At 42.8% G+C, this 144179-nt stretch overlaps 5 protein-coding genes and 3 long non-coding RNA genes across 17 annotated transcripts in view; 3 read left to right on the top strand and 5 right to left on the bottom strand.

Moving 5' to 3' along the window:
• Positions 1-33863, top strand: part of LOC121560710 — a 57192-nt gene extending 23329 nt beyond the window's left edge. The window contains exons 2-6 of the long non-coding RNA XR_005999063.2: positions 31128-31448; positions 31653-31914; positions 32039-32159; positions 32585-32655; positions 33269-33863. This is a non-coding gene — a long non-coding RNA (uncharacterized LOC121560710). The remainder of the gene's footprint in view (positions 1-31127; positions 31449-31652; positions 31915-32038; positions 32160-32584; positions 32656-33268) is intronic.
• A 103-nt stretch (positions 33864-33966) lies between these two features.
• Positions 33967-46335, top strand: LOC121560704 (NACHT, LRR and PYD domains-containing protein 1 homolog). 4 transcript variants are annotated; one of them, XM_041873619.2, is made up of 3 exons: positions 33967-35621; positions 40584-40771; positions 44334-46335. In XM_041873619.2, the coding sequence occupies exons 2-3, from the start codon at positions 40693-40695 to the stop codon at positions 46190-46192; spliced, it is 1938 nt and encodes a 645-aa protein (XP_041729553.2). In that variant the 5' UTR covers positions 33967-35621; positions 40584-40692; the 3' UTR covers positions 46193-46335. The 4 variants fall into 4 exon arrangements, with proteins under 4 accessions (XP_041729553.2, XP_045079595.1, XP_045079589.1 ...); XM_045223660.1 differs by having other exon boundaries at positions 40542-40771; XM_045223654.1 differs by lacking the exon at positions 33967-35621 and adding an exon at positions 35628-37011 and having other exon boundaries at positions 40542-40771.
• A 92-nt stretch (positions 46336-46427) lies between these two features.
• Positions 46428-49929, bottom strand: LOC121560778 (ecto-ADP-ribosyltransferase 4). Of its 2 annotated transcripts, none has more exons than XM_041873693.2 (3): positions 49321-49929; positions 48976-49069; positions 46428-47252 (listed from the first exon to the last, which is right to left on the bottom strand). In XM_041873693.2, the coding sequence occupies exon 3, from the start codon at positions 47156-47158 to the stop codon at positions 46481-46483; it is 678 nt and encodes a 225-aa protein (XP_041729627.2). In that variant the 5' UTR covers positions 47159-47252; positions 48976-49069; positions 49321-49929; the 3' UTR covers positions 46428-46480. The 2 variants fall into 2 exon arrangements, with proteins under 2 accessions (XP_041729627.2, XP_041729626.2); XM_041873692.2 differs by having other exon boundaries at positions 46428-47239.
• Positions 49930-54213: 4284 nt separating this feature from the next.
• On the bottom strand, positions 54214-56584 carry LOC121584903 (C-type lectin domain family 4 member E-like). Its single transcript, XM_045222776.1, has 6 exons — positions 56473-56584; positions 55719-55907; positions 55473-55589; positions 55190-55329; positions 54877-54986; positions 54214-54766 (listed from the first exon to the last, which is right to left on the bottom strand). The coding sequence occupies exons 1-6, from the start codon at positions 56582-56584 to the stop codon at positions 54604-54606; spliced, it is 831 nt and encodes a 276-aa protein (XP_045078711.1). The 3' UTR covers positions 54214-54603.
• Positions 56585-60011: 3427 nt separating this feature from the next.
• Positions 60012-83930, bottom strand: LOC121560706. Its single transcript, XR_005999060.2, has 5 exons — positions 83458-83930; positions 63118-63401; positions 62868-63007; positions 62710-62785; positions 60012-60278 (listed from the first exon to the last, which is right to left on the bottom strand). It is a non-coding gene; the product is annotated as an uncharacterized LOC121560706 (long non-coding RNA).
• LOC121560703 (C-type lectin domain family 4 member E-like) lies at positions 69674-72187 on the bottom strand. 2 transcript variants are annotated; one of them, XM_045223644.1, is made up of 6 exons: positions 71928-72187; positions 71174-71281; positions 70928-71044; positions 70645-70784; positions 70358-70467; positions 69674-70247 (listed from the first exon to the last, which is right to left on the bottom strand). In XM_045223644.1, the coding sequence occupies exons 1-6, from the start codon at positions 72037-72039 to the stop codon at positions 70085-70087; spliced, it is 750 nt and encodes a 249-aa protein (XP_045079579.1). In that variant the 5' UTR covers positions 72040-72187; the 3' UTR covers positions 69674-70084. The 2 variants fall into 2 exon arrangements, with proteins under 2 accessions (XP_045079579.1, XP_045079578.1); XM_045223643.1 differs by having other exon boundaries at positions 70928-71281.
• LOC121560708 lies at positions 80080-83004 on the bottom strand. Its single transcript, XR_005999061.2, has 3 exons — positions 82908-83004; positions 82750-82825; positions 80080-81336 (listed from the first exon to the last, which is right to left on the bottom strand). It is a non-coding gene; the product is annotated as an uncharacterized LOC121560708 (long non-coding RNA).
• Positions 83931-104633: 20703 nt separating the features above from the next.
• LOC121560707 (SLAM family member 5) lies at positions 104634-143468 on the top strand. 5 transcript variants are annotated; one of them, XM_041873626.2, is made up of 6 exons: positions 104634-104801; positions 139776-140066; positions 140190-140471; positions 140596-140712; positions 141100-141170; positions 141795-143468. In XM_041873626.2, the coding sequence occupies exons 1-6, from the start codon at positions 104732-104734 to the stop codon at positions 141912-141914; spliced, it is 951 nt and encodes a 316-aa protein (XP_041729560.1). In that variant the 5' UTR covers positions 104634-104731; the 3' UTR covers positions 141915-143468. The 5 variants fall into 5 exon arrangements, with proteins under 5 accessions (XP_041729560.1, XP_041729563.1, XP_041729562.1 ...); XM_041873629.2 differs by lacking the exon at positions 141100-141170; XM_041873628.2 differs by lacking the exon at positions 141100-141170 and having other exon boundaries at positions 140596-140716.
• The last annotated feature ends 711 nt before the right edge of the window (positions 143469-144179 follow it).

Below are 144179 nucleotides of genomic sequence, written 5' to 3'. Positions count from 1 at the left end.
TTCTCTTGTGTGTCCATGTAAATAGCCTGTTTTTTGTATATTATTTTTTTGTATTTTACGTATATATTTCCCTATCACTCTTTTCATCCTTCTACTAAATATACTTTCCTGCAACCCGCCTCACTCAATTTTGAACGGATTCTATTATTTACTCACCTTTATCTAGAATCTCCAGTTGAAACTAGCCAGCCAGCTAACTAGCTACTTGCTATTAGCCACCGTTAGCGGTTTTCACCCAGAACATCAGATTTTCTGCCGGAATAACTGAATCACAGGACCTTAACACCGGATCGCAACTAGCTAGCCGCAACCGAATGGATGTCGAATGGATGTTGCTGTAGGCTAATCACCACTGCCCCCGAAGCAAGCATCAGTTAGCTTCGAGCTAGCCTCAAGCAGGCCCATATCCCGGCTATCTACCTCTCTGTCTACCGGACGGGAGTAGCCAGCTAACCAGCTAACTAGCTACTTGCTATTAGCCACCGTTAGCGGTTTTTCACCATTGTCCGTGGCCTGCACTACCTACCAGCCAGCTCTAGCCTGGACTATTATCGGCCAGTCTGCACTGTCTGCACAGCGCATTATCGACCCAGAACCTATCGGATTTTCTGCCCGGAATCACTGAATCACTGGACCTTTAACACTGGATAATCGCAACTAGCTAGTTGCAACCAAATGAACGTTGTTGTTGGCTAATCAGCCTTGAGCTAGCCTTGAGTCAGGCACATCTCCCGGCTATCTACCTCCCTGTCAAACGGACGGGACCTCCTAGAGTCGACACGGAGCCCCGCCGATCCATCCATCACGTAATCGTCTGTGGTTTCAACAGGATTCCCGTTGCGACGACCACGAAGCCCCGGCCAGCTAGCACATGCAAACGACAGCCGTACTTCCTGGTCGCTGTGCTGTAGTACCAATTCGAACTGCTCTCGGACTCACATATTGCTGTTCACTGGACCTTATGATCACTCAGCTGCACAGCTGATGCCTGCTGGACTGTTCCTTTACACGGTACCCTGTCCTGTTTATCTGTTTAGCCTCAGCCCAAACTTTATCGCCATTACCAGTTGTTGTCTTAGCTCTCTCTAATAACACATGTGATTGCTTTATGCCTCTCTCCCATGTCAATATGCCTAGCCATTTGCTGTTTGGGTTAGTTCTTATTATACAATTTCACTGTAGAGCCCCAAGTTCAGCTCAACCAGCCTCAGAGAGCTCCTTTGTCCCACCCCCCATACACGCGGAGACCGGCTCAATCAGTACCTCCAGTGATGCTATCTCTTTCATAGTTACCCAATGCTTAGGTGTACCTCCACTGTACTCATATCCTTCCATATCCTTGTCTGTACATAATGCCCTGAATCTATTCTACAACGCCCGGAAATCTGCCCCCTTTATTCTCTGTACCCAACGCATTAGAAGACCAGTTCTTAAAGCCTTTAGCCGTATCCTTATTCTAGTCCTCTTCTGTTCCTCTGGTGATATAGAGGCTAACCCAGGCCCTGCAGCCCCCAGTATCACTCCTACTCACCAGGAGCTATCATTTGTTGACTTCTGTAACCATAAAAGCCTTGGTTTCTTGCATGTTCACATCAGAAGTCTCCTCCCCAAGTTTGAGTTTATTCACTGCTTGGGATTCCATGTAGAGCCCTCTGTGGAAAGGGTTCTACTGTACATGGAACCCAAAAGGGTTCTACCTGGAACCAAAAGGGGTTCTTCAAAGGGTTCTCCTATGGGGACAGCCGAAGAATCCTTTTTGGTTCTAGATAGCACATTTTTTTCAAAGAGTGTACTGATTTTTTATTTTTATTTTTAACCTTTATTTTTTCAGTTAGTCATACTGAGACCAAGGTTTCTTTTACAGATGAGCCATGAATTACATCAATTACAGAAAATACACACATTAAAACATTAATAAAAAATGCAAGCTGAAAGAAAAACACAGTCATAAAAAATAAAGACATTAATCAGTAAAAAGGTCCTCAATCAGCATTCTGAATTGGCCTAGAGGCACCAAAACATAATATTTCAGAACATTTTGAAGATTGTTCCACAAATAAGGTGCAAAAAAGCTAAAAGCTGATTTACCTAACTCAGTAGAGACTAAAGGAATTTCCAGGGTTAGCCATCCCTGAGACCGGGTTTGGTAACTCATATGTCTAAAGTTTAGTAATGATGTTAGGTACAGTGGAACTTTTTGTAAAGGGCTTTATAAATGAAAACATAGCAATGTGTCAACATATGTGACATCAAAGAGGGCCAACCAACTTTCTGGTATAGAATGCAGTGATGAGTGCTAAAACTGTCGCCCTAAATAAAGCCTAGTGCGCTATGATAAACTGCATCTAATGGCTTTAATGACGTAGCAGTTGCATTCAAATAGATGATGTCGATAGGAACGTCGACTGAATAATCTGCTTTCTCCGATTTATCGAGAGGCAGGACCAATTTCTATAGCAGAAGACCAATTTTATTCTTGGTTTACATTTTAGTCATTTAGCAGACACTCTTATCCAGAGCAACTTACAGGAGCAATTAGGGTTAAGTGCCTTGCTCAAGGGCACATCGACAGATTTTTCACCTAGTCGGCTTGGGGATTACAACCAGCGACCTTTCGGTTAATGGCACAACGCTCTTAACCACTAAGCTACCTGCCGCCCTTAATGAACTCGTCAATATGCTTTTTAAAAGACAGCTTTTCATCTATCCAGATGCCCAGATACTTGCAAGCAGGGACACGATCAATATGGACACCATCCAAAGTACATGGTCCTCTGTAGCTCAGCTGGTAGAGCACGGCGCTTGTAATGCCAAGGTAGTGGGTTCGATCCCCGGGACCACCCATACACAAAAATGTATGCACGCATGACTGTAAGTCGCTTTGGATAAAAGCGTCTGCTAAATGGCATATTATTATTACATATGCTTAAATCATCTGAGTTATTTTTATGCGCTCTAGAAGACAACATATACTTAGTTTTACCTGCAGATCAATAAAGTTTTTCTGTAATTCAATGAAGGCTGACTGTAGTAATGATAGAGCCTGGTCAACTGTGGGGGCAATAACATACACAAAAGTGCAGGTTACATTTTTTTTACAGACAAGTTCATTTTGTTAATGTATACAGTAAAAATTACAGGACCCAAAATCAACCTCTGCGGGACACCTTTCGTAATATCCAGGAAAGCTGATTTAACACCATCAGTAGATACACATTGAGTTCTATCTGTCAAGTAATATTTAAAACATTTACATGCAGCCTGGTCTAGGTCAAAAAAAAATAAAAAAAATAAAAAAAAATGTTTTAATAAAAAATTTAAAATACAAATAAAAAGATGTATTCACTAACTGTAAGTCGCTCTGGATAAGAGTGTCTGCTAAATGACTAAAATGTAAAATGTAAAATGTCAATTGAGGAAAGCCTCTGAATTAGCAGTGGGTGATCAACTGTGTCGAAAGCCTTTGACAGGTCAATAAGGAGGGCAGCTCAATGTTGCCTTTTAGCGACACAATGAACCACATCATTTATACATTTCAAAGACAAGAAAGATCTTAGCTGAGAATTAATCAAGGATTCTAATATTTTAGCTAGGCGAGAAAGTTTAGAAGTAGGGCGATCATTATTTAGGTCACACGGGCCACCACTTTTTTTTTACATCAATCTTAAGCAAGGCATCTAGCACATCACAGATAGTAAATTGCTGAAATGAAAACAAAGATTCACTAGACGTGGACGTGTTAATCATCGAGTCAGCTAGAGGCTGGCAGAGGGCAGAGAAGTCGATTGACTGATTAGGGTTCATTAAACCACAGTTTCTCTCAAATAAAAAGCCTGCCAAGATAAAATGATGATTAAAAGCATCACTTATCCCCTTCTTCTCAGTTATGATGCCAGAGTCAGACAGAACTTGCATAGGCAGGGAAGAAGAGGAATTTGTACGCTTCAGTGCATTTACTGTTTTCCAAAATTTAGAAAGATCACCAGCAGAGTCAGAGAGAGCTTGAAAAGTAACTTGATTTAGCTTTCTTAATCAATATAGTACACATGTTTCATTAATGGTCTAGAAAAATTACCTGTCCACTCCAGAGTCAGTTTTCCTTGCTTTGGCCCAGGCCTGATTTCTCATCTGATTGAGCTCAGATAACTAAACCAAGGTTAGATCTATCTTTCACTCTGAATTGTTTAAAAGGGGTGTGTTTATCAGCCAGATAAATAAATATGGAGGATACATTTTCTAGAGCCAACTCAGGATCAGGAATACAGGAGACAGTGGCTAAATCAGAGTAGAACATGTCATGTAAAAACCCTTGAGGAGAGAACTTTAAAAAATGTATCTTCTTAATTAAACGAAGATTAGTAATTTGCTGTTTCGTATCTCGAATACATACTATGTGACAATAATCATACTGTCGTGGAAATTCAACACCATGTCATGGAAATTACCACCAGGGACACCTGAAGTCAATATGAAATGAATCATCCTTTATTATCAGCTCGGTGGAGAGGATCCAACCAACTCAATGCACCAAGTACACATGTTGATCAGGAGCTCCAACAGGGTAGTCCCGTTAGTTATCTTATATACTTACACAGACAAGTAATATTTGCATGATTTAGCTTATTCATTATTCATAATTAATTCATCATCAACGTTTGGTTCATTCATGTGACAGACCAATACCTCACTAGGCTTCCTCTCTCCAAGCTGAGACCTTGAAACTGAGATATCATTCGTTCTCAAAACAATGTTCTGGGCATACTGCCAAATTGCTTAAACTGATAGTGAGGATTCCTCCAGGCACGTTCAATCAGTCACCTGTATGAACACATTCCAATTGGTTATTAGAAAAGCAGCATTGATCTGATCTACAAACATAACATTTTCCATCAAATTCCTTCCTCTTATCACTCTTGTGATAATGATCATTACATTTTAATGTAAGCATTAGACTATAGCTTCTATCAAAGGAGGTTCTATCAAAATATTTATATTAAAGTAAGTGAAATCAACACATAAACCCCAGACACCTTTCAAACCCTTCACTCTGGGTTTTACAATCTAAAATATAAACACATACACAAGGGATCTGTAGACTCAGAGGTGACTAAATCTCTCAATGTTTAACCTTTGTTTACATAGCTCTTACCACAATCGGATTGCAGTGACTGTCCCTGAGACTAGTCAAAACACAAAACCTGTTGTTTAACAAATCCACTAGGGCCATCTAAACTTGTCAAACTATAAACAACCTTCAATTCTCACTCCTAGCTCTTCCTTTAATACACCAAGGGGCTGTTATCACTCCTGCTACTGAAATGGGTGGGAGTAAGGTATTATCTGGCCTACCAAAAGACGGTGGGCCTGTGTGTTTGTCTCATGCAAACAGTGCATGTTCCATCCCACCTAGAAACCATACTGACTTTCACAGGGAAGAGAGAGAACACATGTTATAACAGTTTCACACCAACGTTGATAAGAATGAGATTGGGGCAAGCTTAGCCCAAGCTACATTCTAGTGGCTCTCCTCACATTTTAGGGCATCGCTCTGTCACTACTTCTCGCCTTTCCAAATCATAATTAGAACCCAATCAATTAATTATCCAACCCAAATTCAGAATGACAGTGCTTAGTGCTTCATGTTGGTTCTATCACTCGAAGTTAAGACCCTCAACTTAGCACACACCGACACTGGCAGAATGTACGTTTATATGGACATACAATATATTCATCTTATATTTCTAGCATTAACTTTTTTCGCCTGCCATTTGTGGTAATGACAGACTGGTATCTCAATGCATTCTTAGTTTAAATTACTATACATTTCGCAGTGTGCAGACCTCCATAATCAACCTGATAGCCCAAATAAACAAGCCTAAATCAATTACGGGCACGGTTGACCACCCCACTCATGTCTTCATTTTATTCTTCAGATAGCTTTACAGTTCGTCTTCCCAATGGCACACATGTTCAAAGTGGATGGCCCTTGATAATGTCCCAATTTCAATATCTGGGGAATAATCTGATATTCCCAGCAGACAAATCTCTCACCTGAGCCACCACCATCCTTTAAGGTCCATTATGTCCATTTTCAGACCAGTACACCAGCAGCATGAGAGAAGTTTGGATGGGATCTCTCTCCATGCTCACTCCACGTGGACTAATGTCACACTCCTGAGAGAAAATGCATGAGAGAAAAGGCCATTGATAGCCTCGACTGGCTGCTGTGTACAGGTTGCTGGCTCGGACTCAGATTTCAGGTGGTGGACCATTGTGAACGCCATTGTCACCATTACTTCAGCCGGTTAGAGGGGGTGAGGTGCACACTGTTCTTGGCCGAATGATCCCTTCCATGCATCTAGATACCATCTGTGGTCACCTCGAGAGAGGACAAACCAGAACAACAGTTTAGTTTAGGGCATTTCTGATGCAGGAAATCCAGACAAACTATTCACTGTATGACAAATGATAAATTATTCACTGTATGACAAATTATTACTACTACCAACATTCGGAATACAAATGTCTAAGACAAATGTCAAAGAGAATAACAACACACAGTTGAAACCATTTTTTCCCCCCAAATTGGCTTATACTCCCCTATCATCTTGGCGACCTCACTGCATAGTTACAGGGTCAGGGAGATGATGGCTAATCCTTAGGGAGAAATCCCGACCATCCAGCAGACCCAATCTGGTGAGATTTGTATTGAAGCAAGACAAAAACAAACAAACACAACAATAGCAATACACTTCTTCATATACAACTAGGAGGTGGAGAAAACTTCAATCCATTTGGAGTAACTGTCAACCATTACCAACATATATTTATCCTTTTACAGGCAGGCATGTGAAGAAAATCTATTTGCATATTTACCAAAGGTCCCCAGTGGACTGGTAATTACGCATTTGGACACATGACTCACATCGTGATTCATGCGTCCCAAAAAAACAACAACAACATTAATAAAAATTTATGAATTAGAATAACAAATCAAATTAGAATTAGAACCCTTGATAACTCCATAAAGGAAATAATTGTATCCCATAAGGTAATTCAAGAAATAGTCAAATAGACTTGAGAGAGGTGTCCCTCATTCGTGGTCCGAATCACACATAGGACTGTTGATAAATTATAAACTTCTTCCTAATTATCAGTGTTTACACTTTACATTTAAATCTCAACCAATGTCTCTAGCCTTTCTCGTGAGGGTGATCAGGCCTCACCAGAAAGTCAGAACAGAGGTCAGAGTTCATTCAATCCCATTAAGTGAGTGTTCTGTCCCTTCTCTTTCCCTGTACCTCAGACTCATTAATTAAAAACAAACATTTCAAACCATTTGTGTACCAGGTTTACATTGGGTTTTTCAGTACATTACTTATCAAGATAATTTACATGTGTGCAACCAAAACTCTTGACAATAGATACTTCTGTGAAAAACCCACTAAAATAAAAAAATAAAAAATAAAAAGACCCTACACAATAAATAAATATTAACACCACTAACAAATATTCATTATCAGGTAAAAACAAACAAAATGGCCAGGCCTTACTTAATTTGGGAGCTCCCTTAACAGCCGGATCCAGGTACCTTTATATCCAAGGCACCTGCCTCAGAAAGCATTTCCAAGGTAGAGATACAAAATCATTGGTAAACTCATCAGAAAACTTGGTAGTGGACATTCAATAAGTCATGGAAGAAAGAAAATAAACATGTAGTTAGTTTTTACTCTTGCTACATCTTAATCAGTCCTAAAAATTCTTCATCTTATCAGCGCATTATTTGGTACTAAAAACATTTACTTGGATCTACTTCAATTTTGGACACAGTTCCACGTAATGGAAACAGATTGTTGTTTTTGATTACATTACCTTTTACGTAAATCACTGGTGCTACCCAAACTATAGAATTGAGTAATAATAATTGGAAATTGTCAAAAACGTGTCTTATTCAATTAATTATTCATACCTCTGTCCCAAATTTCCCCACTGTGTCCCTTACAGCCTGTTTGAGTTCAGTTAGTACTGGCTGCAATCTACTGTTCCACAGGAAACGTATCTCTAACCCAAACACCAGATGGTGGCCTCTAATTTAATATCAGTCCCAATGCTCAATCCCTCTGTTCGTCATGTGACCTTGTATAGAAACCACAGCATCTTTAAATTCACAAAAAATATTGCATTGTTAGAGTGCTATCTGAAAGCCACTAATATTACCATTCACATACTGCCAACACTCATTACATTTGACATCACCTTCTTTATCAATGTTTTTGTCTCTTTCGCTAGTCTCCATACCTGTTTCCTTCAACTAATACCCTTCTACTCTTTCCAGTAGGAAAAAAAAACATTCTCAATCACTACTCCTAATACACACGGATCACTCTCAAACAATGTTCTGTTTTTACCCCTATCGTAAGGTTTTAAAAACAAAACAAACATGTTAACTTTCTCCGTATTGGAAGGCCTTGTTTTCATTTTAGTATACCTTAACAATGTTACTCTATCTTTTTATTACCAATCTCTATTGGATAATCACTTTCTGCTTCACACTTATTAAATGTCTATTATTTTAAGATTCATATGTAATGTGGCAAATTTATAAAATACATTGGTCAATTCAGGAGGGGAGAGATAAACAGTTATTATAACTGAGCTAGCACTGCCTATCAGTCCACTGTCATTGGAATGTTCTATCCATAATGTTTCTGGCACATGAGACAAAATATACTGGGAGGCAGTATCAGACCCCCACTCCTCCTGGGGGAGTGGCTCAATTTGCCTGCTTACTCGTTGGTTTAATATCTCATTGTTTGGGATATCAACGAAAACTCCATCTGGGGTACAATAAATTGTAGCATTAAGTTTAGTTAACAAGTCTCTACATGTTCAATATTCATTGGTTCTATTTAACAGAGCATGGATTTTGTTTCAACATGTATTACCAGGGTGGAGGAAATCTCATAAGCATTTATAGTTTTATTGGTTAGGGGTAAGTCAAGTCCCGTACAATGCTTTAACCTTGTCTTTATCAAATGATCCATAAAGGGACCACTCTGAACATTTCTCAGAATACTTTTTACACCACTTGTGGGTGTGCAAGTTTTATGTTATTATTATTATTATTATTATTATTATTATTATTATTATTATAATTTTTCCATTAATACTTTATAAAATCTCTAGTAACCAATTATACACACATACAATTTAATCTCTCTGCGTATCTTAAGTTACAGGTCTGTGAGAGCCAGAAATCTTGCTTGTTTGTAGGTGACAAAATACTTATTTTCCACCATAATTTGCAAATAAATTCCAAAAAAATCCTACAATGTGATTTTCTGGATTTTTTTTCCTCAATTTGTCTGTCATAGTTGACGTGTACCTATGATGAAAAGTACAGGCCTCTCTCATCTTTTTAAGTGGGAGAACTTGCACAATTGGTGGCTGACTAAATACTTTTTTTCCCCACTGTAGAATAGCACAGAGTGCACCTTATGCTATTCCCAGTGGTTCTCAGACCATGTAGACACTTCTCTCTTATAAATGCCTACAGACAATTTTCAGTAGGGCCTCTCCTGCCCTCACCTAAGACCTACAGACAATTGTCAGTTGGGCCTCTCCTGCCCTCACTCTAGCCTTCTCCTAAGACTAGTGGTACCGTTCTTCTCCATCTTTATGTTTAGTTTTATTGGTTTTATAATAAAAACATTCATTTGAATTGACTTACTGAAATCAGTTGCTGTGTCCCTAAATTGTTTGCAGATGATGTGTCTCCTCCTGGGCAGCTCACAGTAAGGGTCTGGTCTGGACGGGTCCTCGTCCTCTTTTGGTCAGACTTGAATTTTATTATTATTATTATTATTATTATTTATTTATTTTTTCTTTTTTCTTTTTTCTTTTTTTTTCTTCCATTAATACTTTTATAAAATCTCTAGTAACCAATTATACACACATACAATTTAATCTCTCTTTTCATATCTTCCCACACACACACTAGTGTTCCATTCACACATACAATTTCCCTATATAACGTTATAAATCAACTTATGTATTCACATCTACACCACCAGCAACGATCACAGTGCAGACAGCCCGAGAGGTAGCATCAATGAACAGCCCTTACCCATATCAGCTGTTACCCTCTTATTATCCCAATTTCAATCAGCTTAATATCCACATTTCTATCACGCCCTTTCCACACTCACACAACTCTCACATCCACATTCACTTAGTACTATTCCCAAACACACTCTGTAATCTCCCTTATTACCCCATGTGCATCTTCAATGATTCTCTTGTCGTTACTTCCTCTGCACCATATGTATCTTCAACGGTTCCTCTATAGTCTCCATAGTCACCATATCTGTACAGTATCTATACTCTCTACAGTATCTATAGTCTTGCGTATCTATAGTCTCTCAGTGTCTATAGTCTGAATAGTCTATGTAGTCCATAGTCTCTAGTATCTATACTCTCTGCAGTATTTATAGTCTTGCATATCTATAATTTCTCAGTGTCTATAGTCTCAGTAGTTTATGTAGTCATAAATGCTATAGTCTCTATAGAGTCTATAGTCTTTCCGCTTCCCATACATATACAGTATATACACTTACACATACATACACATATATATATACACATACATACATACATACATACATACATACATACATACATACATACATACATACATACATACATACATACATACATACATACATACATACATACATACATACATACATACATACATACATACATACATATCCTTTAAAAATATATATATTTCCCTTTATTACTTAAATTAAACTAATTCTTTATAATGCTTTTAAACATTAAGGGACTCAAACCCAACAACTTTATAATGCTTTTACACACTAAGGGACTCAAACTCAACAACTTTATAATGCTTTTACACACTAAGGGACTCAAACTCAACAACTTTATAATGCTTTTACACACTAAGGGACTCAAACCCAACAACTTTATAATGTAAACCAATTCTAGCCAACAGTTGCCAACCATTATTGGGTGTCACTCCCAACTACAATGGTATCATCTTGTACCCCAGTCAGGACATTCCATCACGTACTCATTCTAAGATTAACACCAGTGGCCCCCCATCCTTCCTGGCACTCAGACTTTCTGGCACCAAGAGTGACCTATACTAATGGATTGACCTCATTCCTGTCAGGGCCGTGTAGAAATGGTGTGGTGTGGAATCAAGTGCAGAAGCAGAAAGAGAGTCCAAAATACTTTACTGGGAAAGCGAGTCAAATAATCCAAAATAGCCGGAGGCACAACGCACACAGGCGTAAAACATAAGCGCGCATAAACAGGCGCGCAAAACTCCTCAACCGAGAAGTAAGCAAAATACAGAGGTGGCGTACCAACCAACGGTACGAAAACGACACCAACACGAAACAATTACACACAACACAACACACAAAACAGGGAAACTAAATAGGGTGCCTAATTAGACAAAACACAAGACAGGTGTGACTAACAGACAAAACTAGTCAAACAGGAAACATGGAGCGGTGGCAGCTAGTACTCCGGAGACGACGAACGGCGAAACCTGCCCGAACAAGGAGGAGGAGCTGCCTCGGCCGAAACCGTGACAGTACCCCCCCCTTGACGCGCGGCTCCAGCCGTGCGCCGACTCCGGCCTCGGGGACGCCCAGGAGGGCGCGGCGCCGGGCGCGTAGGATGACCACGATGGAATTCGGTCATCAGGGACGGATCCAGAATATCCCTCCTCGGCACCCAGCACCGTTCCTCCGGACCGTACCCCTCCCACTCCACGAGATATTGGAGACCCCCATCCGGCGTCTGGAATCCAGGATGGTCCGAACAGTGTACGCCGGAGCCCCCTCGATCTCCAACGGGGCGGAGGAGTCTCCTCAATCTCGAAGTCCTGGAGTGGACCAGCTACCACCGGCCTGAGGAGAGACACATGGAATGAGGGGTTAATATTCTTGTAATCAATAGGTAGTTCTAACCTGTAACACACCTCATTCAATCTCCTCAGGACTTTAAAAGGCCCCACAAACCGCCGACCCAGCTTCCGGCAGGGCAGGCGGAGGGGTAGGTTCCTGGTTGAGAGCCAGACTCGATCTCCAGGTGCGTACACTGGGCGTAGGTCGGCGCTCGTCTTTTGTCGACGTATGGCACGCTGCAGATGGACATGAGCAGCGTTCCACGTCTCCTCCGAGCGCCTTACCCACTCATCCACAGCGGGGGCCTCGATCTGGCTCTCATGCCACGGTGCCAGAACCGGCTGATACCCTAAGACACACTGAAAAGGGGTTAGTCTAGTGGAGGAGTGGCGGAGAGAGTTCTGTGCCATCTCGGCCCAGGGCACATATCTCGCCCACTCCTCCGGCCGGCCCTGACAGTATGACCTCAGAAACCTACCCACATCCTGGTTGACTCTTTCGACCTGCCCATTGCTCTCCGGGTGGTAACCCGAGGTAAGGCTCACCGAGACCCCCAAACGTTCCATAAATGCTCTCCAGACTCTGGAGGTAAACTGGGGGCCTCGATCAGACACTATATCCTCGGGTACCCCGTAATGCCGGAAGACGTGAGTAAATAGAGCCTCAGCGGTCTGTAGGGCAGTAGGAAGACCCGGCATAGGAAGGAGACGACAGGCCTTAGAGAACCGATCCACAACGACCAGGATGGTGGTATTCCCCTGGGAGGAGGGAAGATCGGTAACAAAATCCACCGATAGATGAGACCAGGGTCGCTGTGGAACGGGCAGGGGCTGTAATTTACCCCTGGGCAAATGTCTGGGTGCCTTACACTGGGCACATATTGAGCAGGAGGAGACATAAACCCTCACATCCCTGGCTAATGTTGGCCACCAGTACTTCATGCTAAGGCAGTGCACCGTCCGGCCAATACCCGGATGTCCAGAGGAGGGAGACGTGTGAGCCCAATAAATCAATCGATCCCGGACCTCGAGCGGGACGTACGTCCGACCCACCGGACACTGTGGAGGTTTAGGGTCGGTACGTAACGCCCGCTCGATCTCCGCATCGACCTCCCACACCACCGGTGCCACCAGACACGACTCCGGTAGTATGGGAATGGGCTCCACGCACCTCTCCTCCGCGTCATACCGGCGGGACAGAGCATCTGCCTTCCCGTTCTGGGACCCAGGGATGTAAGTGATCTTAAACACAAACCGGGCGAGAAACATAGTCCATCGAGCCTGGCGAGGATTTAGTCTCCTAGCTGCCCGAATATATTCCAGGTTACGGTGATCGGTCAGAATAAGGAAAGGGTGCTGAGCCCCCTCAAGCCAATGCCTCCACACCTTTAGGGCCTGGACTACGGCTAACAGCTCCCTGTCCCCTACGTCATAATTCCGCTCCGCCGGACTGAGCTTTTTAGAATAAAAAGCACAGGGGCGGAGCTTAGGTGGTGTACCCGAGCGTTGAGATAGAACGGCCCCAATACCAGCCTCGGACGCGTCTACCTCAATTTGAAACGGTAAAGTGGGATCCGGGTGCGCCAACACCGGAGCCGAGGTAAACAGGTCCTTCAGCTTACCAAAAGCCCTGTCCGCCTCAGCCGACCACTGCAAGCGCACCGGACCCCCCTTCAGAAGAGACGTGATGGGAGCTGCCACCTGACCAAAACCCCGGATAAACCTCCGGTAGTAATTTGCAAATCCCAAAAACCGCTGCACCTCCTTAACAGTCGTTGGGGTTGGCCAATTACGCACGGCGGACACTCGGTCCACCTCTATTCTCACCCCTGATGCAGACAACTGGTAACCCAAAAAGGAAACTGACTCCTGGAAGAACAGACATTTCTCAGCCTTGACATACAGGTCATGCTCCAACAGTCTCCTCAATACTCTGCGCACCAGGGCTACATGCTCGGCCCGGGTAGGGCTGTACACCAGAATATCATCAATGTACACCACCACCCCCTGCGCCTGCATGTCCCGGAAAATTTCATCTACAAATGATTGGAAGACTGATGGAGCATTCATTAACCCATATGGCATGACCAGATACTCGTAATGGCCGGATGTAGTACTAAATGCTGTCTTCCACTCATCGCCCTCCCTAATGCGCACCAAATTATATGCGCTCCTGAGGTCCAATTTTGTGAAGAACCGTGCCCCGTGTAGTGACTCCGTCATAGTCCCAATCAGCGGGAGTGGATAACTGTATTTAACAGTCACCTGATTGAGACCGCGGTAATCAATACACGGACGCAGACCTCCATCCTTTTTCTTCACAAAAAAGAAGCTCGAGGACGCGGGAGAAGTAGAGGTCCGTATGTATCCCTGTCTCAGAGACTCGGCAATGTACGTCTCCATTGCTTTTTTCTCCTCCTGTGACAAAGGATACACATGGCTCCAGGGAGCGCTGCTCCTATCTGGAGGTCTATCGCACAATCCCCCTGTCTATGAGGTGGCAACCTTGCCGCTCGGGTCTTACTAAACACAAGTGCCAAATCCTCATACTCAGGAGGAATGTGCAGTGCTGACATCTGGTTCGGACTCTCCACCGAGGTCGCCCCTACGGAAACACCCAGACAAAACCCCTCACACTGAGCAGACCACCCTTGAAGAGCCTTCTCTCGCCACGAAATAGTAGGATCATGGGTGGTTAACCAGGGAAGCCCCAGTACCACCGGATACGCAGGAGAGTCAATCAGATAGAGTTGAATCGTCTCCTCATGACCCCCCTGCGTCATCATCCTAAGTGGCGCTGTGAGCTCCCCAATCCACCCAGATCCTAACGGACGACTATCTAAAGCATGTACGGGGAAAGGTTTATCAACTGGAAGGAGGGGAATCACTAACTTAACACAAAATTTGCGATCTATAAAATTCCCAGCTGCGCCTGAATCGACTAGCGCCTTATGCTGGGAACGAGGTGCAACCTGTGGAAAACAAACAGGCAATGTAAAGTGGACGACAGAAAGCTCTGGGTAAGTAGGGCGCCTACTCACCTGGATGGACTCCCCACTGTATGGCCTGCCATCTCCCCCCTCAGGGAACCCTCCCCAGCACCTAGCCGCGGTGTGCCCTCCGCGGCCACACTTGGTGCAGGAGACTGCTCCCCTCGGGTTCCTTCCTCTTTTAGTTCTAGCGCCAGCCCCTCCCAGCTCCATCGGACTAGGCTCGGAGGTGCTGGAGGGTGGAATGGGAGGCCCCCATCTGGGACGTCCGCGGGTCGTGAGTAGGTTGTCCAGACGAATAGCCATGTCCACAAGCTGGTCAAAAGTTAACGTAGCGTCCCTACACGCTAACTCCCTGCGGACGTCCTCCCTAAGGCTACACCTAAAATGGTCTATGAGGGCCCTCTCATTCCACCCCGCGTCAGCCGCTAGAGTCCGGAACTCCAGTGCGAATTCTTGAGCGCTCCTCATCCCCTGTCGGAGGTGGAATAGACGTTCCCCCGCCGCTCTTCCCTCTGGTGGATGGTCAAAGACCGCACGAAAGCGGCGGGAGAACTCCGCATAGGTGACGGTGGCGGAGTCTATTCCCCTCCATTCGGCGTTGGCCCACTCCAACGCCTTGCCGGTGAGACAGGAGATGAGGGCGGAAACGCTCTCGTATCCCGAGGGCGCCGGGTGTATAGTGGCTAGGTAGAGCTCCACTTGCAGAAGGAAGCCCTGACACCCGGCAGCGGAGCCGTCGTACGCCCTCGGGAGCGAGAGCCGAATCCCACTGGGTTCCGGTGGATGAGTAGGCAGGTTCTCTGGTGGTGATGGAGCGATCGGTGGGGCTGTGGGAACACCGCTGATCTCCCAGCGCCGAAGAGTGTCCATGACGCCCTCCAACGCGTGCCCGATCCGATTAATGCGATGTTCCTGTCCCTGGAGACGTCCCTCCACGCTGTCGACTTGTGCTCCTGCTGATTCCATCGAAGAGGTGTGTAATTCTGTCAGGGCCGTGTAGAAATGGTGTGGTGTGGAATCAAGTGCAGAAGCAGAAAGAGAGTCCAAAATACTTTACTGGGAAAGCGAGTCAAATAATCCAAAATAGCCGGAGGCACAACGCACACAGGCGTAAAACATAAGCGCGCATAAACAGGCGCGCAAAACTCCTCAACCGAGAAGTAAGCAAAATACAGAGGTGGCGTACCAACCAACGGTACGAAAACGACACCAACACGAAACAATTACACACAACACAACACACAAAACAGGGAAACTAAATAGGGTGCCTAATTAGACAAAACACAAGACAGGTGTGACTAACAGACAAAACTAGTCAAACAGGAAACATGGAGCGGTGGCAGCTAGTACTCCGGAGACGACGAACGGCGAAACCTGCCCGAACAAGGAGGAGGAGCTGCCTCGGCCGAAACCGTGACAATTCCTAAAACCCTGTATAAACACGTCATATCAACAACAATAATTTCCTCACCTCTTCCACACTCACTTTACGGAATTCAATAGTACAATACTTGTCTTTCATAATTTGGTCAGACATACTTGGATATGTAGTGCAGCGTTTGTTGCTGGCATGTCATGCCTAAGTTTGCTTATCTTGCCAATAAAAAAGTAATTCAAGTAGTTGGCAATATCAGTGGGTTTTGTGATGAATTTGCCATCTGATTCAATGAATGATGGAGCCGAGTTTGCCTTTTTTCCCAAAATTGTATTTAAGGTGCTCCAAAGCTTTTTACTATCATTCTTTATATCATTTACTTTTGTTTCATAGTCTAGTTTCATTTTATTTTTATTTAGTTTAGTCACATGATTTCTTAATTTGCAGTACATTTGCCAATTGATTGGGCTGACAGACTTATTTGCCATACCTTTTGCCGCAGTTCTCTCAACCATACAATTTTTCAATTCCTCATCAATCCAAGGGGATTTAACAGTTTTTGCAGTCATTTGGGTGGCTGATTATTAGTAACTGGAATAAGCAATTTCATAAATGTATCAAGTGCAGCGTCTGGTTACTCCTCATTACAAACCACAGACCAGCAAATATTCTTTACATCATCAACATAAGAATCACTACAAAACTTTTTGTATGACCTCTTATACACTATATTAGGCCCATCATTTGAAACTTTGGGTTTCCTAGATATGGCTACTATATTGTGATCACTACATCCTATGGATTTGGATAGTGCTTTAATGCAAATTTAACGCAGTATCCAATACATGCTGATGATTTCATTCCTGTGATATTTGTAATTACCCTGGTAGGTTGACTGACAACCTGAACCAGGTTGCAGACACTGGTTACAGTTTGACATTTTTTCTTGAGTGTGCAGCTTGATGAAAGCCAGTCAATATTTAAATCACCCAGAAAATATTGATTGTTTTAAATGCTTTACTGGGAAGCTTATCAGAAGTAGACTTGCTCATGTTATTTATATTGGAGCTGATAGTGCATGGTGAGCTGCACACAGTGGACTTCCTACTAGGGCATACTGCCATATGCACATGATTACTGCATACAATAGCTGTAGGATCAACAGAGGTATTCAGGGCAGTTAGGGGGACATAAATTAAGTTACTTACATTGTGTTTGCCAATTCCCCTGGGATAATGTACATTTGATGCAGCATTATGATGACTCATTGTCACAATGGTAGGGATTAACTGAGCTGGTCTTGGGTCATTGGGAAGTACTTGTCTTAACGCAGTCTTGAAATTTGTGGACAGAGTCCAGGAGCCAAGATGATTTGGATGGACTCCGTTATTCCTGTATAGTATCTTCTTTTTCCAGAAGGTGTCAAAGTTATCTATAAAAGTGATTCCAACAGAGCTACAGTAATATTTTAGCCAGATGTGTAATGCCAGTAGACTGTTGAATATTGGGTTGTGTTGGACTGAGCTGAGCTGTGTCTGGCACTGCTGGGTTGAGCTGGGTTGGTTTTGGCACCGCCGGGCTGAGCTGGTCTGGGTCTTGCACCGCTTGGCTCGGACATGTTGGTAGGGGCTGGAGATGTCTGTGTCTGGATCAGTTGAGATGAGATTGGCCTCCTCTCTCTCCTTGGGGAGGTGGGGGGGCTCTGTTGCTGGCCTGGTATGATTGTGGAACTCTGCCTAACGTGGCATCCTTCAGGTCCTTGGCAAAGATTCTAACTCCCTCATTGTCCAGGTGTACATGGTCTTACAAGTGCACACATTTCAGGGTGTGGTGGTGAGAGATGCTGACATTTGGCAGTGAGGAGCAGTTCCATGGTGATTTTATGGTTGACATTTTGGATCATTTGCCAGGGGAGATCTGGAGAGATCTGGTGGATATAATAATGTTTCTCCTTGGGAACAGGGTGTGTGCTTTCTCTGCCACCTATCTCACTTCCTCAGCCACTCCTTCTCCTTTTGTTCGCAGGTCATTTGTCCCAGTATGTGAAGCAAGGTTGTCAGGATTTTCCAGCTTGACTTGGTACAGGAGTTGTAGTGCACTGTCAGTAGTGGGACACCAGAATTTAGCCGTCTGGTGTCTGGGGAATAATCTCCTATCTTCCAGATACTTCCCATTAGAGTCTATCAGAACTGCTGTTTTGGGAAGTATCCTGGGTTGAACTGGATCCTGTCCTCTGGAGGTGTGTTTGGCTGAACATGGTCAGACTGGTGGGAGGTTGGCGAGGCAGGGTAGGCTATGTCAGGCTGGGAGGTTGGCAGGTCAGGGTATGCTGCGGCAGGCTGGGAGGTTGGCAGGTCGGGGTGGACCCTAAGAGGCTGAGGGCTTGTGAGGCAGATGGGGTGAAGGCTCCAATGGGCTCAGGGGCATCTGGGCTTCTACCAGGCTGATGGGCTGCTCTGTTGGTGGCGTAGTCATTTGCTGCTGACGGAGGGCATCGATGTCCCTCTCTCTCTGCTGCAGCTCCACCATTACCACACACAGCTCCTCTTGGAGGGCATCATTGGACTGTGTCATTTGTTCAGTGTACTCTCTAAGCTGTTCTATTGAACCACGGTTCCTCAACTCTTCCATCAGCTTCTGGACAGTGTCACATTCTTGTTGTTTGCTCTCCCTAAATTCCGTAATCTCCACTTCAAGTAGGGAGAGAAAGTTCTGGATTTGTTTCACCAATAATGTTTAGTGTGCACACAGCTGCTACAGTTGAGGGAGGGAGTGATGTACTGTGGGCCTCCTGTTTTGAAGCCAAGGTTTTGGGAGTTGCAGGCATTGTTAGTGGAGACATGCCATTTTTTAGTTCATCATCCACTAGAGGTTTCACAATGTCGAACTCTTCTTCAAATAGCTCTAGACTTGTTTTTCTCAAATGTACTCTTCCTCGAAATCATTTGAAATAGGATATATAATACTAGATATTAGGAGCTCATAATTTTACCAGCTGCTCTTGGAACTTGGAACAATAACTCAATAACTCATAACTGTTGTTTTGAAATTCTCTGTCATTTTCCATTGATAAACATATTTCCCTACAAAAATAATTGCACTTGTGCAGTTGCACATGCTGTTTTATTACATGGCTACTGCAATAGCTGCATCCATAATAACACAGTTACAGTCACTTTTGTAACTGCAGGGTTAATGTTATATTATACAATTCTGTAATTGTGTAGTGCAGGGGTAGGGAACCCTGTTCCTGGAGTGCCGCAGGTACTACAGGATTTTGTTCCAACTAGGCACCACACCTGACCAACTGAGCTAATGTTTCAGTTCAGTGATTGCCTAAATTCAACACACCTGTCCTAAATCAAAAACGTGAATAGCAAGCGGCACTCCAGGATCAGGGTTGCCTACCCCTGGTGTAGTGGTTATGTCCTAACTCTGGTTATTTTGCAGTTATACTGCAATTGCTGCATTCAAAATAACCATTACACTGCAAATACTGTAACTGCAGTTTCACAATTGCAATTAATTACAAGTTGATAGCATAGCCAGTGCTTTGTTGTAATTATTGTCAGTTTTACTGTTACAGTTGCCAGCTGCAGAAACCCCCCTGAAACGTTGCCATTTTTATTTTTAAACAGTTTTTCTTCTCATAAGTCGCTGTCTGTGTGTTGTCTATCCTCTGTTACTATGGCTGGGCTGAGAAGTATGTTTATCCTAAATGAACAGGACTTTGGTATGTGAGTATGTGTGGGTGAGACATAAACACATAATGATATTAGGCATACCGTATGCGTCCTTTATTATCAAGTGCCTGGAGTATGTAGGCTGGAGGCTAGCTCCCTTGTGCTATCACCACAATGTTCATCGTCTCATCACCGATTTGCATAGTTAATTTGCTTAGAGAATGTGAAAACAATGTAGAAAAGTACTGTAGTTACACTCCTTGGCCTACCCACCCATGCAAAATAGCTTCCTTTTCCCAGTGCAATTTCACTTTCACTTTTAGAAATCCAAAGACCCCTATCAGGTCTACATTAATCCGACAACTGTAAGAATTATAGTCACGAGTAGACCTTTAGCATTACTGAGAACGTTTCTGTTCACTGCAGTGAAAAGTATTCATTGCAGTGGAAACGTATTTCACCACATAGGTCTGCGTGTGAGACGGGACTCCTGTACGCAGGGAAGAGTGTGTGGGGCTACTTCTCAGTGGGTATAAACCACTGACGTGACAGAAAAAGGCAGACCACATGATGTGACAGACTGATGGGAAAGGAAACGAGTCTGTGTTCACAAGCAGAGACACAGTCACATTTCATATAGACTATTTATACAGTTCACTATAGAAGGACAAATACATTATGTTCGTAGGGTGTGCATGAGTTTTCTTCTATCCACCTGTAGAACTAATACTGAAAAGTTGTTACTGTACAAGCCCAATAATATACTGTTGGGCCTATTAGCCATAAACCAGATTATTGAGCTAATGACCTGGGTAACCTAATGCCTAATTGAGCCCACCTGCCGCACACATTAAGCCTTTGTCTCCTCAGAGGATGTGACACTGAAACATTTGTTCTACCTTATTCAAGGCCTAAAACCATAACCGTGGGAAGTAGGAGTGTTGCAGCACCCCCAGAAAAATCAGAAGGAAAAAATATACAGTGGGGAAAAAAAGTATTTAGTCAGCCACCAATTGTGCAAGTTCTCCCACTTAAAAAGATGAGAGAGGCCTGTCATTTTCATCATAGGTACACGTCAACTATGACAGACAAAATGAGAAAAAGAAATCCAGAAAATCATATTGTAGGATTTTTTATGAATTTATTTGCAAATTATGGTGGAAAATAAGTATTTGGTCAATAACAAAAGTTTCTCAATACTTTGTTATATACCCTTTGTTGGCAATGACACAGGTCAAACGTTTTCTGTAAGTCTTCACAAGGTTTTCACACACTGTTGCTGGTATTTTGGCCCATTCCTCCATGCAGATCTCCTCTAGAGCAGTGATGTTTTGGGGCTGTCGCTGGGCAACACGGACTTTCAACTCCCTCCAAAGATTTTCTATGGGGTTGAGATCTGGAGACTGGCTAGGCCACTACAGGACCTTGAAATGCTTCTTACGAAGCCACTCTTTCGTTGCCCGGGCGGTGTGTTTGGGATCATTGTCATGCTGAAAGACCCAGCCACGTTTCATCTTCAATGCCCTTGCTGATGGAAGGAGGGTTTCACTCAAAATCTCACGATACATGGCCCCATTCATTCTTTCCTTTACACGGATCAGTCGTCCTGGTCCCTTTGCAGAAAAACAGCCCCAAAGAATGATGTTTCCACCCCCATGCTTCACAGTAGGTATGGTGTTCTTTGGATGCAACTCAGCATTCTTTGTCCTCCAAACACGACGAGTTGAGTTTTGACCAAAAAGTTCTATTTTGGTTTCATCTGACCATATGACATTCTCCCAATCCTCTTCTGGATCATCCAAATGCACTCTAGCAAACTTCAGACGGGCCTGGACATGTACTGGCTTAAGCAGGGGGACACGTCTTGCACTGCAGGATTTGAGTCCCTGGCGGCGTAGTGTGTTACTGATGGTAGGCTTTGTTACTTTGGTCCCAGCTCTCTGCAGGTCATTCACTAGGTCCCCCCGTGTGGTTCTGGGATTTTTGCTCACCGTTCTTGTGATCATTTTGACCCCACGGGGTGAGATCTTGTGTGGAGCCCCAGATCAAGGGAGATTATCAGTGGTCTTGTATGTCTTCCATTTCCTAATAATTGCTCCCACAGTTGATTTCTTCAAACCAAGCTGCTTACCTATTTCAGATTCAGTCTTCCCAGCCTGTTGGAGGTCTACCATTTTGTTTCTGGTGTCCTTTGACAGCTCTTTGGTCTTGGCCATAGTGGAGTTTGGAGTGTGACTGTTTGAGGTTGTGGACAGGTGTCTTTTATACTGATAACAAGTTCAAACAGGTGCCATTAATACAGGTAACGAGTGGAGGACAGAGGAGCCTCTTAAAGAAGAAGTTACAGGTCTGTGAGAGCCAGAAATCTTGCTTGTTTGTAGGTGACCAAATACTTATTTTCCACCATCATTTGCAAATAAATTCATTAAAAATCCTACAATGTGATTTTCTGGATTTTCTTTTCTCAATTTGTCTGTCATAGTTGACGTGTACCTATGATGAAAATTACAGGCCTCTCTCATCTTTTTAAGTGGGAGAACTTGCACAATTGGTGGCTGACTAAATACTTTTTTTCCCCACTGTATATGTATTGTTTGCACAAATGTAGTACAGTGGGCCTTTACTAGTACTGCATTAGCGGACCGATATAACTGTCTGCACCGCGGCCAAATATCGCAACACCCCCATCCCCAAACTACAGTGCCTTGCAAAAGTATTCATCCCCCTTGGCGTTTTTTCCTATTTTGTTGCATTAAAACCTGTAAATGGATTGTTATTTGGATTTCATGTAATGGACATACACAAATAGTCCAAATTGGTGAAGTGGAATGAAAAAAGTAACTTGTTTCAAAAAATTCTAACAAATAAATAATGACAAAGTGGTGCTTGCATATGTATTCACCCCTTTGCTATGAAGCCCCTAAATTACATTTACATAAAATTTTTGTAATTTAGCAGACGCTCTTATCCAGAGCGACTTACAAATTGGTGCATTCACCTTATGATAGCCAGTGGGACAACCACTTTACAATATATATATATACAGTGGGGAGAACAAGTATTTGATACACTAACGATTTTGCAGGTTTTCCTACTTACAAAGCATGTAGAGGTCTGTAATTTTTATCATAGGTACACTTCAACTGTGAGAGACGGAATCTAAAACAAAAATCCAGAAAATCACATTGTATGATTAAGTAATTAATTTGCATTTTATTGCTTGACATAAGTATTTGATACATCAGAAAAGCAGAACTTAATATTTGGTAAAGAAACCTTTGTTTGCAATTACAGAGATCATACTATTCCTGTAGGTCTTGACCAGGTTTGCACACACTGCAGCAGGGATTTTGGCCCACTCCTCCATACAGACCTTCTCCAGATTTCGGGGCTGTCGCTGGGCAAAACGGACTATCAGCTCCCTCCAAAGATTTTCTATTGGGTTCAGGTCTGGAGACTGGCTAGGCCACTCCAGGACCTTGAGATGCTTCTTACGGAGCCACTCCTTAGTTGCCCTGGCTGTGTGTTTTAGGTCGTTGTCATGCTGGAAGACCCAGCCACAACCCATCTTCAATGCTCTTACTGAGGGAAGGAGGTTGTTGGCCAAGATCTCGCGATACATGGCCCCATCCATCCTCCCCTCAATACGGTGCAGTCGTCCTGTCCCCTTTGCAGAAAAGCATCGCCAAAGAATGATGTTTCCACCTCCATGCTTCACGGTTGGGATGGTGTTCTTGGGGTTGTACTCATCCTTCTTCCTCCAAACACGGCGAGTGGAGTTTAGACCAAAAAGCTATATTTTTGTCTCATCAGACCACATGACCTTCTCCCATTCCTCCTCTGGATCATCCAGATGGTCATTGGCAAACTTCAGACGGGCCTGGACATGCGTTGGCTTGAGCAGGGGGACCTTGCGTGAGCTGCAGGATTTTAATTCATGACGGCGTAGTGTGTTACTAATGGTTTTCATTGATGCCCCACGAGGTGAGATCTTGCATGGAGCCCCAGACCGAGGGTGATTGACCATCATCTTGAACTTTTATTTCCTAATAATTGCGCCAACAGTTGTTGCCTTCTCACCAAGCTGCTTGTCTATTGTCCTGTAGCCTATCCCAGCCTTGTGCAGGTCTACAATTTTATCCCTGATGTCCTTACACAGCTCTCTGGTCTTGGCCATTGTGGAGAGGTTGGAGTCTGTTTGATTGAGTGTGTGGACAGGTGTCTTTTATACAGGTAACGAGTTCAAACAGGTGCAGTTAATACAGGTAATGAGTGGAAAACAGGAGGGCTTCTTAAAGAAAAACGAACAGGTCTGTGAGAGACGGAATTCTTACTGGTTGGTAGGTGACCAAATACTTATGTCATGCAATAAAATGCAAATTAATTACTTAAAAATCATACAATGTGATTTTCTGGATTTTGTTTTAGATTCCGTCTCTCACAGTTGAAGTGTACCTATGATAAATATTACAGACCTCTACATGCTTTGTAAGTAGGAAAACCTGCAAAATCGGCAGTGTATCAAATACTTGTTCTCCCCACTGTATATATATATATATATATATATATATATATATATATATATATATATATATATATTTTTTTTTGGGGGGGTGGGGTAGGGGAGGGGTAGAAGGATTACTTTTATCCTATCCCTGGTATTCCTTAAAGAGGTGGGGTTTCAAGTGTCTCCGGAAGGTGGTGAGTGACTCCGCTGTCCTGGCGTCGTGAGGGAGCTTGTTCCACCATTGGGGTGCCAGAGCAGCGAACAAATTTGACTGGGCTGAGCGGGAACTGTGCTTCCGCAGAGGTAGGGGGGCCAGCAGGACAGAGGTGGATGAACGCAATGCCCTCGTTTGGGTCTAGGGACTGATAAGAGCCTGAAGGTACGGAGGTGCCGTTCCCCTCACAGCACCATGGTCTTGTAGCAGATGCGAGCTTCAACTGGAAGCCAGTGGAGTGTGCGGAGGAGCAGGGTGACGTGAGAGAACTTGGGAAGGTTGAACACCAGACGGGCTGCAGCGTTCTGGATGAGTTGTAGGGGTTTAATGGCACAGGCAGGGAGCCCAGCCAACAGCGAGTTGCAGTAATCCAGACGGGAGATGACAAGTGCCTGGATTAGGACCTGTGCCGCTTCCTGTGTAAGGTAGGGTCGTACTCTGCGAATGTTGTAGAGCATGAACCTACAGGATCGGGTCACCGCTTTGATGTTAGCGGAGAATGACAGGGTGTTGTCCAGGGTCATGCCAAGGTTCTTTGCACTCTGGGAGGAGGACACAACGGAGTTGTCAACAGTGATGGTGAGATCATGGAGCGGGCAGTCCTTCCCCGGGAGGAAGAGCAGCTCTGTCTTGCCGAGGTTCAGCTTGAGGTGGTGATCCGTCATCCACACTGATATGTCTGCCAGACATGCATAGATGCGATTTGCCACCTGGTTATCAGAAGGGGGAAAGGAGAAGATTAATTGTGTGTCGTCTGCGTAGCAATGATAGGAGAGACCATGTGAGGATATGACAGAGCCAAGTGACTTGGTGTATAGAGAGAATAGGAGAGGGCCTAGAACTGAGCCCTGGGGGACACCAGTGGTGAGAGCACATGGTGCGGAGACAGATTCTCGCCACGCCACCTGGTAGGAGCGACCTGTGAGGTAGGACGCAATCCAAGAGTGAGCCGCGCCGGAGATGCCCAACTCGGAGAGGGTGGAGAGGAGGATCTGATGGTTCACAGTATCAAAGGCAGCAGATAGGTCTAGAAGGATGAGAGCAGAGGAGAGAGAGTTAGCTTTAGCAGTGCGGAGAGCCTCCGTGACACAGAGAAGAGCAGTCTCAGTTGAATGACCAGTCTTGAAACCTGACTGGTTTGGATCAAGAAGGTCATTCTGAGAGAGATAGCAAGAGAGTTGGCTAAAGACGGCACGCTCAAGAGTTTTGGAGAGAAAAGAAAGAAGGGATACTGGTCTGTAGTTGTTGACATCGGAGGGATCGTGTGTAGGTTTTTTGAGAAGGGGTGCAACTCTCGCTCTCTTGAAGACGGAAGGGACATAGCCAGTGGTCAAGGATGAGTTGATGAGCAAGGTGAGGTAAGGGAGAAGGTCTCCGGAAATGGTCTGGAGAAGAGAGGGGATAGGGTCAAGCGGGCAGGTTGTTGGGCGGCCGGCCGTCACAAGTCGCAAGATTTCATCTGGAGAGAGAAGGGAGAAAGAAGTCAAAGCATAGGGTAGGGCAGTGTGAGCAGGACCAGCGGTGTCATTTGACTTAATAAATGAGGATCGGATGTCATCAACCTTTTCAAAATGGTTGACAAAGTCATCCACAGAGAGGGAGGAGGGAGGGGGAGGAAGAGGAGGATTCAGAAGGGAGGAGAAGGTGGCAAAGAGCTTCCTAGGGTTAGAGGCAGAGGCTTGAAATTTAGAGTGGTAGAAAGTGGCTTTAGCAGCAGAAACAGAGGAAGAAAATGTAGAGAGGAGGGAGTGAAAAGATGCCAGGTCCGCAGGGAGTCTAGTTTTCCTCCATTTCCGCTCGGCTGCCCGAAGCCCTGTTCTGTGAGCTCGCAAAGAGTCTTCAAGCCACGGAGCAGGAGTGGAGGACCGAGCCGGCCGGGAGGATAGGGGACATAGAGAGTCAAAAGATGCAGAAAGGGAGGAGAGGAGGGTTGAGGAGGCCGAATCAGGAGATTGGAGGGAGAAGGATGAGCAGAGGGAAGAGATGATAGGATGGAAGAGGAGAGAGTAGCGGGAGAGAGAGCGAAGGTCGCGACGGCACATTACCATCTGAGTAGGGGCAGAGTGAGTAGTGTTGGAGGAGAGCGAGAGAGAAAAGGATACAAAGTAGTGGTCGGAGACTTGGAGGGGAGTTGCAGTGAGATTAGTAGAAGAACACCATCTAGTAAAGATGAGGATAAGCGTATTGCCTGACTTGTGAGTAGGGGGAGACGGTGAGAGGGTGAGGTCAAAAGAGGAGAGGAGTGGAAAGAAGGAGGCAGAGAGAAATGAGTCAAAGGTAGACAGACGTAGGGAGGTTAAAGTCACCCAGAACTGTGAGGGGTGAGCCATCCTCAGGAAAGGAACTTATCAAGGCGTCAAGCTCATTGATGAACTCTCCAAGGGAACCTGGAGGGCGATAAATGATAAGGATGTTAAGCTTGAATGGGCTAGTGACTGTGACAGCATGGAATTCAAATGAGGAGATAGACAGATGGGTCAGGGGAGAAAGAGAGAATGTCCACTTGGGAGAGATGAGGATTCCTGTGCCACCGCCCCGCTGACCAGATGCTCTCGGGGTATGCGAGAACACACGGTCAGACGAGGAGAGAGCAGAAGGAGTAGCAGTGTTTTCTGTGGTAATCCATGTTTCCGTCAGCGCCAAGAAGTCGAGGGACTGGTGGGTAGCATAGGCTGAGATGAACTCTGCCTTGTTGGCCGCAGAACGGCAGTTCCAGAGGCTGCTGGAGACCTGGAACTCCACATGGGTCATACGTGCAGGGACCACCAGGTTAGAGTGGCAGCAGCCACGCGGTGTGAGGCGTTTGTATGGTCTGTGCGGAGAGGAGAGAACAGGGATAGACAGACACATAGTTGACAGGCTACAGAAAAGGCTACACTAATGCAAAGGAGATCGGAATGAAATTAACGAAACATCTGGGGAAGCGAGGCCTCCCTCACTAACCTTTCACTGAAACACTCAAATACAACTCTTCCAACTTCCACTTTAGAAATTATAATTGTTGTAATCTGCAGTGGTTAAATGTTTCCAGGAATAGACTAACTTAGTTTATTCAGCTAGCTAACTTGGTACAATCTTTTTCAGTGAAAACTTCCCAGGGCACCTTATCATATGACGCCATGGCTAACTAGCATGCTAGCATCCAATAACACACGGTTTAGCACCAATACTTGGTTACAACAAACTACCAATGGATAATTTGTGTCCGTGTCTAGTTACTTTCATAACGCAGAAGTAATTAAACGTTGGCTAGCTAGCACAAAGTCAGTCATGCTAGCTACACAAGTGGACTACACATCTCGAATGTTCAGAAAGTGAAGCTTACGTTGCAAAATTCTCATTGACTAAAATGATACAGTACTGCTAGCTGGTAATGCTGGCTAGCTAGCAGTGGCTGCGGTGTTGACTGTTTGAAAATGTAGCTGGCTAGCTAACCTCGATAGTTTCTCTATACTACACCTTTGTCTTTGATACCAAGACAACTATGTAGCTAGCTAACTTTACACTAATCAAATCGTTCCGTTGAAATGTATTTAGCTGCTACAGTACTGCTAGCTGGTAGAGTTGGCCAACTAGCAGTGGCTGCGGTGTTGACTTAGTATGGAAAACGGCGTCGCTGCGAACGAATGTAGCTGGCTAACATTACACTAATCAAATCAAATAGTTCCGTTGTAATGTATTTGGTTGCTACAGTACTGCTAGCTGGTAAGGTTGGCTAGCTAGCAGTGGCTGCGGTGTTGACTGCTAGCTGGTAAAGTTGGCTATAACTACCTACAATAACTACCTAGATAAACTATCTACAATACCTACAATACCTACCTACAATAATTACAGGTACTCTTAAGCGTGAAATAACATTGGAAACAACTATCCACAGTTGTTAACAGTTACCAGTAGCTACCCGCTAGCTAGCTATTTTCATTGGTCCAGGTAGTGGGTTAGCTAGCCTCGTGCTTCACCGGGCTCAGCCGAATACACTACAATACTTACCTACAATAACTAACTACAATAACTACCTACAATACCTAACTACAAAACCTACCTACAATCTAGATGCATGGTTTAAGCTTTACTCAACACATATAAAGAAGAAGCCAAGCTTACCTCCCGCTTAGAGGAACACAACCTCACCCCATCGCCTCTCATTACCCGAGATCTGGTGCAACCAATTACCTTCTGAAGTCACATAATTAGTAAAATAAAGTCCACCTGTGTGCAATCTAAGTGTCACATGATCTGTTACATGATCTCAGTATATATATACCTGTTCTGAAAGGCCCCAGAGTCTGCAACGCCACTAAGCAATGGAAAGGGACTGGGAAACTGGTCAGAATTGAAGGAATGATGGATGGCACTAAATACAGGGAAATTCTTGAGGGAAACCTGTTTCAGTCTTCCAGACATTTGAGAATGGGACATAGGTTCACCATCCAGCAGGACAATGACCCTAAGCATACTGCTAAAGCAACACTCGAGTGGTTTAAGTGGAAACATTTAAATGTCTTGGAATGGCCTAGTCAAAGGCCAGACCTCAATCCAATTGAGAATCTGTGGTATGACTTAAAGATTGCTGTACACCAGCGGAACCCATCCAACTTGAAGGAGCTGGAGCAGTTTTTCCTTGAAGAATGGGCAAAAATCCCAGTGGCTAGATGTGCCAAGCTTATAGAGACATACCCCAAGAGACTTGCAGCTGTAATTGCTGCAAAAGGTGGCTCTACAAAGTATTGACTTTGGGGGTGAATAGTTATGCACGCTCAAGTTGTCTTATTTCTTGTTTGTTTCACAATAGAAAATATTTTGCATCTTCAAAGTGGTATGCATGTCGTGCAAATCAAATGATACAAACCCCCCAAAAATCCATTTTACTTCCAGGTTGTAAGGCAACAAAATAGGAAAAATACCAAGGGGGGTGAATACTTTCGCAAGCCACTGTACTTCCTGCGGCAATGCCTAAAATCTTCAAACCTTTTGCAGTAGTACTTTTTTAATTTGGAAAATAGCAAATATGTATTATTGACAGTGGTTTAAAGTACTTAAGTAAAAATACTTTAAGGTACTACTTAAGTCGTTTTTGAGGGTATCTGTAATTTACTTTACTATTTAAATTATTGACAACTTTTTCTTCACTACATTCCTAAAGAAAATAATATACTTTTTACTCCATACATTTTCCCTGACACCCAACAGTACTCATTACATTTTGAATACTTAGCAGGACAAAAAAATTGTCCAATTCACACACTTCTCAAGAGAACATGCCTGGTCATTCCTACTAACTCTGATCTGGCGGACTCACTAAACACAAATGCTTAGTTTGTAAAATATGTCTGAGTGTTGGAATGTGCCCCTGGCTATCCGTAAATTTAAAAAACAAGAAAATCGTGCCATCTGGTTTGTTTAATATAAGGAATTTGAAATGATTTATACTTTTACTTTTGATACTTAAGTATATTTTAGCAATTTCATTTACTTTTGATCCTTAAGTAGATTTAAAACCAAATACTTTTAGACTTTTACTCAAGTATTTTACTGGGTGACTTTCACTTTTACTTGAGTCACTTTTTATTAAGGTATCTTTACTTTCACTCAAGTATGACAATTGGGCACTTTTTCCACCACTGATTGTTGATATACATTACTTCTGTCTAGATAATTACATTTGAGTAATTTAGCAGACACTTTTCTACAGGCTACAGCTGCTTATAATCAGAATATTTTTGCAGTGTCCATATGTACAGAATCCCTGCCTCTTTCCTCCTGCTAGTAGGACAGCCATCATGCCCCTGATCTCTTTTTCTGTGTTGTCAACACAAAACCTTGTTTCAACAAATAACACAAAGGCTAACGCCTACATTAGTCCTCTATCATGCTGCAATGTTCCTCTGACCCTGAAATTCATAGGATACAATCTAGGCTATTTAAGGCGGTAGTAGGAAATTATGTTGGGTGGTAATGAAATATCTCTAAAGTCATGTGCTTTTTCAGTGATTTCCTTGTCTTTTATTTTGGGGGTTAAAATAACAGTTAATTGGGGAAGAACTTCCCTCACTTAGAGACTGCATTTCCTTGTGAACTTAATTTCTGATAAAATCTTAACCTACTAGTCCTAACAATTATTTCCTGACCCCAACCATCACATTAGGCCTGTAAATAACTAAGAAGGACTGTGATACTCAAGTCAGTAGTGTCATTGCAGGCGACTACATTGCAGACATCCAGCAAAAATTAACTAATGATTGAAAGTCATTGTCATCTTCAGTGCAGTCTGGCATCAGATCACAATATCATATGGATGCAGTTGCTGACATGTTAAACACTTATCCAGGTATTGTGAGATTTAGTGTGCGACTGTTTTACAGTCCCCCTGGAATGCAGTCATTGTGTTGATATTGAGTCTCTCTCTGTCCACAGTGCTCTGTGCTTCCCAGCAAACAGTCCAGTCTGAGAATCAGCACGTAAAAGGCGTCGTGGGACAGTCTTTCTCTTTTCCAGAGAGGGTGAACAAGTCTGGCAATTTACTTTATGGAGACCTTGGCAGTATTGCAAATGTGTACCCTGGTAAAGAAGGCAAAATCACCCTTGAGAATAGATTTGAAAACCGCCTCCACTTGAACAATGTTACAAGATACTTCACCCTGTCAGACCTTCAGACAGACGATGCTGGGGTTTATACTGTGGAGAATACAGATGGAGGGAAGAAGAAAAAAAATATATTTGAGCTCACTGTATACAGTAAGTATGTGTGTGTGTGTGTGTGTGTGTGTGTGTGTGTGTGTGTGTGTGTGTGTGTGTGTGTGTGTGTGTGTGTGTGTGTGTGTGTGTGTGTGTGTGTGTGTGTGTGTGTGTGTGTGCTGTATATTACAAAAACATTAAATATAGGTTCCAATTCAAAATGTATTCATCATTTTTATTCCAGATTTTGTTTCCAAACCTCAGGTGACGGAGTGTTACAGCAGTTCCTGTAGTGTGGTGTGTTCTGTCGACAACGAAAAAGAGGTGACATTGACCTTGTACAGGGGAGAGGAAATAGTAAACCAGACCAGCAGTCCTAACCTCACCACCGATCTATCTCTCCGTTTGGAGGTAGAGGGAAAGAACTACAACTCCACCTACAGCTGCGTGGCTGCTAACCCTATCAGCAATGAGACAGTTCATGTCCCAAAATGTTGCAGCGAAGATGGTCATCCTAATGATGCAGGTTAGAGCAATTTTGAATTAAAGCCATCCAGAAAATAGCATTTACCAAGTGGAAGTTAAGTGTAGTTGAGCTCATTCAAAACATATTTTACGCTAATAATTTCCTTGTGTTTTATTTATTTCAGATAGTGATGAGAGGAATCGGGATATTCTTATTATTGCTGTAATCTGTGTTTTGGTTGCCTCAGGGCTGGTTGGACTTGCAATCTATCTAAAGAAGAGTAGAAATGGACACTCACAAGGCAGGTATTTCTCTTTTAGAGGTGTGAGGTCACTCCCCAAAGTGACTACCTTTTAATTTATTTTTAATTTTATTTTTTTACTATCAAGGGTATTGTTTTGGAAAAGGTAGTAAATGTTTTCTTGAACACAGGATGCTGGTCAAATAAAGTGGCATATCTTCCACACTTCCTCTGCTTGGTCAGACAGTGTCATTATCTCAGACAACTTCTCTAAATGTTGAAAAAGCAGAAGGCACACACACACACACTCTCTGACAATGATTACTGGCTTATCTGACACCAAAAAGACTGCAAGCACAGAGACCGGTACCCATAGTAACAAATGAGTCCTGAGTGTTTACAGAACCTGTCCTGGGGCTGTATGTCTCTGTCAGTTAGTCACACCTCACCGTAGGACATATATTTACTTTCCTTTATTTGTCTTCATAGATTCATCTGAAAGAGTGAAAGATGATATTCAGTATGCAACGATAACTCCTAAAAAACGAACAGATAATCAGGTTAGTAAAAAAGCTACAGGCTGATAGACAATACAGAAGCTTTTGCAGCCCACATGACAACAACTGTAGGCTTTAGCTCTGTGCCAGTGGGTTAATGTGGTTTTGAGTTGCACAGACCACCTGAGTCTGATACCCGGCCTGATGTCATTGCAACCAGTTTTGCCCATATGATATGGTTGGGTTGCACAATGAGAAGCCACACAGCACATATGGTATACAGTAATGCCTTTATTGGAAGTGATGCAGACAATTACATTGATGGAAGTTACAATCTATCTGCAATATGAAAGCTGATCTACCCCCTAGAAAAAAAGAAAAAATAAAGTATTTTACAGTGGACTTTTAAAGCTTGGCTTCGTGGTTCCTCCCACTAGCTTCAAGAAAGATCCTAGATGTGTTGTGTTGACAGTTGAGTTACCTACTGCAGAAAAATTAGTATGGAGAAGAGCGCATCAGGCGCAAAGTTTCTAATAAAGAAGCATAAGATCCTTTCTTATTTTTGTTGCTTTCCCACCCCTTTTCTCTCCCCTCTCTCTGCCCCCTTTTCCCTGTCCCTCTTTCCCTGTCCCTCTCCGCCCTTCCCACCCCTACCTCCCTCCCTCTCCCTGCCTAGGAGGAGCGAACCAGTATACCACAACTGGAGTCACGTAGAGACAACCCTGAACTGACATCAGTTTATGATACACTCGTGTTACATCGCATGGCTGCCTGCGGGGATGTTGACACAGCATGAAGGAGGAAAATGGGAAGTCAATGAGAGGCCGACATGACAACTCACATCCTGGAGAGGACGGTATATCATAGAGAGGACGTTGAAACAAAATGAAAGTAAAAAATATATTCACCCAGAAAACCTTTTAGAGGCACAGTTGTTATGGGAGAAAACCTGTTGCGCTGATATTATAATTTCAAGCTTTCTTTGTAGGACATTCTCACAGACCTTCTTTCAAAGAGCTGTCTCAATGACATCCACTGATACGGACCAATTCAATAGCTATGCATTGAGTTAGTAGCAGGATCAAGATAATCCTTCTTTTCAAGGGTCTTTTGTCCCAAATCCCAATGTATAGTTTAAAACAATTGGAACCTATCTTTTAATCCAATTCACTAGTGTGTTTGCTATGCTACTGCTGGGTGTCACGATCGTTGACTGAAGACACGGACCAAGGCGCAGCGTGATAGAAGATCCCACCAAGACTAGTGCAAAACAGGCTGCCTAAGTATGATCCCCAATCAGAGACAACGAGCTACAGCTGCCTCTGATTGGGAACCACCCTGGCCAACATAGATCAAATGATCTAGAACAAAAACATAGAAAAACTAAACATAGCAAATCCACACCCTGGCTCAACATTTAAGAGTCCCCAGAGCCAGGGCGTGACACTGGGCCAAAGCTTAATTTCAGTACTGTCTGTTTTGTTGTTTAAATGTAGGTGCCTCCCCTGTATCTTTTTATAGCTGGTCATTGTTTAGCTTGCCAGTGGATAGCAGCTGTGTACATATTATAAAAAGAGCAGGCGTTTGAGATACTGCTTAGAAGCAATGGCTGTTAGGCTACTTTAGAAACAAAAGGTCCATAGATTTATTTTTTCCTTTCACCGTGTATGTTGTATTGAAACACGTCTGAGGGTAGATCTTGATTTGCCGTTTGATCTTGAGTGACATTTTCCTCTTCTTATCGCTTTTCGCAAAATGTTGGTCTAGGCTCAATTGTAGCTCTTAATTAGCTTGTTTCGTTTAATATGATGTCCCTATCTATGTAGCACATCCTCCCTTAAGAATACAATCACTCCCTCCTGCAGACTCATGCAGACACTGTACACTCTCCTTGTATCAGACCATGTGCCTGCACAGATTACTGTGACCCGAAAATAACAAATCTGTCGATACCATAGTAAGTTGTTTCACTGTAGGCTATTTCATTTTTATACTACTCTATTTCAGAGTAGTTACTGAGACTGAATATGAAGATATAATTCACTTTTCACTATTTTAAAATAATCTCTTGACTTATTCAAACTGAACTTCAATATATTAAGTCAAAGACTTACCCATTCATTTCTTTTAAAGTCATAAAATGTGTATATTTCCTGATGTTTAACAGTCATCAATACATCAATACCCATGCTTGAAATATATACATGATTTACATACCCTATCACAACCCAAAATATGATGGTAGATTACTCTATTCCCCATTTATGTTTTTGTTGTCAGAATACCTGTGTAAACTGTCATTCCTTGAAGCCATAGCTGCTTCTATGAGTTTTAGAGTGGCAACATTTCTCTAGAGACATTTCTCCAGAAACACAACTCCAGATTGTGGTTTTAATGAAGCCTACTTCTAGGGTCAAATAGGAGGGACCGCTGTAATTGTTTGGTGGATTCTCTATTTAGTGAGTTTAAGTGTATGTGACCTTTTGTCCTGTCACTTTGCATGCCAGGCAGCTGTACATTTCAAATTTGAAAACAATTATGACTGTAAACAGTGAATGACTCACTTTTTATTTTAAAATCCTAAAAGATTTCAAGCATTGTTTAGAGAACTTTTTGTCCAATCCTTTTCCCCCATCTAGTGGTTGAATGTTTTTATAGTTCAGTATACTGTATACTGAACATAATTATGCACAATGTTTTGCTCTGAGACAGTGGACTGTAAATTGTGTAAGTGTAGCTTAAATCGTGTGTGTGTGTGTGTGTGTGTGTGTGTGTGTGTGTGTGTGTGTGTGTGTGTGTGTTGTGGTAGAGTGTAATAATAGGTTGTGTTATGAACTGTTTTTTTTGTATGTAATTGCGTAATCGTGATTGGACCCCAGGAATAAATGTTATGTAATTTTCCACAAAGTTCAGATTGCGCATGCGCAATGTTGTAATTTGTTAAACTCCAATGTTTCGTTACAGGAATGAGTAACATTTCTGTATAAAACGCACATTAGCTTTCAGTCAGTAGCAGCATGGACAAAGTGGTAAGTACTTTTACACTTTCAATTTGATTCCCCATCTATAGCATAGCTGCACGAAGTGACGTTTTCAACTAAAACCACGGAAGTGGGGTACGGAATAAATTTTTCCCTGTTGAAAGCAGTTCATCCAAGCCTGAATTCAAGAAATAACGACACACATAGTTAGTTTACACTTTTTGTATTATAACTGGATTATAGGTCCCGTCTATCTACCCTGAGTGGGTGAAAACGCGCTTTGGTGATGAAATTTAACTTCCTTACGGTATAAAATACATTTGACCAAGACAAATATGATTATTCATGTTCTGAATCGTTCAGTGTGGTCTTTTTCTAACATATCATTAATATTATTATTTATTTTTTAAAGTCGGATTTCGTAACTTCATGCATCAGATAATAAGCACCGAACTCTGTTGACAGAGCGGTGGCGCTTTCTCGCAGTAACTTTTGAGGTGTGGTGGTCCTCTACAAAGTTGTTTCCGCTGGTCGCAAAAAGCTACATTAACATGAAACCAGCTGAATTAAATGTAAAAGACATTTCACACGGATACGCTTGTTTTTGTACTAAAATGTGAAAATATTACATCACGTCATGTCTCAAAATCGATATCTATATTACCTGTATATTGTTTTATGTCCTCCAGATTCGACAAGAAAGATGACGAGTTCAACAGTGATCCTTAATTCTCGCACAGCATCCAGCCTAGCTGTCACAATGCTATTTACCAGATTTTTGCCCACTTTCTTTCTCTGGCCTCCACTGATTTAGTCACCATAATTTTGGCTATCCCGAAGGGTAAACACTTTTGAATGGATTATGATAGAGACATGGGTTTGTACCATTGGTTTTCCTAGAGGAGTATCTACACAATTAACATACTATTTTACCCATTAGTCAAAAGATGCGTTTTTGACATATATTCATGTAATAGTCCACTCCATTACACTCAAAAGTTACTTCAACTTCAACCAGTGAATGCTAGCGATGGCTAGCTATGCTAGCTATTCTATCAGTCTTTCTTAAAGAGTGTGAGCAAGCTAATAGCACACCCTGCATACACATTTATTTTTATTTTTTAGGGTTATGCAGTAGGTTGATAACGATATCACCAAAGTATGTTGTATCAGACATTTCAAATGACAATCCCAGCTAATAAGAAAACAGTCATGGTATTTAATTTAAGAGAATTAACAAGACTGGGTTCAATGGCAGATAGAGAGGTATGGCTGCTGTGAAGGAGGAATGAGGAACTATCAGAGGTCGATGTCCGTGCCGGACGTTGGTGGCGTCATCACGTTTCATTTAATAAAACCCTGCCTTTTCTCATTTGGGCAAAAGTCTGTCCTCTGTGACCCGGAAACTGATGTGGTCAAGGAGAATGTCAACTCATTAGTAAGCAAACGGAAGACGTCTTCCCCTCCTTGATACTCTCCTTTTGCCGAGGATGCACATGTGTACCCTACCCGAGTCCTTCTCTGAAGAGTTTTGAAATCTGCCACACCCCATTTTAATCAGCTATTTTTTTCTCGACGGAGAAAACCATGCAAACATTTAAAAACGTTCTATGTATAAAATGTCTGAGACATCTAGCTAGATTCATTTTAAATCACTTTATACATTTATTTTGGGATTCCATTTGCCTGATAACGTGCGATTGAAGAAGTCTCATTTCATACAAGTGCATTTTCGTCCACTTTCCATCTCCTCGCCGCCTCTCCTTGATTACCTTTGACCTTTGTCAAAAGCCCAGAGAGGACGGCGGAGAGAGCAAGCAGGGGTTGAGCAAATCCAATTGAGAAAGCCCCCCTTGTGTTAATGCTAGAGACTTTCTGTTTATTTGCATGGGCTGCTTCTCATTACACTGAATCTGCTTGTATCGGCCATTCGCATATGTGGTAGATAAGCGCTTGTCAGTGCCTTTGTTTGCCAGACATGAGAGGATAGCGACAAGTTACTTTTCACGAAATCGTCTATCTAGTCCGAATGGTTTGAGCTAAAAACTATCCCCCAAGGCTTAGACTCAGGTTTACAATGAAAAGGGTGCAAAGAAGTTCATGCATGGCATTTATCCGATCTTCTGTTGCATCTCAGTTTTGTCCTATTAGCTGTGAATCAGGGTTGGGCTCAATTCAGAATTTTGGAATTCAGTTCCATTCAACTCATGAGTTGAAATTCACCACACCCTTACACCCTCTATAAAATGTCGAATTTCAGTTTGAGTAACAGGAAGTAGAATTTAATTCAGAGCAATTCAAGATTGTCTATTATATTGACAAGATAGTCAAGTGAACACTCTTAACAATGGAAATGCATGTCCTCAAACATGGAAGACAGGTGGGAGGAGGCTAGATCAGGTGGGACCATTCTATCCAATGGGAGGGTAGATGCATGTGTGACCAACAGGCCAAGGAGATAGATAGAGGACCCATCTTTGTATCTGTACCATTATAGAATATCTGACAGCATGGGCAGCACCAAACTTCTATTCAATCATATAAGTCTCACGTAGCAAATTAGCAATTACATTTTTTGTCGACCAAATTCGACACTTTCATTGACCTCAATACAAAATGTTCTCACTTCTTGGGCTTATATTCTGTGGGCGGAGTAAACCTCTCGCTTCGCCTCTTCCTCTCTGGTGCAACTAAAATAAATTCCACTCAGTTATAAAACATGAGAGTTTCATTGAATCGGACAGATCACACTTCCAGATACCAACGAATATATCACTTTTCTCTGGAAACAATGTTCATATACTCTTTTAACCTTAGCGCTTATAATAGCCAACTAATTATACTTCCACCAAATTTGTTTGGCTTCTTTTTGAAGGCCTCAGGCCAGGGTCAATTTGTGGGTTAAACTAATGTATTCTGGGAAATGTAGTATTTTCCCCATACTGAACGAAACGTAAGTGATAATTAAATATAATAACTTAGAATATTCCCATGCAGGTGTTGTTTTCCTTGATCATTCATTTTAAGAGTTTGTCCTGAAAATCTATTGTTTCAACAATATTTTATATGCGTGTATATAATGACATGTTTGATGTTTTATGTACAAGTATATTTGCATAGACTACACCCAATATACAGTGCCCTCCACTAATATTGGCACCCTTGGTAAATATGAGCAAAACGGGCTGTGAAATTTTTTTTTTGCTGTTTATCCTCTTGGTCTTGCATTCAAAATATTCACAAAAATTGAATCTTTAATTGAAGTAAAATGATTTTTGATAAATGTGAAATAAATATTTTTCTCCGAAACATGTGTGCCACAATTATTGGCACCCCTTGACATTTTTATGAGTAAAATCTAACTGAAGTATATTCCCATTCATATTTTACATTTTTAAGTTCACCTGAGTGATTAGGAACACTTAAGTGGTAAGCCATTACTTCCTGATTCACTGGGGTATAAATATTAGGTGACACAAAGGCCAAGCTCCCGTAGTCATCCATCACTATGGGAAATACCCGAGAATACATTAATGATGTGCGACAAAAGGTTGTTGAGCTGCATAAATCAGGAAATGGCTATGAGAAAATAGCTCAATGGTTGAAAATGCCCATTTCCACTATCAGGGCAATAATTAAGAAGTTTAAAGCGACTGGAGATGTTAACAATGGGCCTGGAAATGGACGTGTGTTTATATTGACCCCACGCACCGTGAGGAGGATGGTTCGAGTGGCCCAAAAATCTCCAAGGATCACAGCTGGAGAATTGCAGACGTTAGTTGGGTCTTGCGTTCAGAAAGTCTCCAAAACTACGATCAGATGCCACCTACATAACCACAAGTTGTTTGGGAGGGTTGCCATAAAAAAAGCCATTGCTGTCATCAAACAACAAACTCAAGTGCCTACTGTTTGCCAAACGTTATTGAATCTTTCAATGGGACCGGGTTCTATGGTTAGATGAGACCAAAATATAGCTTTTTGGAAACAGACACCAGAGGTGGGGTTGTCATAGACAGAAAGGTAGCCATGCAGAAAAGTTCCTCATCCTCACTGTGAAGTATGGTGGTGGATTTGTATGTTGTGGGGCTGTTTTTCTTTCAAAGGCCCTGGACAACTTGTTAGGATACATGGTATCATGGACTCCATCAAGTACCAGCAGATATTAAATCAAAACCTGACTGCCTCTGCTAGGAAGCTTAAACTGGGCCATGGTGGATCTTCCAGCAGGACAATGATCCAAAGCACACCTCAAAATCAACACAAAAATAGTTCACTGACCACAGAATCAAGGTTTTGCCATGGTCATCCCAGTCCCCTGACCTAAACCCCATAGAAAACCTGTGGGATGAGCTGAAGAGGAGAGTCCACAAGCGTAGACCTTGGAATCTGAAGTATCTAGAGAGATTCTGTATGGAGGAATGGTCTCAGATCCCTTGCCATGTGTTCTCCAACCTCATTACACATTATAGGAGAAGACTCAGAGCTGTTATCTTGGCAAAGGGAAGTTGCACGAAGTATTGAATGAAGGAGTGCCAATAATTGTGGCACACATATATTTGAGAAAAATATTTGTTTTATGATAATAATAAGACCTAGAAGATAAACAATAAAGAAATGTTTTGCTCACATTTACCAAGTGTGCCAATATTAGTGGAGGGCACTGTAGAATAGAAGAGGCATTTTTATTTCACTGAATTCAATTATATTTCCTTTTAATTCAATTCCTTATCCTGTTTACTACTTCGATTAGAATTCAATTAAAATTCAATAATTTAATTGGAATTGATGAGACATTCTCAATTCAATTCTGAATTGAGCCCAACCCTGTTTCCTATGGAAGATTGACAGTATAATTTAAAACAACTGATATTCCCATTCAAGTCAGCATTCTCTGATATGTGTGTGGCCCTCCAACCATCTTTGAGGTACCATTTGAAAGTAGAAATGTCTATTGTATTCCCATTTTAGCACATTTAACAGCCAAAACATGACTCCCACCCTATATTCAAGAGCATGCTGAATTGAGCACAACCCTGCTGTGAATCTCTTCTGGGAGAAAATCACAAGTGTATCCCAGTCCAACCCCACAGATTGTGACATCAGCCTGGCTCAGACTGCGATGGAGGATTCTGGCCAACAGGGGGCGACCCTGCCAGACACCGAGGGAGAATGTACAGCCCTTACTCAGAGAAGCGAGTGTAAGTACTGTATCTCCTCATGATTTTCATAAGCCTGGACTTACAGTGCATTCGGAAAGTATTCAGACCTCTTTACTTTTTCCACATTTTGTTACGTTACAGCCTTATTCTAAAATGGACTAAATAATTGTTTTCCTTCATCAATCTACACACAATTCCCCATAATGACAAAGCGAAAACAAGATTTTAGACATTTTAAAAACAGAAATACCTTATTTACATAAGTATTCAGACCCTTTACTATGAGACTCAAAATTGAGATCAGGTGCATCCTGTTTCCATTGATCATCCTTGAGATGTGTCTACAACTTGACTGGAGTCCACCTGTGGTAAATTCAATTGATTGGACATGATTTGGAAAGGCACACACCTGTCTATATAAGGTCCCACAGTTGACAGTGCATGTCAGAGCAAAAACCAAGCCATGAGGTCGAAGGAATTATCGGTAGAGCTCCAAGACAAGATTGTGTTGAGGCACAGATCTGGGGAAGGGTACCAAAACATGTCTGCAGCATTGAAGGTCCCGAAAGAACACAGTGGCCTCCATCATTCTTAAATGTAATTAGTTTGGAACCACCAAGACTCTTCGTAGAGCTGGCCGCCTGGCCAAACTGAGCAATCGAGGGAGAAGGGCCTTGGTCAGGGAGGTGACCAAGAGCCTGATGGTCACTCTGAAAGAGCTCCAGAGTTCCTCTGTGTAGATGTGAGAACCTTCCATAAAGACAACCATCTCTGCAGCACTCCACCAATCAGGCCTTTATGCTAGAGTGGCCAGACGGAAGCCACTCCTCAGTAAAAGGCACATGACAGCCCGCTTGGAGCTTGCCAAAAGGCACCTACAGACTCTCAGACCATGAGAAACAACATTCTCTGGGCTGATGAAACCAAGATTGAAGTCTTTGGCCTGAATTCCAAGCATCACGTCTGGAGGAAATCTGGCACCATTCCTACAGAGAAGCATGGTGGTGGTAACATCATGCTATGGGGATGTTTTTCAGTGGCAGGGACTTGAAGACTAGTCAGGGTCGAGGGAAAGATGAACGGAGCAAAGTACAGAGAGATCCTTGATGAAAACCTGCTCCAGAGCGCTCAGGACCTCAGACTGGGCCGAAGGTTCATCTTCCAACAGGACAGTGACCCTAAGCACACAGCCAAGACAACACAGGAGTGGCTTTGTGACAAGTCTCTGAATGTCCTTGAGTGGCCCAGTCAGAGCCCGGACTTGAACCCGATCGAACATCTCTGGACAGACCTGAAAATACCTGTGCAGTGACACTCCCCATCCAACCTGACAGAGCTTGAGAGGATCTTGAGAGAAGAATGGGAGAAACACCCCAAATACAGGTGTGCCAAGCTTGTAACGGCATACCCAAGAAGACTCAAGACTGTAATCGCTGCCAAAGGTGCTTCAACAAAGTACTGAGTAAAGGGTCTGAATACTTAGAGTATGTAAATGTGACATTCGTTTTTTTTATTTTTACAAATGTGCTAAATTTCTGAAACCTGTTTTTGCTTTGTCATTATGTGGTATTGTGTGTAGACTGATCAGGGGGGGAACTAATTAATCAATTTTAGAATAAGGCTGTAACGTAACAAAATGTGGAAAAAGTAAAGGGGTCTGAATATTTTCCGAATGCTCTGTATATACTGAATCACAATTGAAGTCGGAGGTTTACATACACTGAGGTTGGAGTCATTAAAACTCGTTTTTCAACCACTCCACAAATTTCTTGTTAACAAATTATAGTTTTGGCAAGTCGGTTAGGACATCTACTTTGTGCATGACACAAGTAATTTTTCCAACAATTGTTTACAGACAGATTATTTCACAATTCCAGTGGGTCAGAAGTTTACATACACTAAGTTGACTGTGCCTTTAAACAGCTTGGAAAATTCCAGAAAATGATGTCATGGCTTTAGAAGCTTCTCATAGGCTAATTGACATCATTTGAGTCAATTGGAGGTGTACCTGTGGATGTATTTCAAGGCCTATCTTCAAACTCAGTGCCTCTTTGCTTGACATCATGGGAAAATCAAAAGAAATAAGCCAAGACCTCAGAAAAAATGTGTAGACCTCCACAAGTCTGGTTCATCCTTGGGAGCAATTTCCAAACAGCTGAAGGTACCACGTTCATCTGTACAAACAATAGTACGCAAGTATAAACACCATGGGACCACGCAGCCGTCATACCGCTCAGGAAGGAGACGCGTTCTGTCTCCTAGAGATTAACGTGCTTTGGTGCGAAAAGTGCAAATCAATCCCAGAACAACAGCAAAGGACCTTGTGAATATGCTGGAGGAAACAGGTACAAAAGTATCTATATCCACAGTAAAACAAGTCCTATATCGACATAACCTGAAAGGCCGCTCAACAAGGAAGAAGCCACTGCTCCAAAACTGCAGTAAAAAAAACCCAGACTATGGTTTGCAACTGCACATGGGGACAAAGATCGTACTTTTTGGAGAAATGTCCTCTGGTCTGATGAAACAAAAATAGAACTGTTTGGCCATAATGACCATCGTTATGTTTGGAGAAAAAAGGGGGTTCTTGCAAGCCGAAGAACTCCATCCCAACCGTGAAGCACGGGGGTGGCAGCATCATGCTGTTGGGGTGCTTTGCTGCAGGAGGGACTGGTGCACTTCACAAAATAGATGGCATCATGAGGAAGGAAAATGATGTGGATATATTGAAGCAACATCTCAAGACATAAGTGAGGAAGAAAGCTTGGTCGCAAATGGGTCTTCCAAATGCACAATGACCTCATGCATACTTCCAAAGCAAAATAGCTTAAAGACAACAAAGTCAAGGTATTGGAGTGGCCATCACAAAGCCCTGACCTCAATCCTATAGAAAATCTGTGGGCAGAACTGAAAAACGTGTGAGAGCAAGGAGGCCTACAAACCTGACTCAGTTACACCAGCTCTGTCAGGTGAAATGGGCCAAAATTCACCCAACTTTTTGTGGGAAGCTTGTGGAAGGCTACCCGAATAGTTTGACCCAAGTTAAACAATTTAAAGGCAATGCTACCAAATACTAATTGAGTGTATGTAAACTTCTGACCCACTGTGAATGTGATGAAAGAAATAAAAGCTGAAATAAATCATTCTCTCTACTATTATTGTGACATTTCACATTCTTAAAATAAATTGGTGATCCTAACTGACTTAAGACATGGAATTTTTACTAGGATTAAATGTCAGGAATTGTGAAAAACTGAGTTTAAGTGTATTTCTGATAGGCTAATTGACGTCATTTGAGTCAATTGGAGGTGTACCTGCGTATGTAAACTTCCGACTTCAACTGTTGACATTGCTTCAGTAGCTCATCTCGCTGTGCACACAACATTTAGAGCTAAGTTCACTAGAATAGATTTAGTTTCATTCAGAATGTTTCTCTCTTATAGGCATACATACATGAGCATACATGCAAAAAGCCTAAACAATTTAATCTGAATTCTCTCTCTCTCTCTCTCTCTCTCTCTCTCTCTCTCTCTCTCTCTCTCTCTCTCTCTCTCTCTCTCTCTCTCTCTCTCTCTCTCTCTCTCTCGTGTGTGTGTCCCAGCAGTAAGAGGAGTCAGAGAGAAGCTCCAATCAGAGCTAAGAGGGAGGTGCGCGTCATTGTGTGGTGGAACCCCATCAGGACAAGAAGTGCGGAGCCACTGCCTCACACACGCCTACGTGGAACTCCTCATCACCGAGGACAATGTCCAATGGCACGACGATAGGCATGCTGCTGTGCGACCCGTAAGGCCACCATCAGATATGCCCACTGCCAATGAGGAAGTAGCAATCAAGCTTGACGACATCTTCAAACCGCCGCTATCTCCGGATCGGCCTCAAGTAAAAACCGTCCTGACAAAGGGACCCGCGGGCTCAGGGAAGACGGCGAGTGTCCAGAAGTTTATTTTGAACTGGGCAGAGGACAGAGCCAATCAGGACGTCGACTTCATGTTTGTCTTTCCCTTCAGTGAACTCAATTGGCTGATAGACCGGCGCTTCAGTCTGAGTGGCCTCATCAGCCACTTCCACTCATCCATGACGTCAGTGAGCGAGACCCCCAGTTTGGACCTGAGTCGGTCGAAGATGGTCTTCATCTTGGATGGTTTGGACCAATTCAACTTCCATGTGGACTTTAATAGCTTATCGGTGGAGTCTGACATCAATAAGGAGATGCCTTTGCCCGTCCTCCTAGCAAACCTCATGTGGTGTCAGCTGCTTCTTCCCTCCGCCTACGTCTGGGTGATCACCAGGCCTGCGGCCGCCAGTTTCATCCCCATCGACTTCCTCCCCCAACAACGATGCTTGACGGAGATATGGGGGTTTGACGACCCCCAGAAGAGGGAGTTCTTTAGAAAGAGGTTTGGCGATCAGAGTCTGGTGCACAAAGCTATCGCCCTAGTCATGAAAGCTATTGCCCTAGAGTCATCACGGAACCTCTGCGTCCTGTGCCAGACACCGTTGTGCTGTGAGATGTTGGCGGCCATTTTAGAAAACACTGAGGAGGGAGAGCGTGTTGAGATAGACACTCTGACGCAACTATACACTCATTTTTTGCTTGTTCAGATCGGTTTAAAGAACGATCTAAATGGTGAACACTCAGAATCAATCAGAGAGGTTGTTCGTAAGCTAGGGAAGCTGGCTTTTCTACAACTGGAGAGAGGAAATATCATATTCAGCGAGAGCGATGTGAAGGAACACGGAATCGACATCTCCAAAAGTTCCACATTCCACAGGTTGTGTAGCCCGCTCATCGCAGGGTGTGAGATGTACCTGGAGGAAATGTACCGCTTTACGTACACGGGTATTCAAGACTACCTAGCTGCTCTGCAAGTGTTTCTCACCTACACAAACAAAAGGAGAAACCTACTACTCCACCGTACTACACTCTTTGGTCGATTGAAAGGGACGTTCAGGAGAGCAACCCTTTTAGACCTCCACAGATGCTCCGTGGACAGGGTTTTACGAAATACGCACGGAACTTATGACCTCTTCCTGTGCTTCCTCCTTGGCCTCTCAACAACACCCAACCAGACTCTCTTAGATCTAGCATGTCTAGGGAAAAGTCTAAAGGTCACAGGCTCAGAGGGGATCACGGAGATCACGGCGGAGTACATCAAGCAGGCAATCAAGGCTGAGCCTTACCCTCAGACCACCCTGGCGCTTTTCCGCGGTCTGCGGGAGCTGGGGGATGCCTCGCTGGGCAGTGAGGTCCGATGCTACCTGGCCTCCGAGTCCCGGTGGGGGTTCCTGTTGGAGCCCGACCAATGCTGGGAGCTGGCGGACATGCTTTGGGCAGGAGGGGAGTTGGAGAGGGAAGTGTTTAGGGAGATGGAACGTTTGAGTTGGACGCGCCGGATGAGCATGTGGGGCTTTTGGAGGATGCAGACCGTACTGGGAGACAGACACTGGCAGGTCTACTAGAAAGATATCACTGCTATATGAATGGTCTTCTAGAGAGACATCAGCACGGACTGTACTGCCACATCTACCAAATTGCCATTGCAGAGACTTTAGAGTTTAGAGAGATGTATAGGTGCATTAGGAAGGTAGGTTTGAGTGTTTTATATGTAGAGAGAGAAAAAAAGGGATGATTGCAATCCATGTTTATGGTTCTGAGTAGAGGGTAGTAGTGTCTACAGAAAAATATTGAAATTAATCGATTCTTCAAACAAACAAACTTTATTTGCTTTGTACAAACTGACTTGTCATTCACACGGCAGAAGTCATAGCGCAGTTGAGGTTGGTCATAGTGCCAATGGACTCCAGGTAGAAGTGCCACTTCAGGGCACCTCCCCATTTGTTAGGTACCCTCTTTACCGCCACCACCCTGAACAGCTCGTAGGGTGGCACCAGCACATTGAGGCCTGAAGAGGAGCGACAGTGGCGCGAGTGCGAGCGGGGCAGCAGGTGCCCGTGGCATGTCCGGATGGTCAGGTCAAAGCTGGAGCTGTACCGCCGCGTGGATGCCAGGACGAAATGCCCGGTGCGCACCTGATCCCCCACCTCCCCTCGCAAGTTGTCCCTGCGCCCACTGTCAGCGTACACCAGTAGGCAGCCCTTCCCATCCTGCCCCAACTCTGCCTCCACCTCATCCTGCCCCCTCAGGAGCCGCAGGGCGTCGGTCAGCAGGAAGTGGAGGGACTTAAACAGGAAGTACCGGTAGTAGACTTTGGCGTTGGGGCCCAGGGATCTGGCATCCACATCGAAGATCAAAGGGAAGGTGCGGTTGTATGTGCTTGTGTAGAGGGTCAGCGCTGTGACATGGAGGTCGGTGAGGTTCGCCACGGTCAAATTGCAGCGTTCAGCTTGCGACCAGGCAGTGGAGAAAGAGGGGGTTGCCTGGCGTTCCCTGGTCAGCAGGTCGCCCGCGGTGATGTTCCCCATCATCTCCTCCCTGCACGTCGGGTAGCGGTCGTCCACCGAGCTCGGTTCTATGTTCAACCGCTCCTCGTCACACTGGCACTGACACTGCCGAGGACAGCTATACAACATTAGAATCATTCTGGCACTGCTGAGGACAGCTTACAGCATTAGAATCATTCTGGCACTGCTGAGGACAGCTATAGAGCATTAGAAATATTCTGGCACTGCTGAGGACAGCTATACAACATTAGAATTATTATGGCACTGCCGAGGACAGCTATACAATGTTAGAACATTCTGGCACTGCTGAGGAAAGCTATACAGTGTTAGAATCATTCTGGCACTGCCGAGGACAGCTATACAATGTTAGAATCATTATGGCACTGCTGAGGACAGCTATACAGCATTATAATCATTATGGCACTGCTGAGGAAAGCTATACAGTGTTACAATCATTCTGGCACTGCCGAGGACAGCTATACAATGTTAGAATCATTTTGGCACTGCTGAAGACAGCTGTACAGTGTTAGAATATATATACTAGGGGTGTAACGATTCGTTTTAACAACGATTCGATTTGTATCACGATTCGTGGTTGTCGATACGATTCAAGGACGATATTGGTTCATTTAGAACGATACGATCCGAAACGATTCAGTGACTTGAAATCGATTCAGTAACCTTTTAGCCAAAAATTCAACCAGTGTGACTGAAATAAATACCTGGTAACCAGTTGCATTTTAATGGCTGGCAATAGTCTTGATATTTTCAACAGTGTTTCATGACTCCATGCAGACCATCTGGTATTATGAAACTTACCAACAGTCTCACAAGTCCGTCTGTTATGGCCTGTGCGGTTCGGTCAGCACCCAATTCAATCAGTCCAATAAAGTCCGAAGTAAACTCTCCGTTGCTGGACACAGACACAATGTAAACTATTTCCTGCTCAGTTTTTGTGATGTCCTCAGATCCATCAAAAAGCATTCAGTAAATGAACATCCTCAGAATAGGAAGACATGGGACGTGCGTGTTTAGCTTTATGGAAAGAGAAAAATATTAAACAGAGCTTGCCGCTGTTCTTCATTCAGCTTTGCGACTGGACATTTATTATCGGCTAGCTTTTAGCAATGGCTTGCGCCACATTCGTGTGCTCCTTGCTCTTTTCATGTTTGTCAAATAAAGGATGGTTGAAATTCTTTGAGCCTTTATAAAATGCACCTGTTTTGTCTGCTAGATGTGGATTTGAGTGGCAAATCTTGCACCACATTTCAGTGCGCTCATCGTTAGCTTCAAGCCACTTTTCCGAAAAAAGTATTTTCTTCGGCTCTGGCTCCAGTTGGCGTTTCTTTGTAGGTGGCGAAACGCAAAAGAAGCTTCTTAATGTCTGTTGCTTTTTGGACATCCCTGACAGTAGTTGACAAGCAACATGTCATGTGTAAGGTTAGATGAGAAGATCGGTCAAGTACGCAAAGGCGCGTAGTAACACAAGTGGCATTACGCATTCCTGATTTTTGTCGCGCTTGCGTATCTGCGTACCAGTTATGTGCACCCCTGCATATAAAGTCTGACGTGCTTAAATCCAATGGGTTATTTCCTAGTATCGATACAATCGATTTATTACATTTTAAAACGATGTTAGATCGATATATGTTGTCCGAAAGGCCAACTCGCCGAGCACAGATCGATGTAGTTGGATCATATGAATATAAATCGATACATCGATGTAGTAGATGGATCGTTACACCCCTAATATATACTATAAATAGTTACATATAAACAAATATAAAACTCTGGCATCCTGTAAATATATTCAAATAATATGTACAACTGGGGTCACCCACCTCTGCACTGTTGACTGTGGTGAGCATTGTTGCCAAGAGCAACAGGTCTCCTGTCAAGTATTTCATAATTAATGCAGGTTGACAGCAAAACAACCTGTTGACAGAGTGTTGAAAAATAATCACTGATTTCCTAATAGTGGTATTTTTACAATGAAGCAATATGACTGATGCATCTTGGTCAGTCAGTAATAACTGCTAGAACATGAGGTTGATCACCTAATGTGGAATTGAAACACAAACTAATGTGCATATAATTCAATTGACTTTCAAATTGACTTTAAAACAGATCATTGAAAAATATTATTATCCATTTGTGTGTGTGTGCCAGCAAATGTGTGTCCTTACCGGATCTCTGTCCTCTCTTTGTCCAGTCCCAGTCCCAGATTGTTTTAGCTGACAGTTTAGGTCTATCCTGTTAAGTCAGGCTCTGAGACAAATGGCTTCACAAAAATCACTGTACAATAAATGAATGATCTGAACTTGTGCTGGTTCGAACGTTAGTGTAGACTACCCACAGATACAAACTCTCTCTTGAAGCCAACTTCCTTCACTGGGTGTATCTCAATAGTCATCAGTGGCTTCCTCTCCTCTGCTTCAAATGCACTGATCTGAAACATGGGATAGGTGAAAGTAATATTGTGGATGTATTTGCTTTCAGCAGTTCTGTTTTTTATCCATGTCAATTCAGATGAAGGAAAGCAGACTATTTAGTTTCAACTACTGTTTGACCCAGCGTGCACTGACCCTCAACTCTACACCCACACATGAATTGGCCAACATTACCCACACTCACTCTCTCCCAATCCTTGTGAGTTGGTTTCCCAAAGGCCAGAAAAAATATATATTGTACATGCCATAACTTAATTAGCAAAATGTTTAAATCGTTGTGTGTATTTTATATGGTGACAGAGTACAAACAGTACCAGTCAAAAGTTTGGACACATCTACTCATTCAAGGGTTTTTCTTTATTTTTAAAAATGTTTACATTGTAAAATAATAGTGAAGACATCAGAGCTATGAAATAACACATATGGAATCATGTAGTAACCAAAAAAGTGTTAAACAAATCAAAATATATTTTATATTTGAGATTCTTCAAATAACCACCCTTTGCCTTGATGACAGCTGTGCACACTCTTGGCATTCTCTCAAGCAGCTTCATGAGGTAGTAACCTGGAATGCATTTCAGTTACCAGGTGTGCCTTCTTAAAAGTTAATTTGTGGAATTTCTTTCCTTCTTAATGCATTTGAGCCAATCAATTGTGTTGTTCATAATGTTTTGTACACTCAGTGTATGTGTTTGATATTATCATATTAACTAAATTATTGTTTAAAGATGTGCATTTGACTTGTACATACTACATTAGCTATAATATTACAATTGCACTACTAATTGCCATTCTATTACATCAATAACACCAAAATCAAATGTACTAATTTTGATTATTAAGATATTATATCAATTAGATTTTTGTCAAGAATCTAGGCTAAAGCTATTGCTAACTCAAAAGGACATTTGCATGATATGTTTGTTTAGTGAAAGGATTCTCTCATATTCTCTCATACCCGTTGATTAGTCTGTGAGCAAGGCTTGTCACTCCATGACTGAATACATCCCAAGTAGGGTGAATAATTACAACTGTTAAAGATCACAAAATCCTCACTACCCAGATGATTATTTGGCTGTCCTTGTCTCCAGAACCTAAGAACCAACAAGTTTAGAGGGACATTATATTAAGTCTTCAGCATTTAGTACAAGAACCAAGTATCTACAAGATCCATCTGTATTTTACTCACTGTGTTGCAATTAGAGTTGTTCCATTTACCCATTTCCAGGTCCCTTCCTTCACTGACTCAGTCAGACTACTCCAGAACTTCCGACTATTAGCCAATTTATTCAGAAACACCTGGGGAAAACATAGTTAGTATGTTTATTATCTCTGTCTGTCTGTATCCGTCTCTCTCCCTTTCTTTCACCTTCTCTCTCACCTGTTTGTCTCTACTGTTTATGATCACAAGGTCCGCTCCTCTATTATTACATTATGCTCTTCTCTGACTCCAGGTTTTTTTCTCATAAGAGAGGTAATAACAGCTAGACTTGAATCTCCTCCAACTGACAGGACATTATCCTGCAGAATGAGAGCATATCGGATAATACAGTCATATAACTTCAATATATCATAATCATTTTTTCACATCAACTCAAATTCACAGTTATTAGCGCAACATACATACTCACCCAGTTCTTCTGAAATATTTATTTCCAGCACTGACATTTTCCTTTGTAACTGGTATTTCTCTTCAATCAAGGTGTTAAAATGGGTCTGTAACTGGTCTCTGTCTTTATTCAAGGCGTTGAAAGAAGTCTCCAGCTGGTCTCTCTCCTTAGTCAGGTTTTCGTAACTAGTCTGAAGTTCTTCCTTCTCTGAAGTATGGTTGATCGTAGTCATTGCCATCTGTGATGGAACAGAGAACAAATGTATCATTTTATGTTTCTTTATACACACACACACACACACACACACACACACACACACACACACACACACTCACACCCTACCACCTGTGATTGTTGAATACTCACAGTGTACAGATAGACTTATGACTGCGGTCAGCAAGAGAACACACAGCAGTCCTAGAGAAACTGAGGCCAGTCTGTAAGGCTGACAGTTCTGATTCCCAAGTTTCAGTCCTGCACGTGTAGAGAAGCAAATGTAACATACACCTGACTTGGTCCTACTGTATCTATCTTAGTCTTTCCAGCTGACCAGTTTCTCCCTTATAAACCAATGCTGTTCTGATACCAAGATGAACTGATGCTGTGGTCTTCAGCCACACACAGACAGAAAGTAACACCAATTCTGTCCTCCTCTACTACTATTTCCATGAAATAATTTGGTTCCAATTTAAAAGGAATTAGTTTTGTGTGAAATGTGTCATTACGACATAGAAAGACAATATATGATGATATTGAACATGATTATGATTGATTTGTTGATTTAAGAAACATTGCAGCGTTTGCAGCGTTTCATACATACTTATAACAGGTGATAATATTATACATGCCTTTAGTATTAGCAGTATGTGTCACGACTCCCTCCTCTCCTTGTTCGGGCAGGCTTCGGCAGTCGTCGTCACCGGCCTTCTAGCCACTGCTGCTCCTCATCTCATCATTCCATTTGTTTTGTCTTGTTTATTACACACACCTGGTTCATATCCCCTCATCAGTACCTGTACAATTGTTCCCTCTGCGCCCTTGTCTTTGTGTGTGATTGTTTATTGTGGAGGATAGTCAAGCTCGGTGGAGCTTCGTGTATTTTGTATCGCCAGGATATTTTCCTGTGTGCCTTGTATTTTCCAGTGCGCATGTTTTGCGCATTGGAGCGTTTTTTGACGCCTTGCTGCGTAACCCTCCTGCACCTGACTCCTTCAACATCACCTCATCACAGTATGTTAGTGTTAGCAATATGTCCCCTCCATGTCCCCTCCATATGTAATACATCTTTAATTTGAGTACACATATATTTCAATTTCTGTGCAACAGCAATGTGTTTCACTTTCTCAGTGCAATGTGTTGACGTCTGTGTTGATAAATGTCCCTATGTCCTGATCACTGTTTTTATAATGTCTGATGTATTTATGTTGTCAGTTTTGTATAGAATATTTCCATGATTAGATGTTCACCTGCCCAGGGACTACAGATGGAAAGTAGCAATTAACTAAATATGGTGTGACGCATCATTTCTCGGTTCCTCTCAGACTTATGGTTTTTTTTGTGCATTGTCCTGCAAAGTAAACTTAATGAATAAATTAAGATGTGTGTAAGAATGTGTAAACACACTTACTTGTTCCAGCCTGTGGACTCTGGTGTAAAGTCTCATAACCTGCAGCCAGATCTTCACAGCCTTTCACACTGACCTCCTCTACATTGGCATAGATGTCCTCTTCTATCTCCATATCTCAATGATAACAACTGGTGTATAATGTATACTGTGTAACTCTATAGTCTCTGTCTCTCTCTCCCTGTTTGTCTCCTGTCCCACTGATGCTCTGAGAATGAATTCAGTCCACAGTCCAAATTGAAATGAGGTGACAAACGTGTGTATGCACTCTATGTATGAGAGAGAGAGAGAGAGAGAGAGAGAGAGAGAGAGAGAGAGAGAGAGAGAGAGAGAGAGAGAGAGAGAGGATTCTTTTCCCCAATATTCATGTAAAGAAACATAATTGTATTTTGTTCAATTGTGGTGAATAAAATACTGGACAATTTCTATATTGTATTCAAAATAGCCACACAAATAGATTGGCTCAAGCCTGGGATCCATAGGGAAAATGGTCAAGAATGGTCAGTGGCTAGGTCGCTGACCAAGCTCTGGTTCACATAATTATAGTTATTGATAGAATATCGTAATTTGATTAAGTGACATTATTATATAAAAAATATTGAGCATGAGTTTTTTCTATTTTGACAACACAACGCAGATTTCTAAAAAAGCACATGAAAAAGCTAAAATTATCAATACCTTTGTCAGTGTGCACGATACAATAAATTCAAAGACGGCTGATCTCTTAGCTTCCAAAATGTTTATTTGTAAAATCATTCCATCTGACAAAGAAATGATCAGTTTAAAGCAGCTGTCTTGTTCACAGTTTAAGCCACTGTTGGATGGTTAGATTATGACTGAACCTACATGTCGCATCAGCTTTCAGGTTACTTTCATTCTCATATTACAACGCAATCAATTCTCTTAAGCAATCTTAAGTAATTCTACCTAATACTGTAATGTTCTGCACTATGACCTTCTATATGCCTTTCTGGGCAGTAGAGGGAGCATGTTAGTCATAGTTAACTGGAATGTTTTGCAAACTGTTTTATTAATTTATTCTGCAATTGTAGCGGGTGATGTTGGACGGCGTCAGACGCAGGAGAGGAAATCACGGAATAAATTGTTTAATCAATAAACAGAGGTACGCAGCAATGCGTAATACACACCAGTGCGGACAAACGGCGCACTTGGGAAATAAAGGCAGACGGGTGAATAACCCAGCAATACACAATAGAATCAAGATCCACCGAGCTATAATCTCCTCTACAATAAACAATCACACACAAAGACCAGGGGGCAGAGTGAACACTTGTACAGGTACTGATGAGGGGATATGAACCAGGTGTGTGTAATAAACAAGACAAAACAAATGGAATGAAGATATGAGGAGCGGCAGTGGCTAGAAGGCCGGTGACGACGAACGCCGAAGCCTGCCCGAACAAGGAGAGGAGGCAGCTTCGGAGGAAGTCGTGACAGCAATATGTGCTACTACTGAAATGCAGGAAGGATTAACCTTAATGTCAGAGCAAATCTAAACGTAATTGCAAATTCAAAAGGGTATTCAGATTATCCAAAACACCTGCCAAAACAGCCGACTTGAAGAATTAACGTCTGACGTAGATTCAATTTTAACTTTCATTAATTTTAATCGTTAGCTAATTACTGGGCCTTTTTTACATGTGTTATGGGTCATCCGTTTTCCTGGCAGGCCTTGTCAGCATCAACTTGTAGGAGATGCACTGCTTAGTTTTTGGAATTCAGTATTTCTCCTGTGGGCAGATGCCATCATGATGTGTAGGCCTATTAGGAGGACACTTTAGGTGTGTAGTTGCATACCCAATGGATAAGCAATGAGCAAGGCTGGTCATTCCATGATTGTATATTTCCCAGGTTATCGCTGAAGCTGTTGAAGACTGCACAGTTCTCATCCCCCTGGGCATTATTTGGCTCTCCTTCTCTCCAGAATCTAAGAACCAACCAGTTCAGTTAACAGTCAACCCAGGAGGAAAAACTAGTGATCATTGGTTACTGTGCCTGCTGCATTGTAATTGATATGTTACTCTGCATTTCACTCACTGTGTTGTGGTTGGTGTTGTTCCATCCACCCATTTCCAGATCCCTTCCTTCTCTGAGTCAGTTAGACCAATCCAGAAATACATTTTTTCCCCCAATTTGTTTAGAAACTTCTGCATACAACAACGCGGTAAGTTTAGTCTCTCTCTCTCTCTCTCTCTCTCTCTCTTTGTCTCTCTCTCTCTCTCTCTCTCTCTCTCTCTCTCTCTCTCTCTCTCTCTCTCTCTCTCTCTCTCTCTCTCTCTCTCTCTCTCTCTCTCTCTCTCTCTCTCTCTCTCTCTCTCTCTCTCTCTCTCTCACGCACCCACATACAAACCTGTTCCTCTCTGCTGTTTATGATCACCAGGTCTGCTCCTCTCTCTCTGCAGTCTTGTCTGCTCTCACTCCAAGTTTTACTGTTATTAGACAAGTAATAACAACTACATCTGATTCTCCTCCAACCATCAGGACAGGGTCCTATAGAAAGAGAATGAGTACAGCTAATTTAGGTATACAGACCAATTGTTATATACCATATTTATATAATACAGAACATTTGCTACTGATCATAATATCATACTCAATCCCCTGCATTCACATTCTTACAACAGCATACTTACCAAGCTCTGATATCTTCTTCTCCTGCTCTGAAACTGTCCTCTGTAACTGGAGTTTCTCCTCAGTCAGGTTGTTGTATGAAGTCTGGAGTCTGGACAGTTCATTATAGGGTTCATCATCTGTGATTGAAAAGAGAAGAGAGCGCACACAAACAATATTTTTTGCACACACATGCACACACATACACACACATTCACAAACACACACATAAATACACATGCAGGCAAACATGTGCGTTGAATACTCACAGTGCACAGAGAGGCTTATGATTGTGATCAGTAAGAGAACACACAGCAGGCCCAGAGAAATTGTAGCCAGCCTCCAAGGAGGAGAGTTCTGATTCCCATGCTTCAGTCCTGCAGATGTAGAGAAACAAGTGGTTACAATCACCTCACAAACCAATGCTCTTATACCAAGAGGAACTGAGTCTTGTGGTCTTCAACCCCATCAGGACAGAAAGTTGGGTAAAATGTATTTCTGTCCTCCTCTACTCTCATTTCTATACAAATTATATATAAACATTTAAAGATAATGCTTGAAAATGTTTAAGTCCCTCCAAAAATTACGTCCCTTTCCACTAATTGCCTCACCGTTTCTCATTAATGATAATAATAAACTTCTTTATATTGATATTGTAGCCAGAGTACTTATTTTAAAGCTACTTTGCCCCTTAGGCCCACTGTTTACATCTGCTATCCCCTCAGCTCTATGACCGATGTGGGACAATAAAGTACTGTCGCATTTATATGTGAATTAGATTTCGGAGCACTCTGGATTGTATTTTAGTTGATCCCCAGCTGAATCGAGATGACATTTTGCACAACAAGGGGGACCATTTATCATACTGATTTAAATTGCTATTTGGCCCATGTGGAGAATATTCGGAGGTGTCTGGATCTGAGGCTTTCATCCTCACTCGGATGTATTTAAATACCTTTACGTTGGAGTGTACTCATATCAAAATGTACTTCTCAGTCATTATTGTCTGTAAAATACACTTACTTGTTCCAGCCTGTGGACTCTGGTGTAAAGTCTCATAACCTGCAGCCAGATCACCATAGCCTTTAACACAGACCTCCTCTACATTGGCATAAATGTCCTCTTCTATCTCCATATCTCAATGATGACGATAAGATGTATTGTGTGTATAGTCTCTGTCTCTCTGTCTTAGTATGCTGTCTTGTCTCACCGATGCTCTGAATGTCCCTACAGTCCAAATTGCAATGAGGTGAGAAAAAGTGTTTATGCACTTTATATGTGAGAGAGAGAGAGAGAGAAAGAGAGAGAGAGAGAGAGAGAGAGAGAGAGAGAGAGAGAGAGAGAGAGAGAGAGAGAGAGAGAGAGAGAGAGAGAGAGGTGACAAAGGCCAGGTGTTTATGTAGTGTGTGTGTGTGTGTGTGTGTGTGTGTGTGTGTGTGTGTGTGTGTGTATTAGAGAGGTTTCTGTTCCCTATGGTATAAAGAACAGAGATATATCACAGAGTTGAAATAAAGACAAATTATTCAACTTGTCTTCTTTTTATTTTATTCTAAATTGTCACATAAAAAATCTGATAATATCTTATCGATTACAAAAATATTTAAAAACATTACATTACATTTCACATTTTAGTAATTTAGCAGACACTCTTATCCACAGCGACTTACATTCAGTGCATTCGACTATGGAAGGTAAAGACAACCACATATCACAGTCTTTGGAAGGAAAATCTGCGCAAAATCAGTGCTAGTGAGAAAAGACAAGTGCGAGTGTGAGTGTAGAAAGACATACAAGAGTAATGTGCTATAAGTATTGAGTTAACATAATCATAAAACATAATAAACTATTTTATTTACCCCTGAGAAATGATCTATGGACCTCAGGGTTGGGATCAATTCCATTTCAATTCAATAATTTCTCAAAACTTTACCGTTAGGAAAAATTAGAATTTCAGTTTACTTCCTGAATTGACTGAATTTAAATAGAATTGACCCCAACCCTGATGGACAACAGCACAACAACTACAATGACTGCTATCTCTACAACTTCCCTAAGATGACCAAAACGATCAAAGTGATGACCAGGAGGACCACTAGCATGACTACAAAGACTCTGGTGAACCGTTGTCTCAGCAATAGTCCCAACTGGGACGTGGTCTGGTGCTGCTCCGGATCCCAAGTGGTTCGAACCAAATGGTCCCAGGTGTTCTGGTCCGGACCTGATCGTTCTGGGGGTTCGGAGTCATACTCCCCTGAGATGACATCCGATTTTTGTTATAATGAAACAACAGCAAGAGACATTGGCTAATTAGTCTTCTTTTCTTCTTTGATTTTTATTCAAAATAATCACAGAAAAAAAGTTTTCATTCATGTAAATTCATGTTTTTAAAAAGATATATAATCTATTACAAATAGACCTAATAACATTTACATTTTAGTCATTTAGCAGACGCCCTTATCCAGAGCGACTTACAGTTAGTGAGTGCATACATTATTTAAAAAAAATAATCATACTGGCCCCCCGTGGGAATCAAACCCACAACCCTGGCGTTGCAAACGCCATGCTCTACCAACTGAGCTACATCCCTGCCGCCCCATGGGTCTCCCGGTCACGGCCGGCTACGACAGAGCCTGGATTCAAACCAGAATCTCTAGTGGCACAGCTAGCACTGCGATGCAGTGCCTTAGACCACTGCGCCACTCGGGAGACTATTTGAAACATAACTATTTGACTATTTATAAAATAATATAACTATTGTATTTACTGGGCTTATGACCTAACCAACCAAAACACTATGGCAAATTACCTATGTACTTAACCTATAAACGCACAATGGCTAACATCAGACTCCTGTATCTACAACTTCCCTAAGATGCTCAAAATGATAGAAGCGATCACCAGGAAGACCACAAACAAGATGAAGACCTTGAAAGCTCTGAGGAGGCGCTCTCTCAGCAACAGCCCCATGTAGCCAGTCTTGTCCAGGAATGTCGCAAGCTCCAGCTCAGGGTCCCAGATGATGCGGATCAAATCCAGATTTACAAGGTGGGTGCGTTCGGAGTCAAACTCCCTTGTGCTCGGTGACATAGGTGGCTGTCATGTCCCCTTGCCTCAGCCTGATGATGATGCGGTCCTTGTTGCATCAGCGGTAGCCCAGGGATAGCCCGTAGTCCTGTCTCACATAGTCCGGTAGGTCCTTGGCTTTGGAATAGGTCTCTGTGTTCAGGTTGCCCACCTCGAAGTAGCTTTCCCTGTGGTCTCGCAATAGAACTGGGAGAAACTCCTCGAAGTTGCCAAAGTAGTGGAAGCCGAAGTCGCCTCTCTCAGGGTGGCACTGTACCAGCATTTTGCCATGGTGATTGAACGCCACGCATTCGTTGGCGAACCAGAAGAGGAGCTTGAGGCCTTGTCGGGGGGAAGGACGGCCGAAGCCAGAGTCCTTAAGGTCTTGTATGGTGCTGAGCCGACTACCTTCTTCTCTGACAGACTGCACCATATTGAACTGTAGGGATAGAGAGATAGAAGGGGGGTTGGAGAGAGAGAGAGAGAGAGAGAGAGAGATAGAGAGAGAGAGAGAGAGAGAGAGAGGGAGAGGGACAGAGAGAAAATGCTAGAGAGAGAGAGAGACAGAGAAAGGGAGAATGGGGGAGTGATATTCAGGCATCAAAGTAGATTAGTAAAACCAATATCAAGAAACGTTTGACTTTTTCAAACAAGTATGTTGCTAATAACACCCACCACCAGATAATAATGTTCATAACACACTGCTGCATTGAAAAACCCTACACACATGCAAGCATGGACACACACACACACACACACACACAGACATCCAGTGCTTGAGCTCCTGTTCCTCTTATAGAATATTTGCTCAAAAGTATTGGGGAGCACCTGCACCACAGTACCAGCACCCAAAATGAGTCAAGCACTGCGCATACATAAACTTACACACAGACACACACACGTTAAAGTTAGTACCTTATTTATGGTGAGTGGCCGGCCTCTCCACTACTTTCAGAAGATGTGGTGACTAGTCTGTGACTGTGATAGACTGATTATTCACATGACTGATTGTTGCCTAGGTAAGAGGTGAGAGAGAGGGACTGCCATGCAAGGAAACCAAACTGAAACATTGTCATAAGAACCCTGCTCGGGACTATGTGTGTTTTCAAGTCTGCATTAGCTTTACTGTAAATTACTGTGAGTGCACAATAATGTTTTATGTAACTTTGAAGGCAAGATTAAAATGTACGTCAATGGACCTTGCACCTAGTCACACGTAATAATAAATTGCATGTTCTTAAAAGTTGTGGCAAGCTGTGCGTTGCAGCCTCTCCCTGTGTACGTACTCGTGCACATAGACTTGGCCACGATCACGCAAACCCCAATGCTGCGTAATTTGCAGTCAGTCATAACTTCTAGAACATGAGGTTAATCACCTAATGTGGAGTTGAAACACAAACTAATGTGTATATAATTCTGTTGAATTTCATATTGACTTTAAAACAGATAATTGAAAAAGATTGTGTTTTCTGATTATTATCCATTGGTGTGTGTGTGCCATCAAATGTATGTCCATACCGGATCTCTGTCCTCTCTTTGTTCAGTCCCAGTCCCAGATAGTTTTATCTGACACTTTAGGTCTATCCTGTTAAGTCAGGCTCTGACACAATCACCTTACAATAAATGAATGATTTGACCTTGTCCTGGGTCGGACGCTAGTGTAGACTACCCACAGATGCAAACTCTCTCTTGAAGCCAACCTCCTTCACCGGTTGTATCTCAATAGTCTTCAGTTGCTTCCTCTCCTCTGCTTCAAATGCACTGATCTGAAACATGGGATACGTGAAAGTAATATTGTGGATGTATTTGCTTTCAGCAGTTCTGTTTTTTAACCACATGAATTCAGATGAAGGAAAGGAGACTATTGTGATTCAACTACTGTTTGACCCAGCGTGCACTGACCCTCAACTCTACGCCCACACGTGAATTGGCCAACATTACCCACACTAACTCTCTCCCAATCCTTGTGAGTTGGTTTCCCAAAGGCCAGAAAAAAAAATACTGTACATGCCATAACTTAATTAGTATAACTTAAAAAATAGGGTGACAGACTTACAAATACGTATATGCAACAAACAAACAAAATCACATGCGCAAATTAACAATTAATGATTTTTTTTTAGAATGCTGGATACGATAATACAAGAATGTAGGATACAATGAATTCACTCACTACTGTTCTCTTAGCTTTTTAAATGTACACTGAGTGTACAAAACATTAGGAACACCTTCCTAATATTGAGTTGCACCCCCTTTTGCTCTAAGAACAGCCTCAATTAATCGGGGCATGGACTCTACAAGGTGTCGAAAGCGTTCCACAGGGAGGCTGGCCCATGTTGACTCCAATGCTTCCCACAGTTGTGTCAAGTTTCCCCCTTCTGATAACCAGGTGGCGAATCGCATCTCTGCATGTCTGGCAGACATATCAGTATGGATGACGGATCACCACCTCAAGCTGAACCCTGGCAAGACGGAGCTGCTCTTCCTCCCGGGGAAGGACTGCCCGTTCCATGATCTCGCCATCACGGTTGACAACTCCGTTGTGTCCTCCTCCCAGAGTGCGAAGAGCCTTGGCGTGACCCTGGACAACACCCTGTCGTTCTCCGCTAACATCAAGGCGGTGACCCGATCCTGCAGGTTCATGCTCTACAACATTCGGAGAGTACGACCCTGCCTTACACAGGAAGCGGCACAGGTCCTAATCCAGGCACTTGTCATCTCCCGTCTGGATTACTGCAACTCGTTGTTGGCTGGGCTCCCTGCCTGTGCCATTAAACCCCTACAACTCATCCAGAATGCCGCAGCCCGTCTGGTGTTCAACCTTCCCAAGTTCTCTCACGTCACCCCCCTCCTCCGCACACTCCACTGGCTTCCAGTTGAAGCTCGCATCCGTTACAAGACCATGGTGCTTGCCTATGGAGCAGTGAGGGGAACGGCACCTCCGTACCTTCAGGCTCTGATCAGTCCCTACACCCAAACGAGGGCATTGCGTTCATCCATCTCTGGCTTGCTGGCTCCCCTTCCTCTGCGGAAGCATAGTTCCCGCTCAGCCCAGTCAAAACTGTTCGCTGCTCTGGTACCCCAATGGTGGAACAAGCTCCCTCACGACGCCAGGACAGCGGAGTCACTCACCACCTTCCGGAGACATTTGAAACCCCACCTCTTTAAGGAATACCTGGGATAGGATAAAGTAATCCTTCTACCCCCCCCAAAAAAAAAAAAAAATTTAAAAAAATAAATAAAGAAAGAAAATTTAAATAAAAAAAGTTAACAAATAGAAAATTGTAAAGTGGTTATCCCACTGGCTATAGGGTGAATGCACCAATTTGTAAGTCGCTCTGGATAAGAGCGTCTGCTAAATGACGTAAATGTAAATGTAAATGTAAGTTGGCTGGATGTCCTTTGGGTGGTGGACCATTCTTGAAACACACGGGAAACTGTTGATCATAAAAATCCCAGCAGCATTGCACACATACACAATCCATGTCTCAATTGTCTCAATGCTTACAAATCCTTCTTAACCTGTCTCCTCCCCTTCATCTACACTGATTGTAGTGGATTAAACAAGTGACACCAATAAGGGATCATAGCTTTCACTTGGATTCACCTCGTCAGTCTATGTCATGCAAAGAGCAGGTGTTCATAATGTTTTGTACACTCAGTGTATGGGTGTAATATTATCACATCTGACATTAACTAAATCATAGTTTAAAGATTGTGCATTTAACTTGTACATACTACATTAGCTATAATATTACAATTGCACTACTAATTGCCATTCTATTACATCAATAAAACCAAAATCAAATGTACTGATGTCGATTATTATGTTATTGTTCAAATTAGATTTTTGTCTAGAATATATGCTAAAGCTATTGCTAACTCAAAAGGACATTGCATTATATTTTCGTATAGTGAAAGGATGTTATCGTACATTATGACACTTTCGATGTGCCCTCGCATACCCATTGATTAGTCTGTGAGCAAGGCTTGTCATTCACATGACTGAATAGATCCCAAGTAGGGTGAAGTATTGAAACTGTTAAAGATCACACAATCCTCATTACCCAGATGATTATTTGGCTGTTCTTGTTGCCAGAACCTAAGAGCCAACAAGTTTAGAGGGACATTATATTAAGTCTTCAGCATTTAGTACAATAAACAAGTATCTACAAGATTCATCTGTATTTTACTCACTGTGTTGTAGTTAGAGTTGTTCCATCCACCAATTTCCAGGTCCCTTCAGATTGTTAGCCAATTTATTCAGAAACACCTGGGGAAAACATAGTTAGTATGTTTATTATCTATGCCTGTCTGTATCTGTCTCTCTCCCTCTCTTTCACCTTCTCTCTCACCTGTTTGTCTCTACTGTTTATGATCACAAGGTCCTCTCCTCTATTATTACATTATGCTCTTCTCTGACTCCAGGTTTTTTTCTCATAAGAGAGGTAATAACAGCTAGACTTGAATCTCATCCAACTGACAGGATATTATCCTGCAGAAGGAGAGCATATTGGTTAATACAGTCATATAACTTCAATACATCATTATAATTTTTTCACATCAACTCAAATTCACAGTTATAAGCGCAACATACATACTCACCCAGTTCTTCTGAAATATTTATTTCCAGCTCTGACATTTTCCTTTGTAACTGGTATTTATCTTCAATCAAGGTGTTAAAATTGGTCCGTAACTGGTCTCTGTCTTTATTCAAGGCGTTGAAAGAAGTCTCCAGCTGGTCTCTCTCCTTAGTCAGGTTTTCGTAACTAGTCTGAAGTTCTTCCTTCTCTGAAGTATGGTTGATTGTAGTCATTGCCATCTGTGATGGAACAGAGAACAAATGTATCATTTTATGTTTTGTTACACACACACACACACCCTACCACCTGTGATTGTTGAATATTCACAGTGTACAGACAGACTTATGACTGCGGTCAGCAAGAGAACACACAGCAGTCCTAGAGAAACTGAGGCCAGTCTGTAAGGCTGACAGTTCTGATTCCCAAGTTTCAGTCCTGCACGTGTAGAGAAGCAAATGTAACATACACCTGACTTGGTCCTACTGTATCTATCTTAGTCTTTCCAGCTGACCAGTTTCTCCCTTATAAACCAATGCTGTTCTGATACCAAGATGAACTGATGCTGTGGTCTTCAGCCACACACAGACAGAAAGTAACACCAATTCTGTCCTCCTCTACTACTATTTCCATGAAATAATTTTGTTCCAATTTAAAAGGAATTAGTTTTGTGTGAAATGTGTCATTACGACATAGAAAGACAATGTATGATGATATTGAACATGATTATGATTGATTTGTTGATTTAAGAAACATTGCAGCGTTTGCAGCGTTTCATACATACTTATAACAGGTGATAATATTATACATGCCTTTAGTATTAGCAGTATGTGTCACGACTCCCTCCGAAGCTGCCTCCTCTCCTTGTTCGGGCAGGCTTCGGCAGTCGTCGTCACCGGCCTTCTAGCCACTGCTGCTCCTCATCTCATCATTCCATTTGTTTTGTCTTGTTTATTACACACACCTGGTTCATATCCCCTCATCAGTACCTGTACAATTGTTCCCTCTGCGCCCTTGTCTTTGTGTGTGATTGTTTATTGTGGAGGATAGTCAAGCTCGGTGGAGCTTCGTGTATTTTGTATCGCCAGGATATTTTCCTGTGTGCCTTGTATTTTCCAGTGCGCATGTTTTGCGCATTGGAGCGTTTTTTGACGCCTTGCTGCGTAACCCTCCTGCGCCTGACTCCTTCAACATCACCTCATCACAGTATGTTAGTGTTAGCAATATGTCCCCTCCATGTCCCCTCCATTTGTAATACATCTTTAATTTGAGTACACATATATTTCAATTTCTGTGCAACAGCAATGTGTTTCACTTTCTCAGTGCAATGTGTTGACGTCTGTGTTGATAAATGTCACTAATCAGTTTCTGAGGTGGAAGTTGGGAGAGTTATATTTGGGAGTTGTGGCTCTCTCATTTCCCAGATGTTTAGTTCATTTTATTCCGATCTCCTCTGCATTATTGTAGCCATCTGCTGCAGCCTGTCAACTATGCCTCTGCCTATCCCTGTTCTCTCCTCTCCGCACAGGCTACACAAACGCCTCACACCGCGTGGCTGCTGCCTCTCTAACCTGGTGGTCCCTGCACGCACCACACACCTGGAGTTCCAGGTCTCAGGCAGCCTCTGGAACTGCCGTTCTGCTGCCAACAAGGCTGACTTCATCCCAGCCTATGCTACCCTCCAGTCCCTCGACTTCCTGGCGCTGACGGAAACATGGATTACCACTGAAAACACTGCTACTCCTACTGCTCTCTCCTCGTCTGACCATGTGTTCTCGCATACCCCGAGAGCATCTGGTCAGAGGGGTGGTGGCACAGGAATCCTCATCTCTCCCAAGTGGACATTCTCAATTTTTCCCCTAACCAATCTGTCTATGTCCTCATTTGAATTCCATGCTGTCACAGTCACTAGCCCATTTAAGCTTAATATCCGTGTCATCTATCGCCCTCCAGGTTCCCTTGGAGAGTTCATCAATGAGCTTGACGCCTTGATAAGTTCCTTTCCTGAGGATGGCTCACCCCTCACAGTCTTGGGTGATTTCAACCTCCCTACGTCTACATTTGACTCATTTCTCTCTGCCTCCTTCTTTCCACTCCTCTCCTCTTTTGACCTCACCCTCTCACCGTCCCCCCCTACTCACAAGGCAGGCAATACGCTTGACCTCATCTTTACTAGATGCTGCTCTTCTACTAATCTCACTGCAACTCCCCTCCATGTCTCCGACCACTACTTTGTATCCTTTTCTCTCTCACTCTCCTCCAACACTACTCACTCTGCCCCTACACAGATGGTAATGCGCCGCCGCAACCTTCGCTCTCTCTCTCCCACTACTCTCTCCTCTTCCATCCTATCATCTCTTCCCTCTGCTCAATCCTTCTCCCTCCAATCTCCTGATTCTGCCTCCTCAACCCTCCTCTCCTCCCTTTCTGCATCCTTTGACTCTCTGTGTCCCCTATCCTCCCGGCCGGCTCGGTCCTCCCCTCCAGCTCCGTGGCTTGATGACTCATTGCGAGCTCACAGAACAGAGCTCCGGCCAGCGGAGCGGAAATGGAAGAAAACTAAACTCCCTGCCGACCTGGCATCTTTTCACTCCCTCCTCTCTACATTTTCTTCATCTGTTTCTGCTGCTTAGGCCACTTTCTACCACTCTAAATTCCAAGCATCTGCCTCTAACCCTAGGAAGCTCTTTGCCATATTCTCCTCCCTGCTGAATCCTCCCCCCCTCCTCTCTCTCTGTGGATGACTTCGTCAACCACTTTGAAAAGAAGGTTGACGACATCCGATCTTCGTTTGTTAAGTCTAATGGCACTGCTGGTCCTGCTCACACTGCCCTACCCTATGCTTTGACTTCTTTCTCCCCTCTCTCTCCAGATAAAATCTTGCGACTTGTGACTGCAGGCCGCCCAACAACTCGCTGATCAACTCATCCTTGACCGCTGGCTATGTCCCTTCCGTCTTCAAGAGAGCGAGAGTTGCACCCCTTCTCAAAAAACCAACACTCGATCCCACTGATGTCAACAACTACAGACCTGTATCCCTTCTTTCTTTTCTTTCCAAAACTATTGAGCGTGCCGTCTTTAGCCAACTCTCTTGCTATCTCTCTCAGAATGACCTCCTTGATCCAAACCAGTCAGGTTTCAGGACTGGTCATTCAACTGAGACTGCTCTTCTCTGTGTCACGGAGGCTCTCCGCACTGCTAAAGCTAACTCTCTCTCCTCTGCTCTTGTCCTACTAGACCTGTCTGCTGCCTTTGATACTGTGAACCATCAGATCCTCCTCTCCACCCTCTCCGAGCTGGGCATCTCCGGCGCGGCTCACTCCTGGATTGCGTCCTACCTGACCGGTCGCTCCTACCAAGTGGCGTGGCGAGAAGCTGTCTCCGCACCACGTGCTCTCACCACTGGTGTCCCCCAGGGCTCAGTTCTAGGCCCTCACCTATTCTACCTATACACCAAGTCACTTGGCTCTGTCATATCCTCACATGGCCTCTCCTATCATTGCTACGCTGACGATACACAACTAATCTTCTCCTTTCCCCCTTCTGATAACCAGGTGGCGAATCGCATCTCTGCATGTCTGGCAGACATATCAGTATGGATGACAGATCACAACCTCAAGCTGAACCTTGGCAAGACGGAGCTGCTCTTCCTCCCGGGGAAGGACTGCCCGTTCCATGATCTCGCCATCACGGTTGACAACTCCGTTGTGTCCTCCTCCCAGAGTGCGAAGAGCCTTGGCGTGACCCTGGACAACACCCTGTCGTTCTCCGCTAACATCAAGGCGGTGACCCGATCCTGCAGGTTCATGCTCTACAACATTCGGAGAGTACGACCCTGCCTTACACAGGAAGCGGCACAGGTCCTAATCCATGCACTTGTCATCTCCCGTCTGGATTACTGCAACTCGCTGTTGGCTGGGCTCCCTGCCTGTGCCATTAAACCCCTACAACTCATCCAGAATGCCGCAGCCCGTCTGGTGTTCAACCTTCCCAAGTTCTCTCACGTCACCCCGCTCCTCCGCACACTCCACTGGCTTCCAGTTGAAGCTCGCATCTGTTACAAGACCATGGTGCTTGCCTATGGAGCTGTGAGGGGAACGGCACCTCTGTACCTTCAGGCTCTGATCAGTCCCTACACCCAAACGAGGGCATTGCGTTCATCCACCTCTGGCCTGCTGGCTCCCCTTCCTCTGCGGAAGCATAGTTCCCGCTCAGCCCAGTCAAAACTGTTCGCTGCTCTGGCACCCCAATGGTGGAACAAGCTCCCTCACGACGCCAGGACAGCGGAGTCACTCACCACCTTCCGGAGACATTTGAAACCCCACCTCTTTAAGGAATACCTGGGATAGGATAAAGTAATCCTACAAACCCCTACAACTCATCCAGAATGCCGCAGCCCGTCTGGTGTTCAACCTTCCCAAGTTCTCTCACGTCACCCCGCTCCTCCGCACACTCCACTGGCTTCCAGTTGAAGCTCGCATCTGTTACAAGACCATGGTGCTTGCCTATGGAGCTGTGAGGGGAACGGCACCTCTGTACCTTCAGGCTCTGATCAGTCCCTACACCCAAACGAGGGCATTGCGTTCATCCACCTCTGGCCTGCTGGCTCCCCTTCCTCTGCGGAAGCATAGTTCCCGCTCAGCCCAGTCAAAACTGTTCGCTGCTCTGGCACCCCAATGGTGGAACAAGCTCCCTCACGACGCCAGGACAGCGGAGTCACTCACCACCTTCCGGAGACATTTGAAACCCCACCTCTTTAAGGAATACCTGGGATAGGATAAAGTAATCCTTCTACCCCCACCCCCTATAAAAAAAAAAAAAAAAAAAAAATTGTAAAGTGGTTATCCCACTGGCTATGGGGTGAATGCACCAATTTGTAAGTCGCTCTGGATAAGAGCGTCTGCTAAATGACGTAAATGTAAATGTAAATGTAAATGTCCTGATCACTGTTTTTATAATGTCTGATGTATTTATGTTGTCAGTTTTGTATAGAATATTTCCATGATTAGATGTTCACCTGCCCAGGGACTACAGATGGAAAGTAGCAATTAACTAAATATGGTGTGACGCATCATTTCTCGGTTCCTCTCAGACTTATGGTTTTTTTTTGTGCATTGTCCTGCAAAGTAAACTTAATGAATAAATTAAGATGTGTGTAAGAATATGTAAACACACTTACTTGTTCCAGCCTGTGGACTCTGGTGTAAAGTCTCATAACCTGCAGCCAGATCATCACAGCCTTTCACACTGACCTCCTCTACATTGGCATAGATGTCCTCTTCTATCTCCATATCTCAATGATAACAGTTGGTGTATACTGTGTAACTCTATAGTCTCTGTCTCTCTCTCCCTCTTTGTCTCCTGTCTCACTGATGCTCTGAGAATGAATTCAGTCCACAGTCCAAATTGAAATGAGGTGACAAGCGTGTGTATGCACTCTATGTATGAGAGAGAGAGAGAGAGAGAGAGAGAGAGAGAGAGAGAGAGAGAGAGAGAGAGAGAGAGAGAGAGAGAGAGAGAGAGAGAGAGAGAGAGAGAGAGAGAGAGAGAGAGGATTCTTTTCCCCAATATTCATGTAAAGAAACATAATTGTATTTTGTTCAATTGAGGTGAATAAAATACTGGACAATTTCTATATTGTATTCAAAATAGCCACACAAATAGATTGGCTCAAGCCTGGGATCCATAGAGAAAATGGTCAAGAATGGTCAGTGGCTAGGTCGCTGACCAAGCTCTGGTTCACATAATTATAGTTATTGATAGAATATCGTAATTTGATTAAGTTACATTATTATATAAAAAATATTGAGCATGAGTGTTTTCTATTTTGACAACACAACGCAGATTTCTAAAAAAGCACATGAAAAAGCTAAAATTATCAATACTTTTGTCAGTGTGCACGATACAATAAATTCAAAGATGGCTGATCTCTTAGCTTCCAAAATTTTTATTTGTAAAATCATTCCATCTGACAAAGAAATGATCAGTTTAAAGCAGCTGTCTTGTTCACAGTTGAAGCCACTGTTGGATGGTTAGATTATGACTGAACCTACATGTCGCATCAGCTTTCAGGTTACTTTCATTCTCATATTACAACGCAATCAATTCTCTTAAGCAATCTTAAGTAATTCTACCTAATACTGTAATGTTCTGCACTATGACCTTCTATATGCCTTTCTGGGCAGTAGAGGGAGCATGTTAGTCATAGTTAACTGGAATGTTTTGCAAAGAGTTTTATTAATTTATTCTGCAATTGTAGCGGGTGATGTTGGACGGCGTCAGACGCAGGAGAGGAAATCACGGAATTAATGGTTTAATCAATAAACAGAGGTACGCAGCAATGCGTAATACACACCAGTGCGGACAAACGGCGCACTTGGGAAATAAAGGCAGACGGGTGAATAACCCAGCAATACACAATAGAATCAAGATCCACCAAGCTATAATCTCCTCTACAATAAACAATCACACACAAAGATCAGGGGGCAGAGTGAACACTTGTACAGGTACTGATGAGGGGATATGAACCAGGTGTGTGTAATAAACAAGACAAAACAAATGGAATGAAGATATGAGGAGCGGCAGTGGCTAGAAGGCCGGTGACGACGAACGCCGAAGCCTGCCCGAACAAAGAGAGGAGGCAGCTTCGGAGGAGGTCGTGACAGCAATATGTGCTACTACTGAAATGCAGGAAGGATTAACCTTAATGTAAGAGCAAATCTAAACGCAATTGCAAATTCAAAAGGGTATTCAGATTATCCAAAACACATGCCAAAACAGCCGACTTGAAGAATTAACGTCTGACGTAGATTCAATTTTAACTTTCATTAATTTTAATCATTAGCTAATTAGTGGGCCTTTTTTACATGTGTTATGGGTCATCCGTTTTCCTGGCAGGCCTTGTCAGCATCAACTTGTAGGAGATGCACTGCTTAGTTTTTGGAATTCAGTATTTCTCCTGTGGGCAGATGCCATCATGATGTGTAGGCCTATTAGGAGGACACTTTAGGTGTGTAGTTGCATACCCAATGGATAAGCAATGAGCAAGGCTGGTCATTCCATGATTGTATATTTCCCAGGTTATCGCTGAAGCTGTTGAAGACTGCACAGTTCTCATCCCCCTGGGCATTATTTGGCTCTCCTTCTCTCCAGAATCTATGAACCAACCAGTTCAGTTAACAGTCAACCCAGGAGGAAAAACTAGTGATCATTGGTTACTGTGCCTGCTGCATTGTAATTGATATGTTACTCTGCATTTCACTCACTGTGTTGTGGTTGGTGTTGTTCCATCCACCCATTTCCAGCTCCCTTCCTTCTCTGAGTCAGTTAGACCAATCCAGAAATACATTTTTTCCCCCAATTTGTTTAGAAACTTCTGCATACAACAAAGCGGTAAGTTTAGTCTCTCTCTCTCTCTCTCTCTCTCTCTCTCTCTCTCTCTCTCTCTCTCTCTCTCTCTCTCTCTCTCTCTCTCTCTCTCTCTCTCTCTCTCTCTCTCTCTCTCTCTCTCTCTCTCTCTCTCTCTCTCTCTCTCAGGCACCAACATACAAACCTGTTCCTCTCTGCTGTTTATGATCACCAGGTCTGCTCCTCTCTCTCTGCAGTCTTGTCTGCTCTCACTCCAAGTTTTACTGTTATTAGACAAGTAATAACAACTACATCTGATTCTCCTCCAACCATCAGGACAGGGTCCTATAGAAAGAGAATGAGTACAGCTAATTCAGGTATACAGACCAATTGTTATATACCATATTTATATAATACAGAACATTTGCTACTGATCATAATATCATACACTATCCCCTACATTCACATTCTTACAACAGCATACTTACCAAGCTCTGATATCTTCTTCTCCTGCTCTGAAACTGTCCTCTGTAACTGGAGTTTCTCCTCAGTCAGGTTGTTGTATGAAGTCTGGAGTCTGGACAGTTCATTATAGGGTTCATCATCTGTGATTGAAAAGAGAAGAGAGCGCACACAAACAATATTTTTTGCACACACATGCACACACATACACACACATTCACAAACACACACATAAATACACATGCAGGCAAACATGTGCGTTGAATACTCACAGTGCACAGAGAGGCTTATGATTGTGATCAGTAAGAGAACACACAGCAGGCCCAGAGAAATTGTAGCCAGCCTCCAAGGAGGAGAGTTCTGATTCCCATGCTTCAGTCCTGCAGATGTAGAGAAACAAGTGGTTACAATCACCTCACAAACCAATGCTCTTATACCAAGAGGAACTGAGTCTTGTGGTCTTCAACCCCATCAGGACAGAAAGTTGGGTAAAATGAATTTCTGTCCTCCTCTACTCTCATTTCTATACAAATTATATATAAACATTTAAAGATAATGCTTGAAAATGTTTAAGTCCCTCCAAAAATTACGTCCCTTTCCACTAATTGCCTCACCGTTTCTCATTAATGATGATAATAAACTTATTTATATTGATATTGTAGCCAGAGTACTTATTTTAAAGCTACTTTGCCCCTTAGGCCCACTGTTTACATCTGCTATCCCCTCAGCTCTATGACCGATGTGGGACAATAAAGTACTGTCGCATTTATATGTGAATTAGATTTCGGAGCACTCTGGATTGTATTTTAGTTGATCCCCAGCTGAATCGAGATGACATTTTGCACAACAAGGGGGACTATTTATCATACTAATTTAAATTGCTATTTGGCCCATGTGGAGAATATTCGGAGGTGTCTGGATCTGAGGCTTTTATCCTCACTCGGATGTATTTAAATACCTTTACGTTGGAGTGTACTCATATCAAAATGTACTTCTCAGTCATTATTGTCTGTAAAATACACTTACTTGTTCCAGCCTGTGGACTCTGGTGTAAAGTCTCATAACCTGCAGCCAGATCACCATAGCCTTTAACACATACCTCCTCTACATTGGCATAAATGTCCTCTTCTATCTCCATATCTCAATGATGACGATAAGATGTATTGTGTGTATAGTCTCTGTCTCTCTGTCTTAGTATGCTGTCTTGTCTCACCGATGCTCTGAATGTCCCTACAGTCCAAATTGCAATGAGGTGAGAAAAAGTGTTTATGCACTTTATATGTGCGAGAGAGAGAGAGAGAGAGAGAGAGAGAGAGAGAGAGAGAGAGAGAGAGAGAGAGAGAGAGAGAGAGAGAGGTGACAAAGGCCAGGTGTTTATGTAGTGTGTGTGTGTGTGTGTGTGTGTGTGTGTGTGTGTGTGTGTGTGTGTGTGTGTGTGTGTGTGTGTGTGTGTGTGTGTGTGTGTGTGTGTGTGTGTGTGTGTGTGTGTGTGTGTGTGTGTGTGTGTATTAGAGAGGTTTCTGTTCCCTATGGTATAAAGAACAGAGATATATCACAGAGTTGAAATAAAGACAAGTTATTCAACTTGTCTTCTTTTTATTTTATTCTAAATTGTCACATAAAAAATCTGATAATATCTTATCGATTACAAAAATATTTAAAAACATTACATTACATTTCACATTTTAGTAATTTAGCAGACACTCTTATCCACAGCGACTTACATTCAGTGCATTCGACTATGGAAGGTAAAGACAACCACATATCACAGTCTTTGGAAGGAAAATCTGCGCAAAATCAGTGCTAGTGAGAAAAGACAAGTGCGAGTGTGAGTGTAGAAAGACATACAAGAGTAATGTGCTATAAGTATTGAGTTAACATAATCATAAAACATAATAAACTATTTTATTTACCCCTGAGAAATGATCTATGGACCTCAGGGTTGGGATCAATTCCATTTCAATTCAATAATTTCTCAAAACTTTACCGTTAGGAAAAATTAGAATTTCAGTTTACTTCCTGAATTGACTGAATTTAAATAGAATTGACCCCAACCCTGATGGACCAACAGCAGCACAACAACTACAATGACTGCTATCTCTACAACTTCCCTAAGATGACCAAAACGATGAAAGTGATGACCAGGAGGACCACTAGCATGACTACAAAGACTCTGGTGAACCGTTGTCTCAGCAATAGTCCCAACTGGGACGTGGTCTGGTGCTGCTCCGGATCCCAAGTGGTTCGAACCAAATCGTCCCAGGTGTTCTGGTCCGGACCTGATCGTTCTGGGGGTTCGGAGTCATACTCCCCTGAGATGACATCCGATTTTTGTTATAATGAAACAACAGCAAGAGACATTGGCTAATTAGTCTTCTTTTCTTCTTTGATTTTTATTCAAAATAATCACAGAAAAATAGTTTTCATTCATGTAAATTCATGTTTTTAAACAGATATATAATCTATTACAAATAGACCTAATAACATTTACATTTTAGTCATTTAGCAGACGCCCTTATCCAGAGCGACTTACAGTTAGTGAGTGCATACATTATAAAAATAAAAAAAATCATACTGGCCCCCCGTGGGAATCGAACCCACAACCTTGGCGTTGCAAACGCCATGCTCTACCAACTGAGCTACATCCCTGCCGCCCCATGGGTCTCCCGGTCACGGCCGGCTACGACAGAGCCTGGATTCAAACCAGAATCTCTAGTGGCACAGCTAGCACTGCGATGCAGTGCCTTAGACCACTGCGCCACTCGGGAGACTATTTGAAACATAACTATTTGACTATTTATAAAATAATATAACTATTGTATTTACTGGGCTTATGACCTAACCAACCAAAACACTATGGCAAATTACCTATGTACTTAACCTATAAACGCACAATGGCTAACATCAGACTCCTGTCTCTACAACTTCCCTAAGATGCTCAAAATGATAGAAGCGATCACCAGGAAGACCACAAACAAGATGAAGACCTTGAAAGCTCTGAGGAGGCGCTCTCTCAGCAACAGCCCCATGTAGCCAGTCTTGTCCAGGAATGTCGCAAGCTCCAGCTCAGGGTCCCAGATGATGCGGATCAAATCCAGATTTACAAGGTGGGTGCGTTCGGAGTCAAACTCCCTTGTGCTCGGTGACATAGGTGGCTGTCACGTCCCCTTGCCTCAGCCTGATGATGATGCGGTCCTTGTTGCATCAGCGGTAGCCCAGGGATAGCCCGTAGTCCTGTCTCACTGTAACGATCCCTGCAGTCTGAGTCGGTTCCTGTCTGTGTACTAGTTTTTCTGCTCGGGATCTCCTGTTTCCCGAGGGTTCTGGAACGCTCCCTGCCTGGTTGCCGGGCAACGTTGCTAGGCGGGAGATCTCCCGATTAACCGCACCTGCATCTCATCAGCAATCTGCACACCTGGTCCTGATCATCACCCTTCTTAAGCCCTGACCTGACATCCATTCCCTGCCGGATCGTTAGCCATGAACAGTATGTTTATCAGCGGATCAGTCTTAGAGCTTAGAGCATTAGTTTTGTTGTTTTGCACCTTGTTTGCTTGTTGTATGCTTACCTCCGTTTTGTTCTACCTGCAGTCACTCGTCCGGAACCTTCACCCAACCTCTGCCTGATGGTCGGCGGCTGCCGAGCCATCATTGGACCAACTACTGCACCCTCAACCACTCATCCACGCCGCCCGCTCTGTTCCCTGGATTATTCAGCATCACTCGTGGATCAGTTAAATAAACACTCACCTTTGTTTCCACTTACCTTGTCCTGGTCTGCTTCTGGGTTCTGGCTTAGTAAACCGTGACAGAACGATCCGGCCAGTAATGAACCCAGCGGACCTGGACTCTGTTCGCCATGCCATTACCCATCAGGAGAAGATGTTGGGCCATCATAGCACGGTACTACAGGAGATCGCGTTGTCAGTTCGGAACCTTTCTACCGGTCTGACGGAGGTCCAGAACCAGCGCAAGTTTCCGGTGGAGGATCCACTACCGGTTTCACCCATCTCGCCTGCCGCTTCTGGAGCTGTGTCCTTCCGTGAGCCCAAGGTTCCGACGCCGGATAAATATGAGGGGGAGCTGGGAAGATGCCGTTCCTTCCTTATGCAGTGTGGGTTAGTGTTCGATCTACAGCCCTACTCTTATGCCACAGACAAGGCTAGGATAGCCTTTGTGATTGAGTTGCTGCGTGGTCGAGCGCTGGAGTGGGCTTCAGCCGTTTGGGAACGACAGGATCCCTGCATGGCTTCATACCAGGGGTTCACGGCCGAGATGAGGAAGCTCTTCGACCATTCCGTCCGAGGGAGGGACGCAGCTAGGCGCCTATTTTCGCTTCGCCAAGGAACTCGCAGCGTGGCCGACTTCGTGATCGAGTTCAAGACGTTGGCTGTGGAGAGTGGGTGGAATGAGGAGTCTCTGCAAGCGGCCTTTTACCAGGGTCTGTCGGAGCAGCTCAAGGATGAGTTGATCTCCTATCCGGAGCCTAGTGACCTGGACAGCTTGGTAGCCTTGTCTATTCGGGTGGATAATCGAGTCCGAGAGCGAAGGAGGGAGAAGCAATGGGTCCCGTCCAACCGATCAGCTTCTCAGGTTCCAGTCGGGTCGGGGATTGGACCAGAATACGTCGATCATCGTCCACCACACAGGATTAGTGGAGAGGTCCTGTCTCCCGATTCTGAACCCATGCAAGTGGGGCGGCACGGGTTAACCAAGGAGGAGCGCCAACACAGACGTAGGACTAACTGTTGCCTCTACTGTGGTGGTTCGGGACATTACCTCGCCACTTGTTCCCGGCGGTCGTCAAACTGCGCGGCTCGCTAAAGTTGGGAGGACTTTTAGCGAGCCAGTTTCGACCTCTCAATACCTCTGTCAGACCCCGTTTCCCGGCTACCCTTATGAACAGGAATCAGAGCTTAGCGATTAACGCTTTTATCGATTCAGGTGCCGATGGAAGCTTTCTTGATGCCGAGTTGGTGGAACAGCTGGGGCTTTCCAAGGAGCAATTGCCGGAAGCCATTGAAGCTACCACTCTGGACGGCAGTAGTCTGGCACGTATCACGATGAGGACTGAACCGGTTAAGATGCTGTTGTCGGGGAATCATTCTGAGATGATTTCATTCTTCATTCTGCCGTCTTCCCATGTTCCTCTGGTCCTTGGATACCCCTGGCTGAAGGAACACAATCCCACGTTCGATTGGGTGACGGGCAAGGTAACGAGTTGGAGCCTTGATTGTCATGCTAACTGTCTCAAGACTGCCTGTCCCCATTCGGTTCCCAGTCAGGTGATTGAGGCTAAACCCCCCAGATTTGTCCCTGGTTCCCGAGACATATCACGATTTGGGGGAAGTGTTCAGTAAGCAGAAGGCTCTGTCACTCCCTCCCCACCGACCATATGATTGTGCCATCAACCTGTTCCCTGGAGCTGTCTACCCCAAGGGAAGGTTATACAGTATCTCCCGACCTGAACGTGAGGCTTTGGAGACCTACATCAAGGAGTCCCTAGCTGCTGGTCTCGTTCGTCCCTCGTCATCACCCCTGGGGGCAGGATTCTTCTTTGTGGGTAAGAAGGATGGCTCTCTTCGACCGTGTATTGATTATCGGGGGTTGAATGACATCACGGTCAAGAACAAGTATCCCCTGCCCTTGATGAGTTCTGCCTTCGACTCCTTACAGGGTGCTACGGTGTTCACCAAGCTAGACCTACGCAATGCGTATCACATGGTCCGGATCAGAGAGGGGGACGAGTGGTTGACGGGTTTCAATACACCGATGGGTCACTTCGAGTATCAGGTGATGCCGTTTGGACTGACCAATGCTCCAGCGGTATTCCAGAGTATGGTGAACGACGTCCTGAGAGATATGATCGGTCTCTTTGTGTTTGTTTACCTGGATGACATTCTGATCTTCTCGAAGGAACCTTCCGACCACGTCCAGCATGTCCGGCAGGTTCTGCAGCGATTGTTGGAGAATCGCCTGTTCGTGAAGGCCGAGAAGTGCGAGTTTCACGCCCACACGACATCCTTTCTCGGGTACATCATCTCCAGGGGAGAGATTAGGATGGACCAGGAGAAGGTTAGAGCGGTTCTGGAATGGGCCCAGCCCGGTACGAGATTGCAGCTCCAGAGATTTTTGGGGTTTGCGAATTTCTACCGCAGATTCATCCGGGATTACAGCCGTGTGGCCGCTCCGTTAACTGCCTTGACTTCCAGTATCAGGACCTTCAAGTGGAATCCGGAGGCGGATCGAGCGTTTCTGGATTTGAAGAGGCGATTCACCAACGCACCGATTCTCTCTCAACCGGACACGGCCCGTCAGTTCGTCGTTGAAGTGGACGCGTCTGATGTGGGAGTTGGCGCCATCCTGTCGCAGCGATGCTCCACGGACAGTAAACTCCATCCCTGCTCCTACTACTCTCGTCGCCTTTCGCCTGCGGAGAGGAACTACGATGTGGGTAACCGGGAGCTTCTCGCGGTGAAACTTGCCTTGGAGGAGTGGCGCCACTGGTTGGAGGGGCGGAGCAACCGTTTATTGTCTGGACTGACCACAAGAATCTTGCTTACGTGCAATCGGCTAGACGTCTCAACTCCCGTCAGGCCAGGTGGGCGTTGTTTTTCGGACGATTCAATTTTTCCCTGACGTTCCGACCTGGATCTAAGAACGGCAAGGCGGACGCCTTGTCCCGGATGTTCTCCAAGACGGAAGAGAGTGGGTCCAAGACCGAGACAATTCTCCCCCGGAACTGCGTCGTGGGAGCAGTTATGTGGAAGATTGAGGAGGAGGTGATGGCGGCCCTTCGGACGCAGCCCGGTCCCGGTAACGGTCCACCCGGTCGGTTGTTTGTGCCTGAGTCGGTTCGTCCTGCTGTCCTCAAATGGTCCCACGCCAGCAAGATGGCTTGTCACCCTGGCGTGGCTCGGACGATGGCGTTTCTTCGCAGACGTTTTTGGTGGCCTGCCATGGCCGAGGATACTCGGGGTTTTGTTGCTGCCTGTCCAGTGTGTGCGCAGAATAAGAGTACCAATCGGCCCAGCTCTGGACTACTTCACCCCCCTTCCTATTCCCCGGCGACCATGGTCGCATCTGGCCCTGGACTTTGTCACTGGGTTGCCCTCTTCTGAGGGGAACACGGTCGTTCTGACTATCGTGGACAGATTCAGCAAGTTCGCCCACTTTGTGCCAATTGCCAAGCTTCCCTCTGCCTCGGAGACGTCCGAGATCCTGGTTAGGGGAGGTTTTCAGGGTCCACGGTTTGCCCAGTGATATCGTTTCCGACCGTGGCCCTCAGTTTACCTCTGCTGTCTGGAAGTCCTTCTGTTTGGCCATTGGAGCTACCGTCAGTCTCACATCTGGTTTTCACCCCCAATCTAATGGTCAGGCGGAGAGAGCCAACCAGAAGATGGAATCCACGCTACGCTGCCTTGTCTCCTCCAACCCCACCTCCTGGGTCTCTCAGTTGCCTTGGGTTGAGTATGCCCACAATACTCTCCCTACATCTGCCACTGGGATGTCTCCCTTCCAGTGCCTGTATGGCTACCAACCTCCCTTGTTCCCTTCTCAGGAGAAGGAGCTCTCAGTGCCCTCTGTTCAGGCCCATATTCGTCGTTGCCACCGGACCTGGCATCGGGCCAGAAAGGCACTCCTTAGAGTTTCGGACCGGTATCAGCTCCAGGCGAATCGTCGCCGGATCCCCGCTCCCACCTATACCATCGGAGATAGGGTCTGGTTGGCCACACGGGATCTTCCTTTACGGACTGAGTCTAGGAAGTTGTCACCGAAGTTCATTGGTCCGTTTGTGGTGGAGAAGGTGATCAATCCGGTTGCGGTTCGACTCAAACTACCGAGAACGCTCAGAGTCCATCCCACCTTTCATGTCTCCTGCCTCAAGCCTGTTCTCCTCAGTCCTCTGTTGCCTCCTTCGCCTCCTCCTCCTCCTCCTCGGATGATCGGAGGTGGTCCTGCCTACACGGTGCGACGCATCATGGATTCCAGACGGCGGGGCCGGGGTTTCCAGTATCTCGTGGACTGGGAGGGGTATGGTCCTGAAGAGAGGAGTTGGATTCCGCGGCGACAGATCCTAGATGCTGACCTCATTCGTGACTTCTACCGCCTCCATCCTGGCGCTCCGGGGAGTCCGCCCGGTGGCGTTCGTCGGAGGGGGGGTACTGTAACGATCCCTGCAGTCTGAGTCGGTTCCTGTCTGTGTACTAGTTTTTCTGCTCGGGATCTCCTGTTTCCCGAGGGTTCTGGAACGCTCCCTGCCTGGTTGCCGGGCAACGTTGCTAGGCGGGAGATCTCCCGATTAACCGCACCTGCATCTCATCAGCAATCTGCACACCTGGTCCTGATCATCACCCTTCTTAAGCCCTGACCTGACATCCATTCCCTGCCGGATCGTTAGCCATGAACAGTATGTTTATCAGCGGATCAGTCTTAGAGCTTAGAGCATTAGTTTTGTTGTTTTGCACCTTGTTTGCTTGTTGTATGCTTACCTCCGTTTTGTTCTACCTGCAGTCACTCGTCCGGAACCTTCACCCAACCTCTGCCTGATGGTCGGCGGCTGCCGAGCCATCATTGGACCAACTACTGCACCCTCAACCACTCATCCACGCCGCCCGCTCTGTTCCCTGGATTATTCAGCATCACTCGTGGATCAGTTAAATAAACACTCACCTTTGTTTCCACTTACCTTGTCCTGGTCTGCTTCTGGGTTCTGGCTTAGTAAACCGTGACACTCACATAGTCCGGTAGGTCCTTGGCTTTGGAATAGGTCTCTGTGTTCAGGTTGCCCACCTCGAAGTAGCTTTCCCTGTGGTCTCGCAATAGAACTGGGAGAAACTCCTCGAAGTTGCCAAAGTAGTGGAAGCCGAAGTCGCCTCTCTCAGGGTGGCACTGTACCAGCATTTTGCCATGGTGATTGAACGCCACGCATTCGTTGGCGAACCAGAAGAGGAGCTTGAGGCCTTGTCGTGGGGGAAGGACGGCCGAAGCCAGAGTCCTTAAGGTCTTGTATGGTGCTGAGCCGACTACCTTCTTCTCTGACAGACCGCACCATCTTGAACTGTAGGGATAGAGAGATAGAAGGGGGGTTGGAGAGACAGTGAGAGAGAGAGAGAGAGAGAGAGAGAGAGAGAGAGCGAGAGAGAGAGAGAGAGAGAGAGAGAGAGAGAGAGAGAGAGAGAGAGAGAGAGGGACAGAGAGAAAATGCTAGAGAGACAGAGACAGGGAGAATGGGGGAGTGAAATTCAGGCATCAAAGTAGATTACTAAAACCAATATCAAGAAACGTTTGACTTTTTCAAACAAGTATGTTGCCAATAACACCCACCACCAGATAGTAATGTTCATAACACACTGCTGCATTGAAAAACCCTACACACACGCAAGCATGGACACACACACACACACACAAACACACAGACATCCAGAGCTTGAGCTCCTGTTCCTCTTATAGAATATTTGCTCAAAAGTATTGGGGAGCACCTGCACCACAGTACCAGCACCCAAAATGAGTCAAGCACTGCGCATACATAAACTTACACACAGACACACACACGTTAAAGTTAGTACCTTATTCAAGGTGAGTGGCCGGCCTCTCCACTACTTTCAGAAGATGTGGTGACTAGTCTGTGACTGTGATAGACTGATTATTCACATGACTGATTGTTGCCTAGGTAAGAGGTGAGAGAGAGGGACTGCCATGCAAGGAAACCAAACTGAAACATTGTCATAAGAACCCTGCTCGGGACTATGTGTGTTTTCAAGTCTGCATTAGCTTTACTGTAAATTACTGTGAGTGCACAATAACGTTTTATGTAACTTTGAAGGCAAGATTAAAATGTACGTCAATGGACCTTGCACCTAGTCACACGTAATAATAAATTGCATGTTCTTAAAAGTTGTGGCAAGCTGTGCGTCGCAGCCTCTCCCTGTGTACGTACTCGTGCACATAGACTTGGCCACGATCACGCAAACCCCAATGCTGCGTAATTTGCAGTCAGTCATAACTTCTAGAACATGAGGTTAATCACCTAATGTGGAGTTGAAACACAAACTAATGTGTATATAATTCTGTTGAATTTCATATTGACTTTAAAACAGATAATTGAAAAAGATTGTGTTTTCTGATTATTATCCATTGGTGTGTGTGTGCCATCAAATGTGTGTCCATACCGGATCTCTGTCCTCTCTTTGTCCAGTCCCAGTCCCAGATAGTTTTATCTGACACTTTAGGTCTATCCTGTTAAGTCAGGCTCTGACACAAATGGCTTCACAGAAATCACCTTACAATAAATGAATGATTTGACCTTGTCCTGGGTCGGACGCTAGTGTAGAATACCCACAGATGCAAACTCTCTCTTGAAGCCAACCTCCTTCACCGGTTGTATCTCAATAGTCTTCAGTTGCTTCCTCTCCTCTGCTTCAAATGCACTGATCTGAAACATGGGATATGTGAAAGTAATATTGTGGATGTATTTGCTTTCAGCAGTTCTGTTTTTTAACCACATGAATTCAGATGAAGGAAAGGAGACTATTGTGATTCAACTACTGTTTGACCCAGCGTGCACTGACCCTCAACTCTACGCCCACACGTGAATTGGCCAACATTACCCACACTCACTCTCTCCCAATCCTTGTGAGTTGGTTTCCCAAAGGCCAGAAAAAAAAATACTGTACATGCCATAACTTAATTAGTATAACTTAAAAAATATGGTGACAGACTTACAAATACGTATATGCAACAAACAAAAAAAATCACATGAGCAAATTAACAATCAATGCATTTATTTTTAGAATGCTGGATACGATAATACAATAATGTAGGATACAATGAATTCACTCACTACTGTTCTCTTAGCTTTTTAAATGTACACTGAGTGTACAAAACATTAGGAACACCTTCCTGATATTGAGTTGCACCCCCTTTTGCTCTAAGAACAGCCTCAATTAATCGGGGCATGGACTCTACAAGGTGTCGAAAGCGTTCCACAGGGAGGCTGGCCCATGTTGACTCCAATGCTTCCCACAGTTGTGTCAAGTTGGCTGGATGTCCTTTGGGTGGTGGACCATACTTGAAACACACAGGAAACAGTTGATCATAAAAATCCCAGCAGCATTGCACACATACACAATCCATGTCTCAATTGTCTCAAGGCTTACAAATCCTTCTTAACCTGTCTCCTCCCCTTCATCTACACTGATTGTGGTGGATTAAACAAGTGACACCAATAAGGGATCATAGCTTTCACCTGGATTCACCTGGTCAGTCTATGTCATGCAAAGAGCAGGTGTTCATAATGTTTTGTACACTCAGTGTATGGGTGTAATATTATCACATCTGACATTAACTAAATTATAGTTTAAAGATTGTGCATTTAACTTGTACATACTACATTAGCTATAATATTACAATTGCACTACTAATTGCCATTCTATTACATCAATAAAACCAAAATCAAATGTACTGATGTCGATTATTATGTTATTGTTCAAATTAGATTTTTGTCAAGAATATATGCTAAAGCTATTGCTAACTCAAAAGGACATTGCATTATATTTTCGTATAGTGAAAGGATGTTATCGTACATTATGACACTTTCGATGTGCCCTCGCATACCCATTGATTAGTCTGTGAGCAAGGCTTGTCATTCACATGACTGAATAGATCCCAAGTAGGGTGAAGTATTGAAACTGTTAAAGACCACACAATCCTCACTACCCAGATGATTATTTGGCTGTCCTTGTCTCCAGAACCTAAGAGCCAACAAGTTTAGAGGGACATTATATTAAGTCTTCAGCATTTAGTACAATAAACAAGTATCTAAAAGATTCATCTGTATTTTACTCACTGTGTTGTAGTTAGAGTTGTTCCATCCACCAATTTCCAGGTCCCTTCAGATTGTTAGCCAATTTATTCAGAAACACCTGGGGAAAACATAGTTGGTATGTTTATTATCTCTGTCTGTCTGTATCTGTCTCTCTCCCTCTCTTTCACCTTCTCTCTCACCTGTTTGTCTCTACTGTTTATGATCACAAGGTCCTCTCCTCTATTATTACATTATGCTCTTCTTTGACTCCAGGTTTTCTTCTCATAAGAGAGGTAATAACAGCTAGACTTGAATATCATCCAACTGACAGGATATTATCCTGCAGAAGGAGAGCATAGTGGTTAATACAGTCATATAACTTCAATATATCATTATAATTTTTTCACATCAACTCAAATTCACAGTTATTAGCGCAACATACATACTCACCCAGTTCTTCTGAAATATTTATTTCCAGCACTGACATTTTCCTTTGTAACTGGTATTTCTCTTCAATCAAGGTGTTAAAATGGGTCTGTAACTGGTCTCTGTCTTTATTCAAGGCGTTGAAAGAAGTCTCCAGCTGGTCTCTCTCCTTAGTCAGGTTTTCGTAACTAGTCTGAAGTTCTTCCTTCTCTGAAGTATGGTTGATTGTAGTCATTGCCATCTGTGATGGAACAGAGAACAAATGTATCATTTTATGTTTCTTTATACACACACACACACACACACACACTCACACCCTACCACCTGTGATTGTTGAATACTCACAGTGTACAGATAGACTTATGACTGCGGTCAGCAAGAGAACACACAGCAGTCCTAGAGAAACTGAGGCCAGTCTGTAAGGCTGACAGTTCTGATTCCCAAGTTTCAGTCCTGCACGTGTAGAGAAGCAAATGTAACATACACCTGACTTGGTCCTACTGTATCTATCTTAGTCTTTCCAGCTGACCAGTTTCTCCCTTATAAACCAATGCTGTTCTGATACCAAGATGAACTGATGCTGTGGTCTTCAGCCACACACAGACAGAAAGTAACACCAATTCTGTCCTCCTCTACTACTATTTCCATGAAATAATTTGGTTCCAATTTAAAAGGAATTAGGTTTGTGTGAAATGTGTCATTACGACATAGAAAGACAATGTATGATGATATTGAACATGATTATGATTGATTTGTTGATTTAAGAAATATTGCAGCGTTTGCAGCGTTTCATACATACTTATAACAGGTGATAATATTATACATTTAAAAAAAAAAAATATTTCACCTTTATTTAACCAGGTAAGCCAGTTGAGAACAGGTTCTCATTTACAACTGCGACCTGGCCAAGATAAAGCAAAGTAGTGCAATAAAAACAACACAGAGTTACATATGGGGTAAAAAAAACATAAAGTCAGAAATACAACAGAAAATATATATACAGTGTGTGCAAATGTAGCAAGTTATGGAGGTAAGGCAATAAATAGGCTATAGTGCAGAATAATTACAATAGTATTAACACTGGAATGCTAGATGTGCAAGAGATTATGTGCAAATAGAGATACTGGGGTGCAAAAGAGCAAAATAAATAACAATATAGGGATGAGGTAGTTGGGTGGGCTAATTTCAGATGGGCTGTGTACAGGTGCAGTGATCGGTAAGGTGCTCTGACAACTGATGCTTAAAGTTATTGAGGGAGATAAGAGTCTCCAGCTTCAGAGATTTTTGCAATTCGTTCCAGTCATTGGCAGCAGAGAACTGGAAGGAATGGCGGCCAAAGGAGGTGTTGGCTTTGGGAATGACCAGTGAGATATACCTGCTGGAGCGCAGACTACGGGTGGGTGCTGCTATGGTGACCAATGAGCTAAGATAAGGCGGGGATTTGCCTAGCAGTGATTTATAGATGGCCTGGAGCCAGTGGGTTTGACGACGAACATGTAGTGAGGACCAGCCAACAAGAGCGTACAGGTCACAGTGGTGGGTAGTGTATGGGACTTTGGAGACAAAACGGATGGCACTGTGATAGACTACATCCAATTTGCTGAGTAGAGTGTTGGAGGCTATTTTGTAAATGACATCGCCGAAGTCAAGGATCGGTAGGATAGTCAGTTTGGCAGCATGAGTGAAGGAGGCTTTGTTGCGAAATAGGAAGCCGATTCTAGATTTAACTTTGGATTGGAGATTCTTTATGTGAGTCTGGAAGTTGAGTTTACAGTCTAACCAGACACCTACCGTAATTTTCGGACTATAAGCCGCGCCTTTTTTCCCATTTGTCGACCCTGCGGCTTATATAACGGTGCGGCTAATCTATGGATTTTTACAGCTAACGGACACTAGAAGACCTCCTAAATCTATGGATTTTACAGGTTACAGTCCACCAACTTTAACTCTATGGGCTCTATGACCGGTCCGCGCCCCCCACCTTTAAGCGGCGGGCTCCAGCAGGAAAAGCTGGAGGCCGGAAAAGAGTGAGACAGGTAGCGCGCAAAAGTAAAAGTGGAACCGAGAGTGGTACGAGAGACAGAACGAGAGACAGAACGAGAGCAAGACAGACAGACATTACGAGAGCGAGACAGTTTGTGCAAAGGAAGTTTTCATGCACAAACCCTCATTATGGAAAACAAACGTAGAAATGCATATGATGCAGCTTTTAAATTAAAGGCAGTCAATCTGGCTGTCAAAACATCCACGATCATTAACGGGTTCCGAAAGGCTGGACTGCTGCGTGATGAAGAGGAGGACGCCGCCACAGCTGAGGCCCTTCATAGGCTGTTCGATTCCGACAGTGACGAAGAGGAGTTCGTTGGTTTTGAGAGCGACAACGAAGGAGAGAGGAGAGTGGCTGACGAAGCCACCCTGAGCCTGTTCGTTTCCGACACTGAAGATGAGGACTTTGGTGGTTTTAGTACGCAGGAAGAAGACGGAGATGAGGATTAATGACTTGACTTTTCTGGTTACAGCCGTGTACTGCACCTTAGCCTAAAAATGAAGATGAGGATTAATGACTTTTCTGGTAGGCTGATTACCGTATATTTTAAGCAGCCGTGTTGCTGCAACTTTAGGCTTACGCGCTTACTGTCGTGTTACAGGCACTTTATTTTGCACTTTCAAAAAAACACATTTAATTTAGCCATTGATATTGCCTCGTCAAGCGCTGTAAGCTTTGTTTTTTGTTATGGTACTACTGTAGGCTATAATGTAGATAAATATTCAAAGATGTGCACACTTTTTCAAGGTTTTTCAAAAATAACCAAAGTTAAGTGGTTAAATGATTGTGACGCTATTAACTAATTTTGCTGGGGAACCCCTAGCACTCCCTCAAGGACCACTGGTTGAAAACCACTGCTGTAGATCACTGTCGGTATGTGCGCTGGGAGCGCACCATTTAAGTTTGAAAGTTGAAAAGTTTGTGTGTCTGAAACGCTATGTGATACAGTACAGTTTACACAGCACAGTATATGTTCTGTAGCTACTATTGCACTAAATGGTAACACTTGAATACGTTATGCAAATATGCAACTTGTTTGTTGAAATGTTAATAAATGGGAGCTTCCTCAAGCAGCCATCTCTTTCCCGACAATCCCCTCTGTGCACGAACCCTTACATATGGTAATTAAACATTAAAACACCTGCGGCTTATAGTCCAGTGCGGCTTATATATGTACACATCATTCAATATCATTCAATTTAGCTGCTGCGGCTTATACTCCGGTGCGCCTTATAGTGCGGAAAATACGGTAGATATTTGTAGTTGTCCACATACTCTAGGTCAGACCCGTCGAGAGTGGTGATTCTAGTCGGGTGGGCGGGTGCTAGCAGCGTTCGATTGAAAAGCATGCATTTAGTTTTACTAGTGTTTAAGAGCAGTTGAAGGCTACTGAAGGATTGTTGTATGGCATTGAAGCTCGTTTGGAGGTTTGTTAACACAGTGTCCAATGAAGGGCCAGATGTATACAAAATGGTGTCGTCTGCGTAGAGGTGGATCTGAGAGTCACCAGCAGCAAGAGCGACATCATTGATATACACAGAGAAAAGTGTCGGCCCAAGAATTGAACCCTGTGGCACCCCCCATAGAGACTGCCATAGGTCCAGACAACAGGCCCTCCGATTTGACACACTGAACTCTATCTGAGAAGTAGTTGGTGAACCAGGCGAGGCAGTCATTTGAGAAACCAAGGCTATTTAGTCTGCCAATAAGAATGCGGTGGTTGACAGAGTCGAAAGCCTTGGCCAGGTCGATGAAGACGGCTGCACAGTACTGTCTATTATCAATCGCGGTTATAATATCGTTTAGGACCTTGAGCGTGGCTGAAGTGCACCCGTGACCAGCTCGGAAACCGGATTGCATAGCGGAGAAGGTACGGTGATATTCGAAATGGTCGATGATCTGTTTGTTAACTTGGCTTTCGAATACTTTCGAAAGGCAGGGCAGGATGGATATAGGTCTGTAGCAGTTTGGATCTAGAGTGTCACCCCCTTTGAAGAAGGGGATGACCGCGGCAGCTTTCCAATCTCTGGGGATCTCAGACGTTATGAAAGAGAGGTTGAACAGACTAGTAATAGGGGTTGCGACAATTTCGGCGGCTAGTTTTAGGAAGAAAGGGTCCAGATTGTCTAGCCCAGCTGATTTGTAGGGGTCCAGATTTTGCAGCGCTTTCAAAACATCAGCTGTCTGAATTTGTGTGAAGGAGAAGCGGGGGGCATGGGCAAGTTGCCGCAGAGGGTGCAGAGTTGGTGGCCGGGTTAGTGGTAGCCAGATGGAAAGCATGGCCAGCTGTAGCAAAATGCTTGTTGAAATTCTCGATTATTGTAGATTTATCGGTGGTGATAGTGTTTCCTAGCCTCAGTGCAGTGGGCAGCTGGGAGGAAGTGCTCTTATTCTCCATGGACTTTACAGTGTCCCAAAACTTTTTGGAGTTAGTGCTACAGGATGCAAATTTCTGTTTGAAAAAGTTAGCCTTTGCTTTCCTGACTGCTTGTGTATATTGGTTTCTAACTTCCCTGAAAAGTTGCATATCGCGGGGGCTATTTGATGCTAATGCTGTACGCCACAGGATGTTTTTGTGCTGGTCAAGGGCAGTCAAGTCTGAGGAGAACCAGGGGCTATATCGGTTCTTAGTTCTGTATTTTTTGAATGGGGCATGTTTATTTAAGATTGAGAGGAAATTACTTTTAAGGAACAACCAGGCATCCTCTACTGACGGAATGAGATCTATATCCATCCAGGATACCTGGGCCAGGTCAATTAGGAAGGCCTCCTCGCTAAAGTGTTTTAGGGAGCGTTTGACAGTGATGAGGGGTGGTCGTTTGACCGCGGACCCGTTACGGACGCAGGCAATAAGGCAGTGATCGCTGAGATCCTGGTTGAAGACAGCTGAGGTGTATTTAGAGGGTATGTTAGTCAGGATGATATCTATGAGGGTACCCATGTTTAAGGATTTAGGGTTGTACCTGGTAGGTTCGTTGATAATTTGCATGAGGTTGAGGGCATCTAGCTTGGATTGTAGGATGGCTGGGGTATTAAGCATATCCCAATTTAGGTCACCAAGCAGTACAAACTCAGAGGATAAATGGGGGCAATCAATTCACATATGGTGTCCAGGGCACAGCTGGGGGCTGAGGGGGGTCTGTAGCAAGCGGCAACAGTGAGAGACTTATTTCTGGAAAGGTGGATTTTTAGAAGTAGAAGCTCAAACTGTTTGGGCACAGACCTGGATAGTATGATAGAGCTCTGCAGTCTATCTCTACAGTAGATTGCAACTCCACCCCCTTTGGCAGTTCTATCTAGACGGAAAATGTTATAGTTGGGGATGGAAATTTCAGAATTTTTGGTGGCCTTCCTGAGCCAGGATTCAGACACTGCTAGAACATCAGGGTTGGCAGAGTGTGCTAACGCAGTGAATAACTCAAACTTAGGAAGTAGACTTCTGATATTTATGTGCAAGAAACCAAGACTTTTGCGATTACAGAAGTCAACAAATGATAGCTCCTGGGGAGTAGGAGTGATACTGGGGGCTACAGGGCCTGGGTTAGCCTCTACATCACCAGAGGAACAGAGGAGGACTAGAATAAGGATACGGCTAAAGGCTTTAAGAACTGGTCTTCTAGTGCATTGGGTACATAGAATAAAGGGGGGCAGATTTCCGGGTGTTATAGAAAAGATTCAGGGCATTATGTACAGACAAGGATATGGAAGGATATGAGTAAAGTGGAGGTAAACCTAAGCGTTGGGTAACAATGAAAGAGATAGTATCTCTAGAGGCATCAATTGAGTCGGTCTCTGAGTGTATGGGGGAGGGACAAAGGAGCTAACTAAGGCAGGTTTAGCTAGGCTGGGGGGTCTACAGTGATATAGTACAATTAGAAATAACCGAAACAACAATAAACTAACCATGTTTGGGCTGAGGCTAAACATAAACAGGATGTAGTACCGTAAAAAGGAACAGTCCAGCAGATATCAGCTGTATAGCTGAGTTATCATAAGGTCCGGTGGTGAAGCGCTAGTGAGTAAGAGGCCACGGCTAGCGTGTGCTACGTCCGTTTTGTTGTAGCCAGCTGGTAGCGATGAATCCGGAGTTAAAGGTCCAGTGATTCAGTGATTGCGGCGGAAAAACTGATATGTTCTGGGTCGATAACGCGCTGTGCTGACTGGCCGAATATCCGGTGATCAATGTCCAGTGATTAAAATTAATCCCGCGGAAAAAAATCAAATGTTCTGGGTGAAACACCGCTAGCTGTGGCTAATAGCAAGTAGCTAGTTCAGTAGCTAGTTCAGTTTAGTGAGTAAGAGGCCACGGATAGCGTGTGCTAACGGGCCAGAGCTAGCAGATGGATGGAATCTTCGTGGTTACGTCGTAACCACATCAGACGATTTCGTCGGCAGACCAGTCGTGTAGGATCGGCGGGGTTCCGTGTCAACACTAGGTGGTCCCGTCCGGTTGATAGAGAGGTAGATAGCCGGGAGATGGGCCTAGCTCAGGATGATTAGCCAGACCACAGCGTCCGTTTTGTTGTAGCCAGCTGGTAGCGATGAATCCGGAGTTAAAGGTCCAGTGAATCAGTGATATGTTCTGGGTCGATAACGCGCTGTGCAGACTGGCCGAATATCCGGTGATCAATGTCCAGTGATTAAAATTAATCCCGCGGAAAAAATCCAATGTTCTGGGTGAAACACCGCTAGCTGTGGCTAATAGCAAGTAGCTAGTTAGCTGGCTAGCTAGTTTCAACTGGAGATTCTAGATTCTAGATAAAAGGTAAGTCAATAATAGAATCCGTTCCACATTGAGTGAGGCGGGTTGCAGGAAAGTGTATTTTGTAGAAGGATGAAAAGTCTGATAGGGAAATATGTACGAAAAATACAAAAAACTGGGTATTTACAGGCTATTTACAGACACACGACAGAAACAGGACTGCACTACTTCGCCATCTTGGATACATGCGTTTAGTATTAGCAGTATGTGTCACGACTCCCTCCGAAGCTGCCTCCTCTCCTTGTTCGGGCAGGCTTCGGCGGTCGTCGTCACCGGCCTTCTAGCCACTGCTGCTCCTCATCTCATCATTCCATTTGTTTTGTCTTGTTTATTACACACACCTGGTTCATATCCCCTCATCAGTACCTGTAAAATTGTTCCCTCTGCCCCCTTGTCTTTGTGTGTGATTGTTTATTGTGGAGGATAGTCAAGCTCGGTGGAGCTTCGTGTATTTTGTATCGCCAGGATATTTTCCTGTGTGCCTTGTATTTTCCAGTGCGCATGTTTTGCGCATTGGAGCGTTTTTTGACGCCTTGCTGCGTAACCCTCCTGCGCCTGACTCCTTCAACATCACCTCATCACAGTATGTTAGTGTTAGCAATATGTCCCCTCCATGTCCCCTCCATTTGTAATACATCTTTAATTTGAGTACACATATATTTCAATTTCTGTGCAACAGCAATGTGTTTCACTTTCTCAGTGCAATGTGTTGACGTCTGTGTTGATAAATGTCCCTATGTCCTGATCACTGTTTTTGTCATGTCTGATGTATTTATGTTGTCAGTTTTGTATAGAATATTTCCATGATTAGATGTTCACCTGCCCAGGGACTACAGATGGAAAGTAGCAATTAACTAAATATGGTGTGACGCATCATTTCTCGGTTCCTCTCAGACTTATGTTTTTTTTTGTGCATTGTCCTGCAAAGTAAACTTAATGAATAAATTAAGATGTGTGTAAGAATCTGTAAACACACTTACTTGTTCCAGCCTGTGGACTCTGGTGTAAAGTCTCATAACCTGCAGCCAGATCATCACAGCCTTTCACACTGACCTCCTCTACATTGGCATAGATGTCCTCTTCTATCTCCATATCTCAATGATAACAACTGGTGTATAATGTATACTGTGTAACTCTATAGTCTCTGTCTCTCTCTCCCTGTTTGTCTCCTGTCTCACTGATGCTCTGAGAATGAATTCAGTCCACAGTCCAAATTGAAATGAGGTGACAAACGTGTGTATGCACTCTATGTATGAGAGAGAGGAGAGAGAGAGAGAGAGAGAGAGAGAGCGAGAGAGAGAGAGAGAGAGAGGATTCTTTTCCCCAATATTCATGTAAAGAAACATAATTGTATTTTGTTCAATTGAGGTGAATAAAATACTGGATAATTTATATATTGTATTCAAAATAGCCACACAAATAGATTGGCTCAAGCCTGGGATCCATAGGGAAAATGGTCAAGAATGGTCAGTGGCTAGGTCGCTGACCAAGCTCTGGTTCACATAATTATAGTTATTGATAGAATATCGTAATTTGATTAAGTGACATTATTATATAAAAAATATTGAGCATGAGTGTTTTCTATTTTGACAACACAACGCAGATTTCTAAAAAAGCACATGAAAAAGCTAAAATTATCAATACCTTTGTCAGTGTGCACGATACAATAAATTCAAAGATGGCTGATCTCTTAGCTTCCAAAATGTTTATTTGTAAAATCATTCCATCTGACAAAGAAATGATCAGTTTAAAGCAGCTGTCTTGTTCACAGTTTAAGCCACTGTTGGATGGTTAGATTATGACTGAACCTACATGTCGCATCAGCTTTCAGGTTACTTGCATTCTCATATTACAACGCAATCAATTCTCTTAAGCAATCTTAAGTAATTCTACCTAATACTGTAATGTTCTGCACTATGACCTTCTATATGCCTTTCTAGGCAGTAGAGGGAGCATGTTAGTCATAGTTAACTGGAATGTTTTGCAAAGAGTTTTATTAATTTATTCTGCAATTGTAGTGGGTGATGTTGGACGGCGTCAGACGCAGGAGAGGAAATCACGTAATTAATGGTTTAATCAATAAACAGAGGTACGCAGCAATGCGTAATACACACCAGTGCGGACAAACGGCACACTTGGGAAATAAAGGCAGACGGGTGAATAACCCAGCAATACACAATAGAATCAAGATCCACCGAGCTATAATCTCCTCTACAATAAACAATCACACACAAAGACCAGGGGGCAGAGTGAACACTTGTACAGGTACTGATGAGGGGATATGAACCAGGTGTGTGTAATAAACAAGACAAAACAAATGGAATGAAGATATGAGGAGCGGCAGTGGCTAGAAGGCCGGTGACGACGAACGCCGAAGCCTGCCCGAACCAGGAGAGGAGGCAGCTTCGGAGGATTGTATTTTAGTTGATCCCCAGCTGAATCGAGATGACATTTTGCACAACAAGGGGGACCATTTATCATACTGATTTAAATTGCTATTTGGCCCATGTGGAGAATATTCGGAGGTGTCTGGATCTGAGGCTTTCATCCTCACTCGGATGTATTTAAATACCTTTACGTTGGAGTGTACTCATATCAAAATGTACTTCTCAGTCATTATTGTCTGTAAAACACACTTACTTGTTCCAGCCTGTGGACTCTGGTGTAAAGTCTCATAACCTGCAGCCAGATCATCATAGCCTTTAACACAGACCTCCTCTACATTGGCATAAATGTCCTCTTCTATCTCCATATCTCAATGATGACGATAAGTGGTATTGTGTGTATAGTCTCTGTCTTTCTGTCTTAGTATGCTGTCTTGTCTCACCGATGCTCTGAATGTCCCTACAGTCCAAATTGCAATGAGGTGAGAAAAAGTGTTTATGCACTTTATATGTGTGTGAGAGAGAGAGAGAGAGAGAGAGAGAGAGAGAGAGAGAGAGAGAGAGAGAGAGAGAGAGAGAGAGAGAGAGAGAGAGAGAGAGAGAGAGAGAGAGAGGTGACAAAGGCCAGGTGTTTATGTAGTGTGTGTGTGTGTGTATTAGAGATGTTTCTGTTCCCTATGGTATAAAGAACAGAGATATATCACAGAGTTGAAATAAAGACAAATTATTCAACTTGTCTTCTTTTTATTTTATTCTAAATTGTCACATAAAAAATCTGATAATATCTTATCGATTACAAAAATATTTAAAAACATGACATTACATTTCACATTTTAGTAATTTAGCAGACACTCTTATCCAAAGCGACTTACATTCAGAGCATTCGACTATGGAAGGTAAAGACAACCACATATCACAGTCTTTGGAAGGAAAATCTGTGCAAAATCAGTGCCAGTGAGAAAAGACAAGTGCGAGTGTGAGTGTAGAAAGACATACAAGAGTAATGTGCTATAAGTATTGAGTTAACATAATCATAAAACATAATAAAACTATTTTATTTACCCCTGAGAAATGATCTATGGACCTCAGGGTTGGGATCAATTTGGAAATTCAGTTTACTTCCTGAATTGACTGAATTGAAATAGAATTGACCCCAACCCTGATGGACCAACAGCAGCACAACAACTACAATGACTGCTATCTCTACAACTTCCCTAAGATGACCAAAACGATCAAAGTGATGACCAGGAGGACCACTAGCATGACTACAAAGACTCTGGTGAACCGTTGTCTCAGCAATAGTCCCAACTGGGACGTGGTCTGGTGCTGCTCCGGATCCCAAGTGGTTCAAACCAAATCGTCCCAGGTGTTCTGGTCCGGACCTGATCGTTCTGGGGGTTCGGAGTCATACTCTCCTGTGATGACATCCGATTTTTGTTATAATGAAACAACAGCAAGAGACATTGGCTAATTAGTCTTCTTTTCTTCTTTGATTTTTATTCAAAATAATCACAGAAAAAACGTTTTCATTCATGTAAATTCATGTTTTTAAACAGATATATAATCTATTACAAATAGACCTAATAACATTTACATTTTAGTCATTTAGCAGACGCCCTTATCCAGAGCGACTCACAGTTAGTGAGTGCATACATTATAAAAATAAAAAAATCATACTGGCCCCCCGTGGGAATCGAACCCACAACCCTGGCGTTGCAAACGCCATGCTCTACCAACTGAGCTACATCCCTGCCGCCCCATGGATCTCCCGGTCACGGCCGGCTACGACAGAGCCTGGATTCAAACCAGAATCTCTAGTGGCACAGCTAGCACTGCGATGCAGTGCCTTAGATCACTGCGCCACTCGGGAGACTATTTGAAACATAACTATTTGACTATTTATAAAATAATATAACTATTGTATTTACTGGGCTTATGACCTAACCAACCAAAACACTATGGCAAATTACCTATGTACTTAACCTATAAACGCACAATGGCTAACATCAGACTCCTGTCTCTACAACTTCCCTAAGATGCTCAAAATGATAGAAGCGATCACCAGGAAGACCACAAACAAGATGAAGACCTTGAAAGCTCTGAGGAGGCGCTCTCTCAGCAACAGCCCCATGTAGCCAGTCTTGTCCAGGAATGTCGCAAGCTCCAGCTCAGGGTCCCAGATGATGCGGATCAAATCCAGATTTACAAGGTGGGTGCGTTCGGAGTCAAACTCCCTTGTGCTCGGTGACATAGGTGGCTGTCACGTCCCCTTGCCTCAGCCTGATGATGATGCGGTCCTTGTTGCATCAGCGGTAGCCCAGGGATAGCCCGTAGGCCTGTCTCACATAGTCCGGTAGGTCGTTGGCTTTGGAATAGGTCTCTGTGTTCAGGTTGCCCACCTCGAAGTAGCTTTCCCTGTGGTCTCGCAATAGAACTGGGAGAAACTCCTCGAAGTTGCCAAAGTAGTGGAAGCCGAAGTCGCCTCTCTCAGGGTGGCACTGTACCAGCATTTTGCCATGGTGATTGAACGCCACGCATTCGTTGGCGAACCAGAAGAGGAGCTTGAGGCCTTGTCGGGGGAAGGACGGCCGAAGCCAGAGTCCTTAAGGTCTTGTATGGTGCTGAGCCGACTAAGACCGCACCATCTTGAACTGTAGGGATAGAGAGATAGAAGGGGGGTTGGAGAGACAGCGAGAGAGAGAGAGAGAGAGAGAGAGAGAGAGAGAGAGAGAGAGAGAGAGAGAGAGAGAGAGAGAAAGACCCCCCTTAGGTCAAGGATGGCTAGCAGAAAACTGTGAGAACTCCAAAACTGTGTCTCTCCCATTGTCTCTGTTAGCTCTTTGGGCTTGTATTTGTCTTTGTTTGTGTTCATAGTTTGTGACCCGAGATGTGTCTCTCACTGTGTCCAAACAAAGATTTACAGTAGACACGTCCTGGGATGCCTTTTTTGCATTAGTGGTCTGTGGGAAGAGGCTAATGGTCATGTATCATTGGTTATGGTTGGTTATGTGGCGTCACTATGGCGACAGAGATGGATGGCTGCAGTTTTTCCAAATCACTGCCTCTTGTTGCTGAGTGACAACACATTGCTGGTACTGAAATAGATTATTCAGCAGCACTGTAACATCGAGAAAAATGTGTCTCCTATCCCACACTATAGACAGACATCATTCTCATTGCATGGCGTAAGGTTTGGTAAAACCATGGCTTCCTTCCATCAGCCTGGCTGACGCGACCAACGTGAACTGGTGTCAGCCAGAATATCCTTCCATGGCTTCAAGTTCACAAAACAGCTTGATTATTAATATCATTTAACAGTATTTTAAAACAGCAGGTGTATCATTCTTCATAGGAACTTTGGGTTTATTCAAACCATGGCTTCATTGGAACTGTCAACTCTCATTGGAACTCAAAAAGCCCCAGAGTGGGTGGAATCAGTAAGTGAAAATAAGGAAATAAAAACTTTTGGCCTGAGGAGAAAGATCTCTCTTTCTACTACTGGATATGCTCCTGATATCCTACTACAGTATTGTACTGCACTGATTTTGTCTGGATATAAGTCTATGGTCTGGACTCTGAGGCCCTGCGTGAACTTATTCTGTTTCGTTTGGCGTCATTCTGGCCCCACTGCCGTGGTTGAGCTGAAAATAAGCTACAATATAACCCTTGCTTGCTCACAGTTGTAGCATTCTCTCTCTACCACAAGAGTATGCTCATCAGCTGCCCAATAAATATGTTCATGACATTTACATTTTAGTCATTTAGCAGACGCTCTTATTCAGAGCGACTTTCAGTTAGTGAGTGCATACATTATTTTTTTTATTTTTTTTCATACTGGCCCTCCGTGGGAATCGAACCCACAACCATGGTGTTGCAAACGCCATGCTCTACCAACTGAGCTACACCCCTCATAGTCAAAGTTGGTCTGACTGACTGAGTGGGTGTCAACTGTCACTATTTATTGGCTATGTTGTTCACAGTGATGTCTCTCCATGATAATTTTCTTCTATCTTAAATATAACACTGCATTTATTTTCTTATTTTTGAAGAAACTTTCAAAGTTCTTGACATTTTCCGGATTGACTAACCATGTCTTAAAGTAATGATGGACTGTTATTTCTCTTTGCTTATTTGAGCTGTTCTTGCCATAATATGGACTTGGTATTTTACCAAATAGTGCTATCTTCTGTATACCACCCCTACCTTGTCACAACACAACTGATTGGCTCAAACGCATTAAGAAGGAAAGAAATTCCACAAATTAACTTGACACAAGGCACACCTGTTCATTGAAATGCATTCCAGGTGACTACCTCATGAAGCTGGTTGAAAGAATGCCAAGAGTGTGCAAAGCTGTCATCAAGGCAAAGGGTGGCTACTTTGAAGAATTGCAAATATAAAATATATTTTGATTTAGCACTTTTTTGGTTACTACATGATTCCATATGTGTTATTTCATAGTTTTGATGTCTTCACTATTATTGTACAATGTAAAAATAAAGAAAAACCCTGGAATGAGTAGGTGTGTCCAAACGTTTTACTGGTACTGTATATGTATATATATATTACTGTAAATATTGATCACATTACTTGTGTATGATCATATATTTTGATACATTGAATGTTAATATTGTGAACCTATGTTATATATTTTTTACCACCTGGGATATGGATGCCTGATGGAGACCTAAGTGTTGAAACGTTGTAATAAATAAATATCACCTGGGAGCATGCGCAGCAGTGAGTGGCGTTTTCCTTTCTGTTAATGCAGGGTAATCATGAGACTTACATTGAATAAGAGGTCAAAAGGTTGGCTTTTTAGCATTCATTGCCATGGTTGTCAATTGTACTGCAGAAATGGTCACAGAAAATAGAGGTTGTGGTGGCAGCGGCAGAGAAGTACTTGGGATTGTGAGGATTTATTGCAGAACAGCTGCAGTGGGTGTAGAGTGGTAGTGATATGTCCTCTCAGATAGTTGGTCTGGAGTAGGACTAGATAGGGTTAAATAGTGGAATGGGTGGTGTCGTTTTTAGAGAGGGCTAATAGTTGTCAGGGCAATTTTCCTCTTTATTTTTCCTAATTTTGTATTATCGTAGAAAATAATATAATGTAGGTAGGTGGTGAATGGCCTCACACACCAGTACAGTAGGTGGCGGTGTATGCACCTAAAAATTGGATGCGACCCACCAACCAAATCCCGAAGAAGAAGAAGAAGAAGCTGAAGAAGAAGAAGAAGAAATCCCACATTCTTGCAGGTCAACCTCCCAGTGGAGGCTCCACAAAGGAGGAACAGGAGGACTTTTTCATAAAAATAAAAATATCATAAAAATAAAAATAGTGAAACATTAAAAAAGTTATCCTTTATAGAAAAAACTATACTAAATATACAGAATTTTTATTCCAGACTCTGACATTGCTTGTTCTGATATTTCTTAATTTCTTTCTTTTTATTTTTGGGATTTGTGTGTATTGTTATAATTAGGGGGTACTTATATAGTCATGTTACACTATATGCACAAGTGGGTAACCTGTACAAGTGTGAGGTGTGAAATGGGAATGTGTTTTGTTGCATATCCCACTCCCCTCAGAGAGTGGGGGTCACGGCAAGGGATCAGCCAATATTGATGGCGACCCTGGAGCAATTACAGTAACTTGCCTTGCTCAAGGGCAGAATTACAGATTTTTCCCTTCGCTCCAAACCACCAGGCTACCGACAGTATTGCTCTTTTGGAGCTAGAAACATAAGCATTTCACTGCACCTGCGATAACATCTGCAAAATATGTGTACGCAACCAATAAAATTTGATTTGATTCGATTTTGGATTAGGTGCACTACTTTCCATGGTTTCATTACAAAACCATGCAGTTTTTAGACTTTCTACTTTTACAGTGTAGTGTCACACTGCAGCCATCCCTAATCTTTGCTAAGACTCCACTATGGGGAAGAGACAAATAAAGCTCTTACCATATCCTCAAAAGTTCAAACTCTATACAATTAACACTACTTTATTTGGCATTAGCCCTACTCTGAATCCCACATTTTAACACTTTCAATTAATCTAGTCTGAACAGGTTTTTGGTGCTTATCACCTTGGCCGTGTGGTTCATGATATTAGTCAGAGATGGTGTATTTCTCCATGCCTCTGTTTTCTTTCATCTCTGTTTCTCTACAGCCCCACCACATCCTGTCTAGCTTAGAGACAGAGACCCTAACTACACGTCTCCATAAAGAGAAATAAACATCATTCATCATACCCCTTGTATCTTCAAATTATCTTATGAGCATTTAATCCAAGTAAGATGCTATTGGTGAGCTTGTGGTTGTGTATGTCACAGCAAGTAGAAGATAGTGTTAAACCTGAACACATCTCAAACACCCAGAACCCGTCTCTCTTGCCCTCCTGTCTGTGCATGGCAACCACACTTTCCAGTTCCGGCTAAGCCTGGCAAATCATTATTACCACACGATTCAAGCACTTTAAAATGTTTTCCAATGGTTCATGCATTTTTGAACGATCATGATTGTGTCTCCATTTAGCAACATTTCCTACTGCACTCTGTATTAACTTACTGATGGAGCTCTCTCTCTCTCTCTCTCTCTCTCTCATTGTATGTCTGTCTTTGTTGAATGCACTTATTGTAAGTCACTCTTGATAAGAGTGTCTGCTAAATGTGGGTGCAGGGGACTGAGAGCATGGTTTGTGGTGTCAGCTCTCTTGCTTGAGAGAAGCTGTGCAGAGATAGAGGAAGGTACCACTTCTCCCTATAAGGAGAATGAGAGCGACTGACCCATGTAGGCTACTGACCTCAGAGAGAACAAATAAGCGATAACCACACGCTGACATAGATGGCGATAGAGAAGCGTATATGCACACACACATGCACTAACACACACACACAGACAATATGGGGGTGTTGTGGTGGTTGATGGAATCCATGTATGTTGACACGTTCATTTTGATACATGTATTTGTGTAGTTTTACTTGAGCTAAAGCAACCACAAGGCTCCCACTCACTCTCTGCTTGTGGGTGTTGTTTTGAGACTAACTTCAGGGCCTTATTCAAAGAACCTTGCAGAGTGATGTACAGATGGTGTCTGTACAATATGTTCTATACAGCATATTTCTATCAGGACCACACCATGGTCATAGAACAAGACATGCCACCCTGATCTGATAGAGGCAACATCCGTAATAACTTTCAAATGCAGTGCTATTTACTCCACCACAGTATTGAAAGATGTAGCAGCTGCATTTTATATAGCATTTTCTTTTGAACTGCATTTATTTGTCTTGACACATGAACTACCATACTCTCTAATGGACATAAACATTCAGTAACCTTCAATGTAAATGTACATAATATCCTGTCCTGATACCCTGGCCTTCAGGCAGTTTTCCTTTCTATCTATTGCATCATACTTCATAGGCTGTTTGAAAATATGATGCAATAGATAAGCAGCAGGTGATGGCTTTATCAATCTGTCATCTAGAGCCGGGTTTCCCAAACTCAGGTTCATGTTTTGGTTTCTTCCCTAGCACTACACAGCTCATCATCAAGCTTGAATTATTTTAATCAGCTGTGTAGTGCCTGGGCAAAAAACAAAACCTGCACCCTGGGGGTTATGTGGGACCGAGTTTGGGGAACCCTGATCTAGAGATACACCGGAATAACCTATTCAAGTGTCAAAACACCTTGATATCCTATTCAATGTAAGTATATGAGATCAACCACAACAACCTACTGAATTTTGTGAAGTGAAGTGTCTTTATGAAATAAAAAATTACACATTTTGGGATGTACCTTTCTTTACAACAGTTATTTCTACAGTATGGCAAGTAATACAGCTAATCAATAATACACAATGCTACTTTTACTGTATTGCAACATACAGCAAGTTAACTTATGAAGGGAATTAGAGAGACCAGTACAGTTATATGCAAAATGATGTTGATGGTACATTCAGCACTGTATGTCTGATTGTGGCCAAGGTAACTGATTCATTTAAACGTTAAAGCAGTTGATGAGCTCTTTGCCAAGGGACATTTCAACCCACCACACAGCTTGTTTATTCTACCCACCCCTACCAAGTAAAATCTTCTAGGTTTCACCTGGCTGAGTTAGCCGACGCAACACACCCACACAGATCTCTGCTTACCCCACACAGGCCCCCAACCCTCCCACAATCTGGCTGCTCCTCCCAAACGTATTCCTGAGGTACCTTTTCTTTGTTCAGTCACCTGCAGCCCAGCCTCAAATCAGGGAGATTACAAAGACTCTTCCAAGCAGCGTTGTGTTGCTAGCCCATTGGTTTAAAATTTCAACCAACCTACTTTCTCTCACTAACTTTGCTCTCTGCTTTTCAAAGGATTGATTGGTCATCCACCATTCAAAGATTCTCTGGAGATTATGAAGTGAGAGAATGAATGCACACAGAATCGGTTAGACAGATACAGCTCTTTTTGAGGGACACATACAGGATAAGTGAACTGTGTTACAGTAAATGTATCTTATCTTTGTTGCCATCTCCCTATGGTGAAGAACACTGCAAAGATTATTGGGAACACCACCAAGGCTGATGCTGGGATAACACGATAGTATCTTCCTCCATGCCTCGCGTCTTTGTTGTGGAGTTGTGTGGGGGGGAAACAAATACAGTACATGACATACAGTGTCTTTAGAACCCAAGCTTGAATCAAACCCTAGTGCATTCGGAAAGTCAGACCCCTTGACTTTTTCTACATTTTGTTACGTTACATCCTTATTCTAAAATTGATGAAATCGTTTTTTTTCCCTCATCAATCTACACACAATTCAAACCCTTTACTCAGTACTTTGTTCAATTACCTTTGGCAGCAATTACAGCCTTGAGTCTTCTTGGGTATGACGCTATAAGCTTGGCACACCTGTATTTGGGGAGTTTCTCCCATTCTTTTCTGAGGAGTGGCTTCCGTCTAGCCACTACCATAAAGGCCTGATTGGTGGAGTGCTGCAGAGATGGTTGTCCTTCTGGAAGGTTCTCCCATCTCCACAGAGGAACTCTGGAGCTCTGTCCGAGCGACCATCAGGTTCTTGGTCACCTCCCTGACTAAGGCCCTTCTCCCCCGATTGCTCAGTTTGGTCGGGTGGCCAGCTCTAGGAAGAGTCTGGGTGGGTCCAGACTTTTTCCATTTAAGAATGATGGAGGCCACTGTGTTCTTGGGGACCTTCAATGCTGAAGACATTTTTTGATACCCTTCCCCAGATCTGTGCCATGACACAATCCTGTCTCGGAGCTCTACGGACAATTCCTGCGACCACATGGCTTGTTTTTTGTTCTGACATGCACTATCAACTGTGGGACCTTTATATAGACAGTGCCTTTCCAAATCATGTCCAATCAATTGAAATTACCACAGGTGTACTCCAATCAAGTTGTAGAAACATCTCAAGGATGATCAATGGAAACAGGATGCACCTGAGCTCAATTTCGAGTCTCATAACAATGGGTCTGAATACCGTAAATAAGGTATTTATTTTTTATTTATTTTTATCTAAAAACCTGTTTTCACTTTGTCATTATGGGGTATTGGGTGTAGATTGATTTTTACATTGATTTTACATTATTTTGTCCTGAACGTATTTAGACTTGCAATAACAAAGGGGTTGAATACTTATTGACTTAAGACATTTCAGCTTTAAATGTTTAATTAATTTGTAAAAATGTCTAAAAACATTCCACTTTGACATTATGGGGTGTTGTGTGTAGGCCAGTGACACAAAATCTCAATTTAATCCATTTTAGAATAAGGCTGAAACATAACAAAATGTGGAAAAAGTGAAGGGGTCTGAATACTTTCCGAAGGCACTGTATATACATTTCCTTCAGAAAGTATTCACACCCCTTGACTTTTTCCACATTTTGTTGTGTTACAGCCTGAATTTAAAATTGATTAAATTGAGATTTTGTGTCACTGGCCTACACACAACACCCCATAATGTCAAAGTGGAATGTTTTTAGACATTTTTACAAATTAATTAAACATTTAAAGCTGAAATGTCTTAAGTCAATAAGTATTCAACCCCTTTGTTATTGCAAGTCTAAATACGTTCAGGACAAAATAATGTGCTTAACAAGTCACATAATAAGTTGCAATAATGTGCAATTATAGTGTTTAACATGATTTTTGAATGACTACCTCATCTCTGTACCCCACACATACAATTATCTGTAAGGTCCCTCAGTCGAGCAGTGAATTTCAAACACAGATTCAACCACAAAGACCAGGGAGGTTTTGTAATGTCTCACAAAGAAGGCCACCTATTGGTAGATGGGTCAAAATATAAAAAACTAACATTTAATATATCCCTTTGAGCATGTTGAAGTTATTAATTACACTTTGGATGGTGTATCAATACACCCAGTCACTGCAAAGATACAGACATCCTTCTTAACTCAGTTGCCAGAGAGGAAGGAAACCACTCAGGGATTTCACCATGAGGCCAATGGTGACTTTAAAACAGTTACAGAGTTTAATGGCTGTGATAGGAAAAAACTGAGGATGGATCAACAACATTGGAGTTAATCCACAATACTAAAATAAATAACAGAGTGAAAAGAAGGAAGCCATTACAAAATAAATAAAAACATTTCAAAACATGCATCCTGTTACAATAAGGCACTAAAGTAAAACAAAAAATGTGGCAAATTAACTTTATGTCCTGAATGCAAGGCGTTGTTTGAGGCAAATCCAACACAATACATCACTGAGTACCACTTTTCATATTTTCAAGCATGATGGTGGCTACCTCATGTCATGGTTATGCTTGTCATCGGCAAGGTCTTGGGGGTTTTTTAGGATAAAAATAAATGGAATAGAGCTAAGCACAGGCAAAATCTGATTCTGTCTGATTTCCAACAGAATGGGAGACAAACTCACCTTTCAGCAGGACAATAACCTAAAACAAAAAGCCAAATATACACTGGAGTTGCTTACCAAGACAACATGTTCCTGAGTGGCCTAGCTACAGTTTTGACTTAAATCAGCTTGAAAATATATGGCAAGACTTGAAAAAGGCTGACTAGCAATGATCAACAACAAATTTGACAGAGCTTGAAGAAGAAGAATAATGTGCAAATATTGTACAATCCAGGTGTGCGAAGCTCTAAGAGACTTACCCAGAAAGACACAGCTGTAACCACTGCCAAAGATGCTTCTACAAAGTATTGACTCAGGGGTGTGAATATATAAATGAGATATTTCTGTATTTCATTTTCAACAAATATGTAAATAAATAAAAATTTACATATTTTCCCTTTGTTATTCTGGGGTATTGTGTGTAGATGGGTGAGACATATTTATTTTTTAAATCCATTTGAAATTTAGGCTGTAACACAACAAAATGTGGAATAAGTCAACGGGTATAAATACTTTCTGAAGGCACTGTGTGTACAAAACACTAGGAACACCTTCCTAATATTGAGTTGCACCCGCTTTTGCCCTCAGAACAGCCTCAATTCACTGGGGCATGGACTCTACAAGGTGTCGAAAGTATTCCACAGGGATACTGGCCCATGTGGACTTCATTGCTTCCCACAGTTGTGTCAAGTTGGTTGGATGTCCTTTGGGTGGTGGACCATTCTTGATACACACAGGGAAACTGGTTAGTGTGAAAAACCTAGCTGCATTGTAGTTCTTGACACACTCAAACCAGTGTGCCTGGCACCTACTGCCATACCCTGTTCAAAGGCACTTAAATATTTTGTCTTACCCAATCACCCTCTGAATAACACACATACACAATCCATGTCTCAAGGCTTAAAAATCCTGTCTTGTCTCCTCCCCTTCATCTACACTGATTGAAGTGGATTTAACAGGTGACCATGACATCAATAAGGGATTATAGCTTTCACCTGGATTCACCTGGTCAGTCTATGTCATGGAAAGAGCAGGTTTTCCTAATGTTTTGTACACTCAGTGTATATATCTCACATAATAGAACATAGAAGGCTACCATACAAGATGATGCAAACTGCAAACAGTTCACAGTTCACGGCCCCGTGTAGCTCAGTTGGTAGAGCATGGCGCTTGCAGTGCCAGGGTTGTGGGTTCGTCTCCCACGGGGGGCCAGTATGAAAATGTATGCACTCACTAACTGTAAGTCGCTCTTGATAAGAGTGTCTGCTAAATGACTAAAAATACAGTGAAATTCTCAAATTTCTCCACTAGAAGGAAGTCTTTAACAACCTACAGTACACTCTGGTTCATCACTACACAACAAATCTACTAACTGCAACAGAACTACTAACAGAATCAGTGTAATGATACACCACAGAGGGCAGCTGGTCTGGTTGAGTCTATTCTCTCTATAACTTTCCCGTTCTTCGCAGTGCACACCACTGAACAGCTCAAGCCTTAGAGCAATGAACCATTTGTTCGGATGGAGAAGGATTGCCACACTGATGTTCATGCTGCTATATTTTGTCATTGATGGTATGTTTATTTTGTTGTTACTGATTTGCTGCACTAACTAAAAGTCTGTGTGGGAGATGATAGGTAAGTAGCCTAAACATTATCTATTTTTGCATGTTTGCTGTGTCTCCTGACAAGGGAGCCGAGACTAGCAGTCGTAGTGCGTGGAGCACAGACCGAATACGACTTTCCCTAACTGCATTCCCAACCCCCTCTCCCCCCAGTGTGTAGCCAATCACTAAGACTCATTTTAAAATAACATTCCTCTCATATCCTCCTGTATCCTGTCATTAGACAAAAAATTACAGTAAGGGTTAGATAATGACAGAGTGTAGATTCTAAAACAGAGCTCTTTCATGCGAAGAAAGAGGCGTAGGCTATAAAAGTTTGCAATATATACAGCAACTACAGAGAATGCCAATACTTTGATTCATATATTAACTTATGTGAAAGATTAATAATATTTTGGAAACAACAGGCTGACAACCTTTTATAATTATCTGAGACAAACTGTATCAAGTAATTTGAAACTCATTTGCCTTTCTATTTGCATTTTTGCAAACTGACAGAGCTTACAGGCTCATTGTGTTTAGGCTCACAGTGCCTAAACACTATGGATGTGGTAAAACATGCACCTTTATGGTGTTGGGACTTGGGAATTCCCTCAACCATGTTGAATCATTGAAGGACAATGGACATGGCTTCATCCCCAAAATGAAGAAATCCTTTCATGGATATCAATATCTAAAAGTCATTAGGTAAAATGAACATTCAAACTCAGTGGTATTTAAGCTACATTCGAATGGGACGTTAGATTGTTCCCCTATAATCAGGAAATGTTGGTGGTTTCCTGTGATTATGTGTCACTGGTCAGCCCATCACAAGTGTGATGTTCCTCTGGTAATGCTGCTCTGTGTCTCAATATTAATTTCATCGTGTGGGACAACAAAGCTGGGTTTTTTAGCGTGTAAGTGTCTCGCTTGAACGTCTTAACTGAGAATGAAGACATTCAAGAGCAATGATACTGTCATGGTTCATGTGGGGTCAAATGACATTATGAAGGGCAGCTCAGAACAGCTGAATATGGATTTTAAAGAACTGATTGGGTTTCTACTTGACACCAACAAACGCCCCATAATATCTGGCCCTCTGCCCTCCCTAAATCGTGGCATGAACGGTTCAGCAGACTTTTAGCCCTCCATAACTGGCTACGAGACTATTGCATCTCTGTGGGTGTAACATTTATTGACAATTTTGATACCTTCTGGAAAGAAAGCTCGTATTATAAGGAGGATGGGATCCACCTAAATCATTTGGGTTCCTGGATCCTTTCACAGCATTAGAAGGCACGTTGAGACAATTACTTCTCAATGACTCAAGTCCAGCTCATTTAATCCCTACCACTGTGTCGCTGAGTTGTCATAATGCTTCAGCAAATGTACATCATCCTAGGGGCAATAGAAGACACAATGAAATTACCTAATTTATGTCCCTCTTACTGCCCGGAATGCCTCTGCTGATCTTACAGCTATTGTATGCAGTAATCATATGCTTATGAACCAGAGTAATACTGTTAGCACTGAGGTGGTGTGCCCTAGTAGGAAGTCCACTGTGTGCAGCTCACCCTGCACTAATAAAAATAACCTGAGTATGTCTACCTCTGCTAAGCTTCCCAGTAAAACAAGAAAAATAATCAAGCATCCCAGAAAAGGTTTAAAAATAGCCCACGTTAACATATGTACCTTAAGAAACAAGGTCCATGAAATCAATAATTTGTTAGTAACAGATGACGTTCATATTCTGACAATCTCTGAAACTCACTTAGATAATACATTTGATGATACAGTGGTAGCAATACAAGGTTATAACATTTACAGAAAATACAGAAATGCCAACGGGGGCGATGTTGCAGTGTATATTCAGAACTACATTCCTGTAAAGCTTAGAGAGGATCTCATGTTAAATACTGTTGAAGTAATATGGCTACAGGTTCACCTGCCTCACCTAAAGCCCATTCTGGTGGGAAGCTTCTATAGACCACCAAGTGCTAACAGTCAGTATCTGGATAACATGTGTGAAATGCTTGATAATGTACAGTATGTGATATCAATAGAGAAGTATACTTTCTGGGTGATTTAAATACTGACTGGCTTTCATCAGGCTGCCTACTCTTGAGAAAGCTTCAAACTGTAACTAGTGCCAGCAACCTGGTTCAGGTTATCAATCAACCTACCAGGGTAGTTACAAACAGTACAGGAATGAAATCATCAACATGTATTGATCATATCTTTACTAATGCAAAAAATAAATAATTGAAAGCAGTATCCAGATCCATCGGATGTAGTGATCACAATATAGTAGCCATATCTACGAAAACCAAAGTTTGAAAGGCTGGGCCTTATATTGTGTACAATAGGTCCTATAATATGTTTTGTAGTGATTCCTATGTTGTTAATGTGAATAATTTTTGTTTGTCCGTGGTGTGTAATGACGAGCAACCAGACGCTGCACTTGACACATTTATGAAAATGCTTATCCCATTTACTAATAAGCGTGCACCCATTACGAAAATGACTGTAAAAATTATTAAATCCCCATGGATTGATGAGGAATTGAAAAATTGTATGGTTGCTGGCATGTCATGCCTAAATTTGCTAATGAGCAAATGAGATGGCAAATAGGTCTGGCTGTACAACCGATTGGCAAACATACTGCAAATTGAGAAATCATGTGACTAAACTGAATAAAAAGAAGAAGAAACTACAATATGAAACAAAGACAAATGACATAAAGAATGATAGTAAAAAGCTTTGGAGCACCTTAAATACAATTTTGGCCAAAAAGGCAAACTCTGCTCCATCATTCATTGAATCAGATGGCTCATTCATCACAAAACCAACTGATATTGCCAACTACTTTAATTATTTTTTCATTGGCAAGATTAGCAAATGTAGGCATGACATGCCAGCAACAAGCGCTGACACTACATATCCAAGTATATCTGACCAAATTATGAAAGACAAGCATTGTAATTTTGAATTCCATAAAGTAAGTGTGAAAGAGGTGAAACATTTTATTATTGTCGATCAACAATGACAAGCCACCGGGGTCTGACAACTTGGATGGAAAATTACTGAGGATAATAGCGGACGATATTGCCACTCCTATTAGCCAAATATTAAATTTAAGCCTACTAGAAAGTGTGTGCCCTCAGGCCTGGAGGGAAGCAAAAGTTATTCCCCTGCCTAAGAATAGTAAAGCCCCCTTAACTGACTCAAATAACCAGCCTGTTATCAACCCTTAGTCAACTTTGACCAGATAAAATGCTATTTTACAGTAAACAAATTGACAACAGACTTTCAGCACGCTTACAGGTAAGGACATTCATCAAGCACAGCACTTACACAAATAACTGATGATTGGCTGAGAGAAATTGATGATAAAAAGATTGTGGGGGCTGTTTTGTTAGACCTTAATGCGGCTTTTGACATTATCGATCACAGTCTGTTGCTGGAAAACTGATGTGTTATGGCTTTACACCCCCTGCTATATTGTGGATAAAGAGTTACCTGTCTAACAGGACACAGAGGGTGTTCTTTAATGGAAGCCTCTCTAACAAAATCCAGGTAGAATCAGGAATTCCCCAGGGCAGCTGTCTAGGCCCCTTACTTTTTTCAATCTTTACTAATGACATGCCACTGGCTTTGAGTAAAGCCAGTGTGTCTATGTATGCGGATGACTCAACAGTATACACGTCAGCTACCACAGCGACTGAAATGACAGCAACACTTAGCTGCAGTTAGTTTCAGAATGGGCGGCAAGGAATAAGTTAGCACTAAATATTTCAAAAACTAAAATCATTGTATTTGGGACAAATCATTCACTAAACCTCAACTAAATCTTGTAATGATTAATTTGGAAATTGAGCAAGTTGAGGAGACTAAATTGCTTGGAGTAACCCTGGATTGTAAACTGTCATAGTCAAAACATGTTGATACAACAGTAGCTAGGATGGAGAGAAGTCTGTCTATAATAAAGCGCTGCTCTGCATTCTTAACAGCACTATCAACAAGGAAGGTCCTACAGGCCTTAGTTTTGTCGCACCTGGACTACTGTTCAGTTGTGTGGTCAGGTGCCACAAAGAGGGACTTAGGAAAATTGCAATTGGCTCAGAACAGGGCAGCACGGCTGGCCCTTGGATGTACACAGAGAGCTAACATTAATAATATGCAAGTCAATCTCTCTTGGCTCAAAGTGGAGGAGAGATTGACTTCATCACTACGTGTATTTGTGAGCGGTATTGACATGTTGAATGCACCGAGCTGTCTGTTTGAATTACTGGGGCACAGCTCGAACACCGATGCATACCCCACAAAAAAATGCCAACAGAGGTCTCTTCACAGTCCCCAAGTCCAGAACAGACTATGGGAGGCGCACATAACTACATAGAGCCATGACTACATGAAACTCTATTCCACATCAAGTAACTCATGCCAGCAGCAAAATTAGATAAAAAATATACAGATAAAAATGCACCTTATCGAACAGGGGGGACTGTGAAGCAACACAAACATAGACACATGCATACAAACACAAGATACCATAAGCATTATACACACATGTACACATGGATTTTGTGTTAACGATATGTGGTAGAGGCCTGAGGGCACACACTTAATATGATGTGAAATCTGTTATGAATGTAATGTAATGTTTTTAAAATGTATAACTGCCTTAATTTTGCTGGACCCCAAGAAGAGGATCTGCTACCTTGGCAGCAGTTAATGGGGATCCATAATAAATACAAATACAAATAAGAGCTACACTAAATAACCAAAAGTATGTGGACACCTGCTCGTCAAACATTTCCTTCCAAAATCATGGGCATTAATATGGAGTTGGTCCCCCCTTTGCCGCTATAACAGCCTCCACTATTGTGGGAAGGCTTTCCACTAGATGTTGGAATATTTCTGCGGGGACTTACAGTGGGGAAAAATAGTATTTAGTCAGCCACCAATTGTGCAAGTTCTCCCACTTAAAAAGATGAGAGAGGCCTGTAATTTTCATCATAGGTACACGTCAACTATAACAGACAAATTGAGGAAAAAAAATCCAGAAAATCACATTGTAGGATTTTTAATGAATTTATTTGCAAATTATGGTGGAAAATAAATATTTGGTCACCTACAAACAAGCAAGATTTCTGGCTCTCACAGACCTGTAACTTCTTCTTTAAGAGGCTCCTCTGTCCTCCACTCGTTACCTGTATTAATGGGACCTGTTTGAACTTGTTATCAGTATAAAAGACACCTGTCCACAACCTCAAACAGTCACACTCCAAACTCCACTATGGCCAAGACCAAAGAGCTGTCAAAGGACACCAGAAACAAAATTGTAGACCTGCACCAGGCTGGGAAGACTGAATCTGCAATAGGTAAGCAGCTTGGTTTGAAGAAATCAACTGTGGGAGCAATTATTAGGAAATGGAAGACATACAAGACCACAGATAATCTCCCTCGATCTGGGGCTCCGTGCAAGATCTCACCCGTGGGGTCAAAATGATCACAAGAACGGTGAGCAAAAATCCCAGAACCACACGGGGGGACCTAGTGAATGACCTGCAGAGAGCTGGGACCAAAGTAACAAAGCCTACCATCAGTAACACACTACGCCGCCAGGGACTCAAATCCTGCAGTGCCAGACGTGTCCCCCTGCTTAAGCCAGTACATGTCCAGGCCCGTCTGAAGTTTGCTAGAGTGCATTTGGATGATCCAGAAGAGGATTGGGAGAATGTCATATGGTCAGATGAAACCAAAATAGAACTTTTTTGGTAAAAACTCAACTCGTCGTGTTTGGAGGACAAAGAATGCTGAGTTGCATCCAAAGAACACCATACCTACAGTGAAGCATGGGGGTGGAAACATCATGCTTTGGGGCTGTTTTTCTGCAAAGGGACCAGGACGACTGATCCGTGTAAAGGAAAGAATGAATGGGGCCATGTATTGTGAGATTTTGAGTGAAAACCTCCTTCCATCAGCAAGGGCATTGAAGATGAAACGTGGCTGGGTCTTTCAGCATGACAATGATCCCAAACACACCACCCGGGCAACGAAGGAGTGGCTTCGTAAGAAGCATTTCAAGGTCCTGGAGTGGCCTAGCCAGTCTCCAGATCTCAACCCCATGAAAATCTTTGGAGGGAGTTGAAAGTCCGTGTTGCCCAGCGACAGCCCCAAAACATCACTGCTCTAGAGGAGATCTGCATGTAGGAATGGGCCAAAATACCAGCAAGAGTGTGTGAAAACCTTGTGAAGACTTACAGAAAACGTTTGACCTGTGTCATTGCCAACAAAGGGTATATAACAAAGTATTGAGAAACTTTTGTTATTGACAAAATACTTATTTTCCACCATAATTTGCAAATAAATTCATAAAAAATCCTACAATGTGATTTTCTGGATTTTTTTTTCTCAATTTGTCTGTCATAGTTGACGTGTACCTATGATGACAGTTACAGGCCTCTCTCATCTTTTTAAGTGGGAGAACTTGCACAATTGGTGGCTGATTAAATCGTTTTTTTCCCCACTGTACATTTTAGAAAGATAACTCAATCTGAATATTTATAAACATTTACATTTCAAAGCTAAGGCATTGAAAAGTGATGAAAGTTTTCACAATAACTGAAAGTGTACCCACGTTTTTTGTTTGATGTTATCTGTAATGAAAATTAGTGTCCCAATTAGTTTAATATTGATGTATACATTGTAACATTAGACTAAATACTGCCTATATGTAGCTGTTGTAAGATTAAACATAGCCAACAGTGATAGGTGTCAAAAGGTTATTTTTGCAGATTGTGTAAAACGCCCCCGTCAAAGGACTCCAATTCTGAAAAGGTCAAGCTTGACAACATTCAGCTGTTTTCGTGATATGTATTATCTTACCATTTCTTTCCTTTTTGCTTACTTAGCAGTTCTATCAACATTTAGCAACTAAGCTAGCAACATTAGAAAGTCCATTAGCTATATTTCAGAGGTAAAAAGTTGGATATTAAATGAGGTGTGGTCTGTCGCGCAGTCGAATTTTACAATATACAGCGTGTCCCACAAAATGTGTATGTATATAAAGTTTTTTGAAAACTCTCAAAACCTAACCTATCTTACAAAAATTGCAATGAAAATCGGTGGTCAGCTAGCTAGAAGGGTGTCTTTAGTCGCAAAACTTACCGTTATTTTTCCAGTCCATTTAAATGTTGAACTCGAGGTGATTTAGTCCTCCAACCGCTAGAGAGTGTCCGAAGTTAGGGGGTGTCCGATGTTGGGGGAAAATTAGCTACATTTGCACACACTGTATATAGATTTTCTATTGTGTTATTGACTGTACGTTTTGTTTATTCCATATGTAACTCTGTATTGTTGTTGTTTTTATCGCACTGCTTTGTTTTATCTTGGCCAGGTCGCAGTTGTAAATGAGAACTTGTTAATAATAAACAACTATTAAAGTTGTGAAAAAAGATCTGGACCTATTTTACCAGCCTACACTCTTAGACAAAAGGGTTCCAAAAGGGTTCTGCGGCTGTCCTCGTACGAGACCCTTTTTGGTTCCAGGTAGAACTCTTTGGGGTTCCATGTAGAGCCCTCTGTGGAAAGGGTTCTACTGTACATGGAACCCAAAAGGGTTCTACCTGGAACCAAAAGGGGTTCTTCAAAGGGTTCTCCTATGGGGACAGCCGAAGAACCCTTTTTGGTTCTAGATAGCACATTGTACTGATTTTGTATTTTTATTTTTAACCTTTATTTTATCAGGTAGTCATACTGAGACCAAGGTCTCTTTTACAGATGAGCCAGGAATTACATAAATTACAGAAAATACACACATTAAAACATTAATACAAAGTGCAAGCTGAAAGAAAAACACAGTCATAAAAAAAAAAGACATTCATCAGTAAAAAGGTCCTCAATCAGCATTCTGAATTGGCCTAGAGGCACCAAAACATAACATTTCAGAAAATGTTGAAGATTGTTCCACAAATAAGGTGCAAAAAAGCTAAAAGCTGATTTACCTGACTCAGTAGAGACCAAAGGAATTTCCAGGGTTAGCCATCCCTTAGACCGGGTTTGGTAACTCATATGTCTAAAGTTTAGTAATGATGTTAGGTACAGTGGAACCTTTTGTAAAAGGGGTTTGTAAATGAAAACATAGCAATGTGTCAACATATGTGACATCAAAGAGGGCCAACCAACTTTCTGGTATAGAATGCAGTGATGAGTGCTAAAACTGTCACCCTTAATAAAGCATAGTGCGCTATGATAAACTGCATCTAATGGCTTTAATGAAGTAGCAGCTGCATTCAAATAGATGATGTCGCCATAGTCTAGGACCGATAGGAACGTCGACTGAATAATCTGCTTTCTCCGATAGGCAGGACCTATTTCTATAGAAGAAGACCAATTTTATTCTTGGTTTACATTTTAGTCATTTAGCAGACACTCTTATCCAGAGCAACTAGGGTTAAGTGCCTTGCTCAAGGGCACATTGACAGATTTTTCACCTAGTCGGCTTGGGGATTAGAACCAGCGACCTTTCGGTTACTGGCACAACGCTCTTAACCACTAAGCTACCTGCCGCCCTTAATGAACTCGTCAATATGCTTTTTAAAAGACAGCTTTTCATCTATCCAGATGCCCAGATACTTGCAAGCAGGGACACGATCAATATGGACACCATCCAAAGTACATATGCTTAAATCATCTGAGTTCTTTTTATGCACTCTAGAGGACAACATATACTTAGTTTTATCTGCAGGTCAATAAAGTTTTTCTGTAATTCAATTAAGGCTGACTGTAGTAACGATAGAGCCTGGTCAACCGTGGGGGCAATAACATACACAAAAGTTTCATCGGCATTCAAGTGCAGGTTACAATTTTTTACAGACAAGTTGATTTTGTTAATGTATACATTAAAAAGTACAGGACCCAAAATCGACCCCTGCGGGACACCTTTCGTAATATCCAGGAAAGCTGATTTAACACCATCAGTAGATACACATTGAGTTCTATCAGTCAAGTAATTTTTAAAACATTTACATGCAGCCTGGTCTAGGTCAATTGAGGAAAGCCTCTGAATTAGCAGTGGGTGATCAACTGTGTCGAAAGCCTTTGACAGGTCAATAAGGAGGGCAGCTCAATGTTGCCTTTTAGCGACACAATGAACCACATCATTTATACATTTCAAAGACAAGAAAGATCTTAGCTGAGAATTAATCAAGGATTCTAATATTTTAGCTAGGCGAGAAAGTTTAGAAGTAGGGCGATAATTATTTAGATCACAAGGGCCACCACTTTTTTTTTACATCAATCTTAAGCAAGGCATCTAGCACATCAAATCAAATCAAATCAAATCAAATTTTATTGGTCACATGCGCCGAATACAACAGGTGCAGACATTACAGTGAAATGCTTACTTACAGCCCTTAACCAACAGTGCATTTATTTTAAACAAAAAAGTAAGAATAAAACAACAACAAAAAAGTGTTGAGAAAAAAAGAGCAGAAGTAAAAATAAAGTGACAGTAGGGAGGCTATATATACAATAGAATAAAGTGACAGTAGGGAGGCTATATATACAGGGGGGTACCGTTGCATAGTCAATGTGCGGGGGGCACCGGCTAGTTGAGGTAGTTGAGGTAATATGTACATGTGGGTAGAGTTAAAGTGACTATGCATAAATACTTAACAGAGTAGCAGCAGCGTAAAAAGTATGGGGTGGGGGGGCAGTGCAAATAGTCCGGGTAGCCATGATTAGCTGTTCAGGAGTCTTATGGCTTGGGGGTAGAAGCTGTTGAGAAGTCTTTTGGACCTAGACTTGGCACTCCGGTACCGCTTGCCGTGCGGTAGCAGAGAGAACAGTCTATGACTAGGGTGACTGGAGTCTTTGACAATTTTGAGGGCCTTCCTCTGACACCGCCTGGTATAGAGGTCCTGGATGGCAGGGAGCTTTGCCCCTGTGATGTACTGGGCCGTACGCACTACCCTCTGTAGTGCCTTGCGGTCAGAGGCCAAGCAGTTGCCATACCAGGCGGTGATGCAACCAGTCAGGATGCTCTCGATGGTGCAGCTGTAGAATTTTTTTGAGGATCTGAGGACCCATGCCAAATCTTTTTAGTCTCCTGAGGGGGAATAGGCTTTGTCGTGCCCTCTTCACGACTGTCTTGGTGTGTTTGGACCATGATAGTTCGTTGGTGATGTGGACACCAAGGAACTTGAAGCTCTCAACCTGTTCCACTACAGCCCCGTCGATGAGAATGGGGGCGTGCTCAGTCCTCTTTTTTTTCCTGTAGTCCACAATCATCTCCTTTGTCTTGGTCACGTTGAGGGAGAGGTTGTTGTCCTGGCACCACACGGCCAGATCTCTGACCTCCTCCCTATAGGCTGTCTCATCGTTGTCGGTGATCAGGCCTACCACTGTTGTGTCGTCGGCAAACTTAATGATGGTGTTGGAGTCGTGCCTGGCCATGCAGTCATGGGTGAACAGAGAGTACAGGAGGGGGACTGAGCACGCACCCCTGAGGGGCCCCCGTGTTGAGGATCAGTGTGGCAGATGTGTTGTTACCTACCCTTACCACCTGGGGGCGGCCCGTCAGGAAGTCCAGGATCCAGTTGCAGAGGGAGGTGTTTAGTCCCAGGATCCTTAGCTTAGTGATGAGCTTTGAGGGCACTATGGTGTTGAATGCTGAGCTGTAGTCAATGAATAGCATTCTCACGTAGGTGTTCCTCTTGTCCAGGTGGGAAAGGGCAGTGTGGAGTGCGATAGAGATTGCATCATCTGTGGATCTGTTGGGGCGGTATGCAAATTGGAGTGGGTCTAGGGTTTCTGGGATTATGCTGTTGATGTGAGCCATGACCAGTCTTTCAAAGCACTTCATGGCTACAGACGTCAGTGCCACGGGTTGGTAGTCATTTAGGCAGGTTATCTTAGAGTTCTTGGGCACGGGGACTATGGTGGTCTGCTTGAAACATGTTGGTATTACAGACTCAGTCAGGGACATGTTGAAAATGTCAGTGAAGACACTTGCCAGTTGGTCAGCACATGCTCGGAGTACACGTCCTGGTAATCCGTCTGGCCCTGCGGCCTTGTGAATGTTGACCTGCTTAAAAGTCTTACTCACATCGGCTACGGAGAGCGTGATCACATAGTCGTCCGGAACAGCTGGTGCTCTCATGCATGCTTCAGTGTTGCTTGCCTCGAAGCGAGCATAGAAGTGGTTTAGCTCGTCTGGTAGGCTTGTGTCACTGGGCAGCTCGCGGCTGTGCTTCCCTTTGTAGTCTGTAATAGTTTTCAAGCCCTGCCACATCCGACGAGCGTCAGAGCCAGTGTAGTATGATTCAATCTTAGACCTGTATTGACTCTTTGCCTGTTTGATGGTTCGTCGGAGGTCATAGCGGGATTTCTTATAAGCGTCCGGGTTAGAGTCCCGTTCCTTGAAAGCGGCAGCTCTACCCTTTAGCTCAGTGCGGATGTTTCCTGTAATCCATGGCTTCTGGTTGGGGTATGTACGTACGGTCACTGTGGGGACGACATCATCGATGCACTTATTGATGAAGCCAGTGACTGATGTGGTGTACTCCTCAATGCTGTCTGAAGAATCCCGGAACATGTTCCAGTCTGTGCTAGCAAAACAGTCCTGTAGCTTAGCATCTGCGTCATCTGACCACTTTTTTATTAGCCGAATCACTGGTGCTTCCTGCTTCAGTTTTTGCTTATAAGCAGGAATCAGGAGGATAGAGTTATGGTCAGATTTGCCAAATGGAGGGCGAGGGAGAGCTTTGTATGCGTCTCTGTGTGTGGAGTAAAGGTGGTCTAGAGTTTTTTCCCCTCTGGTTGCACATTTAACATGCTGGTAGAAATTAGGTAGAACGGATTTAAGTTTCCCTGCATTAAAGTCCCCTGCTACTAGGAGCGCTGCATCTGGATGAGCGTTTTCCTGTTGATTAATGGCCTTGTACAACTCATTCAGTGCAATCTTAATGCCAGCATTGGTTTGTGGTGGTAAATAGACAGCTATGAAAAATATAGATGAAAACTCTCTTGGTAAATAGTGTGGTCTGCAGCTTATCATAAGATACTCTACCTCAGGCGAGCAAAACCTTGAGACTTCCTTAGTATTTGATTTGGTGCACCAGCTGTTGTTTACAAATATACAGAGACCGCCACCCCTCGTCTTACCCGAGTCTGCCGTTCTGTCCTGCCGATGTAGCGTATAGCCTGCTAGCTGAATGTTATCATTGTCGTCGTTCAGCCACGACTCCGTGAAACATAAGATATTACAGTTTTTAATGTCCCGTTGGTAGGATAACCGTAATCTTAAATCGTCCATTTTATTCTCCAAAGCTTGAACGTTGGCTAATAGGATTGATGGGAGAGGCAGTTTACTCGTTCGCCGTCGGATCCTTACAAGGCACCCCGACCTACGTCCACGATATCTCCGTCTCTTCCTCACGCGAATGACGGGGATCTGGGCCTTGTCGGGAGTCTGTAGAATATCCTTCGCGAACGCCTCGTTGAAGAAAAAGTGTTCGTCCAACGCGAGGTGAGTAATCGCTGTCCTGATATCCAGAAGCTCTCTTTGGTTATAAGAGACGATGGCAGAAACATTATGTACAAAATAAATTACAAATAACGCGGAAAAACACACATAATAGTACAATTGGTTAGAGGGCTGTAAAACGGCAGCCATCTTCTTCCGGCGCTGTTCTAGACATCACAGATAGTAAATTGCTGAAATGAAAACAAAGATTCACTAGACGCGGACGTGTTAATCATCGAGTCAACTAGAGGCTGGCAGAGGGCAGAGAAGTCGATTGACTGATTAGGGTTAATTAAACCACAGTTTCTCTCAAATAAAAAGCCTGCCAAGATAAAATGATGATTAAAAGCATCACTTATCCCCTTCTTCTCAGTTATGATGCCAGAGTCAGACAGAACTTGCTTAGGCAGGGAAGATGAGGAATTTGTATGCTTTAGTGCAGTTACTGTTTTCCACATTTAGAAGGATCACCAGCAGTGTCAGAGATTAAAAAGTAGCTTGATTTAGCTTTCTTAATCGATATAGTACACATGTTTCATTAATGGTCTAGAAAAATTACCAGTCCACTCCAGAGTCAGTTTTCCTTGCTTTGGCCCAGGCCTGATTTCTCATCTGATTGAGCTCAGATAACTAAACCAAGGTTAGATCTATCTTTCACTCTGAATTGTTTAAAAGGGGTGTGTTTATCAGCCAGATAAATAAATATGGAGGATACATTTTCTAGAGCAAACTCAGGATCAGGAATACAGGAGACAGTGGCTAAATCAGAGTAGAACATGTCATGTAAAAACCCTTGAGGAGAGAACTTTAAAAAATGTATCTTCTTAATTAAACGAAGATTAGTAATTTGCTGTTTCGTATCTCTAGTACATACTATGTGACAATAATCATACTGTCGTGGAAATTCAACACCATGTCATGGAAATTACCACCAGGGACACCTGAAGTCAATATGAAATTAATCATCCTTTATTATCAGCGCGCTGGAGAGGATCCAACCAACTCAATGCACCAAGTACACATGTCGATCAGGAGCTCCAACAGGGTAGTCCCGTTAGTTATCTTATATACTTACACAGACGAGTAATATTTGCATGATTTAGCTTATTCATTATTCATTATTAATTAATCATCAACGTTTGGTTCATGCATGTGACAGACCAATACCTCACTAGGCTTCCTCTCTCCAAGCTGAGACCTTGAAACTGAGATATCTTTCGTTCTCAAAACAATGTTCTGGGCATACTGCCAAATTGCTTAAACTGATAGTGAGGATTCCTCCAGGCACGTTCAATCAGTCACCTGTATGAACACATTCCAATTGGTTAGTAGAAAAGCAGCATTGATCTGATCTACAAACATAACATTTTCCATCAAATTCCTTCCTCTTATCACTCTTGTGATAATGATCATTACATTTTAATGTAAGCATTAGATTATAGCTTCTATCAAAGGAGGTTCTATCAAAATATTTATATTAAAGTAAGTGAAATCAACACATAAACCCCAGACACCTCTCAAACCCTTCACTCTGGGTTTTACAATCTATAATACAAACACATACACAAGGGATCTGTAGACTCAGAGGTGACTAAATCTCTCAATGTTTAACCATTGTTTACATAGCTCTTACCACAATCGGATTACAGTGACAGTCCCTGAGACTAGTCAAAACACAAAACCTGTTGTTTAACAAATCCACTAGGGCCATCTAAACTTGTCAAACTATAAACAACCTTCAATTCTCACTCCTAGCTCTTCCTTTAATACACCAAGGGGCTGTTATCACTCCTGCTACTGAAATGGGTGGGAGTAAGGTATTATCTGGCCTACCAAAAGACGGTGGGCCTGTGTGTTTGTCTAATGCAAACAGTGCATGTTCCATCCCACCTAGAAACCATATTGACTTTCACAGGGAAGAGAGAGAACACATGTTATAACAGTTTCACACCAACGTTGATAAGAATGAGATTGGGGCAAGCTTAGCCTAAGCTACATTCTAGTGGCTCTCCTCACATTTTAGGGCATCGCTCTGTCACTACTTCTCGCCTTTCCAAATCATAATTAGAACCCAATCAATTAATTATCCAACCCAAATTCAGAATGACAGTGCTTAGTGCTTCATGTTGGTTCTATCACTCGAAGTTAAGACCCTCAACTTAGCACACACCGACACTGGCAGAATGTACGTTTATATGGACATACAATATATTCATCTTATATTTCTAGCATTAACTTTTTTCGCCTGCCATTTGTGGTAATGACAGACTGGTATCTCAATGCATTCTTAGTTTAAATTACTATACATTTCGCAGTGTGCAGACCTCCATAATCAACCTGATACCCCAAATAAACAAGCCTAAATCAATTACGGGCACGGTTGACCACCCCACTCATGTCTTCATTTTATTCTTCAGCTTTACAGTTCGTCTTCCCAATGGCACACATGTTCAAAGTGGATGGCCCTTGATAATGTCCCAATTTCAATATCTGGGGAATAATCTGATATTCACAGCAGACAAATCTCTCACCTGAGCCACCACCATCCTTTAAGGTCCATTATGTCCATTTTCAGACCAGTACACCAGCAGCATGAGAGAAGTTTGGATGGGATCTCTCTCCATGCTCACTCCACGTGGACTAATGTCACACTCCTGAGAGAAAAGGCATGAGAGAAAAGGCCATTGATAGCCTCGACTGGCTGCTGTGTACAGGTTGCTGGCTCGGACTCAGATTTCAGGTGGTGGACCATTGTGAACGCCATTGTCACCATTACTTCAGCCGGTTAGAGGGGGTGAGGTGCACACTGTTCTTGGCCGAATGATCCCTTCCATGCATCTAGATACCATCTGTGGTCACCTCGAGAGAGGACAAGCCAGAACAACAGTTTAGTTTAGGGCATTTCTGATGCAGGAAATCCAGACAAACTATTCACTGTATGACAAATGATAAATTATTCACTGTATGACAAATTATTACTACTACCAATATTCGTAATACAAATGTCTAAGACAAATGTCAAAGAGAATAACAACACACAGTTGAAACAATTTTTTCCCCCCAAATTGGCTTATACTCCCCTATCATCTTGGCGACCTCACTGCATAGTTACAGGGTCAGGGAGATGATGGCTAATCCTTAGGGAGAAATCCCGACCATCCAGCAGACCCAATCTGGTGAGATTTGTATTGAAGCAAGACAAAAAACAAACAAACACAACAATAGCAATACACTTCTTCATATACAACTAGGAGGTGGAGAAAACGTCAATCCATTTGGAGTAACTGTCAACCATTACCAACATATATTTATTCTTTTACAGGCAGGCATGTGAAGAAAATCTATTTGCATATTTACCAAAGGTCCCCAGTGGACTGGTAATTCCGCATTTGGACACATGACTCACATCGTGATTCATGCGTCCCAAAAAAACAACGACAACATTAATACAAATTAATGAATTAGAATAACAAATCAAATTAGAATTAGAACCCTTGATAACTCCATAAAGGAAATAATTGTATCCCATAAGGTAATTCAAGAAATAGTCAAATAGACTTGAGAGAGGTGTCCCTCATTCGTGGTCCGAATCACACATAGGACTGTTGATAAATTATAAACTTCTTCCTCCTAATTATCAGTGTTTACACTTTACATTTAAATCTCAACCAATGTCTCTAGCCTTTCTCATGAGGGTGATCAGGCCTCACCAGAAAGTCAGAACAGAGGTCAGAGTTCATTCAATCCCATTAAGTGAGTGTTCTGTCCCTTCTCTTTCCCTGTACCTCAGACTCATTCATTAAAAACAAACATTTCAAACCATTTGTGTACCAGGTTTACATTGGGTTTTTCAGTACATTACTTATCAAGATAATTTACATGTGTGCAACCAAAACTCTTGACAATAGATACTTCTGTGAAAAACCCACTAAAATAAAAAAATAAAAAATAAAAAGACCCTACACAATAAATCAATATTAACACCACTAACAAATATTCATTATCAGGTAAAAACAAACAAAATGGCCAGGCCTTACTTAATTTGGGAGCTCCCTTAACAGCCGGATCCAGGTACCTTTATATCCAAGGCACCTGCCTCAGAAAGCATTTCCAAGGTAGAGATACAAAATCATTGGTAAACTCATCAGAAAACTTGGTAGTGGACATTCAATAAGTCCTGGAAGAAAGAAAATAAACATGTAGTTTGTTTTTACTCTTGCTACATCTTAATCAGTCCTACAAATTCTTAATCTTATCAGCGCAATATTTGGTACTAAAAACATGTCACGATCGTCGGATATAGAGGACCAAGGTGCAGCGTGGAAGGTGAACATACTTATTTATTAAATGATACACGAACAAAACAACAAATCGATACGTGACGTCCACAGGTACAAACCAACACGGAACAAGATCCCACAAACACTGTGGGAAAACAACCTGACTAAATATGGTTCCCAATCAGAGACAACCAGCAACAGCTGATACTCGTTGCCTCTGATTGAGAACCACTCTGGCCAACATAGATATACAAACTAGACTAGACACAACGAGCACAAAACATAAACTCTACACACCCTGGCTCAACTTAAAAGAGTCCCTAGAGCCAGGGCGTGACAAAACATTTACTTGGATCTACTTCAATTTTGGACACAGTTCCACGTAATGGAAACAGATTGTTGTTTTTGATGACATTACCTTTTACGTAAATCACTGGTGCTACCCAAACTATAGAATTGAGTAATAATAATTGGGAATTGTCAAAAACGTGTCTTATTCAATTAATTATTCATACCTCTGTCCCAAATTTCCCCACTGTGTCCCTTACAGCCTGTTTGAGTTCAGTTAGTACTGGCTGCAATCTATTGTTCCACAGGAAACGTATCTTTAACCCAAACACCAGATGGTGGCTTCTAATTTAATATCAGTCCCAATGCTCAATCCCTCTGTTCGTCATGTGACCTTGTATAGAAACCACAGCATCTTTAAATTCACAAAAATATTGCATTGTTAGAGTGCTATCTGAAAGCCACTAATATTACCATTCACATACTGCCAACACTCATTACATTTGACATCACCTTCTTTATCAATGTTTTTGTCACTTTCGCTAGTCTCCATACCTGTTTCCTTCAACTAATACCCTTCTACTCTTTCCAGTAGGAAAAAAAAACATTCTCAATCACTACTCCTAATACACACGGATCACTCTCAAACAATGTTCTGTTTTTACCCCTATTGTAAGGTTTTAAAAACAAAACAAAACAAACATGATAACTTTCTCCGTATTGGAAAGCCTTGTTTTCATTTTAGTATACCTTAACAATGTTACTCTATCTTTTTATTACCAATCTCTATTGGATATTCACTTTCTGCTTCACACTTATTAAATGTCTATTATTTTAAGATTCATATGTAATGTGGCAAATTTATAAAATACATTGGTCAATTCAGGAGGGGAGAGATAAACAGTTATTATAACTGAGCTAGCACTGCCTAACAGTCCACTGTCATTGGAATGTTCTGTCCATAAGGTTTCTGGCACATGAGACAAAATAGACTGGGAGGCAGTATCAGACCCCCACTCCTCCTGGGGGAGTGGCTCAATTTGCCTGCTTACTCGTTGGTTTAATATCTCATTGTTTGGGATATCAACGAAAACTCCATCTGGGGTACAATAAATTGTAGCATTAAGTTTAGTTAACAAGTCTCTACATGTTCAATATTGATTGGTTCTATTTAACAGAGCATGGATTTTGTTTCAACATGTATTACCAGGGTGGAGGAAATCTCATAAGCATTTATAGTTTTATTGGTTAGGGGTAAGTCAAGTCCCGTACAATGCTTTAACCTTGTCTTTATCAAATGATCCATAAAGGGACCACTCTGAACATTTCTCAGAATACTTTTTACACCACTTGTGGGTGTGCAAGTTTTATGTTATTATTATTATTATTATTATAATCTTTCCATTAATACTTTATAAAATCTCTAGTAACCAATTATACACACATACAATTTAATCTCTCTGCGTATCTTAAGTTACAGGTCTATGATAGCCAGAAATCTTGCTTGTTTGTAGGTGACCAAATACTTATTTTCCACCATAATTTGCAAATAAATTCATTAAAAATCCTACAATGTGATTTTCTGGCATTTTTTTTCTCAATTTGTCTGTCATAGTTGATGTGTACCTATGATGAAAATTACAGGCCTCTCTCATCTTTTTAAGTGGGAGAACTTGCACAATTGGTGGTTGACTAAATACTTTTTTTCCCCACTGTATATACACTTACACGTACATACACATATATATATATATATACACACATACATACATACATACATACATACAGTGGGGAGAACAAGTATTTGATACACTGCCGATTTTGCAGGTTTTCCTACTTACAAAGCATGTAGAGGTCTGTAATTTTTATCATAGGTACACTTAAACTGTGAGAGACGGAATCTAAAACAAAAATCCAGAAAATCACATTGTATGATTTTTAAGTAATTAATTTGCATTTTATTGCATGACATAAGTATTTGATCACCTACCAACCAGTAAGAATTCCGGCTCTCACAAACCTGTTAGTTTTTCTTTAAGAAGCCCTCCTGTTCTCCACTCATTTCCGGTATTAACTGCACCTGTTTGAACTCGTTACCTGTATAAAAGACACCTGTCCACACACTCAATCAAACAGACTCCAACCTCTCCACAATGGCCAAGACCAGAGAGCTGTGTAAGGACATCAGAGATAAATTGTAGACCTGCACAAGGCTGGGATGGGCTACAGGACAGTAGGCAAGCAGCTTGGTGAGAAGGCAACAACTGTTGGCGCAATTATTAGAAAATGGAAGAAGTTCAAGATGACGGTCAATCACCCTCGGTCTGGGGCTCCATGCAAGATCTCACCTCGTGGGGCATCAATGATCATGAGGAAGGTGAGGGATCAGCCCAGAACTACAGGGCAGGACCTGGTCAATGACCTGAAGAGAGCTGGGACCACAGTCTCAAAGAAAACCATTAGTAACACACTACGCCGTCATGGATTAAAATCCTGCAGCGCACGCAAGGTCCCCCTGCTCAAGCCAGCGCATGTCCAGACCCGTCTGAAGTTTGCCAGTGACCATCTGGATGATCCAGAGGAGGAATGGGAGAAGGTCATGTGGTCTGATGAGACGTAAATAGAGCTTTTTGGTCTAAACTCCACTCGCCGTGTTTGGAGGAAGAGGAAGGATGAGTACAACCCCAAGAACACCATCCCAACCATGAAGCATGGAGGTGGAAACATCATTCTTTGGGGATGCTTTTCTGCAAAGGGGACGGGACGACTGCACCGTATTGAGGGGAGGATGGATGGGGCCATGTATCGCAAGATCTTGGCCAACAACCTCCTTCCCTCAGTAAGAGCATTGAAGATGGGTCGTGGCTGGGTCTTCCAGCATGACAACAACCCGAAACACACAGCCAGGGCAACTAAGGAGTGGCTCCGTAAGAAGCATCTCAAGGTCCTGGAGTGGCCTAGCCAGTCTCCAGACCTGAACCCAATAGAAAATCTTTGGAGGGAGCTGAAAGTCCGTATTTCCCAGCGACAGCCCCGAAACCTGAAGGATCTGGAGAAGGTCTGTATGGAGGAGTGGGCCAAAATCCCTGCTGCAGTGTGTGCAAACCTGGTCAAGACCTACAGGAAACGTATGATCTCTGTAATTGCAAACAAAGGTTTCTGTACCAAATATTAAGTTCTGCTTTTCTGATGTATCAAATACTTATGTCATGCAATAAAATGCAAATTCATTACTTAAAAATCATACAATGTGATTTTCTGGATTTTTGTTTTAGATTCCGTCTCTCACAGTTGAAGTGTACCTATGATAAAAATTACAGACCTCTACATGCTTTGTAAGTAGGGAAAACTGCAAAATCGGCAGTGTATCAAATACTTGTTCTCCCCACTGTACATACATACATACATACATACATACATACATACAGTGGGGAAAAAAAGTATTTAGTCAGCCAACAATTGTGCAAGTTCTCCCACTTAAAAAGATGAGAGAGGCCTGTAATTTTCATCATAGGTACACGTCAACTATGACAGACAAATTGAGAAAAAAGAATCCAGAAAATCACATTGTAGAATTTTTTATGAATTTATTTGCAAATTATGGTGGAAAATAAGTATTTGGTCAATAACAAAAGTTTCTCAATACTTTGTTATATACCCTTTATTGGCAATGACACAGGTCAAACGTTTTCTGTAAGTCTTCACAAGGTTTTCACACACTGTTGCTGGTATTTTGGCCCATTCCTCCATGCAGATCTCCTCTAGAGCAGTGATGTTTTGGGGCTGTCGCTGGGCAACACGGACTTTCAACTCCCTCCAAAGATTTTCTATGGGGTTGAGATCTGGAGACTGGCTAGGCAACTCCAGGACCTTGAAATGCTTCTTACGAAGCCACTCCTTCGTTGCCCGGGAGGTGTGTTTGGGATCATTGTCATGCTAAAAGACCCAGCCACATTTCATCTTCAATGCCCTTGCTGACGGAAGGAGGTTTTCACTCAAAATCTCACGATACATGGCCCCATTCATTCTTTCCTTTACACAGATCAGTCGTCCTGGTCCCTTTGCAGAAAAACAGCCCCAAAGCATGAAGTTTCTACCCCCATGCTTCACAGTAGGTATGGTGTTCTTTGGATGCAACTCAGCATTCTTTGTCCTCCAAACACGATGAGTTGAGTTTTTACCAAAAAGTTACATTTTGGTTTCATCTGACCATATGACATTCTCCCAATCCTCTTCTGGATCATCCAAATGCACTCTAGCAAACTTCAGACGGGCCTGGACATGTACTGGCTTAAGCAGGGGGACACGTCTGGCAATGCAGGATTTGAGTCCCTGGCGGAGTAGTGTGTTACTGATGGTAGGCTTTGTTACTTTGGTCCCAGCTCTCTGCAGGTCATTCACTAGGTCCCTCCGTGTGGTTCTGGGATTTTTGCTCACCGTTCTTGTGATCATTTTGACACCACGGGGTGAGATCTTGCGTGGAGCCCCAGATCGAGGGAGATTATCAGTGGTCTTGTATGTCTTCCATTTCCTAATAATTGCTCCCACAGTTGATTTCTTCAAACCAAGCTGCTTACCTATTGCAGATTCAGTCTTCCCAGCCTGGTGCAGGTCTACAATTTTGTTTCTGGTGTCCTTTGACAGCTCTTTGGTCTTGACCATAGTGGAGTTTGGAGTGTGACTGTTTGAGGTTGTGGACAGGTGTCTTTTATACTGATAACAAGTTCAAACAGGTGCCATTAATACAGGTAATGAGTGGAGGACAGAGGAGCCTCTTAAAGAAGAAGTTACAGGTCTGTGAGAGCCAGAAATCTTGCTTGTTTGTAGGTGACCAAATACTTATTTTCCACCATAATTTGCAAATAAATTCATTAAAAATCCTACAATGTGATTTTCTGGATTTTTTTTCTCTCAATTTGTCTGTCATAGTTGACGTGTACCTATGATGAAAATGACAGGCCTCTCTCATCTTTTTAAGTGGGAGAACTTGCACAATTGGTGGCTGACTAAATACATTTTTTCCCCACTGTACATACATACATACATACATACATACATACATACATACATACATACATACATACATATCCTTTAAAAATATATATATTTCCCTTTATTACTTAAATTAAACTAATTCTTTATAATGCTTTTAAACATTAAGGGACTCAAACCCAACAACGTTATAATGCTTTTACACACTAAGGGACTCAAACTCAACAACTTTATAATGCTTTTACACACTAAGGGACTCAAACCCAACAACTTTATAATGTAAACCAATTCTAGCCAACAGTTGCCAACGATTATTGGGTGTCACTCCCAACTACAATGGTATCATCTTGTACCCCAGTCAGGACATTCCATCACGTACTCATTCTAAGATTAACACCAGTGGCCCCCCATCCTTCCTGGCACTCAGACTTTCTGGCACCAAGAGTGACCTATACTAATGGATTGACCTCATTCCTAAAACCCTGTATAAACATGTCATATCAACAACAATAATTTCCTCACCTCTTCCACACTCACTTTACGGAATTCAATAGTACAATACTTGTCTTTCATAATTTGGTCAGACATACTTGGATATGTAGTGCAGCGTTTGTTGCTGGCATGTCATGCCTAAGTTTGCTTATCTTGCCAATTAAAAAGTAATTAAAGTAGTTGGCAATATCAGTGGGTTTTGTGATGAATTTGCCATCTGATTCAATGAATGATGGAGCCGAGTTTGCCTTTTTTCCCAAAATTGTATTTAAGGTGCTCCAAAGCTTTTTACTATCATTCTTTATATCATTTATTTTTGTTTCATAGTCTAGTTTCATTTTATTTTTATTTAGTTTAGTCACATGATTTCTTAATTTGCAGTACATTTGCCAATTGATTGGGCTGACAGACTTATTTGCCATACCTTTTGCCGCATTTCTCTCAACCATACAATTTTTCAATTCCTCATCAATCCAAGGGGATTTAACAGTTTTTGCAGTCATTTGGGTGGCTGATTATTAGTAACTGGAATAAGCAATTTCATAAATGTATCAAGTGCAGCGTCTGGTTGCTCCTCATTACAAACCACAGACCAGCAAATATTCTTTAACATCATCAACATAAGAATCACTACAAAACTTTTTGTATGACCTCTTATACACTATATTAGGTCCATCCTTTGAAACTTTGGGTTTCCTAGATATGGCTACTATATTGTGATCACTACATCCTATGGATTTGGATAGTGCTTTAATGCAAATTTAACGCAGTATCCAATACATGCTGATGATTTCATTCCTGTGATATTTGTAACTACCCTGGTAGGTTGACTGACAACCTGAACCAGGTTGCAGACACTGGTTACAGTTTGACATTTTTTCTTGAGTGTGCAGCTTGATGAAAGCCAGTCAATATTTAAATCACCCAGAAAATATTGATTGTTTTAAATGCTTTACTGGGAAGCTTATCAGAAGTAGACTTGCTCATGTTATTTATATTGGAGCTGATAGTGCATGGTGAGCTGCACACAGTAGACTTCCTACTAGGGCATACTGCCATATGCACATGATTACTGCATACAATAGCTGTAGGATCAACAGAGGTATTCAGGGCAGTTAGGGGGACATAAATTAAGTTACTTACATTGTGTTTGCCAATGCCCCTGGGATAATGTACATTTGATGCAGCATTATGACGACTCATTGTCACAATGGTAGGGATTAACTGAGCTGGTCTTGGGTCATTGAGAAGTACTTGTCTTAACGCAGTCTTGAAATTTGTGGACAGAGTCCAGGAGCCAAGATGATTTGGATGGACTCCGTTATTCCTGTATAGTATCTTCTTTTTCCAGAAGGTGTCAAAGTTATCTATAAAAGTGATTCCAACAGAGCTACAGTAATATTTTAGCCAGATGTGTAATGCCAGTAGACTGTTGAATCTTGGGTTGTGTTGGACTGAGCTGAGCTGTGTCTGGCACTGCTGTGTTGAGCTGGGTAGTTTTGGCACCGCCGGGCTGAGCTGGTCTGGGTCTTGCACCGCTTGGCTCGGACATGTTGGTAGGGGCTGGAGATGTCTGTGTCTGGATCAGTTGAGATGAGATTGGCCTCCTCTCTCTCCTTGGAGATGCGGGGAGGTGGGGGGGCTCTGTTGCTGGCCTGGTATGATTGTGGAACTCTGCCTAACGTGGCATCCTTCAGGTCCTTGGCAAAGATTCTAACTCCCTCATTGTCCAGGTGTACATGGTCTTACAAGTGCACACATTTCAGGGTGTGGTGGTGAGAGATGCTGACATTTGGCAGTGAGGAGCAGTTCCATGGTGATTTTATGGTTGACATTTTGGATCATTTGCCAGGGGAGATCTTTCCTTGGTAGAAGGGTGAATATAATAATATTTCTCCTTGGGAACAGGGTGTGTGCTTTCTCTGCCACCTATCTCACTTCCTCAGCCACTCCTTCTCCTTTTGTGCCCAGGTCATTTGTCCCAGTATGTGAAGCAAGGTTGTCAGGATTTTCCAGCTTGACTTGGTACAGGAGTTGTAGTGCACTGTCAGTAGTGGGACACCAGAATTTAGCCGTCTGGTGTCTGGGGAATAATCTCCTATCTTCCAGATACTTCCCATTAGAGTCTATCAGAACTGCTGTTTTGGGAAGTATCCTGGGTTGAACTGGATCCTGTCCTCTGGAGGTGTGTTTGGCTGAACATGGTCAGACTGGTGGGAGGTTGGCAAGGCAGGGTATGCTGCGGCAGGCTGGGAGGTTGGCAGGTCGGGGTGGATCCTAAGAGGCTGAGGGCTTGTGAGGCAGATGGGGTGAAGGCTCCAATGGGCTCAGGGGTATCTGGGCTTCTACCAGGCTGATGGGCTGCTCTGTTGGTGGCGTAGTCATTTGCTGCTGACGGAGGGCATCGATGTCCCTCTCTCTCTGCTGCAGCTCCACCATTACCACACACAGCTCATCTTGGAGGGCATCATTGGACTGTGTCATTTGTTCAGTGTACTCTCTTAGGTGTTCTATTGAACCACGGTTCCTCAACTCTTCCATCAGCTTCTGGACAGTGTCACATTCTTGTTGTTTGCTCTCCCTGAATTCCGTAATCTCCACTTCAAGTAGGGAGAGGCAGTTCTGGATTTGTTTCACCAATAAATGTTTAGTGTGCACACAGCTGCTACAGTTGAGGGAGGGAGTGATGTACTGTGGGCCTCCTGTTTTGAAGCCAAGGTTTTGGGAGTTGCAGGCATTGTTAGTGGAGACATGCCATTTTTTAGTTCATCATCCACTAGAGGTTTCACAATGTCGAACTCTTCTTCAAATAGCTCTAGACTTGTTTTTCTCAAATGTACTCTTCCTCGAAATCATTTGAAATAGGATATATAATACTAGATATTAGGAGCTCATAATTTTACCAGCTGCTCTTGGAACTTGGAACAATAACTCAATAACTCATAACTGTTGTTTTGAAATTCTCTGTCATTTTCCATTGATAAACATATTTCCCTACAAAAATTATTGCAGTTGTGCAGTTGCACATGCTGTTTTATTATATGGCTACTGCAATAGCTGCATCCATAATAACACAGTTACAGTCACTTTTGTAACTGCAGGGTTAATGTTATATTATACAATTCAGTAATTGTGTAGTGCAGGGGTAGGGAACCCTGTTCCTGGAGTGCCGCAGGTACTACAGGATTTTGTTCCAACTAGGCACCACACCTGACCAACTGAGCTAATGTTTCAGTTCAGTGATTGCCTAAATTCAACACACCTGTCCTAAATCAAAAACGTGAATAGCAAGCGGCACTCCAGGATCAGGGTTGCCTACCCCTGGTGTAGTGGTTATGTCCTAACTCTGGTTATTTTGCAGTTATACTGCAATTGCTGCATTCAAAATAACCATTACACTGCAAATACTGTAACTGCAGTTTCACAATTGCAATTAATTACAAGCTGATGGCATAGCCAATGCTTTGTTGTAATTATTGTCAGTTTTACTGTTACAGTTGCCAGCTGCAGAAACCCCCCTGAAACGTTGCCATTTTTATTTTTAAACAGTTTTTCTTCTCATAAGTCGCTGTCTGTGTGTTGTCTATCCTCTGTTACTATGGCTGGGCTGAGAAGTATGTTTATCCTAAATGAACAGGACTTTGGTATGTGAGTATGTGTGGGTGAGACATAAACACATAATGATATTAGGCATACCGTATGCGTCCTTTATTATCAAGTGCCTGGAGTATGTAGGCTGGAGGCTAGCTCCCTTGTGCTATCACCACAATGTTCATCGTCTCATCACCGATTTGCATAGTTCTTTGCTTAGAGAATGTGAAAACAATGTAGAAAAAGTACTGTAGTTACACAACTTGGCCTACCCACCCATGCAAAATAGCTTCCTTTTCCCAGTGCAATTTCACTTTCACTTTTAGAAATCCAAAGACCCCTATCAGGTCTACATTCATCCGACAACTGTAAGAATTATAGAGTCACGAGTAGACCTTTAGCATTACTGAGAACGTTTCTGTTCACTGCAGTGAAAAGTATTCATTGCAGTGGAAACGTATTTCACCACATAGGTCTGCGTGTGAGACGGGACTCCTGTACGCAGAGAAGAGTGTGTGGGGCTACTTCTCAGTGGGTATAAACCACTGACGTCACAGAAAAAGGCAGACCACACGATGTGACAGACTGATGGGAAAGGAAACGAGTTTGTGTTCACAAGCAGAGACACAGTCACATTTCATATAGACAATTTATACAGTTCACTATAGAAGGACAAATACATTATGTTCGTAGGGTGTGCATGAGTTTTCTTCTATCCACCTGTAGAACTAATCCTGAAAAGTTGTTACTGTACAAGCCCAATAATATACTGTTGGGCCTATTAGCCAATAACCAGATTATTGAGCTAATGACCTGGGTAACCTAATGCCTAATTGAGCCCACCTGCCGCACACCTTAAGCCTTTATCTCCTCAGAGGATGTGACACTGAAACATTTGTTCTACCTTATTCAAGGCCTAAAACCATAATAATAATAATAATAATATGCCATTTAGCAGACGCTTTTATCCAAAGCGACTTACAGTCATGCGTGCATACATTTTTTTTTGTGTATGGGTGGTCCCGGGGATCGAACCCACTACCTTGGCGTTACAAGCGCCGTGCTCTACCAGCTGAGCTACAGAGGACCACCATAACCGTGGGAAGTAGGAGTGCTGCAGCACTCCCAGAAAAATCAGAAGGAAAAAAAAAAAAATGTATTGTTTGCACAAATGTAGTACAGTGGGCCTTTAATAGTCCTGCATTAGCGGACCGATATAACTGTCTGCACCGCGGCCAAAAATCGCAGCACCCCCATCCCCAAACTACAGTGCCTTGCAAAAGTATTCATCCCCCTTGGCGTTTTTTCCTATTTTGTTGCATTAAAACCTGTAAATGGATTGTTATTTGGATTTCATGTAATGGACATACACAAATAGTCAAAATTGGTGAAGTGGAATGAAAAAAGTAACTTGTTTCAAAAAATTCTAACAAATAAATAATGACAAAGTGGTGCGTGCATATGTATTCACCCCTTTGCTATGAACGAGGTGAGATCTTGCATGGAGCCCCAGACCGAGGATGATTGACCATCATCTTGAACTTCTTCTATTTTCTAATAATTGCGCCAACAGTTGTTGCCTTCTCACCAAGCTGCTTGCCTATTGTCCTGTAGCCCATCCCAGCCTTGTGCAGGTCTACAATTTTATCCCTGATGTCCTTACACAGCTCTCTGGTCTTGGCCATTGTGGAGAGGTTGGAGTCTGTTTGATTGAGTGTGTGGACAGGTGTCTTTTATACAGGTAACGAGTTCAAACAGGTGCAGTTAATACAGGTAATGAGTGGAGAACAGGAGGGCTTCTTAAAGAAAAACTAACAGGTCTGTGAGAGCCGGAATTCTTACTGGTTGGTAGGTGATCGAATACTTATGTCATGCAATAAAATTCAAATTAATTACTTAAAAATCATTCAATGTGATTTTCTGGATTTTTGTTTTAGATTCCGTCTCTCACAGTTGAAGTGTACCTATGATAAAAATTACAGACCTCTACATGCTTTGTAAGTAGGAAAACCTGCAAAATCGGCAGTGTATCAAATACTTGTTCTCCCCACTGTGTGTGTATATATATATATATATATATATATATATATATATTTTTTTTTATTATTATTATTTTTTGTGGGGGTGGGGTAGAAGGATTACTTTTATCCTATCCCAGGTATTCCTTAAAGAGGTGGGGTTTCAAGTGCCTCCGGAAGGTGGTGAGTGACTCCGCTGTCCTGGCGTCGTGAGGGAGCTTGTTCCACCATTGGGGTGCCAGAGCAGCGAACAGTTTTGACTGGGCTGAGCGGGAACTGTGCTTCCGCAGAGGTAGGGGGGCCAGCATGCCAGAGGTGGATGAACGCAATGCCCTCTTTTGGGTCTAGGGACTGATCAGAGCCTGAAGGTATGGAGGTGCCGTTCCCCTCACGGCTCCGTAGGCAAGCACCATGGTCTTGTAGCAGATGCGAGCTTCAACTGGAAGCCAGTGGAGTGTGCGGAGGAGCGGGGTGACGTGAGAGAACTTGGGAAGGTTGAACACCAGACGGGCTGCAGCGTTCTGGATGAGTTGTAGGGTTTTAATGGCACAGGCAGGGAGCCCAGCCAACAGCGAGTTGCAGTAATCCAGACGGGAGATGACAAGTGCCTGGATTAGGACCTGTGCCGCTTCCTGTGTAAGGTAGGGTCGTACTCTGCGAATGTTGTAGAGCATGAACCTACAGGATCGGGTCACCGCTTTGATGTTGGGTCGGCAGGTAGCTTAGTGGGTAAGAGCGTTGTGCCAGTAACCGAAAGGTCGCTGGTTCTAATCCCCGAGCCGACTAGGTGAAAAATCTGTAGATGTGCCCTTAAGCAAGGCACTTAACCCTAATTGCTCCTGTAAGTCGCTCTGGATAAGAGCGTCTGCTAAAATGACTAAAATGTAAATGTAAAAACTTTTTAGCGGAGAATGACAGGGTGTTGTCCAGGGTCACGCCAAGGTTCTTTGCACTCTGGGAGGAGGACACAACGGAGTTGTCAACAGTGATGGTGAGATCATGGAGCGGGCAGTCCGTCCCCGGGAGGAAGAGCAGCTCCATCTTGCCGAGCTTCAGCTTGAGGTGGTGATCCGTCATCCACACTGATATGTCTGCCAGACATGCAGAGATGTGATTTGCCACCTGGTTATCAAAAGGGGGAAAGGAGAAGATTAATTGTGTGTCATCTGCGTAGCAATGATAGGACAGACCATGTGAGGATATGACAGAGCCAAGTGACTTGGTGTATAGAGAGAATAGGAGAGGGCCTAGAACTGAGCCCTGGGGGACTCCAGTGGTGAGAGCACGTGGTGCGGAGACAGATTCTCGCCACGCCACCTGGTAGGAGCGACCTGTGAGGTAGGACGCAATCCAAGAGTGAGCTGCGCTGGAGATGCCCAACTCGGAGAGGGTAGAGAGGAGGATCTGATGGTTCACAGTATCAAAGGCAGCAGATTGGTCTAGAAGGATGAGAGCAGAGGAGAGAGAGTTAGCTTTAGCAGTGCGGAGAGCCTCCGTGACACAGAGAAGAGCAGTCTCAGTTGAATGACCAGTCTTGAAACCTGACTTGCTTGGATCAAGAAGGTCATTCTGAGAGAGATAGCAAGAGAGTTGGCTAAAGACGGCACGCTCAAGAGTTTTGGAGAGAAAAGAAAGAAGGGATACTGGTCTGTAGTTGTTGACATCGGAGGGATCGAGTGTAGGTTTTTTGAGAAGGGGTGCAACTCTCGCTCTCTTGAAGACAGAAGGGACATAGCCAGTGGTCAAGGATGAGTTGATGAGCGAGGTGAGGTAAGGGAGAAGGTCTCCGGAAATGGTCTGGAGAAGAGAGGGGATAGGGTCACAAGTCGCAAGATTTCATCTGGAGAGAGAGGGGAGAAAGAAGTCAAAGCATAGGGTAGGGCAGTGTGAGCAGGACCAGCGGTGTCATTTGACTTAATAAATGAGGATCGGATGTCGTCAACCTTCTTTTCAAAATGGTTGACGAAGTAATCCACAGAGAGGGAGGAGGGAGGGGGAGGAAGAGGAGGATTCAGCAGGGAGGAGAAGGTAGCAAAGAGCTTCCTAGGGTTAGAAGCAGAGGCTTGAAATTTAGAGTGGTAGAAAGTGGCTTTAGCAGCAGAAACAAAGGAAGAAAATGTAGAGAGGAGGGAGTGAAAAGATGCCAGGTCCGCAGGGAGTCTAGTTTTCCTCCATTTCCGCTCGGCTGCCCGGAGCCCTGTTCTGTGAGCTCGCAATGAGTCTTCAAGCCACGGAGCAGGAGTGGAGGACCGAGCCGGCCGGGAGGATAGGGGACATAGAGAGTCAAAAGATGCAGAAAGGGAAGAGAGGAGGGTTGAGGAGGCAGAATCAGGAGATTGGAGGGAGAAGGATTGAGCAGAGGGAAGAGATGATAGGATGGAAGAGGAGAGAGTAGCGGGAGAGAGTGCGAAGGTCGCGACGGCACATTACCATCTGAGTAGGGGCAGAGTGAGTAGTGTTGGAGGAGAGCGAGAGAGAAAAGGATACAAAGTAGTGGTCGGAGACTTGGAGGGGAGTTGCAGTGAGATTAGTAGAAGAACACCATCTAGTAAAGATGAGGTCAAGCGTATTGCCTGCCTTGTGAGTAGGGGGAGACGGTGAGAGGGTGAGGTCAAAAGAGGAGAGGAGTGGAAAGAAGGAGGCAGAGAGAAATGAGTCAAAGGTAGACGTAGGGAGGTTAAAGTCACCCAGAACTGTGAGGGGTGAGCCATCCTCAGGAAAGGAACTTATCAAGGCGTCAAGCTCATTGATGAACTCTACAAGGGAACCTGGAGGGCGATAAATGATAAGGATGTTAAGCTTGAATGGGCTAGTGACTGTGACAGCATGGAATTGAAATGAGGAGATCGACAGATGGGTCAGGGGAGAAAGAGAGAACGTCCACTTGGGAGAGATGAGGATTCCTGTGCCACCGCCCCGCTGACCAGATGCTCTCGGGGTATGCGAGAACACATGGTCAGACGAGGAGAGAGCAGAAGGAGTAGCAGTGTTTTCTGTGGTAATCCATGTTTCAATCAGCGCCAAGAAGTCGAGGGACTGGTGGGTAGCATAGGCTGAGATGAACTCTGCCTTGTTGGCCGCAGAACGGCAGTTCCAGAGGCTGCTGGAGACCTGGAACTCCACGTGGGTCATGCGTGCAGGGACCACCAGGTTAGAGTGGCAGCAGCCACGCGGTGTGAGGCGTTTGTATGGTCTGTGCGGAGAGGAGAGAACAGGGATAGACAGACACATAGTTGACAGGCTACAGAAAAGGCTACACTAATGCAAAGGAGATCGGAATGAAATTAACTAAACATCTGGGGAATCGAGGCCTCCCTCACTAACCTTTCACTGAAACACTCAAATACAACTCTTCCAACTTCCACTTTAGAAATGATAATTGTTGTAATCTACAGTGGTTCAATGTTTCCAGGAATAGACTAACTTAGTTTATTCAGCTAGCTAACTTGGTACAATATTCTTCCGTGAAAACCGCCCAGTGCACTGTATCATATGACGCCATAGCTAACTAGCATGCTAGCATCCAATAACACACGGTTTAGCACCAATACTTGGTTACAACAAACTACCAATGGATAATTCGTGTCCGTGTCTAGTTCCTTTCATAACGCAGAAGTAATTCAACGTTGGCTAGCTAGCACAAAGTCAGTCATGCTAGCTACACAAGTGGACTACACATCTCGAATGTTCAGAAAGTGAAGCTTACGTTGCAAAATTCTCATTGACTAAAATGAAACAGTACTGCTAGCTGGTAATGTTGGCTAGCTAGCAGTGGCTGCAATGTTGACTGTTTGAAAATGTAGCTGGCTAGCTAACCTCGATAGTTTCTCTATACTACACCTTTGTCTTTGATACCAAGAAAACTATGTAGCTAGCTAACTTTACACTAATCAAATCGTTCCGTTGAAATGTATTTAGATGCTACAGTACTGCTAGCTGGTAGAGTTGGCCAGCTAGCAGTGGCTGCGGTGTTGACTTAGTATGGAAACGGCGTCGCTGCGAACGAATGTAGCTGGCTAACATTGTACTAATCAAATCAAATAGTTCCGTTGTAATGTATTTGGTTGCTACAGTACTGCTAGCTGGTAAGGTTGGCTAGCTAGCAGTGGCTGCGGTGTTGACTGCTAGCTGGTAAAGTTGGCTATAACTACCTACAATAACTACCTAGATAAACTATCTACAATACCTACCTACAATAATTACAGGTACTCTTAAGCTTGAAATAACATTGGAAACAACTATCCACAGTTGCTAACAGTTACCAGTAGCTACCCGCTAGTTAGCTAGCTTCATTGGTCCAGGTAGTGGGTTAGCTAGCCTCGTGCTTCACCGGGCTCAGCCGAATACACTACAATACTTACCTACAATAACTAACTACAATAACTACCTGGATAAACTACCTACAATACCTAACTACAAAACCTACCTACAATCTAAATGCATGGTTTAAGCTTTACTCAACACATATAAAGAAGAAGCCAAGCTTACCTCCCGCTTAGAGGAACAAAACCTCACCCCATCGCCTCTCATTACCCGAGATCTGGTGCAACCAATTACCTTCAGAAGTCACATAATTAGTCAAATAAAGTCCACCTGTGTGCAATCTAAGTGTCACATGATCTGTCACATGATCTCAGTATATATATACCTGTTCTGAAAGGCCCCAGAGTCTGCAACGCCACTAAGCAATGGAAAGGGACTGGGAAACTGGTCAGAATTGAAGGAATGATGGATGGCACTAAATACGGGGAAATTCTTGAGGGAAACCTGTTTCAGTCTTCTAGAGATTTGAGAATGGGACATAGGTTCACCATCCAGCGGGACAATGACCCTAAGCATACTGCTAAAGCAACACTCGAGTGGTTTAAGTGGAAACATTTAAATGTCTTGGAATGGCCTAGTCAAAGCCCAGACCTCAATCCAATTGAAAATCTGTGGTATGACTTAAAGATTGCTGTACACCAGCGGAACCCATCCAACTTGAAGGAGCTGGAGCAGTTTTGCCTTGAAGAATGGGCAAAAATCCCAGTGGCTAGATGTGCCAAGCTTATAGAGACATACCCCAAGAGACTTGCAGCTGTAATTGCTGCAAAAGGTGGCTCTACAAAGTATTGACTTTGGGGGGGTGAATAGTTATGCACGCTCAAGTTGTCTTATTTCATGTTTGTTTCACAATAGAAAATATTGTGCATCTTCAAAGTGGTAGGCATGTCGTGCAAATCAAATGATACAACCCCCCCCAAAATCCATTTTAATTCCAGGTTGTAAGGCAACAAAATAGGAAAAATACCAAGGGGGTGAATAATTTCGCAAGCCACTGTACTTCCTGCGGCAATGCCTAAAATCTTCAAACCTTTTGCAGTAGTACTTTTTTAATTAGGAAAATAACAAATATGTATTATTGACAGTGGTTTAAAGTACTTAAGTAAAAATACTTTAAAGTACTACTTAAGTCGTTTTTGAGGGTATCTGTAATTTACTTTACTATTTAAAGTATTGACAACTTTTACTTCACTACATTCCTAAAGAAAATAATATACTTTTTACTCCATACATTTGCCCTGACACCCAACATTTTGAATGCTTAGCAGGACAAAACAATTGTCCAATTCACACACTTCTCAAGAGAACATGCCTGGTCATCCCAACTAACTCTGATCTGGCGGACTCACTAAACACAAATGCTTAGTTTGTAAAATATGTCTGAGTGTTGGAGTGTGCCCCTGGCTATCCGTAAATTTAAAAAACAAGAAAATCATGCCATCTGGTTTGGTTAATATAAAGAATTTGAAATGATTTATACTTTTACTTTTGCTACTTAAGTAGATTTTAAACCAAACACTTTTAGACTTTTACTCAAGTATTTTACTGGGTGACTTTCACTTTTACTTGAGTCATTTTTTAATAAGGTATCTTTACTTTCACTCATGTATGACAATTGGGCACTTTTTCCACCACTGATTATTGATATACATTACTTCTGTCTAGATAATTACATTTGAGTAATTTAGCAGACACTTTTCTACAGGCTACAGCTGCTTATAATCAGAATATTTTTGCAGCGTCCATATGTACAGAATTCCTGCCTCTTTCCTCCTGCTAGTAGGACAGCCATCATGCCCCTGATCTCTTTTTCTGTGTTGTCAACACAAAACCTTGTTTCAACAAATAACACAAAGGCTAACGCCTACATTAGTCCTCTATCATGCTGCAATGTTCCTCTGACCCTGAAATTCATAGGATACAATCTAGGCTATTTAAGGCGGTAGTAGGAAATTATGTTGGGTGGTAATGAAATATCTCTGTAAAGTCATGTGCTTTTTCAGTGATTTCCTTGTCTTTTATTTTGGGGGAAAAACAACAGTTAATTGGGGAAGAACTTCCCTCACTTAGAGACTGCATTTCCTTGTGAACTTAATTTCTGATAAAATCTTAACCTACTAGTCCTAACAATTATTTCCTGACCCCAACCATCACATTAGGCCTGTAAATAACTAAGAAGGACTGTGATACTCAAGTCAGTAGTGTCATTGCAGGCGACTACATTGCAGACGTCCAGCAAAAATTAACTAATGATTGAATGTCATTGTCATCTTCAGTGCAGTCTGGCATCAGATCACAATATCATATGGATGCAGTTGCTGACATGTTAAACACTTATCCAGGTATTGTGAGATTTAGTGTGCGACTGTTTTTACAGTCCCCCTGGAATGCAGTCATTGTGTTGATATTGAGTCTCTCTCTGTCCACAGTGCTCTGTGCTCAGCACGTAAAAGGCGTCGTGGGACAGTCTTTCTCTTTTCCAGAGAGGGTGATCAAGTCTGGCAATTTACTTTATGGAGACCTTGGCACTATTGCAAATGTATTCCCTGGTAAAGAAGGCAAAATTACCCTTGAGAAGAGATTTGAAAACCGCCTCCACTTGAACAATGTTACAAGATACTTCACCCTGTCAGACCTTCAGACAGACGATGCTGGGGTTTATACTGTGGAGAATACAGATGGAGGGAAGAAAAAAAAAAAATTTGAGCTCACTGTATACAGTAAGTGTGTGTGTGTGTGTGTGTGTGTGTGTGTGTGTGTGTGTGTGTGTGTGTGTGTGCTGTATATTACAAAAACATTAAATATAGGTTCCAATTCAAATGTATTCATTATTTTTATTCCAGATGTTGTTTCCAAACCTCAGGTGACGGAGTGTGACAGCAGCTCCTGTAGTGTGGTGTGTTCTGTCGACAACGAAAAAGAGGTGACATTGACCTTGTACAGGGGAGAGGAAATACTAAGCCAGACCAGCAGTCCTAACCTCACCACCGATCTATCTCTCCGTTTGGAGGTAGAGGGAAAGAACTACAACTCCACCTACAGCTGTGTGGCTGCTAACCCTATCAGCAATGAGACAGTTCATGTCCCAAAATGTTGCAGCGAAGATGGTCATCCTAATGATGCAGGTTAGAGCAATTTTGAATTAAAGCCATCCAGAAAATAGCAATTACCAAGTGAAAGTGAAGTGTAGTTGAGCTCATTCAAAATATATTTTACGCTAATAATTTCCTTGTGTTTTATTTATTTCAGACAGTGATGAGAGGAATCGGGGTATGCTTATTATTGCTGTAATCTGTGTTTTGGTTATCTCGGGGCTGGTTGGACTTGCAATCTATCTAAAGAAGAGTAGAAATGGACACTCACAAGGCAGGTATTTATCTTTTAGAGGTGTGAGGTCACTCCCCAAAGTGACTACCCTATTTTATTTTTATTTTATTTTTTTACTATCAAGTAAGGATGCAGGTCAAATAAAGTGCCATATCTTCCACACTTCCTCTACTTGGTCAGACAGTGTCATTATCTCAGACAACTTCTCTAAATGTTGAAAAAGCAGAAGGCACACACACACACTCTCTGACAATGATTACTGGCTTATCTGACACCAAAAAGACTGCAAGCACAGAGACCGGTACCCATAGTAACAAATGAGTCCTGAGTGTTTACAGAACCTGTCCTGGGGCTGAGTGTCTGTATGTCTCTGTCAGTTAGTCACACCTTAGGCCTCTATTTACTTTCCTTTATTTGTCTTCATAGATTCATCTGAAAGAGTGAAAGATGATATTCAGTATGCAACGATAACTCCTCAAAAACAAACAGATAATCAGGTTAGTAAAAAAGCTACAGGCTGATAGACAATACAGAAGCTTTTGCAGCCCACATGACAACAACTGTAGGCGTTAGCTCTGTGCCAGTGGGTTAATGTGGTCTTGAGCTGCACAGACCACCTGAGCCTGATACCCGGCCTGATGTCATTGCAACCAGTTTTGCCCATATGATATGGTTGGGTTGCACAATGAGAAGCCACACAGCACATATGGTATATAGTAATGCATTTGATTGGAAGTGATGCAGACAATGACATTGATGGAAGTTACAATCTATCTGCAATATTAAAGCTGATCTACCCCCTACAAAAAAAGATAAAAGAAAGTATTTTACAGTAGACTTTTAAAGCTTGGCTTCGTGGTTCCTCCCACTAGCTTCAGGAAAGATCCTAGATGTGTTGTGTTGACAGTTAAGTTACCTACAGCAGAACAATGAGTATGGAGAAGAGCGCATCAGCCGCAAAGTTTCTAATAAAGAAGCATACAATCCTTTTTTCTTTTTGTTGCTTTCCCACCCCTTTTCTCTCCCCTCTCTCTGCCCCCTTTTCCCTGTCCCTCTTTCCCTGTCCCTCTTTCCCTGTCCCTCTCCGCCCTTCCCCCCCCTACCTCCCTCTCCCTGCCTAGGAGGAGCGAACAAGTATACAAGAACTGGAGTCGCAAAGAGACAACCCTGAACTGACATCAGTTTATTATACAATCCTGTTACATCGCATGGCTGCCTGCGGGGATGTTGACACAGCATGAAGGAACAAAACGGGAAGTCAATGAGCGGCCGACATGATAAGTCACATCCTGGAGAGGACGGTACATCATAAAGAGGACGTTGAAACAAAATGAAAGTAAAAAATATATTCACCCTGAAAACCTTTTAGAGGCACAGTTGTTATGGGAGAAAAACAGTTGTACTGATATTAAAATGTCAGGCTTTCTTTGTAGGTCATTCTCACAGACCTTCTGTCAAATAGCTGTCTCGATGACATCCACTGATACGGACCAATTCAATATCTATGCATTGAGTTAGTAGCAGGATCAGGATAATCCTTTTTTCCTTTCACCGTGTATGTTGTATTGAAACACGTCTGAGGGTAGATCTTGATTTGCCGTTTGATCTTGAGTGACATTTTCCTATTCTTAGCGCTTTTCGCAAAATGTAGGGCTAAATTGTAGCTCTTATTTAGCTTGTTTCGTTTAATATGATGGACCATTTATTGGTTGTCCCTATCTATGTAGCACATCCTCCCTTAAGAATACAATCACTCCCTCCTGCAGACTCATGCAGACACTGTATACTCTCCTTCTATCAGAGCATGTGCCTGCACAGATTACTGTGACCCGAAAATAACAAATCTGTCGATACCATAGTAAGTCGTTGCACTGTAAGCTATTTCATTTTTATACTACTCTATTTCAGAGTAGTTACTGAGACTGAATATGAAGATATAATTCACTTTTCACTATTTTAAAATAACCTCATGACTTATTCAAACTGAGCTTCAATATATTAAGTCAAAGACTTACCCATACATTTCATTTAAAGGTATACAATGTGTATATTTCCTGATGTTTAATAGTCATCAATACCCATGGATGCTTGAAATATATAATTTTTTTGACATACCCTATTGCAACCCAAAATATTATGATAGACCACTCCATTCTCCATTTATGTTTTTGTTGTCATTTTAAATCTTTGTAAACAAAGTATGTATTGCTTCAGAATACCGGTGTAAACTGTCATTCTTTGAAGCCATAGCTGCATCTATGAGTTTGAGAGTGGAAACATTTCTCCAAATACATTTCTCCAGAACCACAAATCCAAATTGTGGTTTTAATGTAGCCTACTTCTAGGGTCAAATCGGAGGGACCACTGTAATTGTTTAGTGGATTTCAAGTGTGTATTTATTGAGTTTAAGTGTATTTGTGACCTTTTGTCCTGTCATTTTGCATGCCAGGCAGCTGTACATTTCAAATTGGAAAACAATAATGACTGTAAACAGTGAATTCTTAACTTTTTATTTCAAAACCCAATACAATTTTATTCCAATCTCGTTGCCCCATTTAGTGGTTGAATGTTTTTATATTTCAGCATACTGTATACACAATGTTTTACTCTGAGCCAGTGTACTGTATGTTGTAAGTGTAACTTAAGTTATGTGCCACCAAAATGTTTCAAATATTTCTCTGCTTTTCGTTTGGACTGTGGTCATTATTTTGCCAATTGAATATTGATAAGGAGGTTGTGGATTATGCCATATCAATGTTGTTTTTAATGTTTACATAACATTTTGTCTCAAAACATGAGTGCCTCTTTCATCATTCTATGTATTTATGTTATATATTTTTCAACAAAGGTCAGATTGTGCAATGCTGTGACTTGTGAAACTCCAAAGTGAAAACCAAATTATGTAGAGCATGTAAATATATTTATTTAAGAATATCATCAAGGCGCTCAGGAAACAGACAAGACAACAAGATTCAGATTTGGGGGACATTCTATAGGCCTAATATAGGAGAGTTTGAAGAACAGTCAGCCTGTACTAAAATGTAAACAGTTACACTTCTTGTAATATTGATTGAGAACGTGCAAATAATTTTCTTACTTATATGTACAAAATTATTTAGGATAAAGTGGTCTCACATAACATCACCATCTATCCATTTTATGTCAAATTCATGTCAAAAGTCACATTTGACACAGACTACACAAATTAAAATTAAAATTTAAAAAAGATAGATATATAATTTGTTGTGCAAAATAATCAGTGATCATTAGAATGATATGATTGATAGGCCTATTTGGCATTACTGTAAATCAAGCTATTTCAACATACAGCATTTGAACACTTCCGTGAAGATATTTTAATATCATAACATATTATGAAAAACTAAACGGTATTATTTGTATTCCCTTGTGGGATTTACAGCAATTCAAGCCTCTGCCATACAGTAGCAGGCCCTATGCATTTTTACAGTGCATTCGGAAAGTATTCAGACCCCTTGACATTTTCC

This window comes from Coregonus clupeaformis, chromosome 1 (genome assembly GCF_020615455.1).
Source record: "Coregonus clupeaformis isolate EN_2021a chromosome 1, ASM2061545v1, whole genome shotgun sequence".
Classification (NCBI taxonomy): domain Eukaryota; kingdom Metazoa; phylum Chordata; class Actinopteri; order Salmoniformes; family Salmonidae; genus Coregonus; species Coregonus clupeaformis.
Note: the sequence above shows the minus strand (reverse complement) of the source record. Positions and strands in the feature narration are given on the sequence as shown.

Bases quoted from the DNA above. Each gene is read 5' to 3' on its own strand.
- LOC121560704 (XM_041873619.2), top strand. From the start codon at position 40,693: ATGGAGGATTCTGGCCAACAGGGGGCGACCCTGCCAGACACCGAGGGA. The intron at 40,772-44,333 runs GTAAGTACTGTA...TGTGTGTCCCAG, and splicing joins CCTTACTCAGAGAAGCGAGT to CAGTAAGAGGAGTCAGAGAG.
- LOC121560778 (XM_041873692.2), bottom strand. From the start codon at position 49,041: ATGAAATACTTGACAGGAGACCTGTTGCTCTTGGCAACAATGCTCACC. The intron at 47,240-48,975 runs GTGGGTGACCCC...TGTCCTCGGCAG, and splicing joins CCACAGTCAACAGTGCAGAG to TGTCAGTGCCAGTGTGACGA.
- LOC121560707 (XM_041873626.2), top strand. From the start codon at position 104,732: ATGAACCATTTGTTCGGATGGAGAAGGATTGCCACACTGATGTTCATG. The intron at 140,067-140,189 runs GTAAGTGTGTGT...TTTTTATTCCAG, and splicing joins ATTTGAGCTCACTGTATACA to ATGTTGTTTCCAAACCTCAG. The intron at 140,713-141,099 runs GCAGGTATTTAT...TTGTCTTCATAG, and splicing joins TAGAAATGGACACTCACAAG to ATTCATCTGAAAGAGTGAAA.
- LOC121584903 (XM_045222776.1), bottom strand. From the start codon at position 56,584: ATGGAGATAGAAGAGGACATTTATGCCAATGTAGAGGAGGTCTGTGTT. The intron at 55,330-55,472 runs GTAAGTATGCTG...CTCTTTCTATAG, and splicing joins GAAGAAGATATCAGAGCTTG to GACCCTGTCCTGATGGTTGG. The intron at 54,767-54,876 runs GTGAGTGAAATG...GTTGGTTCTTAG, and splicing joins ACAACACCAACCACAACACA to ATTCTGGAGAGAAGGAGAGC.
- LOC121560703 (XM_045223643.1), bottom strand. From the start codon at position 72,039: ATGGAGATAGAAGAGGACATTTATGCCAATGTAGAGGAGGTATGTGTT. The intron at 71,282-71,927 runs GTAAGTGTATTT...CTACATCTGCAG, and splicing joins GAGTCCACAGGCTGGAACAA to GACTGAAGCATGGGAATCAG. The intron at 70,785-70,927 runs GTAAGTATGCTG...CTCTTTCTATAG, and splicing joins GAAGAAGATATCAGAGCTTG to GACCCTGTCCTGATGGTTGG.